This window comes from Hemiscyllium ocellatum, chromosome 10 (assembly GCF_020745735.1).
Source record: "Hemiscyllium ocellatum isolate sHemOce1 chromosome 10, sHemOce1.pat.X.cur, whole genome shotgun sequence".
Taxonomy (NCBI): Eukaryota; Metazoa; Chordata; class Chondrichthyes; order Orectolobiformes; family Hemiscylliidae; genus Hemiscyllium; species Hemiscyllium ocellatum.
This window is the reverse complement of record NC_083410.1, coordinates 48,882,589-49,026,767: the sequence shown is the minus strand read 5'-3', so window position 1 is coordinate 49,026,767 and position 144,179 is coordinate 48,882,589. Positions and strand designations below refer to the sequence as shown.

Sequence of the window (144,179 nt, the reverse complement as noted above, 5' to 3'; positions counted from 1 at the left end):
AAGTGGGGAGTCAGCGAGATTTAGAAATGAAGTTAAGAATAACACTTAGACAGGAGAATGCGTAGCCTCCAGTGGTGGAATTGGAGATGCATAACGTCTGCTTTCCTGCACATAGATACTTATGTAAGACAGCTTAATATAATATGAATATTTGGTACTTGTGCAGTAAACATAACTAAACATTTATGTGTACACTTATATAACCTATCACAAAGATGTTGAGTGCCTGGTCTGCCATAGTTCCAATATAATTAACAAACATTACATGAGATACTGGACTGTAAGGCCTCTTGATGCAAGGTACTAATAAAAGTTGTGGGTGGCGTTTTGGTAACATTTGACTTTGTTTTATATAATATATGTATAATACTCAGCATCATTTCATTTCTTCTAAATGTTCTGATTAATTTACAAACTTTAAACATTTTAAGGTAAAAGGCTGTACTGCTTACAATTTTTATCTGCTACTTGGTGTTGCTTAACAGAAAACAAATCCACATGTTAACCTGCTGCTGAGGCTCTCTCTGGGGACCTGCTCCCCTGAGAACACATTCAATTTTTGCTGCTGGCTTTCTATGATATCACTTCCGCCATGTCTTAGGTAGGTGGAAGGTTTGTAGAAGTTCAAATAGGGGAGACCAAACTCGAAGAGGATTGGAATACTTTCTCACTTTTGGTTGCTCTGATAAAAACCTCCTTTAACTTCTACACTGCATTTTATGGTCTTACTTGTTGTCTCACTCCATGCCTTCCGATCTTTGTCATGAGTTTCTTATTCAGTTTTTGAAGATCTATGGTGACCACAAATTTATATAGGTTTGAGTCAGCAACTAGGGTTATGAATAATGATGCCAATTACTCAACCCAGAGATTTAGAGTGGTGTGAGCACTTTACTCTTTAGGCAAGATTATTTTAAACCTCTTGGGTTGGACCTATACTGGTTCCAAATTGTCTGAAATGGCCTCTAAATATAGGAACAAAATGGTTCATGCTTTAGTGAACTCCTAATTTTCAGGCAAACATATTGAAGCAAATATTTGTGAGTCAGAGTAACTGTATACTTATGAACATTATTTGTATAAATAGAGAAAAACAAATTATGAGTGAAAGGAAGTATAGTGATCATGGATGTTTTAACATGCATATATATTTAAGTGCAGGAGAAATGAATTTCTTTATGCAGGAGTGTCACAAGAATCGGTGCTGGGCCCTCTACTTTTTGTCATTTACATAAATGATTTGGATGGGAGCATAAGAGGTACTATTAGTAAGTTTGCAGGTGACACCAAAATTGGAGGTGTAGTGGACAGAGAAGAGGGTTACCTCAGATTACAACAGGATCTGGACCAGATGGGCCAATGGTCTGAGAAGTGGCAGATGGAGTTTAATTCAGATAAATGTGAGGTGCTGCATTTTGGTAAAGCAAATCTTAGCAGGACTTAGACACTTAATGGTAAGGTCCTAGGGAATGTTGCTGAACAAAGAGACCTTGGAGTGCAGGTTCATAGCTCCTTGAAAGTGGAGTTGCAGGTAGATAGGATAGTGAAGAAGGCGTTTGGTATGCTTTCCTTTATTGGTCAGAATATTGAGTACAGGAGTTGGGAGGTCATGTTGCGGTTGTACAGGACATTGTTGGAATATTGCATGAAATTCTGGTCTCCTTCCTATCAGAAAGATGTTGCGAAACTTGAAAGGGTTCAGAAAAAATTTACAAGGATGTTGCCAGGATTGGAGGATTTGAGCTACAGGGAGAGGCTGGGGCTGTTTTCCCTGGAGTGTCAGAGGCTGAGGGGTGTCCTTATAGAGGTTTACAAAATTATGAGGGGCATGGATAGGATAAATAGACAAAGTCTTTTCCCTGGCGTTGGGGAGTCCAGAACTAGAGGGCATAGGTTTAGGGTGAGAGGGGAAAGATATAAAAGGGACCTAAGGGGCAACTTTTTCATGAAGAGGGTGGTACATGTATGAAATGAGCTGCCAGAGGATGTGGTGGAGGCTGGTACAATTGCAACATTTAAGAGGCATTTGGAAGGGTGTATGAATAGGAAGGGTTTGGAGGGATATGGGCTGGGTGCTGGCAGGTGGGACTAGATTGGGCTGGGATATCTGGTCAGCATGGGCAGTTTGGACTGAAGAGTCTGTTTCCATGCTGTACATCTCTCTGACTCTCATCCTTTCTGAAGCATATTCTTGAAGCCCAGCAAGGAGGAACATACCCACATTATCCACCCTGTCAAGCTCTTCAGAATCATGCATGTTTATTAACCCTCATTCTTCTAAAATCCAGAGATGACGGGTCAAATTCACTCAGCCAATCCCAATAGAATGACTCTCTCATTTAAGGAAACTTGTATGGTCTGCTTAAGGTAAGTAGATCCCTCCTTTGGTATGGCGATCAAAACTGTACACAGTACAACAGGTGTAATCTCACCTAAGTCTTCTACAATTGGAGTGAGACATCTATATTCTTCTAGTCTCATCCTCTTGTAGTAAATGATGACTCTACACTTCCTGATAATTAACCAATTTTCCATCCAAGTTAATATATTAACCCAACTCCATGAGTTTTTATGTTGTTTATCTGCCTTTTGTGTAGTACTTTATCAAATTCTCTTTAGAAATTACATAAATCACAGCAACTGGTTTACTTTGTTTTATTAATGAAATACATATTACATTCATCATTTTAAATTTTGTTTTCCACTATTCATTTATTACCGTATCTTTTAGTCTATATATCAAACCAAGTATAACCAGTTCTCACACCTTCTAATTATTATTAAGTTTATTTTTCTCATCTTGGACTTCAACATTTCACCCTCAAACATTCACCAGTCATTTGAGCCAATTTTTCCATTTCCTTTAATTTGCAAAATCTTTGTGATTGTGTGTGAGTGACTGAATGCTTTGGGGAGGTTGAGATAAAAGCAAAAGGGAAAATTTTAACTTGTCTAACTCTCTGTCACGAGATGCACTATTCGTCAGTTTAGCATTCACTAACATTAAGATTGATTGTTTATACCACATGGCTACTGATAATCTGTCCTTAAAGGAGAATCTGTGTGTTCATTATTCAAAATAAATACATAATAGAAAATCAATAATTAAAGGAATATCAAAAAAGCTATGGACATTCAATATTTGTAACATACAACGATATTCATATATTAAATCATTACTTGCTTTCACAAATCACGAAAGAACATACAGAAGAAACTTGATTATCCAAACGACCTGGGCGAGGAGTATCTTGCTGGATAATCAAATGTTCGGATAATCAAGTGCTGGATAACACAGTTTAACCAAGCATCGGGATCTTGAGATCTTGCCGGATAATCTGAAATTCAGATAATTGAGTGCCAGATAATTGAGGTTCCTCTGTATAGCAGTCTTCATATATATCATGGATAAACATTTAGGCCCTGAAATGTCATCATATGAATACCTAACAGTTCATCTAAATTTTCTCTTGCTCCAATGTTAATGGATGCAAGTACCAACTATTGTGACACGGCGGTGAACCCTTCTGTTAATTAAACAAAACACCCAGAAAAACTCACCTTGCCTCGTAATCTGTTAAAGTATGAGTGACAGAGAACTCCCAAATTCCACTATTTAAAGAAAATAATATAATTTTAGTCCTTTAACTCTAAAAGGGAACATTAAACAACTATTCACAACTCTAAGCCCCCCTTTCAACCGCTTATTATCTGCCTCCAACTCTATAACAAGATATATATGCTCCAATAAAAGCAATTATTAATTGAATAATGATTTGCACACCTGTTGTCTATCACTGTGCCTTACACCTGCACACGCACAACATGGGTACTGGGGAAAATATAAGCACTACCACAATTAGGAAGTATTGTGGGGGTTAAAATAAAACACTTACTAAAATTACACCACCATAATTTCAAAACCTTACAACAGCCGTCATCGTCAGTGTCTCTCCTCTTCCAATCGAAGATCTCCTTGGGTTGTCTTCTTTCTTTAACTGTGAATTTTTTAAGATGAAAAGGTACCTTTTCATATAAGAATGTTTGGGTCTGTCGCGATAGCAGTTACTATGTCTGACTTTCAAAATCCCTGTCTTTTTTTATCCCCTCAACATCAGATCATACCATTGATTCGATGTTGGCAAAACAGCAAATTCAAACTCAATTGAATTATAGTATCCTGGGGCACAATTTGATTGGTTAGATTCGAATTGTTGTCAAAACAGCAACCAACTCTTATCTATTTCACAGTCAAATGTTAACGTATTTCAATTTGCCAGTACACTTTTGAGAGTTTTGGTTAGTATATAATAGGTGCTCATAAGCGGTCAGTGCAACACTCTTAAAAGTACAGTACGTGCCTTCTACTTCACAACTTTCTCCTTAAGAAAAAATGAACCATCATAATGAAAAGATGGCTTCATTTTTTTTCAAATTCTTAATTCCATTACAATGAAATATATATGGGACATTAATCTAAGTTCATATTAATTTCTGCAATTTAATATATATAACATTAGAATCTGTTCAATCTTGTCTATACTGTATCCGTTAAATCCGCAGTAACATATCTGCTATTACATTTTTATGATGCACACCATGTACAATTTGTACATTAACAGTGTGTAACAGAAGACTCCAATGAAATAATCTCATTTTTTGACTTTAAATCATTCCAAGAATGTAAGAGGATCCATGTATACAACTGGGTCCATGTACACAACTGGGTCCACGTATACAACTGTCTCTGACACATTGTTTGTCACATAAACATTAAAATGTTCTAAGTTCAGTACCAAATCATTTTTTTCTGATGGTAGAGTATTTTCTCTGGTGGGTGTTCAGTTTCTTTGTAAAGTAGCCAATTGGCTGTTCAATTCCATTATCATCTTCCTGTAGCAGTATAGCTCCAACTCCTATATCGCTAGCATCAATTGCAACTTTGAAAGGTTTCAAAAAGTTTGATGTAGCTAAAACTGGTGCTGTGGTTAATACTGCTTTTAAATTCTCAAATGCCCCCGGCCATTTTTCTGACCAACGAAATTTTGTGTTCTTCTTCAGCAAATCCATTAGCGATACCACCACGTTGCTGACATTTAGAACAAACTTCCGGTAGAATCCGCTTAGTCCCAAAAAGTGAAGCACCTCTTCCTTTGAGGTTGGTCATGGAAATTCCTCATTGGCTTCATTTTGGCGTTCCTTGAGGTCAACCTTCCATGACTGATGCTATGTCCCAAGAACTTCACCCCTGCCTTCACAAAATCTGTATCCTTTAACTTTATTCCCAGTGTTGCTTCTTGTAGCCATTCAAAGAGCTCTGCCAACTGTACCAGATGATCTTTCCATAATTCACTAAAGATCACTACATCATCAGATAAACTGCATAATTTGTTAACCTAGCCACAACTCTGTTCATGAATGTGACTAGTGCGTTCTTCATTCCAAAAGGCAGCACTTTAAGTTGATATAGTCCATTTGGGGTTACAAACCCAGAAATTTCTTTTACTTTCTCTGATAAAGGTACGTGCTAATAACCATACAGTATGTCCAACTTTCTCTATACAGTGCTCCAATCTGGGTATTGGGTACAAGTCCAATTCTGTTACAGTGTTGACCTTCTGATAGTCCACACAAAATCATCGAGTCCCATCAGGTTTGGGAACTAACACGATCGGTGAACTCCACTCACCTTGATTCAGTTAGATGATATAGTCATTGAACATCGCATCCACTTCTTTCTGGACCTGTGTGGCTTTGAAAGGATTAAGTTTGTAGAGGTGTTGTTTTATCGGAACAGCATTCCTACTTCCAACTCATGCACAATAGTATTAGTCTTCCCCATCTTATTCCTGCATAAGTCCTCATACTGCTGCAACAAACCTTTCAACTTGGTTCTTTGCTCCTGAGACATATAGTTCACTAACCTATCCTACTCTCAAGGACATCCTCATTGTTTAATGTATTTTGAGGTACAACAAACTTCACAACATCTGGACTTGATTCCTTGCTCTGCGGGGCAGTAACTAACACCTGTTTCTCCAGTTCCCTGTTTCTATTATAATAAAGTTTCAACATATTCACATGACATACCCAACATATAGTGTTTTTCTATCCAACATCTTTACTAGGTAGTTTACTTGGTAACTTTTTCTTAATTGGATAGGCACCACTAAACTTGGTTTTGAAGGGATCTCCTACCACTGGCAACAATATTAATATGTCATCCTCACAGGAAAATGTCCGAATTTCAGAGTTTTTATCTGCCACCTGCTTCATTCTATGCTGTGACCTCTTCAGGTGCTGTTGGCTAACACGTCTACCCCATTTAATCTCTCCCTCACCTCAGATACATAATCCAAATGTGAGATCTCTGACTTCGGTTCTGTCAATTTCTCTTTAATTAATTTCAAAGACCTTCTCACTTCATGTCTGAATATTAACTCAAAGGGAGTAAACTGACTAGATTCATTTGGATAATCTCTAATGGCAAACAATACAAATGGGATGCCTTTATCCCAATCATTCAGGTAATCCTGATAGTATGTTCTTAACATATTGTCTGATGCCACCTTTCCAAAGCTCCTTTGGATTCAGGATGGTACGGACTTGACTTAAAGTACTGTAAGCCTATCCATGACTTCCTTAAAACAGCCTAGCCATAAAATTAGACCCTTGGTCTGACTGGATCTCTCTGGATAGCCCATACCGGGTGAAAGTAAGCTACTAACTGCTCTAGTACCCTCTTTGCCTTAATACTCTGTAATGGAATTGCCTTTGAAAATCTGATAGACATATCCATTATGGTTAGCAAGTACTGGTTCCCACTTCTAGGGAGGGGACCTATATAATCAATCATATCCCACATGAAAGGTTCCTCAAATGTGGGAATTGGTAACAAAGGTGTTGGTTTTACTACTGCTTGTAGCTTACCTACCATTTGGCGTGTATGACATGGTCAGCAAAATTTAACTACATCCTTGTGCAAAGTCAATAGAAATGCTTTTGTACCGGAGTCTGAGTCTTCCTTACACCTAGGTGCCCTCCTACAGGTAGTTATCGAGCTACCTGTAACATTGCCTGTCTGTATGCCTCCGCCAACACAATCTGGTGCACTTCCGCCTATTTCTCCTTTGCACTAATCTGCTGTGGTCTCCATTTTCGTTTTAGGATTATATCTTTAAGATAATAATCCTCAGGAATATATTCTGACTCCTTTTCTGAGTATGTGTATATCTTTTATTGTCTTGTCTTTCTGTTGCAAGTCAATTAGCCTTTCAGGACTAAACACTTCTGTCTGACCCTTTGCCTGATCAGGCTTTTTCCTGCACTATTACATCAAGTTAGTATCCACGAACTGAACCTCAACTTCTTTGTCTTTCTCTTTAGATTTTGTTTCATGCTGTGAATCATGATAACGGGATCTTGTGACCACATGGTCTGGAAAAATTCTGGGTAGTTTTCTTTTAACTCCTCAGTTTCTTGGTCTTCCTTTGACTTCTCCACAACAAAGGCATCACTCCCACCTTGAATCCTGCTAAATCATTCCCAAAAACAAACTGGATTCCTGTAAGTGACACTGTCACTCACTCCGACTGTTACTTCCCCAGTCTTGAGTTGACACTCCAACCTGATCTAACACAGGGAAACATTAAATTTCTGTCCAACTAACCCACAAATTACCATTCTCTTGGGTAACAGGTCAGAAAGAGTGCAAATATGTTCATCTCTTACTATTACAGACTGATCAGATCCTGTATCTCTCAAAATTATAACTTCTTTCCCAGCTCCCCCTGTTCTTTGAGCAAACTTTACCCACAGAGGCAAATTCTTTTTAGAGATCAGGCAGTAACTCCATACCCAGCCCCTGCCTAAGCTGTGCACTCACCTGCAGCTCTTCAAATTTTCTTGGGGTTTCCTTTACTACTTTCACTAATACCACTGGCTTAGCCTCTTTTACCACAGCACCTTTAACGACCAGCACGGTGACTTTACATGTACCACCTTCTGGCAATGAAAACACCTTTTCCCCAGTGCCTTTCTTAAACTACTGGCACTGTAACTTTCTGTGTCCCACTCCATTACAATGAAAACACTGGAGGCCTTTCACCTCTTTTCCATCCTCTTGAACTTGTTATCCTGTGGTAAACAATTACCAGAGTGTTCTACTCTTTGTTTTGTAGTGTAGGACCTCCCCTTCTCCCAATTTCTATCCCTCACAGGATGAAATTCTTGCCTGAAGCTAAACTTCACCTTATGCACCAATGTATATTCATCTGCCATCTCTGCTGCTCTTCTCACTTTTTTAACTTTGCTCATCCACATGAATTCTTATCATCTCTGGAAATGCATTTTTAAACTCCTCCAACACAGTAATCTCTCTTACAGCCTCATAGGTCTTATCTATTTTTAAGGCCTGCACCCAGCTATCAAAATTACTATGTTTAATTCTCTTGAACTCAACATACGTCGGACCTGATTCCTTCTTTATGTTCCTAAACTGCTGTCTATACGCTTTTGGTACCAATTCATAAGCGCTCAAAATAGCCTGCTTGACAGCTTCATAATCTCTTGACCCCTCATCTGACAGCGCTGCAAATACCTCACTGGCTCTGCCTACCAGCTTAGTCTGAACTAGCATTACCCACAAGTTCTATGATGCCCTCATCTGCCTAGCCATTTTTTTCTAGTGAAATAAAGAAGGCTTCAACATTTTTCTCATCAAAATGCTGCAATATTTTAACATATTTGTATATATCACTACCATCGCTCTTCATCTCCATCCTGTTAACTTGACTTTCCTGACTAATTTGCAACTTCTAAAGTTCAAATTCTCTCTCCCTTCTTTTTCTCTCACTGCTCTTCTTCCTTTTTCTTTATCCTCTAATTGCATTTGACTCATTTGTAATTTAAGTTTTTCTAACTCTACTGCACTTGCCTGTTTCTCTGACACACAAGCGTTTGACTAACTCCCTTACAATTTTAACTTTACTTCTATCCCTGGTTAGACCCAATTCTAACCTATTTGCTAATTCTATGGTATGGCCTTCTTCTGTCTCTCTAAACTTTCTTTGCAAATTTGGAAATCATCTTCAAACTCTAGAACCTCTTTAGCAATTTTAAGATCCATTTCTTTCACTTTTAATTTAACCGACCACAAGTAACTGAAATTAAACAGATTGTCTCACCTATATTTTATTTAAAGATCTAGGACACTAATTGGCAAGTGTTTAAATTTGCAGGGATCTTTCATACCCCAAATCTATTCAAATCTGTCCAAATGTCAGACTGGATCTATCTAAGCCTGTCCAAATCCCAGACCCAAACCCCCAAACTGTTACAACATGGCGGTGAACCCTTCTGCTAATTAAATCAAGGAAAGCTCACCTCACCTCGTAATCTATTAAAGTATGAGGGACAGAGAACACCCTAAATTCCACTATTTAAAGAAAGTAATATCAATTTATTCCTTAACTCTAAAAGTGAACATTAAACAACAACTCACAACTCGAAGCCCCCCTTTCTCTTAACTGCTTATTTTCTGCCTCCAACTGTATAACAATATACTGTTCCAATAAAAACACTTATTAAAATTACATCAACTTAATTTCAAAACCATACAGCGGCTGTTGTTATTGGTGTCTCTCTTCTTCCAGCTGACGATCTCCCTTTCTTTTATTGTGAATTGTTTTTTATATATGAAAAGGTACCTTTGATAGGGTGTTTGGGTCTGTGTTGATGGCAGTTACTCTGTCTGACTTTCAAAATTCCTATCTTCTTTATCCCCTCAACATCAGATCATCTCATTAGTTGGCAAAACAAAGATGTTGTGAAACTTGAAAGGGTTCAGAAAAGATTTACAAGGATGTTGCCAAGATTGGAGGATCTGAGATACAGGGAGAGGCTGAACAGGCTGGGGCTGTTTTCCCTGGAGTGTCAGAGGCTGAGGGGTGACCTTAAATTATGAGGGGCATGGATAGGATAAATAGACAAAGTCCTTTCCCTGGGGTCGGGGAGTCCAGAACTAGAGGGCATAGATTTAGGGTGAGAGAGGAAAGATATCAAAGAGACCTACGGGGCAACTTTTTCATGCAGAGGGTGGTAAGTGTATGGAATGAGCTGCCAGAGGATGTGGTGGAGGCTGGTACAATTGCAACATTTAAAAGGCTATTGGATGGGTATATGAAGAGGAAGGGTTTGGAGTGATATGGGCTGGGTGCTGGCAGGTGGGACTAGATTGGGTTTGGATATCTGGTTGGCATGAATGGGTTGAACTGAAGGGTGTGTTTTCATGCTGTACATCTCTATGACTCTATGACAATTGGGTTTAATATTCTGGGACATAATTTAAACCAATTGGCTAGATTCAAATTGTTGTCAAAACAGCAACCAACTCAGGTATCTATTTCACAGCTAAATGTTACATATTTTCAATTTTTTAGTACACTTTGAGATTGCTAGTTAGTCATATGACAGGTGCTTGAAAACTCTTAGTGCAACACAGTATTCACACTCTCTTAATAAGTACAGTACCTGCCTTCAACTTCATAACTCTATTCATGCTATTTAATGGACAGAAACATTCAATGACTATTAGGTGCTCAAATGATAATACCCAAAATGTTTCAGAGGAACCACTGTGTAAAGTCATGGTATAAAGGTCAGTTGTAACGTCAGGGCTACATTTCATGAAATAATGGTTTCTAGCTGCAGGTCAATGAGTGTATAATCCATTCAAATCACCAAGTAAACCACTCTCAGATTCTGTCTTTTTATGCAAGGATAGTTCCACTCGGAGAAGTTAATAAACTATATTCCTTATTTCCATTAGAGTTGATGAAATTGAATTTTTTTTGTTTTGTGGAGATAGTTATCTGCTATTTCTTCATTCAGTGTAGGATATGATGTGCTTTCTTCATGTTTAGAGGAAATAAAACTCCCCTGGAGTTTAACACTTCGGCGCGGGTAGCCACAAGAAATTTGGTCAGTTTTGTTTTTTTCTCACGACAGAGCAGACATTATTATCTGCTAGCTTCAAAAATTATGACATTGTCAATATAGCTAAAAGAGGGGAAGCATGGGGGAAAGAGGCCAGTGTATGCAAAGCTTTACTAAATAAATGAAAAACTTCAGAGTGAAGTCTTCCAAAAATATGACTTTCTTACTGTTCACTACAAAGCTTGTTAAATTGTATAACCATAAATTTTAAAAACCAAGAGAATATAAAGATATGTGTCAGCTTCTGCCTACATGACTACCCAACTGCTAACCTTATTGCATTTGATTTGAGAGGAATATATTCTCTGAACAATATGCAAACTTTAAAATATCTAGGGTTGAATTTCATATTTTTCAGCAGAATGATTGTACTGAGATTTTTTTGGTGGGTTTATTTACTACAGTACAGCCATGTTTCTTATCCTGTCTTACTGAAATTGCCTCATTAACTACATACCCTGCTCCATAGCATCCCTCTTGTCAATTCGAGCCCCATTTTACCTGGCACAATTCACAGAACAACTTGTTCTCTGGATATCCTAGAATTGACATTCATCCCTGACACTGGAGTCTTTAAAAAGCTGCTGTACACCAGGGTGAGCACGGCAAGTGGCAGCTGCCCTGCATGCTCCCTGACATGTGCCTTGGACATGACAGACAAGGAATAATGGGTACCACATTCTGGGCTGGGACTTGTATGTCCGACTGGAAGGAGTGGTGCACAGCCCTCTTCCACCAGGACCAGCAGAGGAAGCCACGATAGCACACTATGCCAGACTGCTCTGGGTTGCAGCCTGGGTCAGTGCAGTCTCAGCCATCTGGTGAATGGCCCAGCTTTGTAGGAAGGTGCTTCTCCACACAGTGATTATAAGTGATACCAGCCTCTCTTTTATACCACATATTCACTCTATCCCTGTACCCATGCCCATCAAGGCTCTGCCACTCTCAAGTACCTGCAACATCTTCTCTCATCCACTTACTTTCAACCACTCCAATCTCTGAAAGCACGAGCTCTCTGCTCCCTCCCCGAAGCTTGTCACCTGCTTTCATCTCCATTAATGCCTGTCTCTCTCGCTCTCAATTCAGGAAGACAACAGCCACCAGTAGGATAGAGATAGTCAAGGTGGGTGACCCGCCTGACATTTGGCTCCTCACTTGTTACACCTTGATGGCCCCCAATGGTTGACCGACCCTGTCCATGCCAGTGGACTGGTATCGAAGGCTGCCCTTGACTTATTGTTCTGGGATCCCTGAGATAAAGCTATTATCTTAACTGAGGATTGCTGACTTCCATGACAATTTTCGTGACATTGTGTCTGTACTAAATGGCAAAGCAATACAGCAACACTGTAAGCCTGGTATCGCTGGTGGAGGAAGCACGGTTCAAAAAGGGAAGGCAAAGCAGTGCAAGACAGGGATATTAAGAGCATTCAGAGAGGCTCCGATTGAGTGATTACTGTAACAGGAAGCAAACAGGTTGAAGCTACAGCCTCGCCCAGTCCATGAACTGGGTGCATTTCCCTGACTGTACAATGTACTTGCAGCAGCATTGAAGTGACAGATGCCTGTGCAGCCTGAGGTGCAGTAATGATGTGAAGAGTCTTGTAAGTGGATTGGAGATGTGCTATTAGGAGTCATAGAGACTGGCGCATATTGGATGTCAATGTCTGTGGATATGGTGAGCATAGAGTGTGCCCTGAGATGTTGCTGACAAATAGCGAGCTGAAGTTGTCATATAACCTCTCTGACGTCCTTAAAAAAATACATTGCAAAAAACTAGGCATCAAGTATTTAGTTAAGATAGGAATCTGAATATTGATGAGGTGAATTGTGGCATAATAAGGCACTTAACAACTTCCATTAATTAGCAATGCAGTGGCATCTAGTGAAAAACTTGCCACACCGCTCTGGAGCTGGATAAAAGAATGAATTGCTTGCAACATCATTTTCGTCCTTTCCAACTTCTTGTCAGATTCTTCCACAAGTCTCACCATACTCCATGTTGTTCATGTCCCTATAAGTTTGTCTGTGTCTTTAGACTCAACATTACAGTGCACAGGATCACAGCAGCATCATGTAGTTCAAAATATGGTCCAACATCTCATAAATAATGTCCTCACAACTCTGCATCTACAAAAAAGAACAATCAAACACATGCAAACATTTGACAATGTATCAGAATCTTCCGTGATAAAATAAAATCTTGCAATTTCAGTGCCATTTAAGAGACTTCGCTTTGACCACGACGTGGTAAACAGCTGGCGAGTCCATCAGAGTGAGGCCGAGGCATTGTGACAAAGTTCATGGTACACTGTATCAGCGGGCAAATGCGTTCATGATCTTTCAACACTTCTGATAAATGTTTCACTTCTTCACTAAGTTTCCTTATTTCCCTTTTTAAAGCAGTATTTTCCTGTTCCAATCTTTCATATTCCTGTTAAAAGAGAAACACATCTTAAATAGGGAGAACTCAAAAGAAAGGGTAAACTCAAGTATATTTATCATTCAACTTAATTTCGACAAGGCTGTCTGAGAATTCTCTCACTTCCAGCAACTTTGCTGGAATCCAAATGAAATGGTTAGCTACGATCAAACGTATATACCTTCATGCAAGTGGTTTGCAAGTGTAGTGCTAAAGGTGTGCAATATTTGACAGAATTTTGAGAAAGAGACAGAAATTGTAAGATCATAACCATTAGCTAATTATCAGCAGCTAATCATTAAGTTTCACTGATGCAAACAGAGAAAAAAAACAAAATGTAGAGAGAGACAACAATGAAGGGTAGGCAGTGGGGGATGGGGTAGCTAAACTAAAAGGGGAACAGATAAAAATAGTGAAATAAGTAGTTTCACAGGACAGAACCTTCCCCAATTTCTGAGTTATATTTTTTGGATCCACACTTATGAAAAACAGGTTACTGATTTGCTCAAACTCAAAATTTCCTGAGCCTTTCCAGTTGACCCCAAATATAATTCTGGTGAACACTCCTTGGAAAGGCTCAGGGATGTCAAGACCTGAATATTGAAGGAGGTAAAGCCAAAATTCTCTGTGCTGTGGTCTCTATCTTCTCTGACCCATAATGGAGCCAGTTTAGAAGCCAAGATGTTCGGTCACGTGATGCACACCTCCCTTTAGAAAGAGAAATGAGGGAGTGGGGTAGAGGATGTCAATCTGAGCAGGGAAAGAACTGCATCCCAGAAGGTAGTATAGTATTAGTCCCTTTAACAGGGAGCAACACATGCAATTTTGGAATTGCTACCGAGACCACCCCAAATCTCCAATTCTAAATATCTGACAGATTCTAGCTACACGAGGTAAGCTGGTGGACATGGACTTGTGGGTACCCCAAATGCTATGTTAATAAGGGTGCTCTTTCATTGACTACAAACTCCAGAATGAACAACACTGGAGAAAATTGATGGTGCATTCCTGGCATAACCATCAGGAATGGAGCCCACAAACTTTCAGTCAGTACTTCCTTGGAGATTAGTTGATAAGGAGATATGGTTTGAAAGTTTCACTAAACTTTCTAGATGCTCATTTTAGCGGCAAGTGAGACCGAATGCCCACGCTAGCAGGATGTGCAGAAACGGAATTCTATTTCAGATATTCATCCAGTTTTCATGTCTTGTAGCAGGTTAATACTACAGACACCTGTTAACTGTAATGTCCAACAAAGACATAAAACTACTGTTACTTAATCAAACCTAATATACAAAAGGAAAAAAGAAAAAAAAACTTAATTTTTTATAGCCATAAAACCTAAAGGCAAAAGCAGGCCATTCAGCCCATCGAGTCTGCTCTAACATTCAATGAGATCATGGCGGATTTGATAATCCTTGACTCCACCTTCTTGCCTTTTCCCCATTACCCTGGTTTCCCTTACTGATTAAAAATCTATCTATCTAAACATACTTAATGTCCCAGACTCTACAATCCTCTGAACAATTCTACAGATTCACAACCCTCTGAAAGAAGAAATTCCTCCTCATCTTATTCCGGGGTGATGCTCTCGAGTCCTAGACTCTCCTACAAGGGGAGACTCCTGCATTTAGCCTGTCCCACGTTGCTTAAAATGTTGCAATTTCAATCAGGTAATCTCTCATTCTTTTATATTTCAACAAGTACAAACCCATTATAACTCAAGCTCTTCCCCATACCTGGAATCAGCCCAGTGAACTTTCTTTCCATTGCCTTCAATGCTGCATATGCTGCTGAGGAGACGACTTGCCTAATGTAATACTAACATTTGCCCTTCTGGGAAAAACTAGAACCAGGGTCAATAGTTCAAAAATAAGGGATCTCTCATTGAAGATGGAGATGTGCAGGTGTTTTATTCCTCAAGGGGTCACTAAGTCTTGTAGAATTCTATTCCCCAGACAGCAGTGGAGGCAGGTCAGTGAAATAGGCAGCAAAATCCTTGGGATGTGTATTGGCAGTAGGACTGAAAGTGAAGAGGTTACCTGCTCCTAGAAAGTAGGTAGCCAATTTCCATTACTAAAAGTCCAGTTGGTAGTCATTTTACATTGACATCAGAAAAAGGAGACTACCAGTTAACTCAATGCATTCCCCACTCAGTGAGGGAACAGGGGTGATGCACCATTGTTAGAATCCTTGCTGATTTTTCATTATTTTTATTTTATCAATTTTGAATTGAGCTGGAAATGATTTGTGAACTTCTGACAGCTTTTGGTAAAAAGGGAAAAAACACACCAAACAAGCTTTGTTTGTTTGTGAGACCAAGTCCGTTTGCTTACTGTAGCTAAGCCTTGAATTAAAACAGATACAGCGACTCCAGGAAGGCAAAGAATTTAAACAGATAGCCAAAATTATTACTGAGGTTGGTAACTGGAATTTGGTTCCAGCAAGTCTGGAAGAGACCATTCAATATCAGCTTGAACAAAGGGTAACTGAGGTTTCATGAAGAGCTAATCTATCAGGGCAGAGCCAGAATTAAAGCGGTTTTATTGAACCATGCTTTCTGAGAGATGGTTCGGAGCTGCTGAATAAGTGAAAGCTCCCTGCTAAAGCTGTTACACCAGTTTTTGGAAACCCACAGAGCAGAAAATTGAGTTAGAGATATTGTGGCCATCGCCTGGGTGAACTGAGATGACCTTGATCACCATTTCAGTTAAAAGATAGCCAAGGAGGCCACATTTACCTCTATAAAACACTGTTTTATATATTTTTTTCCAACTCCTCCAAATATTCCACTAGATGCTTTAAATCTTTATTCAGCGGTGATTCCTTCTCAACACCAAAAAGTAGTTCAGAGAGCAGAGAACCTCAAAACAGACATTATTATAGAGTCACAGATTCACACAACATGGAAACAGACCCTGTGATCCAACTCATCCATGCTGGCCACGTTTCCAGACTAAAGCAATCCCACCAGTCTGCATTTGGCCCATATTCTTCTAAACCTTTCCAATTCATGTACCTAGCCAAATGTCATTTAAATGTTGTAGCTGTGCCAGCATCTACCACTTCCTCTGACATTCCGCACACAAACCGCCCTCTATATGAAAAGGTTGCCCCTCAGGTCTCTTTTAAGTTTTTCTCCTCTCACCTTGAAAATATGTCCCTTTGTTTTGAACTCACCCACTCTAGTGAAAGGACCTTTACTATTCATTTTATCTATGCCTTTCATGAGTTTATAAACCTCTATAACGCCAATCTCCTATGCTCCTGTGAAATAAGTCCCAGCCTATACGTCCCATCATTATGATACAAATCCTCTAGTTTTGGCAACATCCTGGTAAATTTTCACTGAACCCTCTGCAGTTTAATAATATCTTCCTATAATAGGGCAACCAGAACAGAATGCGGTACCCCAAAAGTGGCCTCACCAATGTCCTGTATAACCTCAACATGACGTCCCAATACCAATTCTCAAATGGTCTGAGCAATGAAGGAAAGTGTGTTAAAAGCCTTCTTAACCACCCTATGATGCAACTTTCAAAGAATCAGGTATCTGAACCCCTAGTTGTCTCTGTTCTGCAACACTACCCAGGACCTACCATTATTTGTACAAGTTCTGCCCTTGTTTGTTGTACCAAAATACATTTATCCAACTTAAACTCCATCTGCCACTCCTCAGCCCATATGCCCAATTTCTTTTTTAAGATTACCTACCAGTGTGGAAACAGGCCCTTTGGCCCAAGTCCACACCGACCCTCTGAAAACAAGATCTCTCTGTAATCTTAGATAACCTTCTTCACTCTCCACGATATCACTAATTTTGATGTTATCTGCAAACTTACTAACTATGCCTCCTATATTCTCATCCAAATCATTTATATAAATTACAAGAGTGGTCCCAGCACCAATACGTGCGGAACATCGCTGGTCACAGGTCTCAATCCCAAAAAACAACCATCACCCTCCGTCTCCTACCATAAAGCCAATTTTGTATCCAATCAGCAAGTTCTTCCTAAATCCAAAGTGATCTAACTTCACTAATTAATCTATCATGTGGAACCTTGTCAAAGGCTTTATTAAAGTCCAAGTAAACAATATTTACATCTCTGCCCTCAATCCTTTTGGTTACATGCTCAAAAAACTCAATCAAGTTTGTGAGACATGACTTCCCACACACAAATCCATTTTGACTATCCCTAATCAGTACTTGCCTCTCCAAATGCATGTAAATCCCCTTTAGGAATCCCATGCTACAACTTTATCAGCACTGATGTCAGACTCACAGGTCTACAGTTCCCAGGCTTCTCCTTACAGCCTCTTAAATAAAGGCACATTATTAACCATCCTCCAGATCCCAGACTCTTCAAGAGATTCACTTGATCCCAGCTGCCTATACCTAATAAATGATCCTTCTTATTCTTGAATAGAGCCTCAATATCTTTACTCATACATTGTCCCTTACTCCTACTAGCCTTACCCTTCAATTTAACAGGAACATAACACCTCTGAAATCTCATTATTTCACTTCTAAAAGCCTCCCACTTGACAGTCATCCTTTTTGCTCCGAACAGTCTACACCAATCAATTCTTTTATCTGTATCCTATAACAATTCCTCTTGAACACTGAGAAACCCTGCTTAATATACAATTCATTCTTGGTGCCCAAGATCTGGCTGCCACCATTTTTCTTCTGAGAGGCTATCCCCCTGAATAGAACCCAAAACAGTATATCTGTTTGAGAGAGAAATAACCACAGGAGACTCCTGAACTACCTTCTTACCTCTTCTGACAGTCAGCCATCTACCTTACGGAATCTGCAATGTAACCACCTCTCGAAAACGATTAAGCATCATACTCTGTGTCTCCTGCATGCTCCTCAGTGACTCTAATTGCCTCTCTAGCCAATCCAAGCAGTTTGAAATGAGATGGATCCAAAAACACTTCCTGCAGACACAGCATCCAGGGATGGTCAACTGTTCTCTAATCTTCCAGTTCCGACAGGAGGAACACAACAAGCCATGGACTGCCATAATTCCCCGTTAAAATTTGCTCACTTAGATTTGACTGAAAAGACCCCAATTTTCTCAAGTTAGTGTGTCGACAGCAATTAGTCTACAAACACTAATGTAGGGAGTACTTAAAAACTATATCCTATAGGAGAAGGCCTAAAAGAAGTTCTAAAAAGAACTTCTCCTCAAAAAAAATTGCCCTTTCCTTACCACAGATTTTAAATTTCAAGCGTGTAAAAAAAAAGCACTTAGCTGAAATTCCCAGCAAATGAAAAATAGTTTCCTTTTCAAATTCTCTATCAGTCAGCTTTCAAATCTCCAGATCGGAGTAAAGGAATATCAATCCCTGATCCCGGTCCATTATTTAAACTGCTAATATCAAAACTTCCACAAACAAGTTGAAAAGGTCAATCTCCTGGAGTTCCGTGCAACAATAAAAGCATTCTCTCTCTAGTGCCATCAACGCCTAGAGAAATACGTGGACAGGCCTCTCCAACAAATCCTGTGTAATCCAATTTCTCCGCCCTCACTTTTTTTTTCTTTTGGACTATAAAAGTTCCAAGAAAAATTTTAAATGAAAGATTTTCTGCTCTAGAAAAACCAAAGAGGAAAATCTCAAGGAAAACTTCCAACTCAGGAGCAGCTGCAAGATCCACACTACTCTCATCCTACAATTTTTTAAATTGCTTGTTCATTATTCTGTTCCCCTTGTTACACGTGCAATTGTTTTGATCTCGCTACAAAATTGATAAAAGGGAAAAAGAATGTGTGAAAACCGACAAGAAACACATTGCAAATCTTTCCACAGATACATGAAAAGGAAGATAGTGAAAATAAACAGGTCCTTTCAGTAAAAACAGCAAGAGTTTAGAATGAAATAGTAAATGGCAAAGCCATTTTACAAATACTTGGTATCTTTCTTTGCAGTACTAGCCACAAGAAACATTCTGGAAACAGTCTGAATCTAAGAAGCTAGCATGAGTCAGAAATTGGTATTCATGAGAAAAAAAGATATTGGAAAATTAAAGGCACTAAAAGTCATCAAATCTCCAAGATGTCATGGCTTTCCTCCTCAAGTTTTCAAAGATGTAAGTGTAACACCTGTATTAAATTGATGTTACAGAATTTCCTATGATTCTGCAATGGTACAAAAGAATTGAAAGATAGCAAAGCTAACCCCACTATTTAAGGAGGAGGAGACAAAATAGGAGATTAATTAAAATCTAGTTAGTAGGAGAGAAAATGCTAGGTTCTATTATTAGAGACTGAGGTGGAATTGTATCCTCCTTTGTGCGGTGTGGGAAATGATGGTAAAGGTAGGAAAATACAGTGAGAATGAACTTGGTGTTGAGAATCATTTTTTCAATTTTCCCCTAAAGTTTTAAATGATAACTTCAGAATCTCACTATGGAGCAGCAACTACCTTAGTTGCAAGCATTTGCATCCTATTGTTATAAATAAGGTGAATTGAGCTAACAAATATAGGGAATGCTGGACAAACTCAGCAGACATGGCAGCGTATGTTGAGAGAGAAAACCACAGAAGCTGCCACACCTCCTGAGTTTTTCCAACATTCCCTGTGTTTCTCTTTCAGGCTTCTAGTATTGGCAGTACTTCAGTTCTGCACTTCATTTAATTGCCACTTTTCAATTTTCCGCCCCTTCCCTCAGAAACTAGATGACACAAATTCCTGATTAATTCTTAGGTACAGAGGTAACTTGGTACACTAGTGCACGAGTCACAAAATGTTAGTATGCAGGTGGGATGCCTTTCTTCATGATAAGAAAAACTAAATATAAAATGAAGGGTGTTATGTTTCCATTACATTGGTGAAACGACAGCTTGAATACTATGCGCTGATTTGACCCCTTATTTAATGTAGCAAGTAAAGAAGTTGGAAACAGTTCAAAGGAGGTTTAAGGGATTGATTTCTGGAATGAGTAGGTTGTTTTGTAAGGATAGGGTAGACAGGTTTGGCTGTTGTGGATGTTTCCTATTGTGGGTGAATCCAGAATCAGGGGCACCGTTTTAAAATTGAGAATTTCCTTTTCGGACAGAGAGGAGGAGAATTTGTTTTCCCCTCAGAAAGTTCTGCAACTTTGGAACTCTGTCGTAGAGGGTGTGGAAGAGGAGTACTTTAACATTTTTTTTTAAGGCAGAGGTAGATAAATTCTTGTTAGGCAACAGAATCAAAAGGTTATTAGGGCAGACAGGTTTATTGAATTTGAAAAACAAACGTATCAGCCATGCTCTTATTAAATAGCAGAGCAAGTTTCAGGGGTCCACTGGTCTATTCCTGCTCTTCTTCCTTATGTTTTATATGACATGCGAGTCAGAGCGGGTACTTGGTAGGTGCAACCTGCGAACTGTTTGTCCTGGCCATCATTCAACTGCGTCTTCACCACAACATTCCCGCATGGTCACCAGCTTCCTCGCTATCCTTCAACCACACAACTCTGTGGTGGCAAACCACCAGCCTCAACACGTCATTGTACCACTCTTGGACTAATGTAATCACCACTTCAGCCCTTCAACAGTTTAGTTATGACTTCAGGGATACCCGTGACTTGCATGCTTCTGCCAAGTTGCTTTGCACGCAGGGACACAATCTTATAGGATGTATCGTATGGCTCTCCTTTTGATCATTCCATCATTGGTAATCCAATCTCCTAAGTTTGCAATAGACTGAAACATTGCCATGAAATCACCGAGCATTGTCTAGGATAGTAATAATCTACAAGAGGCAGTGTGTTTACACCTTTTTCTCAGCGACCACTGAGCTAGGAGAGAAAATGGAGAGGTGAACTGCCTATTGAATATCTTCCAGCCTTGAATGGCAGCGTGCTCCCTCAAAAGGCTGATACATAGAACAAAATACATCATTCCTTCCAAAAATGTATGGAATCATCAGTGATTCTACAGTTTCCCACACAAGGTGGGTGTAAGTGCAGAATGATGCCTGCTGGCCAGACCTTACCACAATCCCTCTGTGCTATATTTTGCCTCGGTGTTGTCCACATTAAAGTGCAACGCCTTGACTGTAGTCATCAATGTCATGGTTCCCTGGCATCAGAGGCTATTTATAGTCAAGGAGTCAATTACTCAAGACAGAAGAGCAATGCTGTCCCTTGGTATGTCTCACAACCAGGTTTGACAGCAAAGAAGACATTAGAGCAGATATTTTAGAAGTGTAATGAGGATATATTTACAAAAGTGAAAGGTTTTTGTTTGAGTGTAAGAACAGGAACTTGGTGGTTTTTCATGTTTTCCATTCCTTGATCCAAAAGCTGTTGCTTAGGATTGTTGCTCTGTATGGGATGCGGAGTTGGAAAGTAGATTGAACAAGTCATTATGGAGTGGTAACTATTATACGGAATGTATATGGATGGCTTCAACTGGCTTGTGGGTTTTTGTCAGACAGCAGAGGTGTGGGAAGTGATTATTATAATGTCAAAAATACAGGAGTACGGTGTTTTGTAGAAGAATGATGCATGTTGCTATTGCCTGGTTAAGGGTCTCAATTGGCAGTGGCATAACAAGGATATCCATCAGCCTACCCTTGGCAGGAGTTAGAATAGCAGGGTCCCCACCTCCCACCCAGCTGCCCAAGTAAATGCCACCTTCATTTCAAATTTGCATTAAATTCTGCCCATTAGCTCTGTTTCTCTCTCTCTACAGATGCGGTTAGTATTGCCAGAATATTTCCAGCATTTTGTTTTCATTTTGGACTTCCAGGATCAGCAGTATTGTTGAATCATCTGCAATCTTTTATATTGCTGAACAGCAACTCATTGCAATTAGGGGCTGTAAATTGTTAATTTGGTTTTCTACTGCAGGATTAACATAATTTCCTTGAAAAGCTTCACCTTCTAATTGAGAGAAGCAAGTAATAATGAATATTCAAGTTAGTGTACCTAGTCTCTGATGATGGGGAACCTCACTCACTGGCTGTGTAAATTGGAAAAACCACAGCAGTACTGACAATGGGTGTGACTTCCTGCTGCAAGTGTGTAAGACAAGTACTCAAACTTCCCCCAAATGTCAAAATCTAATCAATAACATAACCAGGATCTCAAAACTAGAAAAGCATTTAGCATTTCATGCATGTTTTACAATCTAAATTTTTGTAATTTATTGGTAAGTAAGTTTTGTGTTGCTGTGCTGACTTATTTTTTGTAAAATACAAGTTGAATTTATTCATTCATTTCATTTACACCATTATGTCAGAGAAATATTTTTACCACACTGTCTAAACTGGATTTAAACCCAAAGTTTATACCTAGCTCACTCACTAATATATCAAAAATATACAATTCACATGCCTCTCCATAGCGCTGAAAATATATGGCCCAGTTGGTTACTCAAGGATCTTACTCACTAGTGACCTCAACTAGAATATGTTGTTGGGAAGCAGGAGCTCAAGGCACTATTGCCATATCGGGGGTGACTTTCTGCCTCAGAAGGACACAGAATACAGCACTGGTAGCCAAGTGTCAGCCACAGCACCACTACACACTCACTAAGGCTGAGAAACTAGCCCAGTTATCACAATGCATAATTAACCTGATAACATCACAGAAAGTGTTAAATGTATTGCTGATTGGCTGCGTCTCTCGGGTAGAGTCCACATTTGTACAATACTAGTACCTTGCTTGGTCAATTCAGCAGGTAACTCAAAGGTCAGGCGTATTCTGAATTGGCAGTTTACAGAAAATGCAGGCAGAAAATACAGTGAATTATGATTCAATAATGCAAAAAATATCATGCAAGGTGTTGTGATGCTGTCTTGAACTCCCTAGTGGCAGAGAAGCAGAAAAATCCTCTGGCGCTAAGAGGTCAAGATGCCAGGTAGATAGACTCGTTAACAGGACAATGGGAGCAGATGGCCATGATCAATGTCAGGAGTCTAGCCCCAAGGTGGATGTAATGTTGCAAGGTCAATCACACAAATGCCCATGGTTAATGACTTCACCTTCAAATATCAAATCCTACAATTGTACCATTAGCTTTACAAGCTGGTCAATTCACAACACTCCAAGACTCATTTTTCAATGATGATAATTCAAAAGTAACTTTTAAACTTTTGCCTCACCCGTACAGTACAAGCCACTGACCTACAACATAGCTTGCATGGATGGTCAGGTTAGCAACCATGTCAACACATCATCCAACAAGACATTCACTCATTGATTTCTCCCTCACCTGTAGGACAGGTTATGTGATGGTTTACCACCCAAGCTTGTGCATTTTTAATTTCGGATACACAAGAATGGCAACCTGGCCAGGGAGTGATCGAAGAGAAAGATCAAGCAACATCAGTGCAGAGAAAAATCTTCAGATTTCAGGTCAATGATCCTTTATCAGAACTCTGTTTCTCTTAGATGTTGCCTGGCCTGCTGAGTTTTACCCAAATTGTCTGCATTTATTTCAGATTTCCAGCATCTGTAGTATTTTGCTTTTGTATTAATGAAGGTAGAGCACCCTCACATGCTCTCACTCTCAGCCACCAGTTTAAATATTGTAGAGGATAGTTCAGATATCCATATATAATGAGGTAATAGGGTATGATTGGGTTAAAGTCAAAAGTGTGGCACTGTAAAAGTATAGCAGGTCAGGCAGCATTCAAAGAACAGAAGAGTCAATGGTTCGGGCATAAGCCCTTCATCAGTAATGTGGAGGGGGAAGGGGGTTGAGAGATAAATAGGGGGTGAGGGTGGGGCTGTGGAAAGTAGCTGGGAAGACCATAGGTGGAAGGAGGTGGGGGCGTAATAGTGATAGGTTGGTGGGGAGAGTGGAATGAACCGGTAGGAAGAAAAATGGACAGGTAAGACTGGTCAAGAAGGTGGTGCCAAGTTGGAGGACTGGATCTTGGGTAAGGGGGTGTGGGGTGTGGGGTGGGGGGGGGAGTGGAGAGAAGAGTTGGAATTTGAAAATTACTGAAGTTGATGTTGATGCTGTGTGGTTGAAGAATCCCAAGGCGGAAGATGAGGCATTCTTCCTCCAGTAATTGGGTGGGTTGGATTGGGTTAAAGCCAAGGCAAGTCATAAAAGGTAACTTAGATACCAGACTGGCAGACAACATATACTCTGTTTGAGAGGATTCAGACAGGAAGGTGGGTGAAACAGCCTACAGAAAGATGCTAATAGGAACGTACACAAAAATGCTCGGTATATTGGCAAGTGCACTACAATTGGGTATAGTAGCATAGTAAGTATGTTGCTAAACTAGTAATCTAGAGACCTAGACGACTATTCCAAACCTTACCACTACAAATGGTGATTTAAATATAAATATAATTAAACTTAGGATCAGCAATGGTGGCTACCAGATGGTGTTTGGGTACTTAGGGACAGGAGTAGGTCTTTTAACCCTTTGAGAAATAAAAACAGATAATCTGCAATTTAACTCCATATATCTGGCTTTGCCACACATCTTTTAGTATCTTGGCTACTAAAAGTCCATCTATTGTTACAACCAGTCCCAGAGCAAGGTTCCCCAATTTATTATGGCTTCAGATGTGAAACCCCAAATTGTTAAGCTCCCAACTGAGGAGGGGCGAACTTGGTCTCCTTTTACCAACTGACTGCTCAGTTGACTGCAACAAGTTTAATTTTAAAAGGTTCCTTTCCCTTGTGGAGGTCTTTCTCCCAAACCAAAGGAATTTAGGATTTCACATGATCCAATTTAACCAGGTTTTCTTCATCAAACAGAAGAGATTGCTCTGAAGAAGGGTCACTGGACTCAAAATGCTAACCGTTTCAATTCCACAGATGCTTGTTGCTGAGTTCCTCCAGCAATTTCTGTTTTTGCTTGAGAACAGAGAGTTTATTAGTTACTAAACGCAAGAAGAAATAGTGATGCAATATACATATTATGAATAATAAATAATCCCAAAGAAAAAGATAAAAGCTTAAAACTATATGAGTTAGCCTCAAAGTTACTTTGATGACTAGACAGAAGAACATTGAGGCATTACAACAGTTGTTAACAGAAGCATTGACATTGGTAGTTAAATAGTCAAATTGGGAGGTGAAGGCGATGTTTGCATGCTTGCCTTTATTGGTCAGTGCAATGGGTATTGGAGTTGGGACATCATGTTGACGCTGTAAAGGACATTGGTTGGACCACTTTTGTGTAGAGTTCTGGTCTCCAAACTATAGGAAAGATTTTGTTCAACTTGAAAGGGTTCAGAAAAGATTTACAAGGATGTTGCTGGGACTGGAGAGCTTGAGAGGGTAAATAGGAAGATAGGGAGAGGTTAAATAGGCTGGGGTGTTTTGCCTTGGAGCATTGGAGGCAGATGCGTGACCTTATAGATGTTTATCAAATCATGAGAGGCATAGATAAGGTGAATAGCCAAGGTCTTTTTCTCCCAGAGTAGGGGAGACAAAAACTGGAGGGCATGGGTTTAAGGTGAGGGGGAAAAGATTTAAAAGGGACCTAAGGGGCAACTTTATCACGCATAGGATAGTGCGTGTATGGAACAAGCTGCCAAATGGAGGTGCTGGAAGCTGGTACAATTACAACATTTAAAAGGCATCTGGATGGGTACATGAATAGGAAGGGTTTACAGGTATATGAGCCAAATGCTGTCAAGCAGGACTAGGTCAGTTTAGGATATCTGCTCTGCTCAAATGAGTTGGAGCATAGGGTCTGGTTCCATGCTGTATAACTGACTATAAATTCAAGCTTCTTGGTTTGCATGTCAATTGAAATTCTTTGGTGCCCTTGCAACACTCAGTCAGAGAGTGCCTACTCTCCTTTTATACCTGAGGTGCGGGGGTGTTTAATGGCTGTCTCAAAGTTGTGATTTTCATAGCACACAGGTCCACACTAGGATGCCAAGCTACTAACACAGATTAGTTAACCCACATTTTTTAAGCATATTTTCTGTATATCCCTGAAAGGGTAAAGCATAAACCTGTTCTGAAGGAAATGACTCTTCACTGAGAGGGGGCGTGAGCAGTCATCCTAGTGTTCTCTCTTTTTTTTCATCTTTTTAAGTTTTCCTGAATCTGTACACGTGTAACATTCCAGAATTTCTCTCCAGGTAGCCACCGGATTTATATGCAAAGTTATCTTTGCTCTATTAGTCCATTTTAAAAAAAAATTGGAATGCAAGTTTAAAATATCCATAGGCGACCTGAGGTTGTGATCAGTGATCATGACATCGTCTAAGTTTGAAAATTAGAAACTGACGTGGCAAGGATTACCTTTTGCAGCAGAGAGAGCTCCAAATTTCCAATGAATGAAGAATTATTTCCTAATTTGACTCCTCAGCTGTCTGGCTGTAAAATTTTAATTGTACACCTCAATTTAGGAAAGACATAAAGGCTTTTGAGAAAATGCAAAAATGAATTATGAAAATGGTCCCAGGGATGAGAGACTTTAGGTACATGGCTAGAATGGAGAAGGTGGGGCTGTTCTCCTTTGTGAAGGAAAGATTAACAGGAGATTTGATAGAGGCTTTGGAAAATAAGGAGTTGGGACAGAGTGGCTAACATAAAGATGCCAGGCCAGACAATGTGTTGTTAACTGGGAAAATCAGGTTGGTAGCAGATCTCAAGGAAGGAAGTTGTGGAATGTCTATAACATGTTTTTTGCAAAAGCATGGTAGAGTCCACTAGGGAACTGGCAATTCTGGATGTGGTGATGTTTAATGAGGCAGACTTAATTAGGGAGTCGAAAGTGAAGGAACCCCTTGGGGGCAGTGACCACAATATGATAGAATTCACCCTGCAGTTTGAGAGGAAGGAGCTAAGAATCAGATAGAATGGTATTACAATAGAGTAAAGGCAATGGCAAAGACATGAGGGAGGAGCCAGACAGAGTTGATTGGAAGAGGAGCCTAGTCGGGAAAATGGTGGAGGAGCAATGGCAGGGGTTTTGGGGGGTAATTTGGGAGCTCAGCAGAAATTCATCCCAAGAAGAAAGATACAATGCGAAGATGATTTTTGGGAAGCCTTTAACAACCAGCAGAAGATCATTTTAAAAAGCAATAAAGGGAGGGATAAAAGATGAAATATGAGAGTAAGCTAGCAATATAAAAGAAGATTGCACAAGTTTTTAGTTTTTATCTAAATGGACACTGGAAAATATCATGCAAAATGGAAAACATAATGGAAAATGCAAATAAGTAATTGGGAACAAAGAAATGCCAGAGGAACTAGGTACTAGTAGAAGATAGCAGCAACATACCAGGGCTTCAAGAGAATCAGGGGGTGGAAGAGAATGCAGTTGCCATTACTGCTGAAAGGTCTGAAGGTGGGTGAATCACTAAGACCAGATGGACTACTCCTCCAGGGGTCTTAAAAGATATAGTTGAGGAGGTTGTACAGGCTTTGGTGGTGACCTTTCAGGAATCATTGGAGTAGGACTAGAAAATAGCTAATGTAACATCATGTTTAAAAAGTGAAGGAGGCAGAAGACAGGAAATTTTAGACTGGTTAGCCTGACTTTAGTCCTCAGTAAGATTTTACAGTCTATTATTAAGAATAAGATTGTGGAATACTTGGAAGTAGATGGTCAAAAAAAAAGTTGCATCCGCCTGGCTTTGTCAAGGTAAAGTCTTGTCTGACAAATCTGTTAGAATTCTTTGAGGAGATAACAATCAAGTTAGACAAAGGAGAGCTAGAGAATATGACCTATTGGATTTCCAGAGGCCTGTAACAAGGTTCTGCATAGGAGGCTGCTAAGTAAAATAAAAGCCTATGGTATTAGGGGCGAGGTACTGGCATGGATAGAGGATTGGCTGACTGGAGGAAGTCAGAGCATAGGGTTAAAGGTTTTTTTTCAGGATGGCCGCCAGTGGAGACTAGTGGAGTCCTGCAGGGGTCAGTGTTGGGATTAGTAAGGGGAACAAAGATTATAGGGAGAAGGCAGGAAAACATGGCTGAGAAACAGATCAGTTATGATTGAATAGCAGAGCAGAGCCAGCTCAGTGGGTTGAATGCCCTAATTCAGTTCCTATGTCTTATGGTTAGGGAGATCTGTTCTTATTGGCAGAAGGGTTGAGAACCAGAGGACATCAATTTTAAAACACTGATTAAGTAGTAATGGTGGCATAAGAAAATATGCAGTGAGTGGCAAGGATCAGGAATGCATTGCCTAATTGTGTAATGTAGGTGGATTCTAACTTTTAAAACTTGCACTGAATTCGTAGATGTAGAAAAAAGTGCTGGCCTATGGGGAAAGGGTGGTCCTGCTGCAGAGAGCCAATATAGAGATCGGGGTGAAATTACAGTGCTGTAATCATGCTTTGATTCTATTCTTCTAGTTAGCATTGTAGCTGCCCTCCAAATTGTCCTTGCAGCTTAACTGTACATGGCCAAGTGGATTGTGGCCAGGACACCGGCCACTGACCTGCATGAGACTGCATGTTGCGTTTGCTTGCAAACCAGCTGGAAGTTGAGGGAGTGAAATCCATTCAATGCATGTTACGGTTGACATACGGCACCCACGAAGCAGTATGCATGGAGTCAATGATGTTTTGTACCATAGGGAAGCCTGAATCCTCATGTAGCTATGTGCTTGTTCTACCTTCTTCTATCTGGCAAAAGAGTGAAAGGTGTTAAGACCTGTTGGAATACAGAGCCTCAGTGACCACTCCTAGGTATCAGTGGAAAACAAACTGGGAGATATTATGAATGTTGCAAGACCCAGGCTGGAGATACTCAAATTTGTATACATTCATGGCGACAGTCACATTCACAGCCACTGTTTATCAGTCACCCATGTGGGACCTCATCAACAGTGGAAATTCAAATAAATTTACACTGGCCTTAGCATCTTCTCCCTGTCCTGAGGTTGCATTTTGACTTCTGCGGTGAGGACATCCATGTAACTCACCCTTTAACTGCTTTCTAATCACCCTGTCCATGCCCCTTATAATACTACACACCTCAAAAGTCACTTCCCCACTCAGCCTTCTCTGTTCCAAAGAAAACAACCCAAGCTTATTCAGCCTCTCCTCATAGTTAACCTGCTTCATTTCACACAACATCCTGCTAAATCTGCTCTCCCCCCATCCCAGTGCAATCACATCCTTTCTACTGTGAGGGTACTAGAACTATGCACTCCATCTGTGACCTGACCAAAGTTTTTCACAGCTCCAACTACCTTCCTACTCTTACAATCTATGCCACGACCGATGCAGACAAGTTTCTCATATACTTTCTTAACTATTAACACGTCCTGTCAAATTCAGTGATCTATGGACATGTATCCCTCTAATCTTCCTGGTTTCCTGCCATTCATTGAATACTTGCTTGTGTTGTTACTTCTTCCAAAATTTCATCACCACACACCCTTCAGGGTTAAATTCCTTCTGCCAGTGATCTGCTCATCTGATCAATCCATCTGTATCCTCCTGTAATCTAACACCATCTTCCTCACTATCAACAACCCAATCTTTGTGTCATTTCCAAATTTTCTTTTCATTCCTCTCACATTTTCTTCTATAATCATTTATATATATCACAACCAGTGATGACTCAGCACCAACCCTTGTGGTATGCTTCTGGACACCAGCCTCCAGCTACATAAACAACCTTCTACCACCCCCTTTTATCTCCTACCACTAAGCTAACTTTGGATCCAATTTGCCAAGTTACCTTGGACCCTATATGCTTTCACCTTCTTTCTCAATCTCCCATGTGGGACTTTGTCAAAGGCTTTACTGAAATCCAAATAGACTATATCAACTGCAATACCTTCATCGAGGCACCTGGTCACTTTGAAAAATTATATGAAACTGTGTTAGGCATGACCTCCCTCTGACAAAGCCATCCTCACTATTCCCAATCAAACCTTGCCTCTTCAAATGGAGATTAATACACTCCTTCAGAATTTTCACTAACAGTTTTCCTACCACTGATGTGAGACTTACTGCTCTGTAATTCTCTGGTTTAACTCTAAGATCCTTCTTGAAAAGTACATTAGCTGTTCTCTAGTCCTCTGGCATCTCCCTTAGTACCATTTTACTATTTGGTCAGACCGTTGTAATTTCCTCCCTTGTTTCCTATAGCAGTCTAGGATACAACTCATCCGAAGTTGGGATTCTGTCCCTTTTTGAACCCGCCAAAACCTCAAATACCTCTTCACTCCCTATGTCAAACTGCCCGTAAGGGTAATAGGCGCAGAAATCTTCATAACATTTAAGAAGTACTTAGAAGTGCATTTGCGATGCCAAAGCAAAGGCTTTGGGTCAAGTGTTGGAAAATAGGTGCTAGTTTTGACTGGCAAGGACTCAATGAGCTGAAGGGTCTTTTCCAGTGCAGTAGATCTCTATGACTTCGTTGAGAGATTCAAGTAATTTGGAAGCTACTGCTGTCTGCAAATTACATACGGTCAGGTTCACAGGAGAAGAGCTAGTTGCATAAAATGAACAACCGAGTTGTGTGACAAAGCTCTGGTTGTAAAGTGCATCATACTGCAACCTGAGCTTTCAATGGCTTCACTATCAGTGGGCTTTACATATTGAGGCAATGGGCCACAAGAATCAAGAGATTTGGATAGACCTATATAAAACAGTTAAACCCACTATCGCTATGGTTCCCAATTGTTGGCACTTGAAGAATATGAATGGGGGATTAAACCTGGTAGGGGTGGTGGTGGTGGGACTAGGGTCAATAATTTTTGTATCTGGCTCTGCCTAGCTTCTCGACACATTGCTGCTGGCTATTGCTCAATCAATTAATTACTAACCTTTTGATAATTCTTGTTGCAGCACTGGTAAGGTACCTTCCTGTTGCTAAATATACACCCACTGGTACAAAGTCAAAGTCAGGGCGACTGATTTCATGATCTACTTACCATGCGTACTTCTGATGGATATTCCCTGCACTCTCACTATTACTCCCACCAAACTGTTTGGCACAACATGCATCAGGGGAGTGCACGTATGGTATTGGTTTTCCTGTGAAGACAAATTAGCAACAGTGGTGCTGGAAAATTGACCTCAATGGAGTGAAGTTTTGTGATCCTCATGTATCATTCGTGCTTACTAATTTGCATATGAATGAGAGAATGCCGTCCATTCCATGGGGGTGCGTAAGAAAGAATTAAGCATTTATATATGTGGTCAAAGTACAAGTGGCTATTTGTCCTAGAAGAGATTAAAATGAACTATATCAGCTAAGTCAATTGAAGAAGCAGATCATTCCGAGCACAAATGGGAAATGAGTCTTTACTGCTAAAGATGAAGACTTAAGCCATTCCAAAGAACAATTTAAATCTATTTTCATCCAACCACACAAAGCCCAGCAATAGGCTTCATATTTTCCTTTATGTTCCCTGGTTGGTACACAACCCAATTCCTGTGTATCTAGGTGCCACAGTGGGCAGTACCTGGACTTCCAAAAATTGGTTTATCATGATCTTGTTAGAAGTAAAGATCAGAAAACAAATTGATAACAAAACAATTGGTTCAGCTCGAGGAGCTAATGTCTGGAATCTTCCTCCTTTGTGTAATTTAGCTGGTCTCACACACAACGCAGTAGAAATATTACAAGACCAGCCTACCAATGCAGACAATCTGTCCAGGATTACACCTTCTTGCCGAAGCAATTCCCAAAGGTGCAAAACATATTACATCTCACACTGCTTAAAAGCATGTATAATCTACAGAATCAATGCCTGCCCAGGCATTCCTTTTGGAAAATTTCTAAGAAACTCACAGGTGGTGTATTATATGGTAAGAACAAGCTTCAAACATAATTCGTATATATTTAGTAACGAGTCCAATCGTTCAGCTGCCTGATGCACTGCTGCTGCTTCACAGAGCCACGGACCCAAGTTCGATTCCAGCCTCGCGACTGTTTGCGTATAGTTTGCACAATCTTAGCAGGACTTATACACTTAATGGTAAGGTCCTAGGGAGTGTTGCTGAACAAAGAGACTTTGGAGTGCAGGTTCATAGCTCCTTGAAAGTGGAGTTACAGGTAGATAGGATAGTGAAGAAGGCATTTGGTATGCTTTCCTTTATTGGTCTGAGTATGGAGTACAGGAGTTGGGAGATCATGTTGCAGCTGTACAGGACATTAGTTAGGCCACTGTTGGAATATGCATGCAATTCTGGTCTCCTTCCTATTGGATAGATGTTGTGAAACTTGAAAGGGTTCAGAAAAGACTTAAGGATGTTGCCAGGGTTGGAGGATCTGAGCTACAGGGAGAGGTTGAACAGGTTGGGCTGTTTTTCCTAGAGCGGAGGCTGAGGGGTGACCTTATACAGGTTTAAAAGATTATGAGGAGCATGGATAGGATAAATAGGTGAAGTGTTTTCCCTGAGGTCAGGGAGTCCAGAACTAGAGGGCATAGGTTTAGGGTGAGAGGGGAAAGATATAAAAGAGACTTAAGGGGCAACATTTTCACGCAGCGGGTGATATGCGTATGGAATGAGCTGCCAGAGGATGTGGTGGAGGCTGGTACAATTGCAGAATTTAAGAGGCATTTGGACGGGTAGATGAATAGGAAGGGTTTGGAGGGGTATGGGCCAGGTGCTGGCAGGTGGGACTGGATTGGGTTGGGATACTTGGTCGGCATGGATGGGTTGGACCGAAGGTTCTGTTTCCATGCTGTACATCTCTATGACTCTACTGCTCTGTACCAGCCACACAAGCAGATCAGAAACTGATAATTCTGTGTGAGTAATCCATTTTCTCATTCCCTAAAACCTGTCCACCATCCACAGGAAACAGGATAGGGGTGTCACTGAATACTCCCGACTTGCCTGATGAAGTTAAACAACATTCACGAATCTCAGGACCATTAAGAACAAAGCAACTTTCTTGCTCGATACCTCATACACAACCTTAAACAGTTATTCCTCTAACACTGATGCATATTGGCTGGAAGATGCACTGCAGAAACTTTCTAAAATTCCTTTAACAGCAACTTCCAAATCTATGATGTCCATCACTTGGAAGGTAAAAAGCACCATCATCAACACCAGAACACCACCAGCTATAAGATCCCTCCCTCCCTGTTTTCACACACCATCAAGACTGGAATATATTGCCCTTCTTTTATTGTTGCCCCAGACACACAAAGAACTCCTTGAAGAAGTTCCTCTGCATGTCACATTGACCACTGACAGTGAGAAGCGATAGATGCTTAGAGATGCTATAGTAGGAGTGCTACAGTGATCTTTGCAAGTCAAGAACCAGCTTGGAAGAGAAGTATCAATTCAATTGTTCTCAGCAGTGACAACACCTTCATCCTGTACCTACTGTTGGAGAAACTGCAGGCCTGGAACCAATGAGGATAATATTCCTAAAATCTGTATCCATAGAGAAATGCCAAGAAGAGGATCACCAAGAAGAACAAGGACAGTATTATCACTATGGGAACACCACCACCTGCAAATTTTCCCCAGATTACACAAACAACTGTGACTAAGAAATATATTGGTGTTCGTTCACTGTTGTGGGGTTAAATTCTGGAATTCCCAAATGCTGGTCTTGCAGGTAATGGCCACATTCCATTAAGGACTGGAAAAATTATATTTCTAAATGAGCTACGGAAGTGGGAGATTCCTTTGCTTCTATAACAATATTGATTATGCATTTATCTATACTACAATATTAAAGATACCCTTTAAGGAAAATGTATTTTGTTCTGATTTTACATAGGTAAAGTAAGAGAAGATACATGTGCATAATTAAAAGTTTAAGACTTGTCATGTTACATCTTTTAAGGTGTCTAAATTTGAAGAATGATAAGTTTTCAGAGAAAAATAACTGAAGTGAGGCCTTATTTATTAAATAATCAAACAGTAAATTAACTGAACATAAAAATAAACGGCAGAAATGAAAAAATACCACTGAAGATACTAGGCAAGACAAGCAAAATATTTGGAGAAAAGCAGAGTTAATGTTTCAGATTGATAACCTATTAGCAGAACAAATTCATTCAAGAGGGTTGAAATATAAAAGCACCGTTGTGCTACTGAGACTTTATAAAGCTCTGGTTAGGCCCCATTTGGAGTACTGTGTCCAGTTTTGGTCCCCACACCTCAGGAAGGACATACTGGCACTGGAACGTGTCCAGCGGAGATTCACATGGATGATCCCTGGAACGGTTGGTCTAACATACGAGGAACGGCTGAGGATCCTGGGATTGTATTCATTGGAGTTTAGAAGATTAAGGGGAGACTTAATAGAAACTTACAAGATAATACATGGCTTGGAAAGGATGGACGCTAGGAAATTTTTTCCGTTAGGCGAGGAGACTAGGACCCGTGGACACAGCCTTAAAATTAGAGGGGGTCAATTCTGAACAGAAATGCGGAGACATTTCTTCAGCCAGAGAGTGGTAGGCCTGTGGAATTCATTGCCGCAGAGTACAGTGGAGGCTGGGACTAAATGTCTTCAAGGCAGAGATTGATAGACTCTTGATGTCTCGAGGAATTAAGGGCTACGGGGAGAATGCTGGTAAGTGGAGTTGAAATGCCCATCAGCCATGATTGAATGGCGGAGTGGATTCGATGGGCCGAATGGCCTTACTTCCACTCCTATGTCTTATGGTCTTATTCATTCAGTTAGTATGTTATAATGGAAGAAAGAGTAAATAGACAGCCAATTAGTAGATTTTTTCTGATGGATTGGAATTTATCAAAAGTAGCTCTGAAGACAAAGGAAGCTTCACAATTATGATCTAACTAGCAACTCTATCCTGTGCTACATTGCAGGCTACCCTCCCATGCACTAACAAGGCCTCAGAGATCATAACATGGGGAAAGATTGGTGTGGTGGTTGCGTTTGGCATCTTTCCTTGTTTAAAGAGAGGGGCGAGGAGTGACCTGACCAACATTATTAAATGTGTTAAAGGGTTTACCAGTGTAGACAATGCAGAAGTCCAGTGCGAACTTGTGGTGAAGCCTTGTGTAGATCCCAATTTGGAGCCCAGCATGGACCAGAGTCAGCACAGCATGGATTGGAGATGGAGCCCAGCTCCGGGCAGACTCATCACCTTCACCTGCTTTTATACTTTGTTTCTTTCTCTGCTTTTTAAAAAATGTTAACATTACTTACATTCTGTGGATAGCATCCATCCCAGTGTGATCTCATGGCAGCGACATCATTGGAATAGGCAAGATGGCATTGAAGAATAGCAACAGAGTTCTGTAGCATAGTACAGCGAAGGGACTCATGCTGGTGATGGTCTCTGGGGTGGATGCCCATGGCTAAGCACTTAAGAAAAACTGTAATGCTAAACTTTTAATTTTATTTCTTTATTTTCTCCTTTATACATAAGATTTTGTACCTAGGTACCTTTGTACCTAAGATGGCACTAAAGAATTGCAAATTTGTACACTTTTCACAGTACTCCTGCATCACTGTACTTGAATACATGTTACAATAAACCTAATTCTAATATGAAGAAAAAGCTTCCAAAATTTGTGGCAACCAAAATTAAGAATAAGCCAGTAACCGAAAAGACATTTAGGAGAAACCTTTTTGTTCAGTGAATAGGTAAAATATGGAACTTTTCACATCACAGAAATGGTTCAATGAAACAGGTTCAAGACATTTAAGGGGAAGTTAAACAAATATATGGGAAGTAATTTGAAATATGTTGACAAACTGAGATGGAGAAACATGACAGGAAAACTGAACGCAACATGGACTAGATGAGCTAAATAATCATTTTCTGTGCTCTAATTTCTGTGGAAGTGGTATATAAAAATGTCCTACTTAGATTAATATTCAGAATTCCTTGTTACTAAAGCAATGAACCACTAATTAACACTGCCACATGTTTTAATACTTCACAAAGAAATTAGGTCTACAAATATAATGACCTTGATTTTTAAGTCAGAGGTAAACCTTTGCTGCATTCCTAGGGGGAAGTAAATCCTTCTTTAGTTAAGGAGACCAAAACTGCAGTCCCATGAAAGTCCAATATAATTGCAGTAGGATTTCTTTACTTTATTCTCCAATACTTCTGTGATGAAGACAAATACACCATTTGCTTTCCTAATTGAACCTGACTGCCAACTTTGTCATTAATGTCCAAGAATGATTAACAAGAATAATAAGGTTTTCATATTGATTGTGGGCGTATCTTATGTTAAACTATATACTATTTGTAACCCATGCTTAAGCAGATCTTGAAATGATTCACATGGTTACAAAAGCGAAAAAGATTAAAAAAAACGAGTCCTGCATCAGTGAAGATATCACTCTGATCAGCATACATTTCTAAGAAATTGCATTTTTGTGAAATCCACAAAGGAAATAGGACTATATGCTTCACAATTCCAACTAACTTGTTAACGTTATTGCCAGGCAGTGTTACATTTGAGTGTATAATTTTGAATAAATACTATAAGCTGGATAAGGAATCAGAGAAGACAAGGCTTGTATAAACTGATACAGAAGGTGTGAAGAGCTCAGGATATTTTAACTGACTACTGAGTACGAATGATGTAGCTGTGAACATTTGCCCCAAACGGTCACATCTATAGTTGGGGCGAATCAGGTCAATTAAGCTACAGGGACAAGGCAATCTTAGGTTTTATTAGTCAGAATCCTAGCTCGATTTGCATTTGACTCTCTCCCACGAATCTTTAAATAATGTGGTTTGCAAATGTGCAGTCCGGATACCGTAAGTCAGATGCAAGAAAATTCCTCAGGTTAGCAGGAAATGTTTAAGCAAATCTCAGAAACAGTCGATGAACTCAGCATATTGTTTTGTCTACTTAAATTTCACGTTTCAGCTTTACAATTTTGATGAAATTTACTTAAATAACTGACTACCAGATAATCATAATAGAGTTTGTTTTTAATATTAAAGGTTACGTAGCTAAGGATCAAAAAATGCCAAGAAGTGCAAGTTAATTTTTGATAACATTTTGTTATGTCTAACCGCACCGTATTCACTGTCAATTAGTTTTATTGCTAATCACTATTTGCATAGTGTTATGAAAGAGTTAAAATTCAAAGGCCCAACCACTACCAGATCTGTTCCTTTGCATTTTACCTCGTGTAGTTTATCTGCTTTCTGCGTCTGTTTCTTCCGACTTCTTTGCGCGGCAATTCGGTTTTTCTCTCTTCTCCGAAGCCTCTTGTTATCGCTTCCAAAGTCCTAAAGTTCAAACACGCGATTTTGATTTGAAAACGTGCTTTCGAACAAACAGTGAGAGTCAGCCGGGGCACTGCGGAATTGCAACCAGATTGGGAACATATTTTCTACTGACCTGCGATTCCCGGTCTGTGGAGCTGTCGTTTGCTGGACTATGCACAATTAATCTTGGAGAGTTTACTTCAGACATGACACACAAGTGAGCACATACGTGCAAAGAGAGACAGCAGTAACCGAATGCAAGAGGAGATTCGAGAGCAGCTTGCGATCAAACACCCGGATTTCCCATTGAAACTGATCTTAAGATCTAGAGGCGAGAACTGCTGCTCGTAATTGAGTTCAGGAAACCTTTTTTTTGTGTGTGATGCAATTATAAAACTAAAAGCAGTTCTGAGAGTTTCACTTTGTCAGAAAACATTTTCTTCTTGGAATGTGCTCGCAACATTGCAGTAAGTCACGTGCTGTGGCTTATCTTTAAGGCAAGAAGGAATCTCAAAAAAAACGCGGGTGGTCTGCCTCCAATTCACAGGACTATTCAAACTTAATTAACGTTAGCAAGAAGACAACTACTGAAAGTCATTGTTTTGACGGGCCACCCTCCAAATTTGAAGTAAAAAGAGAAAGTGCTGGAGACACTCTGCAGGTTGGAGCGAGAAAAGAGTTAACGTTTAATATGACTCGAAATGTTAACTCTTTGCTCTCCACAGATGCTAGGAGAAAGTGAAGACTGCAGATGCTGGAGGTCAGAGCTGAAAATGTGTTGCTGGAAAAGCGCAGCAGGTCAGGCAGCATCCAAGGAGCAGGAGAGTCTACGTTTCGGGCGTGAGCCCTTCTTCAGGAAGGAAACGTCGACTCTCCTGCTCCTTGGATGCTGCCTGACCTGAGCTTCTCCAGTACTTCGTTTGTATTTCAAATCTCCCGCATTCGCTGTATCTTCCTTTTGATTTACTGCAAGTATGAAGTCGAAACTTTATTTGCTGGAAAATGTCACTATATTCCACATGAAACTCTCAGGCAACTAGAGCGCCGGGGTTAATTGGAAAACAGTTGAGTGACTGGTCATTGTTTCAGACTCAAGTAAATGACTCCCTCGGAAAGGATAAAGAGTGACATGGACATTAATCATGCCCGGAACTGATTCTTCACATAATACCTGTAAAATCACTCAAAATACCTACTGTGAAAGTGATGTCATGGTTATGTCCACCCTAAAGCAAACACCGGAGGGCGTATTCATTTTTATTTTGTGAATCGGCCTTACATGTTCATAACTTTTTTAAAACTTTGTTTAACGACGTTCGTTGATGTTATTATAAAATTAAAAAGTCAACTTCATATAGGAAGATATATAATATATAGATATGCACACACTCATTGTTCCTTCTGGTTTCCTTGCACAGAATGTCGTCAAATTTTTCGGTGCATCGGTAGTTTATTAAAAGGCGAAAGTGAGTACTGCAGATGCTGGAGATTAAAGTCAAGATTAGCGTGGTGCTGGAAAAGCACAGCAGGTCAGGCAGCATCCGAGGAGCAAGAAAATCGATGTTTCATGCAAAAGCCCTTTTTCAGGAAAGTTGAATCATTCCTGCTCCTCGGATGCTGCCTGGCCTGCTGTGCTTTTCCAGCACCATTCTAATCTTGAATTTATTAAAAGGATCAGGGCGTGTCCAGAGTGTATCCTTGAATGAAAGTACAGAAAATCCTGAAAGGTGGTGCATCATTGATAGAGACAATGGAGCTTTATTTGGGAAATGAAAAGTGACGGTAATTTTATAGCTTTACTGTGGAAGCCTAAATATGAATTTAAATAAATTAAATGTTCTTGTATCGCTGTAAAGTTAGTAAATTTGCAGATGACATCAAAATCGGAGGTGTAGCGGACAGTGAAGAAGGTTACTTCTGATTACAATGGGATCTTGATCAGATGGGCCAATGGGCTGAGAAGTGGCAGATGGAGTTTAATTTAGATAAATGTGAGGTGCTACATTTGGGAAAGCAAATCTTAGCAGGACTTATACACTTAATGGTAAGGTCCTAGAGAGTGTTGCCGAACAAGGAGACCTTGGAGTGCAGGTTCATAGCACCTTGAAAGTAGAGGCACAGGTAGATAGGATAGTGAAGGTGTTTGGCATGCTTTCCCTTCCTGGACAGAGTATATTGAGTACAGGAGTTGGGAGGACATTGGTTAGGCTACTGTTGGAATATTGCATGCAATTCTGGTCTCCTTCCGATTGGAAGGATGTTGTGAAACTTGAAAGGGTTCGGAAAAGATTTACAAGGATGTTGCCAGGGTTGGAGGATTTGAGCTATAGCGAGAGGCTGAACAGGTTGGGCTGTTTTCCCTTAAGCATCAGATGCTGAGGGGTGACCTTATAGAGGTTTATAAAATCATGAGGTGCATAGATAGGATAAATAGACAAAGTCTTTTCCCTGGGATGGGGGTATCCAGAACTAGAGGGCATAGGTTTAGGATGAGAGGGTGAAGATATAAAAGGGACTTAAGGGGCAATTTTTTCAAGCAGAGGGTGGTACATGTATGGAATGAGCTGCCAGAGGATGTGGTGGAGGCTAGTACATTTGCAACATGTAAAAGGCATTTGGATGGGTATATGAATACGAAGGGTTTAGAGGGATATGGGCCATATGCTGGTAGGTGGGACTAAATTGGGTTAAGATATCTGATCGGCATGGACAAGTTGGACCGAAGGGTCTGTTTCCTTGCTGTACATCTCTATGACTCTAAATAGAGTGACAGCCAATACACAACCCAGGGGCCGGACATTCTTCCCTGTGCTGGTGATTATGTGTTATTTCCCATTTAATCTGCATCATATTGCCAGAGGTTTACCAGCCGAAGTTAAATGGGGGTCAATTCGGAGCCTCCTGGTGCCTCACATGCATGTAAATTTCACCTTGTATGTGTAAGAGATGTCTTCGGTTAGTTGGCTAGAGTCAAACTCCAATGTTTTTGTTTCCTTGATATTTTATTATACAGAACCAAACTACATTTGTGACAATGGATATACATAAAGATTAAAAATCTGCCTCATTCAGAGCTTTCTAACAATCGCCAAGACATAGTTTGGTAGTGGTGAGAAGGGCATTTCCTATAAGATTCTTCATGTAGTCTGGACTCTCTCCAGAACTGCTCACTTCCCTCCAAGCAGCTGAGCGGAGAGACTGTCACACACCTCTGTCTGGAATGCACCTTTACAAAGAAGGTTTGAAGGAAGATGCAGTGGTTTTTGTTAACTTTCGTTCCAAGCAGTTCTGTGATGTAGGACTCTGCAGCCTGTTTCCCGGGACACACTCCAAGACACACATTGACTGCGCTTGGACGACCATCAACTCGGTGAAAGATGCTCATTGGTCTACCTGAAACATGTTGGCCTTCTAGAGTACAGAGGAACCTCAATTATCCGAACGAGATGGGCAGGTACTATTTCGTTCGAATAATTGATTATTCAGTTAATTGACTCAATGCCTTTCCGCTGGGGCTCGGAATTTTCTGTTAAGTCCACACCCTGTTCAGGAGACTAGGCAGGAGCACCCCCCCCCCCCGCACGCCTGTTTCCCCCAAACCAGTCCAACACTGCCCCCTGTCCACCCCACATCCTCGTGCATCCTGCCCCGTCTCCCTGGCAGTTGTACTGGACACCAACAAGACTGCTGTTGCTGCCTTTTGAGGGATGAGTCTCCAAACAACACATTTTACTACAACTTTTTGACGGGTTCCACCTTTGCCCTGTACAGGACAATGTTGGAGAGATTATCTGGGGAAAGGGGGGGGGGGGGGGTGGTTTCAGGGTACGTGCCTGTGTAGAACTCTAGGGAAAGTGTGTGTGAGGGGAGGGGGTGCGAGGGAGAGACTGCGGGCGGTCAGTCATGTGGAGGTGGTGCCTGGGCTCCCATCAGTGCAGGACTGTACTCGGCAGCATTTCAGTAAGACGAGTTCACTTTTAATCACTGTAAACAAAAGATGCAATCAGTGTTGGAAACATGTCTTTGATATAATGTTTCTATTGGGACCTTGAGATCTCCTTCGCATAATCCGATATTTGGATAATCGAGGTTCCTCTGTAAAGAGTTGACCTCAACCACGTGTTGCAGACCAGCACATTCCAAGGCCCTGCATTATTGCACTGAGGAATGCACTAAAGCTTGGGGCAGCTGCTGCCAAGATGCAGTGGGGAAAGACCACCATCTAAGGTCTTTCTGCCAAAGTATAATGGGGTCCGTTCAGTTATCAGACCTCACTTGTTGCCTCATAATGTATATTTTTCCCTGCATAGTTAAAAATGCTTCTGAACCTTCTATTTTCAGCCTAGTCCTCAGCATATTTATTACCCAACCCTTTATCATAAATGCACTCGCTCTTCTTTATCTTAATTCCTACATCAATTTTCATCCAGAGAACTCTACCTTTCTGAGGGAATACACTTTGACAGTAGCTGAATCATCTCCTCTTTGAAGGAAGTCCATTACTCTGCTGCAACTGCTCCCACCACCCTTTGGCTCCAGTCTATTTGGCCAAGCTCCTTTCCTTTCACATTGATGTGTGCTGTTTTCCCAGTTAATTTTTCTTACCCTGAATTATCCATTGTTCTTTTGCATCATCATCCTAAATCTTATAATACAAGGATCAGTTCCCTAAATGTTCCCTAACTGACACTTGGTCTACTTGACCCATCTCTTTCTCAAGAACTAGGAATAATGCCTGCATTCATGTCATCTGGACTATATACTACAGTCAAAAATTCTCCTGAACATGATCTTCTCCTGATCATGAACATGAACACTTGCCCCCTCTGCCCTTTACACTACCACTCTACAGTCTACATTCAGATGATTAAGTCCTCTATTCTAACAACTCTATAATGTTTGTACCTCTCATAATTTCCTTGAAGATTAGTTCCTGTACATCTTTCCCAGTATTTAGTAGCTTATAGGCTACACTGAACAATGTCATTGCACCTTTTGCTCCTTAGCTCTATCCAAAATTATTCTGTCCTTGAACTCTGTTCCTGAATGCCTTGTATTGTTGAGACCATCATTGTTTTTTCTTTATTTTCTCATTTTTGATTTGGGTCTGAGAGCTTAATTTGAGAATCAAATTTTCAACATCGAATACAGCTTCATTAAAAAGCATAAACTGAAGCATTGGTATTGGAACTGGCTTAGAAAGATAAATGCAGATTAACATTCTAAGAACTCTGCAAACGTTTTGTTACCAGGATGTGGTATGCTCAAGGACTGACTGCTGGTTGGATGTTGCATTGGTCAATGAAGACAAGGCAGGTTCTGGCCAGCAAACAACAGAGAATATTGGAAAAAAAAGCGAAACCATAGATTGAGCTGGATGTTTGGACAGAGAAAGACTCCAGAGTTTTACTCCCTCGATTTTTATATCCAATTAAAGAATTGTTGAATTTTCTGAAAAAGAATCTCAATTCCTAGGAAACATGTGAATATTTCTTAGAGTCTGCTGGAAGCTGATTGCATTGACTGGAGACTTCAGAAATCAAGTAAGATGCATTCCTATGTGCCTGTAATATAACATTTTTCAAAGATTCCCTGAAGAACTGGTACTCACCATTGAAATGGTTATCAAACTGGTGAATTACAATTTTTTTATTTTCTTTTAAATGTATCCCTTAACTGTGTCCATCTATGTGAGTCTGGAGGTAATGATCAAAGAAGATTGGGTTTAAATCATAGACCTTAATTAGAGTGTATATTTGTTTAGCTTTGCTTGGTGAAAGATACATTTTTTATTCATTCATGGGATGAGGGCACTGCTAGCTTGGCCAGCATTTATTGCCCATCCTTAATTGTTAAGAGTCAACCACATTGCTGTGGGCCTGGAGTCACATGTAGGCCAGACCAAGTAAGGATGGCAGTTTCCTTCCCTAAAGGACATAAGTGAACCAGCTGTGTTTTTCCTGACAATCGACAATGGATTCATGGTCATTATTAGACTCTTAATTCTAGATATTTATTGAATTCAAATTCTACCAGCGGCCACGGTGGGATTCAGCACCCCAGAACATTAGCTGGGTCTCTGGATTAATATTTCAATCAAAATATCACTAGACCGCGAATATATATTAACAATATGTTAATTTCTGTATAAGTTATACACGTGGTGTCTGATATTATTCTTAGAAGTCTAGTTAGGAGCAATAGGGCAATGCATCAGTGCAATTAAAATATTCAATATGCTGCACATCCAGTGATAGAGAGGCTAATTCATTTTGGCCTGCTGTCATAATGGTATCCACAACATTATAAATCCACATGGCAGTCTGCACCAATAACTCAGCAATCTCTGTACCGTCACATATTCGCAATGGAACCTTGGTTTAGAATGTTTTGATTTCCCCCCTTTTTCAACTTTGCCTATTACCCTACTATTTTGTTGTGGCGTTGTCTTTCCCAATTTCTTGTGCATCTTAGTATTCCTGTTTAATATTCTCTCCTGGCTCCCACAAACCACCTGATTTATTTTAAAGTCTCCCCTACTGTTGGGGATAATCTGCTATCGGGGTACCTACATTGGGGCTAGGGAGGGGAGCACCATTATTAAAGCACTGTCAGGTACCAGCTAAAACACAGCCATGTAAAGTAAACCCAGCCACTGTAGGACTGTCTGCCTGAGGCCACATTCCTTGGGGATTAGAACATGTTCGTCAGTTTCAGATCATCCTGTTACAATCTCATTGTTAATAAAGGAAACCGGTAACTATCGGATAGTGTAAATCGCACCGATACTACACTTGATTGATAAAGTACTTGTCAATGCCTCCGCTGACGTCAAACTCATTCGGGTCCTGTGTTAAATGATAATACCTGTATATTCAACTATGGAGAACTATTGTGAACGCCCAGACAGCCAGACGCATAGCAATGAGGAAACCCTTCCAAACAATAAACTTTTAAATTACAAGATCGGAAACTGCTGAACCCAGGATGTCTACCCATTGTTCAGCACAGCAGGAGCTGGACAGGTATCTCGGGGCAGCCAATAGAGACACTAATCCCTTCACAGATAGGTGAACCGACCAATGAGAGAACCGAATGAGGGGAACCTGACCGGGAACTCGAGGAAGCGCGAAGTATAACTGCTCCAGGTCCGAAGAGGAAGACAGAACGCCTTCTCCAACGAATTGCATGCTCTTGAATTCGTTGTATAGTTTGCCAGTCTTGATTCTGTAATAAACGGTGTTTTTGCTCCAAACTCTAGCCGGTGTGATCTCTCCTTCCAAAGAACACGTGGAGACGAGACCCTACGGGTCTGTCCCAACAGCTGGTGAGCCTGAATGTGGGAAGGGAAAGAGACGACCGCAAGTTGGCCACGTTGGCGGACCAGAGGGCAGACAAACTTTCGGCCGAACTTTCAAAAGGGGAGGAAGCGCCTGTTAAAGCAAAGACTTCCAGTAGGTAAATTTTTTAGTTAGTCAGTCTTTGTCTGCTCCCTGATCCTCACCAACACAAACAGTACTTTTAAATCAGTTTGGCAGCAACGTTGCAGAGTCCATACTGGTAAGCTATTTTCTCACTTCTTCACTAATACCTGCCTGTTTTCGCGGTACTGAAGTGACTAATTGATCCATGGCTAGCCTTAAGTTAATGCGTGGATTTCGGATCCTGGACGCAGTTTTTGAGTTAAGTTAATGCGTGGATTTCGGATCCTGGACGCAGTTTTTTGAGTTGAGTTTTACGCGTGGATTTCGGATCCTGGACACGGTTTTTGAGTTAAGTTAATGCGTGGATTTCGGATCCTGGACGCAGTTTTTTGAGTTGAGTTTTACGCGTGGATTTCGGATCCTGGACGCGGTTTTTGAGTTAAGTTAATGCGTGGATTTCGGATCCTGGACGCAGTTTTTGAGTTAAGTTAATGCGTGGATTTCGGATCCTGGACGCAGTTTTTTGAGTTCGGATCCTGGATGCGGTTTTTGAGTTAAGTTAATGCGTGGATTTCGGATCCTGGACGCAGTTTTTTGAGTTGAGTTTTACACGTGGATTTCGGATCCTGGACGCGGTTTTTGAGTTAAGTTAATGCGTGGATTTCGGATCCTGGACGCAGTTTTTTGAGTTCGGATCCTGGACGCGGTTTTTGAGTTGTTAATGCGTGGATTTCGGATCATGGACGCAGTTTCTTCAGTTGAGTTTTACGCGTGGATTTCGGATCCTGGACGCGGTTTTTGAGTTAAGTTAATGCGTGGATTTCGGATCCTGGACGCAGCTTTCTGAGTTAAGGTACAGCGTGGCTTACGGAGCCTGGACGCTTTTTGAAATTAATTAAGACAGCGCTGACCGCACTTGACTGATTGGATCCTTTCTCTTTTTAATAAGCACTTTAACTCTGACAACTATCGATAGACACACTCGCTGCTAGCATCCTAAGGGGACAGAGGGCGGATCTCATCTCCGGGATAGGGTTTACCTGCACAGGCGTCTGCCTTAGACCGGTTGTTAAGAGCAGAGATCTGCCACGCGAAGGTCAGGCTTTTGAAAGACGCACTGTTTTTAAAGCGGTACCCACCAGGTGAGATCCGTCATGGGGGACTTGAACTTTGGACCACCAAAAATGACCCATTCTCGAACAGTGCGCCCCGGAGTGCCCTGGTGGCACCTCACGGTTGGCACAGACGTAACCTCGCGTGCCCATTCACTATTGGACAGTGTAGCAGTGCAGAACACAGCACTGGATCAAGTGTTTAACTAAGCGCCCACCCAGACGGACCTGACATTGACCAGACTGAAAGAGACCTTCACGAATACGGCGCTAATGACCAAAATTTTAAACACTCTCCTGGTCTCACCACAACATTCAGCCCAGCAAATGTTAGCCCTAGGAGAACCCCCTACTGATTGCGCGCCATCAAGCGCCAATGAATCCCTCGGGTGGAAAACGATATTGCTACACATACTCAACCCTCAGTGGCGTGCCTGGTTCAATTGGGACTTCCCTACAATCTCACATTGATTTGTTTTAGGGTTGGTAACTTCTGTCCTCCCACAACTAAAAAACTGCTTCACTATCAGCCTTTTAATCAATCTTTTGTCCTTTCACAACAACACACAGGAGATTATACATCATGCTTCCAATTACATCCTTCCCAACAGGTTGTAATCTTTACTTTTTACTGAACACCAAGCAACGACATGTTTTTGTACGGCCGACTTTATTCGGGATTATAGAAACCGGTATTAAGCTACGATTTCACACAGATTGTCAGTTTCTGCGAGGATGTAATGCCTCGAAACATGTCACTAAAACTGGGGACAAGAGACTGCGACAGGCTGAGACGAGAGTACGGACACACCGACAGTATGCTTGGGTTGGCATGTATGTGGATGAAAACCAGTGTGGGGCTGGCCCAGTGAGAGAGGGAGTGAGTGAGTGAGTGCAGTGATTTTTAACAGACGTGGCGAACGGAGGTGTCGCAGCAAGTGTTTCATCCCAGGTCTCGGTGTACAGTGGACCGACGCCGACAGCCTGAGTGACGGAGAGGGACCATGGGAAGCCGCCCAGCAGCCGAAAGCAGTTTTACTGGTGTCGGAGTACGTGAGTGTTGTTCTCTACACTTAGCGGTTTGGGATTGATCACTTAACGGTCTGGGATTTCTCTCCATAGTCTCGTCTTGATTTTTAGGATTAAATACCACTTGTCCCCCCACTATCACTTTTAATTACTCTTATACTTAGAAAGGAATACCTGGATGTAGGGAGGGGGCGCAGGAAGGGATGGTGGAGCTTTTTATTTTAATAACACTACGGTTGTGGAATCCTAAGACGGTAAATCCCGGGGTGTCCCGTGCTCACCCTAGTTTTGGCGGGTCACCCTTCTCTGGGCGGGTCACCTTAGTTCTTGGCGGGCTTTCTTGCTTTTGGCGCGAAGGCTCAGGTTGGGCGGGGGCCAGCTGACTTTTGGCGCGAACGCTCAGTTGGGGCGGTGCCCGTTCGCTTTTGGCGCGAATGCTCACTCTTGGCAGGATTGCACAGTCTAGAAGGGGCTGCTCGCCTGCGGACGTTCCGCCACCCTATTAGCTCAACTACCGCGCCACCACTACACCGATGGGTCTCTCAAGCGTCATTGCCCTACTCCATGGGATTACTCGATGAACAGGTCCTCTTCAGTTACTGGGATGTCGATATGAATCATGCCTCTAACCACATCTTGTTTGACAGGTTGTACCTTTTACTTTTAACTATAACGTCCCGACCAACAACATGCGCATTGCCGTATCGCCATACTGTGCGTTTTCATTTACAATGTTTTGTATGTCCAGTGTTTGGCCATCCCACTGCCCAAATATCCCCCAACCCACTTATTTTTGTCTCTCTCTCTTTTCCCCCCGCTGGTCACAGGCCTCAGGCCTCCAACTAGGGCCTGCTACTCAGCACACAGCAGGGTGCTTGGCCCATCTCTCTTCCTCGCGGCCGCTCACTCATCTTTTTGTCCGCCGACATGGGTGTTTAGGCCATCCCTTTTCCCCTCGTGTTCACAAAGTGCCAAGAACGAGGGGGGGCCCACCTACTCCTTCTTCCATCTATGCCCTCCAAATTTTTCTGCCCCTTCTCACGAACCCATTTTTATCTTTTCTTCCGAGTCCACAGACTTTTTCTTTCGCTAAAGCATTATGGACGCTCATTTTAAGCAATTTCCTCCTGCTACTTGCCCCCCCTCCTCAAGTTTGCGGCTAGGGAGGGGAGCACTACCACTGCAACAGACACTGCCATTTCCACCCTTTAAAGCGGGTATTGGCAACCATGCGGGGTGAAGATGCCAGCCAGTCTACCTGGCTGAAGCTACACTCTCCGATGCTTTGAATATGCAACCTGTAACTGCCAGACACTACCAAACCTTCCCCAGTGGAATCTAGTACAGACTCCTCTTGCCGATTGTACTGCCCTATCCTACACCCCGCTCTCCATTCCCCACGCCGTGATCACGCCCCTTCATCGTCTCCTCCCAAACCTACACACTTTATGTTCACCGCCGGATCTGAGGTCGTCTTAGCTTTGTCTTTCACTCAGCCTGCATGGGTTTCACTGAATAGAGAGTTTTCCGCTCCCTGAGGTTTGCTACCAGGACTTGCCAACTCTTATGCTTCCTGAGGTTTGCTACCAGGACTTCCCACCTCTCATACTCCCTGAGGTTTGCTACCAGGACTTCCCAACCCTCATGCCCTGCCCAAATCCTTCAGTCTCCTCAACTGCGAGTACTCCTCGCCAATTCATCTGTTCATATCTTTTGCGACGCGCAGGTTCGCACTGAGAACGGCAGGGTGACCAGGTTCCTCTATGAATCCTCTCCTAGGGGTATCTTTTAAAGGCTGCTACTTCCCCCAAATTCATCAAATCTTCATGTATTTCACGTAGGAAACTGCTACACAGCCAATATCTGTCCTGATCTGTCTGACCAGCTTTTTGAGATTCTCTCTCTCTCTGTCTCCTTTCCAACATGCCCGCAGCACCTGCGCACACTCCTTTGGCTAGAGCACACGGCCCCTCTCACAAGCAGGTTCTTCATTAGGCCAGGATCGTCCTTGCACCTCTCGTTCTGCGCCTCATTCAGGGCAACAAGCCCTCCTCAGGGAATTGGTCCAACTTCGTACCACTGCAAATCTCCCAATTGCCCAGAGTTTTGCTTTGCTCATGAGGCTTCCAGTGAGAACGGCCCCGCTCCATAATCATCATATCTTGTACCGAGCTGGCTGGAAACACATACGCCACTACACGCACCACTTCTCTCATTGCTCCAGGTCAGCAGAACCTAATATATCTCTAAAATCACTCGATGAGACACGACCTGATGGGGAGGTGCAGTCTGAGCTGGAAACATGCAGCCCCACCTTGACACGGCCCGACATGGGTCCATTTCACTGATATCCTTACTCTTCGTGTACTTTATTCCGCTCTCTAAACTCTTCATTCAGCCTTATCTTAAGAGATCCACCTTGTTTATCATGGACTCCGCTTCGAGCGGGCAAATAGCCGCCAGGATAAGGTTGTGCCCTTTAGCTGGTGGCTCAACCCCTTTTTGTCTACATTGGTCTTTCTCCATTGTATAGGCGCTTTTCCTGATGTTACCAATACTTTCTGCCTCACAGACGCGGATCGCTCCAATATCCTACCCAAGTGTCTGGGGGCGACAATCCCGCCCTGCTTGCTAAAGGGGGTTCACGGCTACCTTACCGCTTATTCTGCGCGCCCTGTGAGGCTAGGGGCATCTCCTGCGCTTTGTCTTCCCTAACCACACACTGGAATTTCACCTGCTCTATTGTCCTATTACCACAGAGTTGATGGGGATCCTCATCATTTCCACCTTTATACTAAACGGTCTCCATGGGCGCCTCATCGAACGATTGTCCTACGACAACACCATTGGTTGTGCGCCCCGAGCACCGGCAGTTCCCCGGTGTGCTAATCGAAACTACTTGTGTCCCTTACTGTGCATTATCAAAGCGTACCGTTTGCCTTCCCCTGTGCAGTCTATTGTGGTTCCCTTCTCACTATTACCAATCCCACTTCCCTCTCGAGGGACTTACTCTATTTTTTCGACACAACTCCTGGACGAATGTTTTTACTCTTCAAACATTGCGTTTTAAAACATACAGGCGCCTGTGCTCCTGCAGCTGCTAGCACACATTCCCACCGAGTCATAACTACCACTCGTACTATCTTGCATTTGTATCAGTGTCCCGACTTTCATCTACCCCGTGTAGTGCTGCTGCTCAAATGGACACGGATTATCCTACTAATTGTCTTCCACAGTCTGCGCACACTTGATTTTAACTTTGTCAGAATATTGCGACTTGACACCTTTTGCGTGACTGCTCCCCGCAATTACCTCACCGACACTGGACCAGTGTGATGATTACGTTTTTTACATTTTTCCTCTGCCTCTTCGTAATTCGACGAACATTAAAACACCTATAGTATAATCTGGCTACCCTTGCCTCGACTGCCTTTTTGTGGCAGCCCGTGCTGGGGAGCCTTTTTCTCTGATTTGAGATCACGAATCCCTCTGACTTCCTTTGTGTAAAGTTGTACCCCTTCCCTTACGTGAAACCACTCCATCCAACTCGCACAGAGTCACTCTATTTTTATGTGACTCCTCCTGGTAGATATTTTTCATTGCAATACTGCCACGTACAGGTCCACAACTCATAAGAAAGGTTATGGGTTTCAGACTGCCTTCATTTTTTTTTCACCATTGTCTTCTCATATCTGCTCCCTCCATTCCTCTTGCACAAATGGTTGAGTACACTCTTCCTGATTGCATTTGACAGTCCACATGAGCACAGACCTTATGTTCAGAAGTACTGACTGGAGAATTTGGGGACTGCCTCCCGTCCATTCCGGTCTCCCAGACATGCCACCCCAAAGACCCCATACAACACAACACTTTATTTCCCATAGTAGTCACATAGTTCCTGACTGACCCCGCCATATATCACCCTGGTGATGCGGGGACTCCTTTTTACTGCATTCCCACAGCCCCATCTCACTGATTTAAAGGTGATGAGGTATCATTACTTTTCAACCGGACCCCCATACGTTGAGCTCCACCAGGAGACGCCGCTGCCACCAACTCTGACAACACGACAGCCTGTGTGTGACCTCCTACAAACGGACAGGGACATATCCAATACATGCTGTAATGCGACTTCCGGTCATGAGCCATGATACCGGGTTTCTTGTTTACGGCTGGTTGCGATAAGGGCGGGCGAGTGGGGACCTCCCAATTCTTTTCTTCATTGCTATAGTACCGCCGTTGCATGAGCTCGGGGTTCGGGCGTAGTAGAGGCTATCTCTCCGGGGCGTGTCGGCTCCCTCAATGGTTTTCTTTCGAATTCATATGATCCTGTTGTGCTCATGACTAAATTTTCATCTTCATGTACATTGAATGAAGCCTGGTTGTCCAAAGAGCCCCTACTCATTTATTTTGCCCGTCTAAATTGGGGACATGTGAATTGATCCTTCCATAACAGCGGGTGGGTGAGATATACTGTGCGCCCTGGCAATCGAAACACTGCTGTTCTCGCAAGCGGCCCTTGCGGACTGTCCAGTATTCCTGACTGGCCTCAGCCACTCTCGGAGGCCACTGACCATGCTACTGAGCTGCCCACGTCTGTCCTTGTGGCGGTGAAATGGATGTCGCCATCTATTACTCAATGCAGCACGACTGGTTAGCCAATGACGGGTAAGATCCCTCGGGCGAGGGACAACCTAAGACAGGCACAGTCGCGCATTGACATCGGAACGGGTGGCCTCCGTTCGTCTCCATTTGATGAGATTTCTGCCTGCTTGCATCCGTGTCAGACGGTTGGACAGCACTGCTGCTCTCTGGAGCATACTGATCTACGGGACCACCGGGGCACAGTACAGTTTCACACTGGGTTTCAGATCTCTAGCGGGTACCTAACTGCTGGTACCAAGCTGTTCCTACTCCCTTTCCAAACCTACAACGCCTATTTACATTTGCCGGGTCTTTGGACTACAGACTTGCGTTTACTAAATGGCTTACTCATTCTAACGCACTCACGTACATTTCGCCGGCTCTGAATGACTTATTGCAATGCTTGTCTAATCCTGTGCTTTTCGTTATTTCTGCAGACACTGCCTCAATTACTTCAACTATTAGTTCAGCCTAGCATGCAGCTGTGACTATCTATTGCTTAATTGTGTAGCGGTGCGTTTTTCAGGGCACCCTTCATCCCCACCTGACTGTCTCCTTAGAACCGGTGAGTCTGGTCGATACAACACCGGACACCGGTCGCCTCGTGGGGTTGTGTTCCTTACGGGATAAGGGGGTGTGGCCTCTTTCAAGGCCAAGGGAGGGAATGTTGGGGATAATCTGCTATCGGGGTACCTAGATTGGGGCTAGGGAGGGGAGCACCATTAGTAAAGCAGACACTGTCAGGTACCAGCTAAAACACAGCCATGTAAAGTAAACCCAGCCACTGCAGGACTGTCTGCCTGAGGCCACATTCCTTGGGGATTAGAACATGTCCGTCAGTTTCAGATCATCCTGTTACAATCTCATTGTTAATAAAGGAAACCGGTAACTATCGGATAGTGTAAATCGCACCGATACTACACTTGATTGATAAAGTACTTGTTAATGCCTCCGCTGACGTCAAACTCATTCGGGTCCTGTGTTAAATGATAATACCTGTATATTCAACTATGGAGAACTATTGTGAACGCCCAGACAGCCAGACGCATAGCAATGAAGAAACCCTTCCAAACAATAAACTTTTAAATTACAAGATCGGAAACTGCTGAACCCAGGATGTCTACCCATTGTTCAGCACAGCAGGAGCTGGACAGGTATCTCGGGGCAGCCAATAGAGACACTAATCCCTTCACAGACAGGTGAACCGACCAATGAGAGAACCGAACGAGGGGAACCTGACCGGGAACTCGAGGAAGCGCCAAGTATAACTGCTCCAGGTCCGAAGAGGAAGACAGAACGCCTTCTCCAACGAATTGCATGCTCTTGAATTCGTTGTATAGTTTGCCAGTCTTGATTCTGTAATAAACGGTGTTTTTGCTCCAAACTCTAGCCGGTGTGATCTCTCCTTCCAAAGAACACGTGGAGACGAGACCCTACGGGTCCGTCCCAACACTACACACTAGCAAAAAAGCCCTGCAAGGAACGGAGGCCTGGCTCTGTTTGGTGCAAGCTATCCAGCTTGTATAGATTTAGAAAAAGCAAATATTTTTCTTTTTTGAGAAGTTGAACTGCTAGAAAAAGTGGTAGTGGCTGGTACGAGTACAATATTTAAAAGGCATCTGGGTAGGTACATGAATAGGAAGGATTTAGAAGGATATGGGCCAAATGCTGGCAACTGGAACTACGTCAGATTGAAATGTATAACTGGTATGGACAAGTTGGATCAAAGGGTCTGATTCATGCTGTCTGACTCTGTATAGCTGCAATACCAGGAGAATTTTGTAACTTGAGCAAAACAACTGGGATCGTGCACTACCTATTCTTAGTTGAACAAGATAATGTTACTTAATGACACCGTGATGGAAATTGGCAAAGTGGCATCAAAAGTCTTATGAGTTAAGCAAATTCTGACTGTTAACAGTCTTCTGATGGTTGAGTTACAGTTTGGTGTAAAACTTTAAGTGCAAGGCCAACCTAAGACATCCAGTGCCTGCAAACCAAAAATATTAATCTCTCCCTCTCTCCATGTGGGAAAACAGCAAAATTGAGAAGAAAGAATTCTCGGAAGAAAAGACCTAGCTCCATCGGATCAACTATTGAACAACTTTTACTTTCCAGACACCAGATGTCATCATTGCTGAAATAAAAAAAAACTGTAAAATAATTTAAGCCAACCTCAAACTGGAAACTTCATTTTTGGAATTTTGCTTACCTTGTCTTTTTTCTCTCCACCCATAATATGCTGAATGTCTGCTTTTTTTTCAGTCTTAATTGTGACTGAGTGTTTAGCTATATTGGGATTTTAAATTACACAGTAATAGATTGAAATCCTTTCTTTTCTCTGCCATTTGTTTAAATTTAAAGTCTGTTACAATAAATAGAATGACTTTCTATTAACAATGGAACCTGGTGTGAATTGCTTTTGTTCTGAATAACAGTCAGGCAAATTGGTCATCTTGGTTGTTGAAATGGGACCTAAACATTTTGCGAATGCTCATCAAACATTGGGGCAGGATGATTACCACACTCTTCCCAGTTAACTTGTGACAAGACAGAGCCAGTCAGAATGTCTTAGGAATCTAAAGCCATTACACTTGCATCACTTTTACAGCTACACTTTCACCTGTCTTATCCTCTTACTATTGTACTCACTTCATGGTACTGGGAACAAAACCAGAGATTACCACTTTGAGGTCCAGTTTGCTAATGTGTTTGTTACATGGCTCCCTAAATTCTGACTTCAGGACCACTGCCTCCTTCCCACCAATGTTGTTGGTACCAATGTGGACCATGACCTTGGCTAATCAGCCTTTGCAGAGGAATAATCTGCAGCAACCCTATGACATCCTTGATACTTGTACCAGGGAGGCAACAAACCATTCTGGAGTGATATCCACCACAGTAGAATTGCCAGTCTGCTCCCCTAATTCCCCTTCACTACCGCTCTTCCATGCTTTTAAATTGTCAGCCATTGTCACTGCCAATATAGCAGTTTGGACCATTTGGTCCTCGGCTTTATTTATTATGGAAAGTGGTAAGTTTTGAATTCCACAAAGAGAATGATGTCTCTAAGAACATTACACATGCTATTCTCCACTTGTCAAAATTACTTTGCTTAAATCTTTCTAATTCAATTTAGAGTTGATTAGGCTGCTTCCTTAAATTCCAGAACTTTTGCCTGTATGTCTCAGGTACTAACTCATATGCAGCCACATTATAGAAGGGACAGTGTCACAGAGTCAGAGAGATGTAGAGCATGGAAACAAATCCCTTGGTCCAACTCATCCATGCCGACCAACTATCCTAACCTAATCTAGTCCCATTTGCCAGCACTTGATCCATATCCCTCTAAACTATTCCTATTCATATACCCATCCAGATGCCTTTTAAATGCTGCAATTGTAGCGGTCTCCACCATTTCCTCTGGCAGCTCATTCCATACACACACCACCCTCTATGTGAAAAAGTTGCCCCATATGTTCCTTTTGTATCTTTCCCCTCTCACCCTAAACCTATGTCCTGTGGTTCTGGACTCCCTCACCCCTGGAAAAAGACTGTCTATTTATCGTATACATGCCCCTCATGATTTTATAAACCTCTGTAAGGTCAGCCTCTGACACTCCAGGTAAAACAGCCCCAGCGTATTCAGTCTCTCCCTTTAGCTCAAATCCTCCAATTCTGACAACATCCTTGTAAATCTTTTCTGAACTCTTTCAAATTTCACAACATCCTTCTGATAGGTAGGAAACCAGAGTTGCATGCAATATTCCAAAAGTGGCCTAACCAACGTCTTGTACAGCTGCAACATGACCTCCCAACTCCTGTACTCAATATTCTGACCAATAAAGGAAAGCATACCAAACGCCACCTTCACTATCCTATCTATCTGTGACTCTACTTACAAGGAACTATGAACGTACACTCCAAGGTCTCTTTGTTCAGCAACACTCCCTAGGACTTTACCATTAAATGTATAAATCCTGCTAAGATTTGCTTTTCCAAAATGCAGCACCATGCATTTATCTAAATTAAACTCCATCTGCCACTCCTCAGTGTATTGACCCATCTGATCAAGATCCCGTTGTACTCTGAGGTAACCTTCTTCGCTGTCCACTATACCTCCAATTTTGGTGTCATCTGCAAACTTACTAATTATACCCCCTATGTTTATATCCAAATCATTTATATAAATGACGAAAAGTAGTGGACCCAGCGCCGATTCCTGTGGCACTAGTCACAGGCTCCTAATCTGAAAAGCAACTCTCCACCAGTTCCAGTGGAGCCAGTTCCGTATCCAAATGACTAGTTGTCTCAGTATCCCATGAGCTCTAACCTTGCTGACCAGTCTGCCAAAGGGAAACTTGTCAAACACCTTATTGAAGTCCATATAGATCATGTGTTGCTGGTTAAAGCACAGCAGGTTAGGCAGCATCCAAGGAACAGGAAATTCGACGTTTCGGGCCAGAGCCCTGATGAAGGGCTCTGGCCCGAAACGTCGAATTTCCTGTTCCTTGGATGCTGCCTAACCTGCTGTGCTTTAACCAGCAACACATTTTCAGCTCTGATCTCCAGCATCTGCAGACCTCACTTTTTACTCCATATAGATCATGTCCACCACTCTGCCCTCATCAATCCTCTTTGTGACATGATTAATCAAGGAGGAGAATAGAGCTAACGATATTCATATCAGCCATAATCTCATTGAATGGTGGAATAGACTCAGTAGGATGGTTTACTTTGCTTATACAGCTTAGATTGTGTGTTGTGGTAGGGTTAGTTGGGTCAGTGAGTATTGGCAGTGTCAGTTATAGTATTCAGTTCAGTTACAACGGTTAATCTGAATTATATCAAGTGTAAACAGTGTTGCTTTTGCATTGTAAGTTCCACAAGTCTAGTCCAAGTCCTTGACACACTGATCATGGTTGTAAAGGATGTACAATGGAAGTTTAAATTTCCTGGGCATCTATAGCACAAGGTTGTGGCAGGTCTTCTGGGTCCTGATACTTCCCTGAACTCAAGTCCACATTTCAATGGTACAGACATTCCAAGATTTGAGCCATTACATGCCATTATTTTAGAGTCCCTACCAGGGGAAATGGTCTGCTGGGAGATTCTATTTCCTCCCAAAGTCCAACGACGTGCAATTTAGGTGGATTAGCCATGCTAAATTTCCCATAGTGTTCAGGGAGTGTAGGTTAGGTCCATTAGCCACAGGAAATGGAGGGTTACAGGGATAGGGTGGGGGTTAGGTCTGGGTGGAATGTTCTTCAGAGGGTCGGCATGGACTTGGTGGGCCGAACGGCCTGTTTCCGCACTGTAGGATTCTATGATTCCATGGTTTCACTTCCTTTAATCATCTTAAACATGTTAAGTAAACTATCTTTAATCGTCAATGCTCAAATGATTACAAACTTAGTCCGGGCAATTTATCCTAATAATGTAACCTTTTTAACATTTACTGCAACACAGAGCAACATGGCCAATATCTGCTTCATAAAGTACAATACTCAGAACTGAACACATCACTCTGAATGGGGTCTAGCCAGAGCTCTGTATGGTTATAACAACTTCACCTTTGTTGCTATTCGGCTGTAATGAAATAAAAAATCCTTACACCTTTTAATTTTCATACAGAAATCAGTAAAAGCTAATAGATATTTAGCAGTCAAAGTACCTATCCCCACTCTATTTTCTTGCCATTTAGCCTACAGTCTGATCCATTTTGGGTTTAAAGTGGAAGACCTCACACTTTCCCACATTAAACATCTTTTAACTTCTACATAAATGTCCCTTTGTAACACTATTTACTGTGCCATCTGGTGCAGTGTCAGAAAAATTGGTTCATTGATTACTTCATTGAAAGACTGAATAGTGAATAGCTGAGCTTCAATTACAGATTACTGAAGGACATGATAAGACACATCTTTCCAAGGAGTACAAACAAATTATTCCAACTTGTCTTCTATCTCCTAAGCAATTTCTTATTAGCCAGTTGCCTTCAATTTCATGAACTCGTTTACTAACTACCTCTTATGCTTTGGCCTGGCTTAGAGGTTATGGTTACATGCCTGATTGGATCAAGGTATACTGACATAAATCAATTTCCACTTTAATGGCAGAAGCAAAATACCAGAGATGCTGGAAACCCAAAATAATATTGGATGTCCTCAGCAAATCTGGACACATCTGTGGAAGGAGAAACAATATTTTGTGTCAATGACTTTTCAGAACGCTAGTTCCATTTGTGTGCGCACAGATGTTGCCAGAACTCAATAATCCCAATATTTGCTATTAGAAGTCCTAGGTCTTGTTCTTATTTTATATTTCCATTATTTAATCTTACACCTAACTTGGCCACTGAAAACAATCTTGGTAAATGTGCAATTACCTCCTCTTGCAAGAGTGGTACCAGCTCTTATGCAATCCTCTGAATGGATTAGATTTAGATTACCTTCAGTGTGGAAACAGGCCCTTCCACCCAACAACTCCACACCAACCCTCTGAATAGAATCCCATCCAGACTCATTTTCCTCTGAATGATGCACCTAATACAATGGACAATTTAGTATGGCCAATCCACCTGATCTGCACATCTTTGGACTGTGGGAGGAAACCAGAGCACCCGAAGAAAACCCACGCAGATAGGGGGAAAATGTGCAAACTCCACTCAGTCACCCTAGGCTGGAATCGAACCCGGGTTCCTGGCGCTGTGAGGCAGCAGTGCTAACCATTGAGCCACTGTGCCGTCCCAAAGCAATATTCTAAAATAACTGAAAATATAGAACTAATGCCATATATGTATTAAAAGTTTACTTACCCACCACATCGCATTGCAATACCTAGAAAAAGTGTGCATTTTTACTTATGATTGGCCCAAATAACTAGTGTTAATTTGCTAATTCACTAAATGTAGATTAGATGATCACAAGCCCTAAACCTCACACTAATATGGTTTTCTCACCAAAGCTACCAATCAAGAACTCGGAACTGTAGCAAAAATAAAGTTAAAATGTATGCCCTTAATTGGAACCATCAAGCTAATTTAAGAGGAGATGAATTACTGAAGGGTCAGACAGATTCATACAGCATGAAAACAGACCCTTCAGCCCAACAGGTCCACACCAATGTTCCCAAACTAAACCATTCCCACCTGCCTGCTCCTGACCCAAATTCCCCCAAACATTTGCTATTCATGGATCTACCCAAAACGTCTTTTAAACATTATAACTACCTGCATCAACCATTTCCTCTGGCAATTCATCCCATATATGAACCACTCTAAAATGTTGCCTCTCATACAGTTTTTAAAATCTTTCTCCTCTCATCTTAAAAATATGCTCCCTCGTCCTAAGTCCCTCATTCTAGGGAAGACACCTACCAGTAACTGTATCTATACCTCTCATTTTATAAACCTCTATAAAAGGTCATCTCTCAATCTTCTACGTTTCAGTGAAAGAAGTCCCAGCCTATCCATATAACTCAAACCTTCCATACCCAGCAACATCTTGTTAAATCTCTTCTGAAACCTCTCTAGGTTAGCAAGTTTTGAGAAGATAAATCCAGAACCCCTCTAGCTTATAGCATGTTGATAACAATTGGACAACATTCCAGAAGAGACCTCACCAATGTCCTGTACAACCTCAGCATGATTTCCCAATTCCTATACTCAAAGGACTGAACAATGAAAGGTGCTAAACACCTTAACCACTGTTTATAGGTGATGCAAACTTCAAGGAATTATGCACCTGAACCCTTACGCCCCTCTGCTCTACAACACTAACCAAGGGTCTACCATTAATTGTAGAAGTCCTGCCTGTTTGTTGAACCAAATGCAACACTGCACATTTATCCAAATTGAAGTCCACTTGCCATTGGTTCAGTTCCTCTTATGGCAATACCCAGCCTTTGATTCAAAGTTCTGGGGATTTAGCTTTTGATAATCAAGGAGCGTCTAAACAATTTAAGTATCAACTTATATTAATCTATGCCAATGCCATTGCAATGCTAACAGCAGGAGATACTTGATCACCTACGTGATGAAAAATGAATTGGGAGCCTTTCTATCCTCATTACCAAGGAATTCTGGACTAGAACATACATGTAAACATGAATAGCTGGGATGCGTTCAAGACCTATCTCTTTGCTCTACCTACAGTGAAGTTCATGGTGCTTTGGTTCAAACTGCCTTTACACAGAACTGAAGAGTATTGAAAGAGGCCATGCAAATCTTGCTTGACAACATGCCCGGGAGCTTGGTCGCTAGGAAAACAATAAACCCAGGTTGAATTACTGGAAATAAAGTGCAAGATGTCCACACCTTTGGACAATTGCAAAGGCATCTGTGATAATTCTGGGTACACTTGGGGATTTTCAAACATTTCAAAAAGTGGAGAAATATTTTTGTAGTTTGGACTATAGTCACCTAATGAAAGAGAGTTTTGTCAATTTGTCTTTTAGTTTATTTCATTAAGTAGTCTTAAATTTTGTGATTTTCAGTGGCTAACTGGAAGTAAAATATTTTTGTAAAGTTAGTCACTACAGGGTTCATAACACAAGAGTCCAACCTGTTTTCTGGGACTTAGAATAAATTTTCCTAGAACTTGCATTCTTCAACTTGATAGTCCTCCCAATATTTTGCAGGTCTCTGTACATGTGACTACACAATGACCAGCATTTTCCCCCAACTTGTCCAAATTACCTGTATACCTCTAACAAAGGTGAAATCAATGAAAAAGTGAGAAAACTCATCTTGCTAATCATATCTAGCATAAAGGAAGATGGTGGTTGTTGGTGGCCGAAGAAAATCTCAGCCCAAGTACATCACTGCAGGGGATCTTCAGTCATTTCCAAATCCAACCATCCTGGCTGCTTCACCAATGGCCTTCCCTTCCAAAACATGGCTAGAACTGAAGATCTTCAGTGATAACTGCAGTACTCAGTATGATTTGCAACTCCACAGATGATGACAACATTAACCCAAGATTGAATGCTGCCTGTTACAAGTCACAAGTAGCATTTGTGCCATTCATGTACCAGGCAATCATGAGGTTCAACTTAAAGGGTCTAACCATCTCTGCTTGATGTTTAACAGCATTAACATCACAATACCCCAACTGCATGATCCACAAGATACAAGTCACAACAGTGACCAAAGTACTCTCTATTTGTTTGGTTAGGTACGAGTCCAACACAAGATGCTCAACACCATCCAGGAAAAAGCTGCCATCCACTACTTTAAAAATGTAGAGTCCCTTCAATATCAGTGTACAGTGATAATCTAAATAGAGTAGAAGATGTACTGCAGCTACTTTCCAACAGTAAATCATCTAAAACAAGGTGAACAGAAACATAGGAACACACCACTTGCAAGTTCCTCATCATCTTGACTTTGTTACATATTCTTTCACCATTGTTGGGTCAGAACTTTGTCGCCCCTTTAAGAGCATTGTAGGTGCAACTGCACCACATTAGATTGCATGAGTTCATTATGGTAGCTCACTACCAAATTCTCAACTGAGTTAAAGAATGTGCAAAACATACTGGACCCATCAGTGATTCTCTCATACCATGAATAAGTTAGAAAAAGCTACATTGTTCCTGCTAGAAAAGTGCCATGAAAAGTCTGCCAGATTTTAATTAAGAAAAATATAGTTTGACAATATATATGTATCTTAAGTTTATTTAAAATTATGAGAAACATTCAAAGATAGACATTGGATATTTACAATTTGAAGTTTACAATTTTCAAAGAACCAGTAGGTATGTGTTATTCCACACTTTTAAAAAAAAACTTATCTTACACAAGATAATTAGAAGTGGCCAATCAACTATTCACATTTCACTGCCCATTTATATAACAAATTCATTTCCATTTCATTTTCCATGCAATGTTTATACAAGTTCTTTTTAATGGAGTCATTATTTGTTAGATGTGAAGTAACTGACAGTCACAATTATAGACTGCTCTTAAATGAACATATCTAGTATTTCAATACAAAGTAAATTAAATGAAAGCAGAGAAAAAAGTAACGATTACAAAAAAAAATCAAGCTATTTATACATAATTTTAAAAATCTTTTCTGGGGGTTTTAGTCCTAAAACAGGAATGGAACTCTAACATTAAACAATATTGAGTCAGATTCTGAAATACAAAAATCTGAACAAGATTAACTCTCTTGCAAATTAGGTGACAAATGTGTTTTAGGTTTCATCTATTCAAACAATTCTCAAATCTAATTAATTTTCTCGCGTTAAGACTTTTCCTCAGGGCTGGACATTATTAGTATACATTCTTATATGAATAAACAATTTTGGATAAATACCTTTGTGGACTGTACTCTAAGCAGTTCCAAACTGAGATGCCAACGATCGAACTTTACGCCAAACCTGGCTAAAAATACTAAAAAAAAAACCCATGCTATTAACGTACAAGCTATCTGTTGCCACTAAATATTTTGCAGGATTACTGACCAAGATGCAGTCTTCGCTTTGGATATCTTCGATTAATGGAAGAATGTACTTTACTTTTGTGTGACTTACGACTCTTCAATTTTCTTTCAGTTTCTATGGGAGTGACATCAGATTTTCCAAGCAGCAGAGTTTGTTCATTGCTATTTTGGAAACACATCTCTGTGGGGGTTGAGAATATTGCTTTGTTTGTCTGGGATTGCTTCATAATGGGAACAAGAGTTAGAGTTTGCAAAAGTCCTTCAGCTTTCTCCATAAATGTTGGTAAATGCTGGGAGAACAAAATTGCATTAACATTAGTTCTTGCACATCACAATTACATTCTCCTGCAAAAAGATTAGATTAACAAACTGAACATTCTTGGAAATCCTTCAAAGACCTTCAGACTTAATATTCTGCGAGATAATCCATTGGTTATATAGCTGTAAACATCTGGCTATTAAAAACCACTTGCTGTTCAACTTTCCCAAAATTAAGCATAATCTAACTTGAAGTTTTACTGCCAGACCAAACTCAATTGTCGTATCTTCCTGAAGCCATTTCTTTCTCACTGGCGCAGTTGGATGGGTGTCAACCATTTTTAATAAGCCTTTATTCACCTACATTTCAAAAGAATTTACAGAAAATTTTTCTTGTTCTTGAGGCATGGCAATATTGAGCATCTGTTTACTGCCCATCAGTAAGGAGAACAGACAGGTTTGGTGCTGCAAGAGAGAGACTCCACAAAAGGTATATTACTTCCATGGTAGCAGCATCAAGGATGTCTGGGAGAAGCTGCAGGGCATGTTGAAGAGGGAGAGTAAACTACTAAATGGTTGTCACATATCAGTACCAATGATATAAAAGTGGAAAAATGGATTAAATTGCACAAGAGGAGTTTAGGAAGTTAGCACGCACTATAAAGTCGGACCTCAGAACTGCTACCCAGTGATACATCCTGACAAGTGTCGAAATAACAGGGTATACTCAATGAACATGTGGCTGAAGAAGTGTCATAAAGGAAAAAATTCAGATTTGTGGGATACCAGAACTGGTTCTGGGAAAGATGAAATTACTACGAACAGGACGAGTTGCATCTGGACAGAACCAGGAACAGGACAAATATCTTTGCAAGGGGGAGCTGTTTGTTCATACTGTCAGGAAGGATTTAAACTACAATAGCAGGGGAATGGGAACCTGAGCATGGAGTCAGAGATGTTAGACCCAAGGATAGAAATCAAAGACAATAGTCCAAAAATAGGCAGAAAAAACAAGAACAAGAACCAAATGGTGTCATAGTGCAAAATAAAGACAACTAATAAGGTTAAATGAGCAAAATTATAGGCACTGCATGTTAATGTGTGGAGCATTGGCAGTAAGACAGATGAATTAATAGCACAAATAGATATACAGTTTATAATAAAGCTGCAATTACACAGGCATAACTAAGGTAGTGAAATTAACATCCAGGAGTATTCAATATTTAGGCAGGCCAGGCAAGTAAGGAAATAAGGTATGGGAAGCATTATTCGTAAAGGATCTTCCATGCCCACAATGAGGAAGGATATTGGCTCATAAAATAATGATATGGATTCTGCTCAGGTGGAACTAAGAAACATCAAGGGCAGAAACAATGTTGGGGATTTTCTCTTGCATTTGCCTGTAGACAGAGAAAGGAAATTAGAGATGCATGCCATAAGGGTATAATTGTAATCACAGGTGACTTTAACCTACATAGATTGGGCAAACCAAATTAGCAAATAACAGAGGATGATTTCCTGGAGTGAATGTGTTTTAGTGGTGTCCATATTTTAAGAATAATATCTTGAAGAACTGACTAGAGAGCGGGCTACCCTAGATTGGGTATTACGTAATGAGAAAGGATCAACATTCTTCTTGTCCTAGATCCATTGCAGAAGAGCAATGATAAAATGACAAAATTATTTATTAAGATGGGGCATGTCACTGAATCTGAAATTGGGGTCCGGAATCTAAATAAAAGTGAACTATGATGGCCTGAAGTGCAAGTTGGCGATATTAAATTGAGAAAACCTTAAAGGATTGGCAGTGGATAGGTAACGGCTAATATTTAAAGAACACATGCATATATGACAATTATTCTTTCCAATCCAGCACAAAAATAGAACAGGAAAGGTGGCTCGACTATGGCTTACAAAATAAATTATGGCTGATGGGAGGTCTGAAGAGGAGAAACAAATTGCGAGAAAAAGCAGCAAACCTGAAGACTGGAAGCAAGTTAGAATTCAGCAGACCTGGAGAATTCACAACCTAAGGCCATGGCGGAAGCCAGGATTGAGTAAATTTAAGGGGATGGATAGATTTTTAAATTAGTACTTGAACTGGGGTTCTCGACAGCAGGCAAGAAAGTGGAGCATTTAATGGTGGAGCAGAGTGAATTGCATACACCTGCTTCTAGTTCATACGTTCAACAGAGGACAAAAAGTTTGAAAAGGCGGTGAATAATGTCTGACTTGTATGGACATAAAATCTGACTAATATCTTCTATAAATATGTGAATAGGAAAAGATTAGCGATGAGAAATGTAGATTCCTTACAGTCAAAAGCGGGAATTATAATGGGGAAACAAAGAAATGGCAGAAGAGTTGAATACATTTTGGTTGAGTCTTCACAAATAATTTCCAAGAAATATTAGAGAAGTTAGGAATAGTAAAAGTTAAGAAAATCAGCGTTATATAAAGATTAGTAATTAATGGGGTTAAAGGCTGACAAATCCTCAGGACCCGATAATCTGTAACTGGAGTATTAAAGGAAGTCGCCCTTGAAATATTAGGTAAATTGGTGGTCATCTTCCAAAACTTTACAGACTGGATCAATTCCTATAGATTGCGGGGTAGCAATGTAACCCTACTATTCTTTAAAAGAAAGAGGAAAAAAACAGACCAGTTAACCTAACATCAGTAGTGTATAAATACTAGAATCTATTATAAAAGATGTGTTAACAAAACACATGGAAAACATTAATGGGATTAGATATAGTTAGTATGGGTTTATGAAAAGGAAATCATGCTCAACTAATCTACCAGAGTTTCTTTTAGGCTGGAACTAGAAGAGGAGGTAAGGGAGAACCAGGTAATGTGTTTTTGGATTTCCTGAAAGCTTTCGATAAGGTCCTATTATAAAAAGAGGTTAGTAGGCAAAATTAAAGCACGTGGCATTGGGGCTAACATACTGATATGGAAACTGTGGGAATAAATTAATCTTTTTCTGGATCTCAGGTAGTGACTAGTGGTACACCATAGGGAGCAATGCTTGAGACCCAGCTATTCACAAAATATATATTGCATCCAAGTCATTTATATATAAATGATGTGGGAACCAAATGTAATATTTCCCTATTTGCTAATGGCACAAAGCTAGATGGGATTGAGAGTTGAGAGGATGTAAGGAGGCTTCAGGATGATTTGAACAAGTTGTGTGCAAAAGCAAACATGGCAGATATAGAAGAACATGGATAACTGTGAAATTGTACACCTTGGTGTGAATAACAAAAAAGGTACAGCATTATTTAGGAAGTGTGAACACATAAAAAGGGATCAACCAACTAAAATGACTAAACCAACTAGATGCAGGGAGGATGTTTCCTATGTTTGGGAAATCTAGAATCAGAGGTCAGAGTCTTAGAATACAAGGTAGTCAATTTAGGACTGAGATGAGGAAATATTTCTTCAAAAAGGTGTCAGTCAACCTGCGAAATTCACTCCCATGGAAGTCCGTGGAGACTAGATGAGCGTATATTCAAGAGAGCGAAGCTTTAAAGGCATCAAGGGGTATGGAGACAAATCAAGAGTATGGTATTGAGATAGAGGATCAGCCATATACTGAAAGGTGAAGTAGGCTCAAGTAGTCAAATGGCCTGTTCCTAGTTCTCTTTTTCTATTATTTCAATAGACAACATTTGAAAGCCTTTTTAAAGAAAATACATACAAGGATCTATGTATACAAACTACAGTGGATACAAGTATGTGACCACACAGTCACTTTAAGACTAATTTAAAAAACAATGCAAACACTTTTAATAGTGCAGTATTATAATGCGCCAAGTAAGTACTGAAGAAATTTATAAAAATAGTACTATTGGATATTCAAGACCTCATACCAGGCAAGGTAGGGCGATTTGTTCAAAGGCTTGAACAAACTACCAAATATTTCCCCAAAACATTCAGTACAGTTCAATAATTTAAAACTTTGGAAATTTATTAAAGTGAATGGTTGAACCTCCTTTATTTAGATGAATAATTAATATACAAATTGCTCTGAAATGCTTACCTTCATAATGTCACTCATATCTCGAGAAATATTTGATGCAATTTTCACCAACTCCTTCTCCTTGGATACTATTAAAAGTGCATTTGCAAATATGTTACAAAGTATTATTAAGTACCAACATAAATTGATAATCAGCATAGCTCAGGATTATTCTAAAATTAACTCGAAGACATAGAAGCAGAACAGTACTTGCTTAATAATTACTTGCTCACTGACATTCAGTTGGGATTTTGCGAGGACCACTCAGCTCCAGACTTCATAAAAGCACAGAACAGCTGAACTCGAGGTAAAATGAGAGTGGCTGCTTTTAATAGGGTGTGGTATTAAAGAGGTCTAGCAAACTGGAGTCAAATGGGAAAAGGGGGAAAATCTATCCACAGCTTGGAGTCACACCTGGCACAAAGTAAAATGGTTGTGGAAGCAAGTCATCTCAACTTCAGGATATGTCTACAGGGAGTTCCTCGGGGCCCTGGGCCCAACCATTTTAGCTGTTTCCAAGAAATTCGGTCTACTATCATGGGAATCTTCGCTAACAAATGCGCAATGTTAAACACCATTTGCAACTTCTCAGATACTGAAGCAGGCCACACCCAAATGCAACAAGACTTGGATATCCAGATTTGGGCTGACAAATAATATTCATGTCACACAAATACCAGGCAACGAGCATCTCCAAAAACAGAAAATCTAATCACCACCCACTGGCATTCAAAGGCTTCATCACTACTAAGTACGTGTGAGTGAGAGTGTGAGTGTGAGTGAGAGAGAGAGAGATTCTGTGAACAATTACAAACTGAACAAAACTACTCACATAAGTACGATATCTACAAGAACAGGACAGAGGCTACATATTTTGCAGCAAGTAACTTACTTCCTGACTCCCTAAAGCCTGTAATTATCTCAAAGACAACTCAGTAGTGTATTTGAGTATTCACTGCTTGCCTGGATGAGTGCAGCTCCAAGAATGCTCAAGAAGTTCAACACCATTCAAGGCAAAGCAACCCTGTTGATTGGCACCACAGCATTCATTCCAGTATCGATGCTCAATGACAGTGGTGTATTACTGACAGGATGTACTGCAGAAATTCACCAAGGCCCCTTAGCACCTTCCAAGTATATGGCCATTACAACCTAGACAGGTAAAAGGAGGCAGATACATTGCACCACCACACACCCCCCCTCCCCCTATAAGTTCTCATCCAAGCCACTAAGTATCCAGAATTGAAAATATAGCCATTCTTTCAGTATCACTGGAATTTCGCACTAGCATTGTAGATCTATCGACAGCAAATGGACTGCAGTGGTTCAAAGGTGACAGTTCACCAGTTTCTCAAGGGCAAGTAGAGATCAGGAATAAACACTGGCCGAGTCAGCACTGCCCTCATAAGTAAATGAATATAAAAATATAGAAATCATTCGGTCCTTCAAGTTTATTCCACTATTTAATTAAATCATGACTGACTTGAATATCCTCAATTCTATTTTCTTGATTTATTTCCATAATTCTCAAATTGCCTTAATGATTAGAAAAATCTCCAGTCCAGCTGCCAAAATAGTCAACAACCCAGCCTTGACTGTCCTCTTCAACAAAAAATTCCACAGATGCACTTACCTCACAAGAGATTCCTCTTCATTATCATAAATGGGAGGCTACTTTCACTTGGATTATGTTTTCTAGTCCTAGACCCTCCCATAAAAAAGTACAACCTACTCAACCTCTCCTTACACAAAAACCCCTCGCCAACCTAGTGGCCATTTTCTGGTCTGCGTCCAATGCCAGTATACCTTTGCTTAGACGAGGAAAATAAAACTGTTTACAGTGTTCCGGCTGTGGTCCAATTAGCACCTTCTACAATTTTAACAAGACTCTTCTATTTTTCTGCTTTATTTGGAATAAAGGCCAACATTCCATTTAGCACTCGTATTGCCCACTGATCTTGAATACCTTGTGATTCATGCATTAGGACCTTAGAGTCTCTGGACCACAGCTTTCAGTCATTTTCCATTTAATGAATATTCATCTCCTATATTCTTCATGCCAAAGTAGGTAACCTCACATTTCTCACATTATATTCCAGCTGCCAAGATTATTCAGTTAAAATCTTTCCACATCATTTCACAGATTCATTGTGTTATCTCCACTACTTGCTTTTTTACCTATTTTTGTCATTTACAAACTAAGCGATAACTCACCAGTCATCTAAGTCATTAACTATGCAAAAGGACCAAGTGTCAATTGCAAATCCTTCCATAAAACATTATCTATCCCGCTCAATACTCTACGGGTATATTTAATCCTTTAAGTAGTTCCTGACCCTAAAAATAAATCAAACAGAACTCCATAATTATCAGTTTAACCCATTAGGATTAAAGTTATATCTAAATTAAGAAATAGCCTGTTCAAAACCACTTGTTAAACTAAAAAATTTATCACTATACCTTTGACAGGTCAGAGACAGTACTCAATGCTCTGTACTTGAAATAATTATATATTAAGCTTACTCAAAAAATTATTATACTGTTCCAAAAACAGCAGTTGCAAAGGGAAGAACAGTATGACAAAGTACAGTACTTCCTTTAGTGCCCCATTTTCATTTTCACACCTCCACTTGGACTTTTTGCTCCAATACAGCCACCCTCCAGGTTGAAGGGTTTGAGCTATAGGGAGTGGCTGAATAGACTGGAACTATTTTCCCTGGAGTGTTGGAGGTAACCTTATCAAAGTTAACAAAATTATAAGTGGCATGGATAGGGTGAATAGTCAAAAGCTTCCCCCAGGGTAGGGGAGTCCAAAATTAGAGAACATGGGTTTCAGGTGAGAGGGGAAAGATTTAAGAAGAACCTAAGAGACAACTTTATCCACTCAGAGGGTAGTGCATGTATGGAATAAGCTGCCAGAGAAAGTGGTGGATTTAGAATTACAACATTTAAAAGGCATCTGGATGGTAGATGAGTAGATTGGGTTTAAGGAGGGATATGGGCTAAATGCTGGCAAATGGGACTAGATTAATTTAGGATATCTGGTCAGCATGGAAAGGTCTGTTTCAAAGCTGTATATTTCTGACTCTAATACCTCATGTGTAGACATATAGCTGTAATGGAAGAATAACGACCAGTTGTGAGAGTAGTACAAAGGACCGGTACAAAGGCCTAAGAAGATGGGCTTAAATCCCATGCCTTCAGCTGATGAAGGCAAAAATAAATCAATGTTTTAAATATTTGGATTTGAAAGCTAGACTCAGTAACTGGCAACTATGAAGCTAATAGTTTTAATGACAGTCCATCAGGTACATTAACATGAAAGGAAATCAGACATCCTTTCCTGCTCAGGGCTACATGAGACTACAGACCCCTATCAATATGGTTGACCCTTAAATCTCTGAAACAGCCTAATAGGCTATTCAGTTGTTCTGAACTACTACAGAAACAAAGTCAAAATAGAATAACCCTGAATGGACTACCTGGAATCTATTTAACATCAGAAACCGTTACTTCCGAAAGAAATTCTAAAATGAAAATCATACACGTTGTAGCTAATGTCCCAGTTATCACCCATCACTATCCAAGTATGGTTTGCATTACTTGTAGGAGGTAACATGGTGATATACAGTCTGGACGGTATTGTCTTTCGAGACCTCAACATCAACTTCAGACCCAGGAGGCCTCACGCAATCATGTCAAAACAAGGGTAAAACAGCTTTCCAGATATTTACTGATCATTCTCCATTAGCTGATCAGTACATTTCCATATTGGACATTGGAAGAAACTTGGAGGACAGCAAAAGATACAGAATGAACTCTGGGTGGAGATACTTCAAATGCCCATCACCAAGAGTGGCTCAGTAGGATCACTATTAACTGAGTGGACCAAGTCTCAGAGCCTGTGGCAGATGGCAAGGGAACCAAGAAGGGAAAAACCTACTTGATCTCATTCTCACCAATGTACCTCAGCAGATATGTTGGCGATAGTCATGTAGGAATGACGATCATACAGTCCTTAAGAAGATCAAGTCCCATCTCGCCCAGCAGTGCGAGAATCCTTAGCCAGATGATTCAAATGAATGATCCATCTCATTGTCCCAGAGGTCTTTAGCATAACAAATGTCAACATTTTTGCAAATGCACAGACTTGTGCTCCAGAACGAGCCACACTCTGAGCCAAGCAGTTACAGCACAGTTACAATTTTGGTGCGTAGCCAGCAAAATGAAAAATTGCCCAGGCATATTGTATCTAGAAAAAGCTGGACAAAGCCAAGCTACCAAATTACCACCCATCACTCTACTTTCAATTATCAGTAAATTGATAAATGCCAATAGTGGTATCAACAATAACTTGTGCACTTTTGTTCAGTTTGAGTTCTATGATGCCCACTCAGCTCCTTCCTTTACGATAACTTTGGTTAAAAAAAAAGTGCGCTACTTCTGGAGCAAACAATTTCAGTAACTTTGCAAGAATGTTGCTAGAGTTCATAATATTTTCAGTATCCAATGCCTGAAGCCACTTCTTGAGGATATATGAAATGCATTGAACCAAACCAGCTGAATGCTGGCACACGGGATATTGGGTACCTAATTCAAGAGGGGAAGTGAAGGCGAATGTTCATGACATCAAGGCAACATTTGAGTAAGTGACACTAAGGAGTTCTAATTAATCAGAGTCCAGAGGAATTGGGGAAAACTCTCCAATGGTTGGAATCAAACCTAGTATCATGCAAGATCGTTGTGGTTGTTGGAGATCAACCATCCCAGCCACATGATATTGCTGAGAAACACCTGTAGCATAGATTCACAGGCTCAACCATCTTCAGCTGCTTTATTAACAACCATTCGTCCAACACAAGGTCAGTGGTGAGCATGTTCACTGATGAGTGCACAACATTCAGTGTCATTCACAACTCCTCAGCTCCTGATGCAGCTTATATCCAAATACAGCAAGGCTGGAAAAAACAAATCCAGAATTGGGCTGACAGGTGGAATGTAATATTTACACCACATGTACTGAGCAATGACCATCTTCATCAAGGGAGAATTTAAGCATTATCCTCAACATTGAATGGCCTTCCCATGGCTGAAACCTTGGGGTGGGATGGACCTGGATCAACCGTATAAGCACTGAGTCTATAAAAGGAGGACATAGCAAGAAACTCTCCTCCTTACTCTTCAAAACCTTCCAACATAGAAAAGGCACAGGTCAACAATGTGATGGAATAATCTCCATTTGCCTGGATGAAATCAGCGCCAACAATACTCAAAAAAATTCAATTCCAACCAGAACAAAATGGTGCACTTTACAGTCTGCCCATTGTTATCTTCAACAGTCACTCCCTCCATCACTATGCTCAGTGGCTGCAGAATATAGCATCCATAAGATGCCCTGCAAAGATGCAGCAAGGTTTGTTTGACAGTACCTTCTGAATTCCCAATTGCTACCAGCACAAAGGACAAGGGCAGCAGATGCATGGGAACATGACCACACACCATTCTGACTTGAACCATATCACCACTCCATCGCCTTCTGGGTTAAAGCACTGGAGTTCCCTTTGTAACAACACTAGATCTACTATATTATATAGACTGTAGTGGTTCAAGATAGCTCTCAATACCTTTAAGGTCCCTTATGCATGGACAATAAATGGGGGTTCAGCATTATTTAATTAAAAGTAATAGCTTATTTTACTCAACTATTTCAATAGTATCTTGGCCATCATTACTCTGTTAACTTGAGCTAATTCAAAATTCTGTTGCCCATCTCACAACTCATCCTAACTCCTGGTCACCAATCACCTGTGCAGACTGTAGACAGGTTCTAATAAACCAATTAGGACATATTATTACACATCTCTGAAGCAGGTGGGTGCTCAACCCAGGACTTGTGGCTCAGAGGTAGGGACACTACCACAAGAGCCCTCAGATTTGTTAGGCAAAAGTACAGCTATTTTAATTACTCTGATCAAACATGTTATGACACACCTCTGGAGAAGATGGGAATTGGGACTCTTGATTCAGAGGACACAAGCACTGTAATGTTGTAACTGCATCATAGTTTATTAAGTTGCATGCAGGTGGTAGGCATTAACTTGCAATTCCCTTCTGACCATTTAAATATGCTGCTGGGGGCTCTTGTAGCATAGAGATTGTATTCTCATCCCTGGGCCAGAAAGTCCAGCTTCACAGTTCCACCTATCCTTGAGTTATTTTGCTGACATGTCTGAAGAGATTGATTTTTTTTTGTTAGTTAACAGGCTGTGTTTTTATAAAAGTAGTATAAAGAATAACAGTCTGAAACTATGGTTGTTGAGTTAAGAGATACTTGTTTGTAATGTGGAGCTCCAAATAAATGCTTATTAAAACCAGATAATGATTGGCTTCAGTTCATACCTACACCAGATGGTTTTCTGCAGCATAACTCTGAGCCCATCTTCTTGCATTAAGGACCTTGCAGACAGTCAATCTAAAATGATCATCCTAGTCTTCAAGGGCCCTCCACAATCTCATATCTCTCCTTCTTCAATCCTACAAATCTCCAATTCTGGCCACTTCCATTTTCTCAATTTACTCTGCACTATTATAGGTTGTGCATTCAACTTCCTAGAGCTGAGGTTCTGAAATACCATGTTTAAAAAAAGATGTAATATTTTTAAGACACTGCATAAAATTTATTTGTTAAAACTTTTTAATCATCTGTCCTACTATTCCTTGTGATTGGTGCCAAACGTTACACAATAGGAATGTTAAAGTAACTATATATAAAAAAAGTAAGTTGCTGAAATTTTTGATTTCAGCTCTTATTGCACAGGGAGCTGCTGGGTATCTGAATCCTTTTCCTCCTCAAATGAAGGAAGGAGAAAGGTAGTGCCTTTAAAAGCTAATCATGTACAATACATGGTCTCAGGTGGTTGACAAGTGCACAAAGACAGCTCACGTCCATTTTTAATTTTTCCAAATAAAACAAATGTATTAATTGGGTTGCAATTCAGTGAGTTCAGCATAGTTAACTAGAGAAGGTACTTGGACTTTGAAAGAAAATTTTCACTTGCTTACCTTGTTCTGGATGAACTTCTGTTTTTAATTGGGTCATTACCGCAGGCTGATATAGCTTCTGCACAAAATGAAATATATTATTATAGAAAATGGGTTCAAATATTTATATTAGAATCAAACACCGCCCCACTCCTCTGGTTAACTTTCAAGATCCTGCAGATTGAACCATAATTGTCGCAGACCTTTTAATGGCATACCTATGAGCTACTGAGAACCGTACAGCTTGAGACATTTGTTGCATTGTGCTTACACCAGCTATGATGGTACTGTGACATTAAAAAGATGTATTCTGTCCTGTTTCTCTTGCAGATGGATATTGTCACAATGGTACTAAAATGTCTCCTTCAGACAGGTAATTGATAAACAATTTTGAGTTCTCACTGGGTGTTTTTTTAAAATATAAGACATAGAATCATTAATGGGTAGGGTCAGGGCTCACACAGACCCAGGAAATTTTGATTACAGCTCGTTGATAAGGTTGCTGGGGTGGCACAGTGGTTAGCACTGCTGCCTCACAGCGCCAAGACCCAGGTTCAATTCCCGCCTCAGGTGACCGACTGTGTGGAGTTTGCACTTTTTCCCCCGTGTCTGCGTGGGTTTCCTCCGGGTGCTCCGGTTTCCTCCCACAGCCACAAAGCTGTGTGGGTCAGGTGAATTGGGCATGCTACAGTGTGGACTTGTTGGGCCAAAGGGCCTGTTTCCACACTGTAAGTAAGTAATCTAAAAGTTGAGTTCTTTGTTTAAGTCTAAGACGCGAGGCTTCTTAAAAATTAAAAGGGAAAGATTCTTCTTTCTCCTAGACTGGAGACAGAGAGCATATGAGAACCTTAAACATGTCGGTGAATTGCCTTTTCTAAGGATGCATTTGTAGGATGCTGTCGAGTTGCAACAGATGATGATTATTAGTTAAAGAATACATAATTTTGTCAAGCATTTCAATGGAGTCAAGCTTTGCTAATTCTTCTTGCTGTATTTTGTTTTTGTTTTAAGAATAAAATGGATTTTGATTAAAGCTTAGTGGTCGATCAATTGAATTGTATCTGGAAATAAAGTGGAGAAAGCAAGTTAGGGTCTTGGCTAGCTCCATAACGGATGGTGTGTATGCGTGCATGTATTCTGGTTTGGTCCATAACATGGCTCCTGAAAGAACTGTTGACTTGGTCCTCAAAGTCTTCTTGTAACTCTCTCATACTTCTCTAGACCTTTGTTTTACAAAAGTTTCACCACTCCTCTTTTTAAAAATTTTGCCTCCTTATTTTGATAAATGATAAAGCATTTCAGGTGTCAACAATGTATTGTATAAAAATATTTTTATTCTTCCTTTCATGTAACAGTTGAAAGCAACCATACCAGTTTGCTTTTATACAAGTATAAAGTGCTCATAACACAAAGGCCAGATTCTGTTATCATAGTAACTGCAAGGTTATCAACACTAAGGTATTATGGGACAAATCAGACTTAAGTATTGAAGTACTTGCATGCCTGGTGAACTGCGAAAATTGGCATTTCAAAACAGACTGAACACTGATTTGCTATACATGCCTACCTTCACATTGAGATGATAGACAGATTTAGAGTACAAATCAGGAGTAAAAGGAGCTTTACATGCTGTATGAGATAACAATTACTATTATATCAACTTCCTGTACCTTGAATTTTTTTTCTTAATAATGTATTCACAGGATATGGGTGTCAATGACTAGACCAGCATTTATTGCCTATCCCTAATTACCCTATTAAGAGACAGTCAATCGCATCACCATGGACTTGGAGTCACACTCATGATAGACCAGATAAGGACAGCAGTTTCTTTTCCTGAAGAACACTTGTGAACCAGATGGGTTTTTCCAATAGTCGACAATGGTTTGGTGGCTATAATTAGACTCCTAATTTCAGATTTTTAAAAACGAATTGGATTCCAATCCTTGTCTCTAGAATATTATCTGGATTCATAGTCCAGTGATAATACCACTAGGCCACCACATCCCACCAATTTGGAAATGCAGATTTTTGAAAAAACACTGCCTGTTTATTATCTCTTTCTTTTAAATTCATTTGTTCTTCACAATCTTTGTCAAGTACAGTAAAAGTGATTATGAAACTAGCTGAATAACTGAGGGGTCAGTACTTGAAATCTAGAGGCAATTTGAGTTAATTAAATAAATCTAGAAAAAGCAGCAACTAGCTATCTTGGCAACCACAAAACTATTGGATTGTCAGGAAAACCTACCAGAAGGAGAAGTTATACTCTAGTATATCCCTCACTACTATTAAAAACAAAAAGCATGTGGGTGGGGATGGTGGCACCATGGGATGGAGGTCACAACTATCAGATGAAATCCATGAACAACACATTTGCAATAAAGGTGGTGCATATAATTGTAAATGCTTCAATCTTGCCTGTTGCAAAGATATTATGTCATTGTTGTCAAGTTCACCCCAACATCACTGTCAAGAAATTGCAAAGTGCATTTGAAACAAAAAGCAAACATCTTGGCAATGGTGCTGAATCTTCATGTTTTTCAAAAAAAATTTCAAGGTATATGCACATCATTCTCGATGTCAGCATTTATTGCCTCATCTATAACTATTCTCAAAAAGCTAGTGGTAAACCACTTCTTTGAACTGTAATGCAGCTGGTACAGGTATACACATACAAAGTAGTGTTAGGAAGGGGGTTTCGGGATTTTGGCATTTGACTTTAGCACAACAAAGGAACACTATTATAGTTCAAAATCAAAGTGGTGTATGGATTGGAAGATGGTAGTGTTCCCATACATGGCAGCGCAGAATCAAGAGGCAGAGTGCTTGCTACAGAACTCCATGCCTCCTACCTGCTCTCTTGCAGCTAGGGAATTTATACATTTAGAATACTGGTTGACCATTGACCAGAAACTGAGATATTTCCTCATTTTTTAAATAAATTGCTCATGGCATGTGTACTTCACTGAGCTAGACAGCATTCATTGACCATCCTGAATTGCTCCTTGGTTTGAGTGGCTAGATAGGACTATTTCAGAGGGAAGTTAAGGAGTCAAGCATATTGCAGTCACATGTAGGCTAGGCTAGGCCAGGCCAGGTAAGTATGGCAGACCTTCTTCCCAAGGGACAATAGTGAATCAGATGCATTTTTATAACAATGCTAGATGGTCACCATTAGGCCAGTTTTAATTGCCGTTTTTTAAAAAAAAAATTCACCACGTGTTATGGTGGGATTTGAACCCACATCCCAGAGAATTACCCCGGCTAAGTGACTTTACCATTGTATGACTGTCTTCCCCGTTGGCACTTGTGGGGCAAAAATGTGACTTACTCCATGCCTAAACATTATTCAGGTATTGCTGTTTACGAGCACTAACTGCTTCAGTATCTACAGAATTATAAATGGTACTGGACATGGCAAAAGTCAGTGATATCTCTACTTCTGACCATATGATTGAGAAATGATCATTGATAAAACAGCTGAGAAAGCTATGGCTGGAACATTACGCCGAGGAGCTTCTCCAGTAATTTCGGAGGGTTGACATGTTTCGATGAAGTTGTAGAAAGGATTTATACTACTAAACTAAAGCAGATCTCCTACCATTGGTTTCAGCAACAGCATGTAACTGAATTTACCAAGTACATAAGTTAGATACTGTCATATATAAAGCATGGAGCTGAATAATTGGGCAAATCAGTACAAACTGAATTTCAAGATAAATATACCAAATAAAAGTAAACATACTAGTAATTCCCTTTCTGCTTTCATGGTCCTAGCAAGGTGTCCAACAATCTTCCTTGGAAACTGCTTACGTTTTGAGGCCGTCTCTTTAATGCATTCATCCAAATCATCATCCAAAGCCCTTACGTCGCTACCTGGAAATAAAGTTGGGTGCAAGGCTTTTAATAAGGGTAAAATTTTTGTTTGCAAGGTATCGGTAGTTCTTCTATAATGCAATGGTTGTGTTGTTGTGCAATCCCATATTAGAGAAAAACCGCACTTCAGAAACAGTGCTTAAAATGTTTATGATGTAATTGCTACAGCCAACACAATTTAATATTTCACGTGTAGAAACAATGTCAATTTGTGTTATAGTGAATCCACTTTAACGAAGCTTGTATTATAGCAGGTCCATCTGTATTAATATAATTGGCGAACCAGCTTATTGAAATCAGGTTTTGAATAGATATAACGAATAGAGAAACCTCATTTTGCATAGCAAACAATATTAAAAGGGGCACGGAAGTGTTAAGATCAGAGTTGTCCATATCTGCCTTTGGATCATTAAAAAAACAGAATTGTATCAGGAGACGTTAATAGATTCAATTTAGATGGACTCAGGCATTTAAGCAAGCCAGACTCCAAAATATTAGGGAGATACCCAATTCAACATTTTGATTAGCAACATAAATCAAACATCACCCAAATGCATTTAATTATAACCAGGTAACTCAAATTCTGTTCTCTAATTTTCTATTTGGTATTAATGCTCCTTTTGCAATTACTTCACTTTCAAAATGTAACTAAAATGTACTAACTTGATATCAATAGTAGTAATTTCATAGATAGATCAGTCATGTTCAACTTACCTCTGCTGGACATGAGAGTCCTCCGACTCAGTCTGCATTTGCTATTACTTTCCTTCTTGCATGCACAACAGGCATCTTCCCAAAACAACAACTCACTGGGTAAAGGCATTTCTTCCGAGTTCTTTATTGGATTAGCAACTATCTTCTATTTGTTGCTTTTAATTTTGGACTTCTCCAAGTCAAACATTTTCTGAGCACTTACCATACCTCTTCATAATTTTAGAACTTCTTTAAGTCACCTTTTAGCATTCATTTTTTAAACAAAATGTCAGCCTCTTTTGTTTCTTCTGACAGAGATTTTTTGTATCAACTTGCTCCAACATTTCAAAAATATAGTTTATTCATAAAAATCTTCATACATACACAGTCACAAATGCAGATCAGTTCTGTACAGGAGGATATGAAGAGAACAAACATTGCAGGTCCCAGGTCCTTGACTCTGTCCAAATGCCATCCTGTTTTCCCCCCTCCCCCTAGTCAAAGCAAAACGATCAGAGATACAGTAAAGTTTTACCTTCTTCATTCTTATTCCGGGTCCTGGAGGGAAGAGAGAACGATCGCCCATGTGCACAGGAACAGGTTTCTCAATGAACTATATAGTAATTTTACAGGGAGGAGCATCCAGATAAGGCAATATACATGTTATTTAGATGACCATTACAAACAATAGCAGAGACTAAGCCCTTTACTGTTATACAATGGATTTGTACATTGGATACTTTTCACTTTGTTGACTGGTGTTACATTCTGAATGCTACCTCATCTTGTTAAATGGCTCTACATAAGGAATGTTTTTCCACCTTGTTAACCCATTACCCTTGCCTCCAGCACCCATTGTTAACTAAGTTCTTATCTGATCGGAGTCATGCTCAACTGAACCTCTGTTTCACAAAACTCAGAACTTAACTCTTTCCCTACATGCTTCTCCCTTGTACACATTCTCACAAACAGACTAAAGATTTACAGTACAGAAACAGACCCTTTGGTCCAACATACCCCTGCCAACCAGATGTCCTAAATTAATCCAGTCCCATTTGCATGCATTTGGCCCATATCCCACTAAACCCTTCCAATACATGCGCCCATCCAGGTGTCTTTTAAATGTTGTAATTGTATCAGTCTCTACCATCTCCTCTGACAGATTGTTCCCTACACAAACACACACACTACCCTCTGCATGAAAATGTTGCCCCTTTTAAATCTTTCCCTCTCACCTTAAACCAAGGCCCTCTGGTTTTGGAATCCCTACCTGGGACACCTTAAATAATCACTTTATCCATGCCTCACGATTTTTATAAACCTCTATAAAGGTCCCCTCTCAGCCTCAGACACTCCAGGAAGAATAGCCCTACCCTATTCAACCTCTCTGTATAGCTCAAATCCTCTAACCCTCCCAGTATTCTTGTAAATCATTTCTGAATCCTTTCAAGTTTTACAACATCTTTCCTATAGCAGGGAGACTAGAACTGAAAGAATTCCAAAATTGGCCTAAGCAATGTTCTGTACAGCTACAACATGACTTCCGAACTCCTACACTCAATGCACTGACCAATAAAGGCAAGCGTATTAATGCCTTCTTCACTCCAGTGTCTACCTGGGACTCCACTTTCAAGGAACTATGAAGCTGCACTCCAAGGGTCACTTTGTTTGGCAACACTTCCCAGGTCCTTACCATTAAGTGGATAAGTCCTGCCCAGATGCAGCACTTCACATTTATTGAAAACAAACTAGACCTGGCACTCCTTGGCCCATCTGACTGAGCTCCCATCACACTCTAAGGTAAACTTTTTGGCTTCCACTACACCAATTTTGTTGTCATGTGCAAACTTCCTAAGTCTACCTCCTATATTCACAGCTAAATAATTTATACAAAAGTGATTTAAAAAAAAAGCAGTGGATCCAACACTGATCCTTGCAGCACATCACTCGTGACAGGCTTCTAGTCAAAAATACAACTTTCCATCATCACCCTGTCTCCTACCTTCAAGTGAATTTTGTATCCAAATGGCTAGTTCTCCCTGTAATCTAACCTTGCTAACTGGTCTACCTGGGACTATGAGAACCTTGTTAAGCACCTTCCTGAAAGCCATATAGACAACATCCACGGCTCTGCCTTCAATCTTCTTCACTTCTTCAAAAACCTCAATCAAGTTAGTAAGATACGATTGCCCATGTACAAAGCTATGTTGGCCATCCCTACTCAGTCCTTGCCTTTCCAAATATGCGCAAATCCTGTCCCCTCTAATATTTTGCTCGTCACTGATGTCAGGGTCACTAGTCTATAGTTCCTTGGCTTTTCCTTACCAGCTTTCTTAAACAATAGCATCACATTAACCAACCTCCAGTTTTCCAACACCTCATCAACGGCTATCGATGATACAAGTCTCTTACTTGAACAAAGATACATTTACATATACATTGTATTTGAGGTACCAGGAGGGACCGATAAATGAACAGACACCCATTTAAACTTCAACAGAAAGACGTCAGACAATGGTCTTTCCCACTGCACCTTAGCAGCAGCTGCCTCATGCTTTATTCCACGTCTCAGCATGTAGTCCTGGACTTTGGAACATGCCAGTCTGCAACATTCGGTCAGGGTCAACTTTTTGTTCTGGAAGACAAACAAGTTTCGGGCAGACTAAAGACTGTCTTTCACAGAGTTGATGGTACACAGCTGATGTTTGTCTCTGTGCGCGTTCCAGGGAACAGAGCTGCATAGCACAGAGACCTGTGTAACAAAACTGTAGGGACAAACCTTGACACAAACTACTGCATCTCTCACCAGACCTCCTTTGCAAAGGCATATTTCAGCAGGAGATGGGTGATAGTCTCTGCCCTCTCAAACTCACCCCCGCCACCACTTTGAGGGCAGCATGCGGCGGTGCAGACAGACCAGACGTACAAAAGGATCCACCCCACCAACCACTGTATATCATCGTGTCATCCTTTGCCATTTCTGCCACCCTTTGCCATTTCTGCCACCTATAAACAGACCCCACCACTAGAGATATATTTCCCTCCCCACCCCTATCTGCTTTCCATAAAGACCATTCCCTCTGCAAAGTTTGTAGCTCAGGTTGAGGTTTAGGGTGTAAGGTTTGCTCACTGAGCTGTAGGTTTGATATCCAAACATTTCATTACCACGCTAGGTAACATCATCAGTGGCGACCTCCAAGTGAAGCGAAGCTGTTGTTTCCTGCTTTCTATTTATATGTTTGTCCTGGATGGGATTCCTGGGGTTTGTGGTGATGTCATTTCCTGTTTGTCCTTGGTAGTGTTTGTGGCAGTCCTTGCATGGAATTTTATAGATGATGTTGGCTTTGTCCATGGGTTGTACTGGGTCTTTTAAGTTTGTTAGTTTTTGTTTGAGAGTGTTGGTGGGTTTGTGCGCTGCTAGGATTCCGAGGGGTCTTAGTAGTCTGGCTGTCATTTCTGAAACTTCTTTGATGTATGGTAAGTTGGTTAGCGTTTCTGATTGTGTTTGGTCTGCTTGTTGTGGTTTGTTCTTGAGGAATCTGCAGACTGTATTTTTTTTTGTCTCTAGCAAAGACATGCTAGAGAATTCCTAGAGGCCTGGCACTCCAACCACAACACCATAAACAAACACATAGATCTAGATACCATCTATCAACCCCTCAGGTAATGAAATGTCTGGATATCAAACCTCCAGCTCAGCGAGCAAACCTACACCTTAAACCATTCTCTCTGCACCTCCCTCATCCATGCCCACCACCAACCCACCCTCTTCTTCTGGCACATTCCCCTGCCCCCGCAGGAATTGCAAACCCTGTGTGCACACCTTCCCCATCACCTCTGTTTCAGGCCCCAAAGGAGCCTTCTTCATTCACCAAAGTCTCACCTGCACTTCCACGTCATTTACTGTATCCATTGCTCATGATGTGGTCTCCTCTACATTGGGGAGACAGGATGCCTACTTGCAGAGCGCTTCAGACAACATCTCCGGGACACCCGCACTAACCAACCCCACTACCCCGTGGCCAAACACTTAATTCTCCCTCCCACTCCGTCAAGGACATGCAGGTGCTGGGCTACCTCTATCGCCACTCCCTAACCGCCAGATGCCTGGAGGAAGAACGCCTCATCTTCCGCCTTGGGACCCTCCAACCCACAGCATCAATGTGGATTTCACCAGTTTCACTTCCCCTCCCCCACCTTATCCCAGTTCCAATCTTCCACCTCTGCACGCTCTCATGAACTGTCATCTTCCTTCCCACCTATCCGCTCCACCCTCCTCTCCCACCTATCACTATTACCCCCACCGCTATCTACCTATCGCACTCTCAGCTACCTTTCCCCCAGCCCCACACCCCCTCATTTATCTCACCACCCTCTCAGCATCCTTCCCAACGAAGGGTTTTTGCCCAAAAACATAGATTCGCCTGCTCCTTGGATGCTGCCTGACCTACTGTGCTTTTCTAGCACCACACTCTCGACTCTTACAGGTAATGCTATTCCCACCACCAGCCAAGCAATGATGATGCTATTTGGAAAGTTCTGGTGATGAGGCATTCTGCCAAATGACTGACAGTCTGCTCATAGAGCCACGTGACCGGATCCACCCTCTCCTTTCACCGCAGAGTCTCAGATGCAACACGCTGACTAATTCCTGATGGGTATGTGGTCAAAGGTGTTTTTCTTAAATTTCTTCACGAAGGACTGGTGATACAGAAAGGTTGACTACGAAGAGCATCCTATGACAACACCAAGGACAGCTAAAACCTCAGTAAATAGTAACACTTGGTGTTTGCATACAGAGGGTCTACGCGTAACTTGATGCAATCACACGCAAAGGTGGCCATCAAGTCAAGAGCAACGTTGAGTGCGTTTTTGCCCCCCTTATCCAGAGTTTGTACATGGTGTTCCTGCAAACACAGTCCTTCATAGACATCTAGATGAAGTGGAAGATAGTTCAAGTGACTGCACAGCGCAGTTTTGTGGAATGGATCAGATCAGCACCATGTGCAATAAAACAGTGCCTCATATCTGGTTACCCACAATAGAGAGGGAGTGGTTGCCAGCTTCAGTGTCCACCATCTACATATCTTGCTTGCAGCTGCCTTTGTAGCACAGACATGGGACACTCAGGTTTGCAACACGGTGGCAACTGACTGTACAGCAGGCTTTTTGGTAGAAGTTTATTGTCCAGGTACGTCTTACTTCCTGAGTGTGCTGATCAAATTAGTACTCGATAAATACAACTGAATTGATCACCTTGGCTTGCCAAGTGCCATATATCAGAGACAGCAAAGTTGGGAGCAGTTCAGCCTTTTCTTCTTTCTAACATATTTGTCCAGGTCTCACCACTATGAAGAGTAACAAGCTTCTCCCAACAGAATCCACACTTTGCTTATGCATTTCCACTGAATTCTTCCCTGCCAGATTAATATAACATTTTGTTCAGTGACCTGCTCTTGTATGGAAAACGTGTTTACACTAGTCGATCAAATTCCATGTCAATCATAATTGCCTCGCGTGCCTTAATGACTACCTTCAAGTTGTCACTCAATTCCATGTACACAGACCTGACAACTTTCTTTTCATTTGTGGTGTTTGCTTGCCTGCCTGTCTTGTGCAATGGATGCTATCTACTTGTTGAGAAGGCACTCAAGTTCCAAGGACACACTAAAACAGATCAACTGTAGCACATAAGCAACTTACTAATTGGAGGCTGCGTGGTGAGAGATGGATGGTACCTGACTATGATGGACCCTATTATCATTGTGATAACCCATAGCATCCATTCTCTGTGCCAAATAATGTCTTAAAATTTTATGATTGAGCTTAATAAATAAAACATATTTGTGCTGAAGACTGCTGACTTGTGACAACGTTAACCATACATAAAACATGTCTGCCCATTTATAGTTAGAGCCCCAATCTGGATGAATATTCTGACAAAAAAATGACAGGTGATATTTTTCAATAAACTGAATTCAGCTACAAAGGTCATTCAACCTCCAGGTCTTACTTTATTTATCCTAATTGGTTAAGTAAAAATAATTTCAGACCACCATTTCCTCTAAATCCATTTTTCAAGATTTGTTTAAAAGCAACAATGAACTTGCACAGGGGAAATGTAATCGGACAGCTTTAGAAAGTTTTGATTTTTCTGAAAGCGCAACAACTGCCTTAACACATCAATTTGCTCCAAATGTGATAGTATCTAGAGATTGCAAAGAAAATCGGACTGAATTTATTTAATTCCATACCATATTTGAGCTCATCTTCTTCTGAGACTTCTTGCCATAATAGGCCATTGACAAGGATATTCTCCTGAACAGCAGTCTCAAATATCTGAAAACAGAATTATTATTTATGTTCAAAGTCAATTAAGTTCATTACACAGGATTAGCATTTTTTGATAAAGTTAAGTCCAAATCTCATGCCCACAATGATGTGCAAATTAGACAGCAACCTAGAGGAGTGTGTGATACTGTGAACTGACAACTTGCTGATTGATACAGTTGGTCCTCAACCAGCTTTTCCCTTCTCCACCCCTCCTCCATTTCCAACCTGACCAAAACATCCCTGCCAAAGTCCACAGGCCCATTTCTTTCCAAAACCCTCAAAGTCTACTCTAAAACCCAAGGCCCATATTCTCCTTTCCTCAAGCACCCAACATCTTCTGACTTCCTCACTTAGTTAATATTCCTGCATTCTACTCTTCATTGCCCTCTCATCCATTACATCGCCTCCCAACAGTGCCCTCATCTCCTTCTCCACTTCAGCTCTCTATCAACCCTCTTCATCTGCTCTCACGGGTATATTTTGTCCCATTCCTCACTTTACTGCTCTCTGGAACCCCCTTAACTCCACTTTTCAACTCTCTAACTCCACTCAACCCCAAACCTTTAGGGTCCCCTTCAACTTTCTGGAACTACCCCATCTCTCCCTGGAATTTTTTTGTTTCTGTGACACCTCTCCCTTCTAACTCCCAAAGGGCCATACGGTGACTCAGTGGTTAGCACTGCTGCGTGACAGCACCGTTCAATTCCAGCCTTGGCCAACTATGTGTGGACTTTGCACGTTCTCCCCGTGTCTACATGGGTTTCTTCCCCCAAACCAAAGATGTGTGAGTTAGATGAACTGGCCATGCTAAATTGTCCATAGTGTTAAGGGGTGTGCAGGTTAGGTGCATTAGTCAGGAGTAAATATAGAACTCTTAGGAGGACTGGTGTGGACTTGTTGGGCCAAAGGGCTTGTTTCCACACTGTAGGGATTCTATCATCTCTAAGTCCAACCTTGTTCAACCTTGGCTCTTTATTAACCTCCCTCTCTTCCCCCAGTGACTCTTCTCTCCTCATCTGCACCACCATTCAAGCAATCATCCCCACCCTCAGGCTACTCGGCTACACCCCCACCTTCGTTCATTCACCAACACCAACACCTCCCCCCCCGCCCTTTCCCCTCACGTAAACTATCTCCGTCCTTCCCCTGGCCCCACTCACCTGCACCGTCTCCTCTTTCGCCCTCCCATTCCTCTCCACTGGTCTACATCCGAAACCACCCCCTCCTCTTAGTGGGCGGCACGGTGGCACAGTGGTTAGCACTGCTGCCTCACAGCGCCTGTAGACCCGGGTTCAATTCCCGACTCAGGCGACTGACTGTGTGGAGTTTGCACGTTCTCCCCGTGTCTGCGTGGGTTTCCTCCGGGTGCTCCGGTTTCCTCCCACAGTCCAAAGATGTGCGGGTCAGGTGAATTGGCCAAGCTAAATTGCCCGTAGTGTTAGGTAAGGGGTAAATGTAGGGGTATGGGTGGGTTGCGCTTCGGCGGGTCGGTGTGGACTTGTTGGGCCGAAGGGCCTGTTTCCACACTGTAAGTCTAATCTAATCCCTGTCCACTCACCTCTACCATCCACCAACTCCCCCCGTGCACTCGCCTACAGCCCTTCCCCCGAGTCCACTTCCCCACCCTCCGCCTTCACTCACTTGTTGGGCATCCTGCGGGAGGTCTTTCAGTCGTTTCCGTAGCGGCTCGGTCAGACGCTCGAGCGCGGCCAAAACCGCGCGCTTCGAGGAGCAACGCACGCGGCCGACCCGGGCCTCCATCCTCCGGGCCACCCCGTTGGGTTGTTCAAGTCCTCAAACCGCCGGCTCGCGAGCTCACTTTCCCGCCTCTACCCGCTCACGCTTGCATCCCGTCTGAAACACAACCTCTCATAACAGTTCCGGCCGGCTGATTCATTATTCAACCAGTCTCAAATCGCGTACAGAATGCACAATCCCAGTCAGACAGCTATTTTTTTTGTGAAAATTTAATCCAATGGTTTTCTCCAAAACTCATCAGAATAAAAAGCACGGGCATCAGGGAAAGACTGCCCAAAGTGCTCAGCGTAAGGAGCGACAACAAAAACGGAAGTGCGTTAGTTTTTCTACTCCGGGTAAGATGAGTGGGTTCGTCGATTGTCACTGTCACCTTGCAGCGGCGGACTTCCTCACAGTAAGAGCTAAACCTCGGGCACCGAGCTTTTTCACTCGCAGTACAGGCAATGTTTTTTTAACCTATTTTCGTTTGTGTGAACAAACTCTACTACCACTGGCTCCGACTCTATGTCCAATATTGTGTCCCCATCAACCGGAGGAGTCATAATTGCTTTTGTTCTGAGTCTGCCACGTAAAGAAATAATTTATTTTCATAATTTCTTCAACCATCTTAAATACATCAATTAAATTATTCCTCAGTATTCACAACAAAGCGAATGCAAGCCGACACAACATTTTTAATCCTGGGAACGTTTTGGTGACTCTATGCTCCACCTCTTCAGACCAATGTATTCTTCCTGAGGTGCAATGCTCAGAACTAGCTGCGCATTGCGTCTAACCAAAACTTAACTATAAAATCACTTCCACTTCCTTGTGTTCCTGCGGCTGAATTTATGTACCTGTTGGCTTTCAGTGAATCCTGCATTTAGATTCCAGAGATTGAGCTTTAAAATCTAGGTTGACAGCTCAGCACAGTACTGAGGTATAGTTGCACTGTTGGAGGTGCTTTGTTTTTAGGTGTGATGTTAAATTGAAGCCCCATGTGCTCTCTCAAGTAGATGCCAAATTCTCAGCATACAGTTTCAGAGAGAAAGACAGTTATCTCCAGTTTCCTGACAATTATTTGCCTCTCCAGGAACATCATAAAATAGATTATCAGATCACTGTCACATTGTTGCTTGTGGGAGCTGGTTATGTATATGTTAACATTGTATTTCAAACAATGCAACAGTGTTATATTTCAGACATACTTTACAGAGGCCTCAGCAGTTGAAGGGCATCCATTTACATGGAAGCACTTAACATTAAAGATGATCAAGTGGTTAGAGGAAGAGAGGGGCTCTGAAGGATAGAGGAGGGAGGGAGAGAAAGTGAGGGCAGAGGAGAATGACGTGGGTTGGAGGGAGAGAAGATGAGGATAGAGATTGAGTGGGGAGGGATGGAGGGAGAGACACAGAACTGTAGAGGGAGGAAAGAGGAAGATGGATTTAAGGAAATAACAGGAGGAAGATGGAGATGAAGGATGGAAGTGATGGCAATGGATGAGAGCAGGGAGAAGGAGGGTGCAGATTGGCCTGTGGCTTGAGTATGGGGGGTATTTTGTGGTAACTCTGGAGCTCATCACATGCAGCTCCATCCTCAAGTGAAACAAAAACAAGAGTAAAGCCCCTCACTCCAGTGTGAAGTCCATGCCTTTTAAATCAGTGAACACACATACAAACCAATATCATTATCGATGTACTGAGGGATATGTTTCAGGGATCATGAATTCTATCATGTTTACATTCAGCCAATCTCTGCTGATGGCATGTTTCAGCAAAACTCTGTAAATTTCTTTGTAACATCTGCTTATATCGCTTCCATGTTGTGCAAAAGCTCAATCATAAAATTATAATATTCTAATCCCTTCATGGCCTTTCCCCTTCCTATCTCTGTCATCTCATCTACCAACAACCTTGTGAAATATCTGCATTTCCCTGCTTGTGATGTATTGCATCTTCAACATCAATCACTGCATTGGTGGCAGCCATACCTTCATTCTTTACTAGTGGAGAAGCAATGGTTTAGTGATATTGCTGGTAAACTATTAATTCAGAAACTCAGCTAATGTTCTGGGGACCCAGGTTTGAATCCTGAATTCATTTTAAGAACAATATGGAATTAAGACTCCTAAAGGACATAGGTCGTAAAGGAACCAACAAGAAGGAAGAACATGCTTTACCTCATCCTCATCAGTCTGCTTGCCACAGATGCATCTGTTCATGACTATCAGTAAGAGTGACCACCACGCAAACCTGTGGAGACGAAGTCCCACCTTCACGTGTTGTCTGGCACTATCACCATGTTAAATGGGACAGACTTTGAACAGATCAAGCAACTCAAGACTGGGATCTATGAGGTGCTGTAGGCCAGCAACAGCAGCAGAATCATGCACTAGCATAATCTGCAAGCTTATGGCCTGACATTTCCCCCACGTAAAGATTATCATCAAGCCAGAGATCAATACTGATTCAAGGAAAGTGCAAGAGGGCATGCCAGGAGCAGCATCAGGCATACCTAAAAAGAGGGTGTTAACCTGGTGAAATTACCAAACAAGACTACTTGCATGCTAAACAGCATAAGCAGCAAGTGATAGACAGAGCTAAGTGACAATGGTTTATGTAAAGTCTGTAGTTCTGCCACATCCAGTTGTGAATGGTGGTGGACAATTAAACAACTCATTGGAGGAGGAAACTCCACAATGATCAGGAGGCTGAGGGGTGACCTTAGAGAGGATTATAAGGTCATTAGGGGTATAGATAGAGTGAATAGCCAAGGTATGTTTCTCAGGGTAGGGGAGTCCAAAACTAGAGGTTTATGGTGAGAGAGGAAAGATTTAAAAAGGATCTGAGGGACAACTTTTTTATGCAGAGGGTGGTGCATATATGGAATGGTCTGCCAGAGAAGCTGGTCGAGGCAGGTACAATTACAACATTTAAAAGGTGTCTGGATGGGTACATGAATAGAAAGGGTATTGAGGGAAATGAGCTAATTGCTGGCAAACGGGACTAGATGATTTTAGGATATCTGGTCTGCATGGACTAATTGGACAAAAGGCTGCAGGTTTGTTTCCGTGCTTTATAACTCTATGACTCTATATTTAAAGGATTGCAAATATTTCACAGAGTTGCAGAGCTGGAGGACACTGAAATGGAAGGCCATAGATATATTTGAAAACTAGGATGGGAATTTTAAAATTAAGATGTTGCACAATAGAAACCAGTGTAGGGATAATAGGTGAACAAGAGTTGGCATAAGTTAGGACACGAGCAGAAGAATTTTGGATGATCTCTCGTTTAAGAAAGATGGTAGATCAGCCAGAACTGCAGTGTTCAAAGCTAGCATAATATAGGCATCAGTAAAAGTGCCAGCAGTAATTGAACTGAAGCAAGGTGAAATTGGATGATGTTACAGATCTGTATGATGTCAGAATCTGATTTCAGGATCAAATGAGATGCCAAGATAGCAAACAGTATGAAATGAAGCTAAACTGTTGTGGAGAAGACGGATGAAATTGGTAACTAGGGAATGGAGTTTGAACCAAGATCACAAAAAATGGTTTAGTTTTCAAATACTTAGTTGGAGATTACTACTCATCCAGCTGTAGATGTCGAATAGACATCTTGATAATCCAGCAAAAATTGTAAAGTCAAGAAAGACAATGGTGAAGTAGGACCATGCGTTGTCAATGCACATGAAAACTGACACCATTTTCAGCTGATGCCAAAAAAGACAGCATGTAGATGAGACGTAGGATAGACGAAGGACAAATTATTGGCTGACCTCAGTGGTACTCGTGCAAGACCAGAAAATGTAGGCAGTTAAATGTGATACTCTGGTAACACATTTTTGTACAAATGGAACAAATTGAAAGCAGTCTCATACACATGCACAGCAGTGGAAATGCAATAAAGATGAATGGTGTTATCAACCAAAAGTCGGAGACAGGTTGGGGAGAACAAGGTAGGAAAGTATGCTTTTATCTCATCTTATAGGATGTTACATGTAACTTACATGTAACTTTCTTAAGAGCTATGTCAATACTGTGGCAATGGTGTAAATCCAATGGAGGAATTCAAATATGAAGAACTGGGAAATATGGGAGCAGATTTGGGAAGCAACAATGCATTAAAACACTTAGGAGAGGCTGGAGGCGAGATAGTTTGCAAATACAGCAGAGTGAAAGTCTTTTTGGAGATGAGAGATGTGTAGTGATGGCAATATTAAAGGAGCAAAAGACAACACCTGAAAATCATTAACATTTGCTGGCACAGGGATAAGGTGGGGAAGTTGTTGGCCAGCTGATCAGCTGAAATAGGATTAGAGGAGGAGAAGGTATCTTGTGGACAAGGTTTTTTGAGAAGGTGACTTGGCTAACGAATATATTTGCAAAACAAATCACAATCATGTTCCTTATTTAGACTGATAATTGGACACTACCTACTGTAATTCTAACTATAATTAATGTCATTTCTCAACAGATCCCATTCTTGATTACCCTTTAATGCTCTGTAACATTTTCCAAGTAGCTATGCATGAGCCTAATTTTTCTGTGTCTGGTATTTCACTAGATCACTCAAGATAGAATTAAATAATTTGGTTTATAGGCCTAAACGTTTGGTAAAGGCTATTTGTTGTTCAGTTAAAATCCACCAAACAGGAGCACTTTTTCAAATAGCGAAATTTGAGAAAACTTTTAGCTCAGGGTGAGGTTCTGGATGTAGGTTTACTCGCTGAGCCGGAAGGTTCGTTTTCAGATGTTTTGTCACCATACTAGGTGACATCATCAATGAGCCGCCGAATGAAGCACTGGTGGTATGACCCACTTTCTATTTATGTATTTAGGGTTTCCTTGGGTTGGTGATATCATTTCCTGTGGTGATGTCAATTCCTGTTCTTTTTCTCAGGGGGTGGTAAATGGGATCCAAGTCGATGTGTTTGTTGATGGATTTCTGGTTGGAATGCCATGCTTCTAGGAATTCTCATGAGTGTCTCTGTTTGGTTTGTTCTGGGATGGGTGTGTTGTCTCAGTTGAAGTCATGTCCTTCCTTATCTATCATGTCTTTCTGTGGCTTGTTGATGAGGAAGGACACCATTTCGACAGGGACAATACATCCATCCTAGGACAGACCAAACAGAGACATGCATGAGAATTCCTTGAAGAATGGCTTTCCATCCAGAACTCTATCAACAAACACATTGAATTGGATTTCATTTACCACCCCCTTAGAAAAAGAACAGGAAATGACATCACCATAGGAAATGACATCACCAATCCAAGGAAACCTAAACACACACATAGAAAGTGGGCCATGCCACCAGTGCTTCATCCGGAAGCTCACTGATAATGACACCTAGTATGATGATGGAGCTTCTGAAAATGAACCTTCCAGCTCAGCAAGCAAACCTACATCCAGAACTTTTTTCAATCCTCCAGACTCAATAACTTATACAAACCAAACTCTAGACTTTATGAACAAAGTCTATGCATAACTGACAGCTCCCATATGGGTCAGATCATGGTCACAGTCTAAGAATACAGAGTTGGCCATTTAAGACTGAGACTAAAAGAAATTCCTTCTCCAGAGACTGGTAAGCTTGTGGAATTTTCTGTCACAGATAAAAATCACAACACCAGGTTATAGTTCAACAGGTTTATTTGGAAGCATTAGCTTTTGGAGCGCTACTCCTTCTATAACCAGGTGTTGTGTGATTTTAAAATTTGTACACCCCAGTCCAACACTGACTCCGAATCATGTCTGCCACAGATAGTGGTTGAGGCCAAATCATTAAATGTTTTCAAGAAGGAGTTAGATATTGTTCTCAGGGATGAAGAGATGTAAGTGGGAACAGGGTACTGAGTTGGGTTATCAGCCAGCATCACATTGAATAGCAGAGCAGGCTCAAATTGTCTATTCCTGCTCCTACTTTGTAGTTTCTGTTTGAAAGCTGCATTTGGCCTGCAGGTGGCATCCTAGATGCCAATATCTTTCAAATGCTTCTTTGAAAATCCACGTAGCTCTGATCCATTGCATTTCCTTTCTCTGTTTCTCCTGTTATGCCTTCAATCAAACAATAGTCAAACATGACCTACCCTTTGTAAATCTAACTTTCGTTAGATCATGTTATACAAATCTTATGATTTTCTTCTGTATTTCAGGCCCTAGCAGTTTACTAGTAACTGAAGTAAGATTTACAAAGTAGAAAATGCTATTTACCTCAATTCAGTCTCATAGAATTTTTTTTTACAGAGAAAGGTTTTTTTCCCCAGAATGGAAAGGTCAACTGCAAGAGGGCACAGGTTCAAAGTGAGAGGGGAAAGTCTCAGGGAGAAGTGCAGGGAAACTTTTTCACACAGGTTAGTGAGCGCCTGGTATACACTGTCAGTGGAGGTGGTGCAAGAAGGCATTTTAGCAATATTTAGCGCGTATCTTGGTAGATACATGAACTGGAGGCAAACGGAAGGTTAGAAACTATATATGGGCCATAAGTAACGGGACTAAATAAGGATTAGGAATTGATGCAGGCTTGGTGGGCTGAAGGGCCTGTTCCTGTGCTGGTATTGTATTTGTCTTGAATAATTTCAGTGTCTCTGCTATTTCTTCACATATTCCCTTCATGGTTCTTTGAAATAGGAATCCCAATAATTTAAGTGCACAGGGTTCAAGTAACTTCTTTAATACCACCAATTTGAATAATAAACTGCATTAGCTAGTCTAAACATGCCTTTGCTGCTTCTACAATCCCAAAAGCCACTGAATTTGAAAATTGATGCAAAATATTAATTTGATATCTGCACCATTTCCCTAATTTCTCTGATAAACCTGCTTAATCTCCTAATAGTCCAGATACAACTTAAATATTCTCGTACTGGTAATGTATTTATAGAAAGTCTATACTTCTTACATTTCTTGTTTAAATATTCTCTGGTGTTCATCATTTTATTTGCTATTTTCTCCTATTTAATCTGGGCATGGTCCCATTTTATTGCACTTCAATTTTTTCAGCTAAATATTTTTGTCTCTAACTTATTTTAGCTTTCCTGTACTTATAATGGATCTATTTATATGGTATCTGCTTCAACACAAATATCCTATTTTAGGTTTTCTATGTTCCCTAGACTATTGTGCAGTATTGGGTCAAATATGGTTTTCTCTTTCTTCAAAACTACCGCTGCAAAACCTTTTCAACTAAGAAGGCAATCATTAATATATTGTAAGCAAAAACAGCACAATCTTGTTCCTTATTCAAACTGATATTTGGACAGTACCTGCAATTATGACTACAATGTTAGCAATTGTTAATTTAGTTTCTCTCCATATCTCATCCTCCATTACTCTTTGATGGTTTGTATTATTTTCCAAATAGAAATTATTTTCTTGAGCCCAATTTTCTGTATATATCCTCATGATCCCTTATTGTGAATTTTTTTATTTAATGCTACTACGGTACTTCTGTTTTCTTTATTTCTTCTCTGTCCCTACCAATGATTTTATACTCAGGCATACTTATTTAGATTTAAGCATTCAATATTCTTAGGGTACTTGACAGGTTAGGTGTGGAAAAATCGCTTCCCCTTGTGGGAGAATCTAAGATCATACAGCGTAATCTCAATATAAGGAGATATAGAGTCATAAAATCTAGTTGCCATTTTAAGACAGAGATGAGAAGGAATTTCTTCTCAAGGGTAGTGAATATCTGGAATTCTTTATCATAGAGAATTGGAGAGGCTGAGTCACTTTTCAGTGCTGTGTCAGAAAAAAAATTAATCAGTAAAGGAATTATGCATTATGAAGAAAAGTCAGGAAAGTAGAGGATTATCAACCATGATCTTTTTGTATGACAAAGCAGACACAAATGAGCTAAGTGATCCACTTTGCTCTTACATCCTACTGTCAAATATTCATTCCTGGTCCAGCTGCAGTTGCTGTATTGTATGTTTTTATTTTAAGCAATAATCTTAAATCCTTAATTTTATTTCCATATCTGATGAATATTTACACAAATATTAGCTTGAATCCCTGAATGTTACAATTTTACCTTTCTTCTTTGACTTCACATTTAGAGATTCTTAAATTATTTTGTCTTCTGTTACTTTTTCTATCTCATGACCTTTACACCTAAAGCTTATCTTGCCTTCTGAGCTGTGAATTGCTTCTCAGAGACAGCCTTTCACATTTGTTTTAAAATACAGTCTCTACTCATGGCATCAAAGATCTCTGCTGTTTGTGTGAATTTAAAAAAAGATTTTGGTTAATCTCAACCAAATTGGAGATCCTGAAAATCGGAAATAAGAACAAATAACAAAAAGGTGGAAAAATTGATAACATGTTTGGAGAGAAAGAGTTAACATTCAGGTTGACACTTTTTCATTAAAACTTCAAACATTAACTCTGTCTCCACAGGAGCTGCCAATCTGAATTTTTCCAGCCAATTTTATATTTGTTTTACTAAGTATAAGTCCACACTGCCAAACCTGCCATACATTTGAAGCAGCCCTCAATTTGGTGTAAGATTTCCAAAAGTAGTTTAAACAGATCCAGACTTAGGTGTTTGGGTACAGGACAAGAAAGGAAATATCTGTGCCCTGAACTGCCCAATATTATGAAATAATCTGTCAATTGTCACCTTCACACACTGTTAAAAAAGGGATTGTAGCAACATGGATACAAAATTGGCTGAGTGATGGACAACAGATAGTTAATGTTACTGGATGGTATTCGGCCTCGAGCAAGTTTGAGTTCCCCAGGAGAAATAATGGAACCCCTTGCTTTTCCTGACATGTATGAATCCAGAGCTATGATGTGGAGGTGCTGGTGTTGGACTAGGTGGACAAGGTCAGAGGTCACACAACACCAGGTTATAGTCCAACAGGTTTATTTGAAACCAGAAGCTTTCGGCATGCTGCTCCTTTATCACCTCACCTGTTGAAGAAGCAGCACTCCAAAAGCTTGTGCTTTCAAATAAACCTGTAGGACTATAACTTGGTGTCGTGTGACTTCTGACCTAATCCAGAACTAGAGCTCGGTGTACAGCGGACAGAATTGTCTCAGGCACAATTCCCATTTATTCAATTATTTAATTAGTTATTAGCTTAGATTAGCTTGGAAGTAGTATCAAGTCATAGTCTTTTAGTTCAAAGAACAAAGAAAAATACTTATCAACTACTGGAGGTATAGATGAGAGGATAAACAGCACCTACTTCCTGTTCTGCACCAAATTCCCACCTACATAAATTTCCTGACTTTAGCACACTTTACAGAGCACTATGTTCCCCAACCTGTGTTTCCCCACCTGCGTTTCACATCAGGTACTCTTGAAATTGACTTCCCATTGGACATAGTCAAAGAGTGTGAATGAATAGTAACCATCTGGATACTGGAGGGAAATGAGAGCCCATTGAGTCATACTCCAGGAAAAGTAAACCTCTTTAAGAAAAGAGGGATAATAATTTGCAGAGAAAATTAGAGAAAGGACTGTCTCCCTTTATTCTGATAAATGTAAAAATAAAATACAAAATTGATACAAAACATTGCAAGCTTGAGTACATATCTTCTGGAGTAATAGACAATGTTCTCAGATAATATTGTGATTGTTTTATATGGATACTTTCTCCTTTGCTTTATCCTGGAGTCTACAAGAATTAAGATAAGCCCTTTTGGTAACTTCACAAACAACTTCAGACAGTAGTGGAGAAACAACTACACAGAATGAAGCACATTTGATGAGTCCAATGTTCAGGATTAAGATTGAAAGAATTTTTTTTCAATGATATGAGCTAGCATGTGGAGCAAAACAGGATGAATGGAGTCAATATGCAGATCAGTTATAACCTAATTATATTGTGGAATTGGTTTGAGGGGCTCTACATTCATAAATTCCTAATGTTTGAGAAATCTTTTTAGTAAAGGAAATACAATGCGGAAATTCCTTGAATGTGTTTCACTAGGAAAGGGATGTCAGAGTGACCTTCATGTCTCATATTGTTCAGAATACAATTGTTTAAAAAATGTAAATTTAATGTTTTAGTTCTATTCAATTGTCTATTCCCTTTTATTTAATTGTACTATTTAATGTCAGATGACATTCAAACTTAGTTATTTCCATCAATTTATGAAGTTGAACGTATTTGGATGAAAGTTACTGAAGGAATGAAGCTCCAGGCAAGCCAACTAGCAAATATGTAAAATCTGAATAAACATTTCCTGCTATATTTAAGGAATCATTTGCCTGATACACGTTGTGTAAATATAAAATTTATTTATTAAAGTATCCTTAATTTATAAGCAAATATCTATCCACTGACCTATAGTAAATTTTCTTCATTGGATATTATTAACCTAGAATGTATATTCCCAAGCAAAATATTTTGCACAACAATATATAAAGAAAAATATCCTTATGTTCATGCTCCCATTAAGAAATGAGAAGAGCACTAGGTGGCGGTCTAAATACACCAAGTTATGCTTCAGTGCCTTTGATCACATTATTTCAGACTTTTAAATATACCTTCTACATATTACAGAATCTACAATTTTCTTATAAGAATCTGGGTGTTACCAATCCACCTAGCAACCCATTGTGGATGTTGCTCATCCTCTGTGTAAAACATTATGTTTTGACATTGTCAGAGATTTGTCAATCGTAGCTCTGAATCGGTCACATCTTGTCCAATTCCCTTGTCACATATGAAATAATTATTTCTGGTTGATTTTATTCATTGAGTACCTTGTTTAGATCCATTTTTTTCTTCAATGTCTGTTTTTAGGTCAAATGGGTTTATTGTTTCAGGAAATTCCTCAAAGCTCTTCATTCTGGAATTGTGTTTTAAATTTGTTGACTTCCTCTGCCTCACATAGTAATTCTATTACTGGACAAGCAATCCAGAAGCCTTAATTAATGACCCAGAGATATGATTTCAAATCCAATCTGGAAGCTAGAGAACTTAAATTCAGTTATTAAATAAATCTGGAGTAACAAGAAAGAATCAGTAATAGTGACTGTAAAACTACTAGATTGTTTTTAAAAACCAAAGCAGAATTTGCTGGGGAAACTCAGCAGGTCAGGCAGCATCTGTGGAGATAAAGCAGAGTTCACATTTCCAGTGACTGGTTGTGACATTAACTCTGCTTTCTCCCCACAGGTGCTAGCAGATCTGTTGAGTTTCTCCAACAATTTCTTTTTTTTTGTATTGATCTCCAGTGTCCACAGGTCTTTATTTTTGTTTTGTTTATTAAAAAATCTGCTTCACTAATTTCATGGAAAGAAATCTTCTACCCTTTCATGCCTTGGTCCATACACGGTTTGCAATCCATGTGTATGGATTCTTAACGGTAGAAAATTGTAATTAGCTGGGGTCTTTATCTAATATGGAACTATATATCCATAATATGGTTACATGTAAGCTCAGTTGGAGTCTCAAGGCTATACAGACAGGTTGAGTGCAGACTGGGGGCTGGCAAAATGGCTGCATGAGCTATTTTGTGGACTTGACCATGACACCTCTGAGGTATCAGGTTGGCTTTTCTGAGGTAAGAATGTCTAGTGTAATAAATTTGAAAGGATGCATGCAGAATACTATACTTTTTTATTCTACATTTGTGTTATATTGCCTGAAAAGATTCCTGGTTTTCATAGTGGTATTCAATACAGGAAAATATACAACATAGCACATACTAAAGACTGCTGTCATTAATGGCCAATAGTATTTTTAATTTGCACAATTATCTTTGATAAATTTCATTTAAATAAATTCATCATTTGGATATGGATAGCATTACTAATCTTGTGTTTTTTTTATTTTAGGATATTGATGCTGTGATAGAACAAGCTAAAAAGGTACAATGTTCATTTATTTCAATTAATTCTCAATAAAGAAAGCACATATAAATGTGCTTCTTTGCACGTAATCATCAAAATACAATTATTTTAAAATTGGTATTGTTGGCATAATGGCTATAAGTACTAGTCACAAATTTCCTCCAAATCTCTCCGGCAATAAAGTGCAACAATCCTGTTTATACATGCACTTCTGGTGAAATTACATGAGTTTGAGCATTTCTAAACAATCTACGCTTATGATTTGGCAATCTTTAAATATCAATTTTACCCAATCTGGACAATATTTTTATATTGGACAGTCTGATGAGAATGCAAGAATGTGTTTCTGACAATGTGTAGTCTAGCTGTTTCACAGAAAACTAAAGTAAACAATGCAACAGAATCAGTATCACAACTGACACTCCAGCTCATGTGGAGGATCATGTGACAAGGTGGGTTATCAACTTAGCTTCCATTCCTGATAATGATGTAGCTTTTAGTTAGAGCTGAGCAACTGTGTTTATATTTTGGATTGCACCTTGAACACAAAATGCTATTGCTGATTTGAGTATGATAATCTAGCACAGTAATTTTTGATCTTCACAGGCTGGACTTCTAGCTCTTGTGGCAGTAGCAGAGCATTCTGGAGAATTTGAAAGGCTTATAGAACTTTCAGAGAGGTAAGCACACCATATCGTTTGCAGTTATTTGTGAAATATCCAAACTTTTAATTTAACCTGATCTGTAAGTATTAAAAGTATCATGTGTTGTATTATGGACCAGTATAGATTTGGTGGGTCTTTGGTTTTATTCAGATTTGTGCAGAAATAGTTGACTTTAACTGAGATTTAGCAGAGGTATTAACGTCAGCTTTATTATTATTGAGCTAAGAATAGGTAAATAAAATGCACTGCAATCCAGCAATTCATAGAAGCAGGAGTAAGTTGTTTAGCCCCCTGAACCTGTCCTGCCTTTCAATGAGATCATGGCTCGTCTGCAGTCAATTCTATATTTCATATGGCCTTTAGCCCATTTCCTTTAATATATTTGCTTCACAAAAAATGATCTATCTCAGATTTAAAATTAAAACTGATCTAGCATCAACTGCCAATTGTGAAAAAGAGTTCCAAGATCTACCACCTTTTATATGTAGAACTGCTTCCTACTATCTCTCCTGAATGGTGTGGTCCTAATTCTTTTTTAGATTATGGCTCAATTTCTAGAATCTCCAACCCGTGGAAGTAGTTTATCTGCCCTACCTTTTCCAGTTAATATTCAGAAGACTTTGATCAGATCATCTCATATCCTTCTAAATTCTAGAGAAAACAAGCTAATTTACATAATCTTTTCTCATAAGTTTTAGCCAGGTATCATTCTTGTAAACCTATGTTGCAGTCCTTTCAAGACCAATATATCCTTCCTGAGATGTGGTGTGCAGATCTGCTCTCAGCATTTCAAATGGGCTAACCAGAGTTTTATAAGGAAGTGTGTGTATGGACATTGGAATAAAGTGTAACGGTCCCTTAGCTAAGTCGCACATGACATTCACATGAAGAATTGACTCTTCACTGACAAACTAAAGCATTGCACCATCTGTATCCATAAATTTCAATTTGTGTCAGATCCATTTGAAGTAATACTGCTTAAATGGAGGAAGAAAAACCTTTAGTCTGAAACTGTTAAAGTGATAAATGTATCACAGTGTCAATTTTGTGTTTCTGCAGTTAATAGAAGGCATTCATAATTTATTTTTTTCAAAGGTCTCAGGTCCTGGACAAAACTAACTACAAATCACCTAATCTGCTCTAAACTCCTGATTTTAAAGAAGAATAGAGTATGGCATGCAACCATTTGGGGAACAGTTACATTCAAAAGAAATCATTTGTGCTGATAGTTCATGGTAAATATATACCTTAACCATATGTGAACCATTATTGAATATTACATCTTCAGTGTTGAAATTGCAATGCAATTGAATGCCAAACTCACTGAAATTTGGCCTCCAATGCAACCCTCTCCTTTGCCCCAACTTCAGTGATGCTTTCAGCTGTCTACATTTCTTTCCCTCGTCTCTCAGTCATGCCTGTCCTCTTTACAATCCAACTAAAAATCCACCCTTACGTGAAAAGGCTTTTTGGTAGTCCATTTTTTAAAAAAAAATTACATCACTGTAAATCACCTTGGGACATGTTCAACTGAAAAGATTCAACACAAGTGCTAGTTGCCCTAGTAATATTTAATTTACTAGTCATGAAATATTTGAGTGAAAGCATGCCAATTTAAATTTAAATATTCTCTTTAAAATTCTGTGAAGACTTAAATAAGTGGCAAGTCATTTCAACAGGATCAAAATTTCTATTTCAAATCAACTTATGAAACCAGGTCAAGGCCATATCATGTATTTTAATAATAAGTAACATAAGAGTACCAAAAGAGCAAAATGACCTACTTGATAAAAGGATTGTTACACTATTTCAATTGATGATTCAAGCGTAAAGTGTCTTCTTTTAGAACAGCATCTTGGCGATCTCAAATGTTTGGAACAAAGACAGCTATTTACAGCAATCTACAAAATCTGGAACCAATTTTATGAGAGAACTATTTAAAGTAGCACATAACTATTTCAAAAGTAATTTTGAAAAAATATCTAACAATATTTCACATATTTTCTGCTTTCTTGCACATTTTCTCCCCCTCTTGAAGGTGCTGACACCTTGAGACACTAGTCTTTAGAATCTTCTTCCTTGTTTTTGGCAGCTTATTCAAACAGATTCATTAAAAGGTTGAATATTCGAAGCAAACTAGTCACAGCAGCAGTGAACTTCAATTTAAAAATAACTGCTGCATCACTGAAACAAACCATCATAGATTAACTATTATATGTATTGAATGTCTTTTAAAATTTTCATGTTAGTTAACTGCCTCAAATGAATTTGCTAGCTTCTTTGTGATTCCATTGCCATTTCACAGCAGAGTGTCAAATTCCTCAGTACAGAATAAAAATTGGATAGTTTCCATTAAGGACAGCTAATCACAATAATTTTGGACATCAAGTTGAAAGTCTATGTTGAATTCCTTATCCTTCCAGCTTCTGGAAGTAGTTACTAGTTAACAATCAGGAGGACAACTGCTAATTTCTACTCTTCTAGAAAAGAGAACATTGGGACTGATCATAGCTGTTGAGGGCAATTGTAGTGTTTTCAATATTAATCGGACTGGGGTGCTTTGAAAAAAAAATAACCATGGTTGAATTTTACGTTGGGGAGTGAGGTCCTTGAGTGCTAGCCTCAATGGTTGAACTTGGCTAATTACCCCTGCAGCCATTTACTGGTCTTATCCCATGAATTGGCTGGAGAAAGATCTGCTTTCCTAATTGGAGAGGATGCCCACTTCAGAACTCCAGCCAGTCAAACTCACCAGGAGTACTCTCCACTTCCTGGATAACATTGTGTCCCTCAAAAAGCAATATGAAGTCCAGATGAGGTAAAATTTATCAGGCCCAGGCATGTGGATCCTGGGAATGGGTTTGGGTGATCAGGATCAATATGGTGAGATATACAGGACAAACATGAATTGAGGAAGTGATTGAAATACTTTAGGGTTGAGGGCCTCCAATGGGCACATGATGAGATGGGAATGCTGATATCAAAAGCTTTTCCTCAATAAAATATGGCTACAACAACAACTGAAAAAGGTCAACACCATCCAGGGTAAATCAGATCTGATAGTAACACTTCAATCGCTTACACCCTGCCCTATTGCCTCACAATAGCGACAATGCGTACAATCTACACAAAGCTCCAACAACTCACCAAGGTTCCAAAGACTGGTCTTCCATATCTTTGACCTCTAGCACCCCGAAGGACAATGGTAGCACATAAATGGAAACATCATCACCCTCAAGCTCCCTCCAAGCCAAATGTGATCCTGACTTCTTACAATATTACCAATCCTTTACCATTGCTGGACAAAAGTTCTGGAACTCTTATCCCTAACAGTATTGTGAGTATACCTGTAGCACAGTGAGTGTGCCAAAACCACACGGGGGACTGCAGTGGTTCAATAAGCATTGTCAACCCCACCTTCTCTTGGACAATTAGGGATTAGTAATAACTTCTTGCCTAGCCAATTATGCTCACATCCTGTGAGTGAATTTTTAGAAAAAGGAATATCTAGTATAGGTTTGCCTAAAATTTTGTGCTATGGTTCTCCAGCACCAACTGACTTCCTCCTGAGGTCCCAGCCCCAATTTGATTCAGTATTTGCAGTATCAAGAATGGCTGAAGGTATTGGATACTGCAACGGCTGCGAACCCTGAAACATTCTGGTGAGAGTACGTATGAATAGGGTTACAGAACTAGCAACTCTCCCATCCAAGCTGTTCCAGTATAGCTGCAAAACTGACATCTACTCAATAATGTGGAAAATTGCATAGGTATCTCCTGTGTTTAAACCTCATCACTAGTTGGAGACACTCTCAGCATAAAGATGTTTGTAGTTATTGGAGGTCAATTGAAGATATTACTGCAGGAGTTTCTCAAAGAAGTGTCCTAGGGACAACCATCTTCAGTTGCTTCATAAATGACCTTTCTGCCATCATAAGGTCAGAAGTGGTGATGTTGTTGATCATTGTACAGTGTTTGATTGGCACCCATCCATCACCTTCAACATTCACTACCTTCACTGCTGACATTTAGTGGCAGCAGTATGTCCCATCTGTACAGTGCACTGCAGTAATTCATCAAGCTTCTTCTAACGACAACACCTTCCAAACCTGTGACCTCTATTACCTGGATGAACAATTGCAGCAGATGCAGAGCAACACCGTCTGAAAGTTTCCCTCCAAGCCCCACACTATTCTCACTTGAAACTATATTACTGTTTCTTCATTTTGGCTGTGTCAACTTTCTAAAATTTCCTTCTGAACACTATTGTGGGAGTCTACACCCCAAAAACCACAGCAATTCAAGAAGGCAATTAATCACATCCTGCTTCAAGGCAATTAAGGATGATCAATCAATTCAGGGCTAGCCAGTGTCCATGTTCCATGAATGAATAGAAAAAGCTTTTCATCATTTTCTGTCTCCCAATATGATGTCTAATAGGTTGCTGTTTGAGTTTCCCCTCCACCCTGTGTTACCATGAATACCACATTTGGATGTATGTTGTTAAATTAATGGCCTGACCTAATCTCACAGATACGTTTAAATGTCCTTTTATGGTTTCATTGCCTCATAGTTCCTCCCTATCCCAATTATTACCAATCCCACATTTTTATACAAGGCGCCTATCTAATTGTCTCCCCCAATATCACAATTACAGTTAATTATTTTATTGTATTTCAGTCTCATAATTCATCCCAGTGTATGTTGTACCCAATTGCATATCTTGTTGTTTGCTCAATTTGCAGAGATAAGTTCTTGTTTGACAATTCTAATTTCCATGCAAACAAGTTGCTGATGCTGATCGATCAGAAATACCAAACCTATATCATCACTGTTAACAAATCCAGTCACTGAATCTAAAAAAATCTTAATATAATCTAAATGGATACTTGGCCTGGTCAAAGGAGAAAAATTGCTTCTTTGATTTCAGATGAGAAAGAAATTTACTGAAGTGGTGAGTCAGGCAGAAGATTTTTGTGATATTCTGGCAGATTTTCCTGCTTGATATAACTTGTGCACACAATTTCATTCCAAATCTTTTATGACGTAAGCTCAGACAGAAACAGAACAGTATAATTGAGTGGGTGAAAGCCCTGTGTGGTGTGTTTTGAGCTAGAGATCAAAAGCTCTCAGATTTGATTCTTGATTTATGATAAGTCATTGATTTAAACAGAATGACAGTGAGCAGTGTTCCCAGGTTAGAAAGGAAGTATCTAATTCCTGCTGGAAAAGTATACTTAAATAAATGTTGGGAGAGGACAGGACCAAACTTAGTTCTGAAGCTTCACTTCTAAACCCCATTAATAAATGTTTCATATAAATGGTTTTAATGGGCTCTAAGCAGACTGAACTAGTTTTCAAGCAGACTTAAAAGTTTTGACTAACTTGTGTTTGTGAAAAACAGATTAAATAATGTGGCTCATTGTTGATATCTCTGACAGTTTTTCACTTATTTATTTGAAGGATATTCCACAGTTGTTTCATAAGATACAATTTTCTTTTAATAAATATAACAAAGTGGTTAAACTCATTATATTATTTCTGGTCATTCTTTCTGGTCATTCTTTCCAACATCAATCATATATCTATGGTATTGATCCTTTCGTGGTTGCCAACATCAATGACTATTGTTTCGGACAGCTTGTTCTCACAATTTCTTCCTGTCCTGTTCCATTCTGTTTCACCCTGTTGGCTGCCTTTTGCACATTTTATAAAATTACATGTAGATTCACACTAACCTGTTAGGAAGATGGTACTTTTTAAATCAGTGTAGACAAAACCACCCTTATGGTTCTGTCAGAACTTGCACAGTGTTGAACAATGTTTGAAAATATTTAAACTTGTACTGACTTGACATGATTAACATTGCAAACAGATATAGTCACAGAACTTGATTATTAAACTTACATTGTAGATAAGTGAAGTAGGGAAACACCAAAATAGATAAAGCACTCCAAGCTTGCTTTTGACACCTAGATGAAAGTAGTCCTCTCTATTCATGATGACAATTATTAATCATTGCTACTTTTGAGGTAGATACAGTATTACTATAGGATCTGTAGACTTGCAGTATTCAATAGACTTTAAAGTAGATGGCATCCAAGGCTCATAAAACAGGTGCTCTCTAATAAATAATTTGCACTGCAGATTTATGCATTGACATGGTTAGACTTGTATAACATAGAATAGTTGAGGCATTTAAGACAACACTAGGTGAATGAATGGGAGAGACCTCAATAGAAGAAACTGTTGATAGATGAAAGTAAGATAGGAAAAGACTCATGTAGAGTATAAATGCCATTATAGTCTAGTTAGGCTGAATGATCTGTTCCTGTGCTGTTAATTCTAGGTAACAATTCAGTTAAATGGAAGATTTGCTCATTAAGTTAACCTACAAAAAAAACGTGTGAAACAGCTTAAACAACAGTAAGTCCTGTTAAAGTGCAATGAATGCAGGTTATGCCATTGTGAAGATTTCATGATTGAAACCACTAAAGAAAAAGGAATACCTGTATAATACTCCTATTTACCTTCTTTGCTTCCTTTATGTAGCTTATATTTTTCATTGACAAAATAGTATTGAACATTTATTTTCAGGTATTCAGGATTTGTGCTACCATGCCTTGGTGTTCATCCAGTGCAAGGGAGTCCACCACAAGAACAGCGTGCAGCCACTTTGCAGGTAATTGCAGGCAAATATCAGTGTCATTTTTCAAGATTTAAGTGTGGAGTTTCATTGCTTTAGGTTTTGAATTGTTTTTGATAACATTAGATGTATCAGTTTTAAATTTTAGAAACTTTTGTAATGTCTTTTTTTTTCAATTCTTTTTATCTTGTGATTTTTGGATTCATCAATTTGAATTCATCTTTCTCTGTAACCCTTCTCTTGTTCATTTCTCAAACTTTTTATTTCATTGATGCATGCATCACAAAACGTTAGCATGCATGTACAGCAAATGATTAGGATAGCAACTAGAATGTTGGCATTTATTGCAAGGGTAATGGAATATACAAGTACTGTAGGAATGTGTTACTCCAGTCTTGGCAAAACCACATCTGGGATAAGGTGTACAGTTTCAATCTCCATATCTGGAAAAGGATACAGTTGTTTTAGAAACAGTTCAGATAACTTTTTTCTGGGATAAAAGGCTGATCTTATAAAGATGGATTCAACAGGTTTGCCAATCCCTTTTGGATTTTAATAGAGTGAGAGATAATCTTATTAAAATATATAAATTCCTGAGGGGACTTGATCAGGTGGATACTGAGAGGATGTCTTCTCTTGTGGGTGATTAGAACTAGGGGATACAGTTTAATAATAAAAGTTCTCTTTTGATACTGAGATCTGGATGATTCTACTTCTCTCAGGAGTCATTAGTCTGTGGAATTTTCTTCTCTAGAAATTAGTGGAAGATGGGTGATTGAATTCTTTCAAGACTGAGTTAGACAAATTTTGATTGGCAAGTGAGTCAGGATTATGGAAGAGGGGCTTCCAGGAAAGTATAGTTGAGACTAAAATCATCAGATTTACAGTGATCTTATCAAATGGCAAAACACGCTGGAAAGACAAAATACCCCACTCCTGTTTCCATGTGTTTTTTTAGAGATATACTCTGTTGTTTAGTAACGCCCTAAATGCCCTATTGTTCAAGTTATGCTCGCGCTACCAGTGGGTTCATAGGCAAAAAGTGTAGAACCTAGCTGCACAATTGTAAGCCTAACTAATGGGGTGCACCATGAGATGCTATTTGTGAAAAATTTGGTCCTTTGTGTTTGTGTTTTGTCAACAAATAAGCATTGATCTCATCTGTTCATTTTGGATTGTTTGTTCTCTATTTATCAAAACTCATTTTCTCTCCACCAGGATTTGCAGACTGCACTTCCATTAATAGAAAGATATAAAGAACATTTACTTGCAATTGGGGAGGTAATTTCATTCAGTTTTTCAGATGTTCTGTTTTATTCTATTCATGAAACACAGATCCTGGGCAACAAAGAAATCAGACAAAATCTATATTGTAAAGGTAAGAAATAAAAAGAGAAAGACGACATTGATGGGAGCTATCTGTATAGTCCCCAACAGTAGCTGTACAATGGGACAGAGAATAAACCAGGTGATACTGAGGGCATAAAGGCAGTTCGTTAATCATAGGTGACTTTAATCTTTGTGGAGTTTGGGCTGGTAAGACTGGAAGAGGTAGCTACAAAGAGGAATTCATGGAGTGTATTTGGCACAGTTTTGTAGAACAGTATGTTATAGTTCCAACTAGGGATCAGGCTGTTTTGGATCTGGTGATGTGTAATTAGGCAGGTTTAATAAATGATATCAGAGTAAAAGACACCCTTAGAAGCAGTTGACCATTGCTCAAAAGAATTTAGCAGTTGGCTTGAGAGGGAGGGATTTGGATGGGAAAGAGCTGTGCTTAAACTAAATAAGAGTAATTATAAAGGAATGAGGACAGAGTTGGCTGGAGTAAATTGGGAAAGGAACTCAGCAGCAAAGATAGTTGAGGAACAATGGCAGACATTTTTAAAAAAATGATTACTGACTTATAACAAAGATATATGCCAGTGAGGAAGAAGAATTGTATGAAAGGGATAAGCCAAATATGGTTAACCAGGACAGTTAAGGAAATCATCAAATTGAAAGAAAAAAACAATGTGGCAAAGGTTAGAGGTAAGCCAGAGATTGGGAAAGTTTTAAAAGCCAACACAAAATGACCAAAGTAAAGGACAAAATAAATTTTAAGGGTAACCTTGCAAACAATATCAAGACAGGTGACATCCTTTAAATACACAAAGAGAGAAGCCAAAGTGAACATGGGCCCCTTCGAGAACAAGGCTGAGGAAGTAATAATGAGGAACCATGAAATGGCCGAGGAGTTAAATGAATACTTTGCATCAGTCTTCACAGTAGAAGACAAAAATGGCATTCCAACATTACTAAGAGGAAAAAGGAGGAGAGGAAATAAATACAATAACTATCATTAGAGAACAAGTGCTAGGCAAAATAGTGCAGCTAAAAATGTATAAGCCTCCTGGACGCATCTAGGATATTCGAGGATCTAAGTACAGAGATAGTGGAAGCTCTGATAGTAACCTTCCAAGAATGCTTAAAATTTGGAAGAGCGACAGGAAAACTGCCAATGTAATACCTTCATTTAAAAAACAGGTTATTTGTAAGCCAGTTGGTTGAACATCTGTTGTTAGAAAAATATTACATCCATTATAAAGGATGTAATAGAATACTACCACCTGCAAGATTCCTTCTAACCTATGCAGCATTCTCTTCTGAAACAATATTTCTTGTTGCTGGGTCAATGTCCTGAATTCCCTTCCTTATAGCATTATGGATACACATACATCCCAAAGACTGCCGCAATTCAAGAAGGCAGTTCACCATCACCTTCTCCAAGATAATTAGGGATAGGTGATAAATGCTGGGCTGGCCAGTGATGCCCACATCTCATGAATGCATAAAGTAAATGTAAAACATATAGGGCATATCCAAGTAAATTATACAGACCAGATTCACTGGTGATTTAATTTGGAATAATAAATGCAAATTTTCATCAACTCTTTAAGTTATATGATATGTAATTCCATTATTTAATTTAATTGTGTAACTTTTAAAGTTCTGTAATTTTGGGTCTTGAGATGACTTAGATTTTTTTAAAAATGGAATTTTTTTTGTAGGATGACATTTTGATATATACGAAATGAGTACAGCAATTTGAAACATTATATATGCCAGAGAAGTGCAAATAGACTTTGGATCTTTGGATCCCATTGGGTATTTCTTTGTTATTTTAGTTTTTTATAATTCAGTTGATAGCAATTAGTGGTTATGATTATTCAATAACTCCATTATCATTGCAATTGGGATGAAGGGAAACTAGATGGACCAAAATTCTCTTACATCAAGCAATTTCTATTGTTCTCTGAAAGCAGTGCAGTGGCATACTCAGTAGTTATTCAATGCTTACTGATGAATAAGGCCAGGTTCTATATTTCATGGACAAAGTGTGTTTGTACATTTCGTACATTTACCCAGGCATTCACTCATTAACCAATACAGCAATTTACAAACACAGCTGTGATACTCATTAGTATGGAGGACTTCTTACTTTAAAGTAATTGTAAGTTCCTCTGAGTTTATTGCCTTCTGCTGCTTGTTTTGGTGTTGGTGAAGACCAGTAACTTGAAAATAAATTTTAAACTCTCAGCATTAACTGAAAGACTTCTACTATTAGTACTGACACTAGAAGTGTGCATATGTCCTTCTAGTCTTGCTACCCTACTGGTCTCATACACATACACACGCAAACCAATCAAAGACACCCTCATACACACGGGCACTCTCTCTTTCACACTTTATTCATTTATGGGATATGGACGTTGCTAGCTGGGCTAGCATTTCTTGTCCATCCCTAATTGCTGGTGAAACATGTAGACCAGACCGGGTAAGGACAGCAGATTTCTTTTCCTAAAGGACATTAGTGAAGCTTTCAGGAAGAAAACAATTTTGGTCAGTAATGATTAATTCTTGAAAGAAACAAGGATAAAGTCAGGAAAGTTCAGGTGGCTGGCAACCTGGCAGATACTAACAGGTCATGAAACATATACAGTTTTCTCTGGGATCTTTGCAGATCAGGAAATATCAATGTGACTTTATTTGTAACTACCAACTCACACTAGTAAATCACTCTTGTGTCCAGTTGAATATTTACGTATCTAGCTCGTTGCCATCGAATGGTGAGGAGTACAGAGGAAGAAAGGGGCTCAAAATGGAGTTGGATGGAGAGATAAAAGCACTGTATCCCACCATCTCTAAAAGGCATTGAGAGTATTGGCGGAACTGCATGCTCCCTCTCCAAGGGCTCCCAAGCAAGAATGTAGTTTTGGAAGAGGGGTGGGTAGTTAGCAGAAATGACCACCTCCACAGTCTACTGCCTGGACCTGTTAATAGCCAACTTGGCCAGACTCCTGAGCAGACCCATAAGCAGGTACACTGATCCGCCCACATCCCTTTGCACCAGATGCCCACAATATATTTTCTAATCAATCTGTTCAGTGATGTTCCTACGCAGCTCTTGGAGCAGGTCGGACTTGAACCCACAGTTCCGGGTTCAGTGGTAGGGTCATACCACTGTACCACAAAAATCCTTGGGTCTGCTTTATTTTTGATCCTTTTGTTTTTATCTAGAAGTGTTAACTCATACAACCGAACAGCTTTCCCACACCAAATCACTATAACTTTATTTGTTTACAACCAGCAACAAACACCAGTAAACCACCATCCAGCCAATTGGATATTTATGTGCAGAAGCCCTTAAAGTACAGTGCAAAACATCAAAAGTGAGTCGGCCATTTGGGGGTGGGGGGTGGAGGGGCGGGGGGTTGAGGTTGAGGTTGAGGTTGAAGTTGAGGGAAGGGGATAAATCAAAATGGAGTCAGTGAGGGAAATATTCCTCGCAGTGCTCACCTGTCTCTAAATGCTTTGAACGATAGCATGTGCTCCTCCTTCAGAGATACCCAGGCATGAATGTAACCACAGAACAGGCAGTCAGCAAAGATTACTCACTCTACAGACTGCTGATTGTTTATCGTCAAATTTGATAAGCACAGGAGCAGACCCACGAAGGGTCTGCTGATGTGCGCACATCCCTCTGCACCAGATGTTCAAAGATCAGAAGCATGGGGCTGAAGTGCAATAAACTTCTTAACAAAAGATATTTTTAAATAACTAAGAAGGGAGGGCAATCATCAACAACAAATAGAAACATGATCTACGGCCTCCACAATGCCACAAAATAAGCAGTTGGGCTGTGCGTAGGTCTGCTTTATATTTTTTCTAATCAACCTGTTCAGCGATGGTACTACACACCTCTTGGAGCAGTTAGAACTTGAACCCAGGCCTCCAGAATGAGAGGTACGGACACTTCCACAGCACCACAACGTTTTTTTAAAATTTATTAATCAACCTATCCAGCGATGCCATCACACATCTCTGGATTACATGGGACTTGAAACAGTCTTATTCATGATCCAGTGTATAGCTGAGCCAGCCATCACCTTATAGATGTTTTCTCATCAACACATTCATACATGTTATGATGCACCTCTGGAGCTGGTGGGGTCTGAACCCAGGTTTCCTGATCCAGAGGTAGGGAAACTACCAATGTACCACAAGAGCTCCCATATTTGCTTAATTACTTTTTTCTTTTTTTTAATCCGGAAATGTTATCACACATAACCAAGTGGCTTTTCCATCACCAAAGCACTGTGACATTTTTTTCTACCTACTATTCACCACAAGTAAATTATCTGTGCAACCAATTAGATGTTTTCATGTAAATTCCATTACGGGTAATGCAAACCATCAACAGTGAGGGAGGGATCGGGAGAGCAGGAGGGGATTGAGCCTCGTGTATCAATCTGTTCAAAGATGTTATGACACCCACCTGCAGCAGATCGGACTTGAACCTGTAGGGACAGTACCTCTGCACTACAAGAGCTCTCACACGGTCTGCTTTAGTTTCTTAAAATTAGCCTGTTGAGAGATGTTATTATATACCTCTACAGCAGGTGAGACTTGAACTCAAGCCTCCACAACTGAGATAGGGACACTGTGCCACAAGGGCTTTCTGGGTCTGCTTTTTTTTCCTCTACATCCGGAAATGTTACAGCACACAATGAAGTGACTTTCCCACCACCAAATCACCGTGACTTTTTTTTAAGCTGTTATCCACCACCAGTAATCACCAGTGCAGCTAATTAGAAGTATAAATGCCAAGCCCACGTGGACAATGCACTGTATCTGCTTTATGCGATAACTTTGAACCAACCTTCTCAGATATGTTATTACACACTTCTGGAGCAGATGGGACTTGAACATCGGCCTCCTGGCTCAGAGGTAGGCACTCTACTCAGGTGATGAATTCTAGTTGGTCAGTCCAGTTACCAAAAGAATTCATACTTATCGAACTCCACCAGGAGATTAATTTATGATTCCCTCAGGGCTCATAGAGATTATCATACCCTCTGCAAAAACAAGATTGAGAAGCTTATGAAATTATTTGTCACGAAACTGAGGCTATACAATCAAGTGTTACTGCTATTAGCCACCCTTTCTTTCATCTACCAGTCCAAAATTCCTCTTAAGTCTCTCTTTGCTCCAAGTCCTAAACTTACATTCTACACTGATTTGTTTTCCATCAGCCCTCTCTAAGCTCATCTTATCCATGATACCAATATGTTACTCCCTTGACTCTGTTCCCACTTAGTTGTTAATCAACTAATTTCCCTTTCTGATTATCACGTTAACTGAAATTCTTAATGTTTCTCTTTCCTCAATTTGTTACCCTTCCCTTCCAATTAGCCGTCATTATTGTTCTCAAATAAAAACAAACAACCAGCAGCTCCTCCATCATTCAAATGATCACTTCATCTCCAACGTCCACCTACTCTTCAAAGTCTTCAAGCGTATTGTCACCTGCAAATCCTGCTTTTCAGAGACTCGGTAACTTTGAATTCTCCAGTAGGTTACCCTCAGCACCTGCCATTGTATTGAAACAGCTTTTAGCAAAGTGACAAATGTTATCTTGTCTGTTTGTAACAAAGTAAACTGTACCTTCTTGATCTTCTCAGGTTATGTCAATACAGTTTTGAAAACAAGTTACAGGTCAGAGAGTAAAGAGACATTGAGGAATCCTATTTCTGGTACAGCAGGAAATGATAAAACTATATATTGATTAAACCAGAAGAGAGAAATAACAAACAGGTGAATAAACAGCAGTGCTAATTGACAGGTCAGAGTGTATAGCCCCAGTAGCAATTCTATAAATGAATGCATGAATTGTAAAGAATAAATAAGCTATAGGATAAATTCAAATTGGAGATTTTAGCGCAGTAACCGTTACTGAGACATGGCTGCAGCATGGTCAGAATTGGAAACTAAATATGCCAGACTGTAGCTTTACAGGACGGATAGGGAAAATTGCATAGAGTGGAGTAGCCTTACTGATTAGAAACAAAATCACTTGTGGTGTGGGAAGCTATGCTGAGGAGACCTTATAGATGGAGCTGAGGGATAATAAAGGATCTAAAACAATAATAAGTGTTTGTACAGACTACTTGGTAGCAGCTCTGAAGTGCTAGATTATATAAATGCAGAAATTAGGCAAGTGTGTAGTAAAGCCACGGTAGTATAATGGAGAATTTTGACTTGAACATAAATTGGGAGAGGGAGAAGTAGTTGTAAGAAAGGTAGTGAATTTCTGGAGTGTGTCTGGGTTAGTTTCATACAGCAATATGTCCTCAATGCAACAGGGAAGCCACCACTATTGGATTCAATAATGCATAATGAGCCAGATTTAATTAGTAACCTAATTATATATGAACTTTTATCAAATCATGATTATAACATATGTTTGAAAATGAAAAGCATGAGTCAGCTACTAGAATTTTAAATTTAGGTAAAGCAGACTTTAATAATATGAGACAAATTGGTCACAGAAAACTAGGAAAATCTGCTAATTCATAAAACAATTGAGGAATGGAGAATGTTTAAACAAACATTTAATGCAATACACAAGCAGTTTGTACCCCTGAAAGGGATAAGCTCTATTTCACAAAGAAAAAACAGCTATGCCAACTAAATAGGTAAGATTGGAAATGCCAATGTTGGACTTGGGTGTACACAACACCAAGTAATAGTCCAACAGAGGTTTATTTGTAAGTACCAGCTTCGGAGCGCAGGTTTGTGGAGTATAAGATCGTAAGACACAAAATTTATAGCCAAAGTTTACTGTGTGGTGTAACTTAAATTATATATTGAAAAAGACCTGGATTGTTTGTTGAGTCTCTTGTCTTTTAGAATGAACCTGTTGGTTTCAATCCTTTCATATGTAAATCACAGAACTTTTTAAAAGTTACATTCTCAAATGAACTTTAACAATTGGTGTCATGTCGGCCCAGATAATGCATTTAAGGTGCCCTGTGTGAGACTGTTTGTCTGTGCCACAATGTTCAGACTGATTCTAATGTTAAAAAATGGATTTATAGAATCTTACATGGATTCATGCAGTTTTTGAGCAAAATAATATGAAATTATATGCAAGTACCCACAAACGTTCCTGTGTGTGTGTGTGTGTGTTGGGTTGGGGTTATGAGTGTCTGTGAGAGAATGTGTGTATGTGCATGAGTGTGGGAGTATATGTTTGAGCATATGAGAGAAGGTCTGTAGGACTGGGTGACCGTCTGGTCACCGTCCTCCAAAGTGGCCAAGCAGAGGCTGATAGCCAAGTTTGGTACCCATGGAAATGGCCTCAACCGAGAACTTGGGTTCATGTCACACTACAGATGACTCCACTGTACTTCGCGCACAGACAGGCACACACGCACACTCTCAGACACAGCCACACATACTCCTACAGACACACACACACACTCCTGCATACCCATACATATGAGAGAGATACTCTCTCATACATAAGCTCTCTCTCATATGCTTACACATACACTCCCACACTCTCATGCACACACGCACCCTCTCACAGACTTATACCTCTTTCCACTCACACTCGCACACTACACACACTCTCTCACACTCATAACCCCAACTTGACACACGCACGCACACACACCCGCATGCTCACACATACACATATAGGTTTGTGAGGTGAATTTGTACTTGCAGAATTACATTTTATTTTGCTCAAAAACTGCATGAATCCATGTAAGATTCTGTAAATCCTTTTTTAGATTAGAGTCAGTTTGAACATTGTAGCACAGACAGTCTCACACAGGGCACCTCAAGCCTTCAAAGCATTATCTGAGCTGACATGACACCAATTGTTAAAGTTCACTTGAGAATGTAACTTTAAAAAAGTTCTGCAATTTACATATGAAAGAACTGAAATCAACATGTTCATTCTAAAAGAGGAGAGACTTAACAAACAAACCAGGTCTTTAGCAATATATAATTTAAGTTACATCACACTGTAAGCTTTTGCTGTAAATTCTGTCCCTTAGGATCTTACACTCCACAACCACCTGATGAAGGAGCAGTGCTCGAAAGCTAGTACTTCCAAATAAATCTGTTGGACTATAACCTGGTGTTGTGTGATTTTTAACTAAATAGATAAGAACAGTATAAAACTAAAAGGAAGACTTCCGAAAATGCAAAACACAGCACAGATTTGCCAAATGGGAAAGATGGAAAGACCAGCAAAGGGTCACAAAGAAGCTGGTAAGATTACTAAAAGGGATTACAAAAGAAAACTTGCAAAGAACCCTTCTTTAATCATGCTATAGGAAGAATGTTGTGAAACTTGAAAGGGTTCAGAAAAGATTTATGAGGATGTTGCCAGGGTTGGAGGGTTTGAGCTATAGGGAGAGGCTGAATAGATTGGGAGCGTCAGAGCGTCAGAGGCTGAGGGGTGACCTTATAGAGGTTTATTAAACCATGAGTGGCATGAGTAAGGTGAATAGTCAAGATCTTTTCCCAGGATAGGGGACTCCAAAACGAGAGGACATAGTTTTAAGGTGAGGGGGGACAGATTTGAAAGGAAATAGACCAAGGGGCAACTTTTTCATGCAGAGGTGGATGTGTGTATGGAATAAGCCGCCAGAGGAAGTGGTGGACGCTGGTATGACAACATTTAAATGGCATCTGGATAGGTAAATGAATAGGAAGGGTTTAGAGGGATATGGGCCAAATGTTGACAAAATGGGACTACATTAATTTAGGATATCTGGTTGGCATGGACAAGTTGGACCAAAGGATCTGTTTCCAGGCTGTACAGCTCTTTGACATTCTGAATTGGTTGATTACAACAAGTTTAATTTTAAAGGATTCCATCTCTTGTGGATGCTGGACCAAATGTTTTAAAAGGAGCTTTGTTGAGTTAATGGAAAACTGAGTTTAGTAGTGACTAAGAAGAAATAATAACATAACTCACACACAATTGAATTGAAATGAGAGGTGAGTCCAAAAAAGAAAAATAGTTTAAAAAAAAGATATAAAAATCAGTAATTGGGTTCTGAGAAAAGTAGATGATGAGGATTTGTGTCCTTTAAGTTGGGTGATATCAGTAGAGCTGAGTTTATAACAAGGATGTTGTCAGGGTTGGAGGGTTTGAGCTATAGGGAGAGGCTGAATAGGCTGGGCTGTTTTCCCTGGAGTGTTGGAGGCTGAGGGATGACCTGAAGGAGGTTTATAAAATCATGAGGGGCCATGGATAGGATAAAAAGACAAGGTCTTTTTCCTGGGTTGGGGGAGTCCTGAACTAGAGAGCATAGTTTTTGGATGAGAGGGGAAAGATATAAAAGGGACCTAAGGGACAACTTTTTCACACAGAAGGTGGTGCATGTATGGAATGAGCTGCCAGAGGAAGTGGTGGAGGCTGGTACAATTCCATTTAAAATGCATTTGGATGGGTATATGAAAAGGAAGGGTGTAGAGGGATATGGGCCAATTTCTGGCAAATGGGCTAGATTAACTTAGGATATCTGGTTGACATGGATGAGTTGGACCAAAGGGTCCGTTTCCATGCTGTACATCTCTATGACTCTATGGTTGGTGAAATTGTTGATCCCAGAAAACATTGAGGAGTTCAAGAGGGATTACACAGACTGGATACCATGAAGCCCCTCTTTGAGTCTCCAGCAGACTGTTGGGAAACGGTCAAGGGGAACATCAAGAGGTTCTTTATCCTTAAAGGTGTTCAGAAGAGAGAGAGAGAGAAAGATGGTGCCAAACTCCAGAAAAATCTGCAAAACCTACTCCTTCTGCAGACAATGGGGGTCAATGTCAATGAGGATCTCCAGGAGGTGAAGAGCCAACAAGCCTCGCTGTTTGTGTCTGAGGCCTCCAAGATAATCTTCTGGTCCAGGGTCTGCACCATGGAGTAGTATGAGACATGTTCACGATGGCTTAGTAACATCATCTCAGTCTGACATCCTGAGCATTTGCAAATCCTTTTACGCCAGATTGTATGACATGAAGCCCACAGTCACAATGGTCTCTCAGTCACTCCTATCCTGTATCTATCTATTCTGATCAGGTTACTGTGTGGGACCTTTTCAGAGGCTTTGCTAAAATTCATTTGGACTACATCAAACATGCTATTCCTATTATACCTTCTTGTTATCTCTTGAATTAGATTATTCATTTATTTCCCTCAAAAGGTCCATGCATTGGCTCTTGTAGTGCAGTAGTAGTGATCCTACCTCTTGGCCTGGAGGCTTGGGTTCAAGTCCCACCTGCTCCAAAGGTGTGTAATAACATTCTGAACAAATTGATTGGAAAATACCTAAGAGTAAAAAACGAGGTCTGCAGATGCTGGAGATCACAGCTGCAAATGTGTTGCTGGTCAAAGCACAGCAGGTTAGGCAGCATCTCAGGAATAGAGAATTCGACGTTTCGAGGGCTTATGCTCGAAATGTCATTCCTGATGAAGGGCTTATGCTCGAAACGTCGAATTCTCTATTCCTGAGATGCTGCCTAACCTGCTGTGCTTTGACCAGCAACACATTTGCAGCTGGAAAATACCTAAGGTGTCCATGCTAACTTTTCTTGATTAGCCAGATCTTTTTATTAAAATGATAATTAACACCAAACTTCAAGAATTCTCTCCAATAATCTGCTATCACTAAGATCAGGCTGTTGTGGTTCTGTTCGCCGAGCTGGGAATTTGTGTTGCAGATGTTTCGTCCCCTGTCTAGGTGACATCCTCAATGCTTGGGAGCCTACTGTGAAGCGCTTCTGTGATCATTCCTCTGGCATTTGTAGTGGTTTGAATCTGCTGCTTCTGGTTGTCAGTTCCAACTGTCCGCTGCAGTGGCCGGTATATTGGGTCCAGGTCGATGTGCTTATTGATTGAATCTGTGTATGAGTACCATGCCTCTAGGACTTCCCTGGCTATTCTCTGTTTGGCTTGACCTATAATAGAAGTGTTGTCCCAGTCGAATTCATGTTGCTTGTCATCTGCGTGTGTGGCTACTAAGGATAGCTGGTCGTGTCATTTCCTGGCTAGTTGGTGTTCATGGATGCGAATTGTTAGCTGTCTTCCTGTTTGTCCTATGTAGTGTTCTGTGCAGTCCTTGCATGGGATTTGCATGCAAGGACTGCACAGAACACTACATAGGACAAATAGGAAGACAGCTAACGATCCGCATCCATGAACACCAACTAGCCACGAAACAACACGACCAGCTCTCCTTAGTAGCCGCACATGCAGATGACAAGCAACATGAATTCGACTGGGACAACACTTCTGTTATAGGACAAGCCAAACAGAGAACAGCCAGGAAATTCCTAGAGGCCTGGCACTCATCCACAGATTCAATCAATAAGCACATCGACCTGGACCCAATATACTGGCCACTGCAACGGACAGCTGGAACTGACAACTGGAAGTGACAGATTCAAACCACTACAAATGCTGGAGGAAAGATCACATAAGCGCTTTACAGGAGGCTCCCAAGCACAGAGGATGTCACCTAGAGAGGGGACGAAACGTCTGCAACACAAATTCCCAGCTCGACGAACAGAACCACAACAACGAGCACCCGAGCTACAAATCTTCTCACAAACTTTGAAGATTAGGCTAATTGACTGTAATTATCAATGAATCCCATCTCTCTCTTTTTAAACTAATGGTACATTGTAGTTTTCCATTTCTCTGGCATGATTTGTCGAACAGAAAATTGGAGAGTAATGCTCACAGAAGATGTTGGACATAATATTTGGAAGTTGGTAGATTGTGTGTGCCTAAAAAGTATTTACAGAATGGGTAAAAGAAATTGCATTGAATACTGAAGCTCAAATTGTGAACACTCTTGTAAAGTGAAGCCACATCAGAATTAATGGACTAAAAATATTTTATCAGTTTCCATTCTTAGATTAATATGTGTAGCTTGAGTATGCAATTATGCATCAAATATCTCATACTTTGTGTTTTATTCTAGGTTGGATTGGATTTCACGCCACGATTTGCCAGCACTGAGGCACAGAAAAATGAACAGAGACAGGTCTTCATTGAACAGATTGAAATTGCAAAGCGCCTGGATTTACCTTTGTAATGTAGAACTTTATTTCTGTGAGAATTAAGAGCTGGGGTATAGGAAAGTCCAAGCTACTTGTCAACTATTTATGGCCAGAGAAAATGATTGTACAGACTGACAGTTCAGCTGTTTGACATGACCACTATTTGGTTAATAGTATAATGAAACAAACTATTTACTTTCCCAAACTCTCCCATCTATTTTCTTACCAGTGTTCATAATAATGCTATAGTACGTACATTGTGCCCGATCAAGTTTACAATTTTCTTTGAATGGATACATTATTATACAAATTTTGACACGTGATTATGTTGTTTGCAGAAGAAGCCAGATATACTTTACAGCCATAATTCCTAGTGTGAGGAAGTAGTAAAATTAGAGACTTAATCATCCAATCTGCCAGATTCCATTAACCACCAGTAAAAAGGTGAGGGACCTGTTAAGGGGAACACTGGTTATCCTGCAGCTATTAAATGTCAAATTGAATGGCCAGTTGAACTCTGTCTCAGAGTGCTGGAGATCTACCTGCCTTTGATTGGTTGATACGTTCTGAAACCAGGCTTTCTGATCCAGGAGCATGGAAGTCTCACCTTCACTTATTAACAGACAATTGCCATTCACCCCTTCTGGATCAGAAGTCACATCTGAATCAGAGGCTGGGAGCTCTTCAACACTTGGGGACAGAGGCATGCAGCACTGAATCAGGATTTGGGTCATTGTTCTGGACTTGCCAGTTGCCATGCTGGCAGGCCTAAGAAAGGGATTGAGGTTTATGCAGGCATAAGGGTTGGCCACCCTGGGATGGGGGTATCATGTTATACCACGGGTGTGGCCTCTGATGGGTCCACGATCCAGTTAAGAAGGGCCCTTCCTGTCCCTTCATTGTGCAAGGAAATCTTTTGGCGTGTCTGCTTGGCATGGTTTTCTTCTGCTGCCTGTTAAATCCTGGAAATGGTGAGATGAGAGACTCAAGTGAGCTTTAATTATCCATTTAGGGGCTTCAGTTGGTCCACTGGCAGATGAGTATCCTGATGGCAACCCAATGACTGGTGTGATTACTTTAGCAGATAGGCAGGAAGGTAGTTGGCAGGCTTCCTGCTGGATTTTAGAGTCGTCCTACCTTCAAACCAATTGGCAGGGTAGCGGTAAATGCAGCCCTATAGAATCTGTACCTTTGCAGAACCAGAAATTTCTGAATGAGCCAATTTATCCTGAAGTTCCACAAGACATCACGTGGTGTGATGTACTTCAATTGTAGTTTTATTCAGCTTCAGCTGCTGTTACACTGGATTCTAAATTCTAAACAAATTTAAGTTGCGCTGTTTAAAAGTTGTTCACCCACTTATCAAAATAGAAATAAAGGTCAAAGAAGTAGTCCTCATTGAAATGTCTTGTAGAACCTTTCAGTGCATCTTGGAAGATACAGCAGCAATTGTAAAAAATAATGTTAAAGTTATTTTCAGAAAGCCTACTCTTTATTTTGTGCCAAGATAATTATAAGATTTAAAGGTTGCTTAATAGTGGGGGATAGTTAAACAGCTAACCGGAAGAGGCCTCATGAACACTCCCATTTCTAATGTTGATTAAGCCTGCACATGAGTACAAAAGACTAGGCTAAAATGTTTGCAACCATCCTCAACCAGAAGTTACAATTCGACCCATCCTGGCCTCCACCTGATGCCTACACCACCATGGATGCAAGCTATGGGCCAATTTGTTTCACTCCACACGATGTCAACAAATGTTTTAATGCAATGGATACATGGAGCAAAAGATATCGGGCCTGATAACTTCTCGGCTTAAGGTGTGTTACTGAACTGGTTCCAGCCTTAATCAAGCTGTTCTATTACTGCTACAGCATATATCAAGAAAAATGAAAATTTGCCAAAAGACGGGATAAAACCAATCTTTCCAACTACCACTCTATCACTCTATCAACTATTCTCAATTATAAAAAAAAGCACAGAACAATACAGTAAACTATGTTATCAAGCATGTAATAACCTTTTTACTGACTCTGCCAGACTACTTGGCTCCAGACTGCCTTAGAGCATTGGTAAACAAGATCAAAGCTGAATTCCAGAGTGCGGTGAAATTGTTTTCGCTGATGTCAAGGCAGCTTTTACTAAGTGAAGCATCAAGAATCCTGAGTAAAATTGAAATGAGAGAAAATCAGGACAAAACCGTTCATTGACTAGTCAGTTCTAGCACAAAGAAAGATTGTTGTAATTGTTGAAGATCAAGTATCTCAACCTCAGAACATCGCTGGGTGAGTTCCTCAGAGAACTGTTCTAGGAATTTTTGACAGCTTCATCAATTACCTTCCCACCATTTATGAAGTCTGAAATCAGGATGTCTGCTAATGATTGCCTCGTGTTCAATTTAATTTATGCTCCTTGGTTAATGACCATGACTATTTGCAGCATGAACAACATTCAGGCTTGGGCTTCTAAGTGGAAAGTGACATTCATGCTACACAAATGCCAGGCAAGATCCAGTAGAGGGGATGTAAATTTGGAAAATCCCCTTCATGGCCAAAACCTTTCTAAAAGGAATGGGATAAGTGCCTGAAAATAAATGTTGTGATAGTAGAAATGGACTGTGGAAATGGGACCAGCGTGTTGTTCTTGCAGTGATCAGGCAAGAAGACAAATGGACACAATAAAGGCAACACACTTGCATCTGGTAACAAGTGGCATGTCCGTTGCACGACCACCTGAATCTGCAAAGGCTTCAAGGTCATTGTTTCCACCTGGACAATGTGAGTCCTGGATGGGATGTGAGACATTTGTTAATTCATAAAGTGACAGCTGAGCAGAGGTTGAGAGAGAGAGAGAGAGAGAGAGCGAGAGAGACAGTGCATGAGACAGAGGGGCAAAACCCGAGAAAGCTGCTAGAGTCTTGAATATGTTGCCAGCAGATGATGTGGGCTCCTGCATTCCCTCCATCTTCCCTTTGTAGGTTGCTACAGTCCAACTGCCAGCCTACATTGCAAACATATTTTCCATTTTCTGGACTAATTCTAAAATCCTCTCCCACACTACCCAGACTCTGCAGCCAGGGGGTTGGAGGTCAATCAGCTGTTATGACTGGATATGCTCCTGCATTGTCCACCTGTTTTAATTCATGTGTTGGAAGCATCTGGAGCAAATGGAGAGAGGCTTTCCCCTTTAAAAGTAACTTGCGGGTTTATTTACATATGGACATATGAATCAGGAACAGAAGGTATTCAATCTCCAAGCCTGCTCTGTCATTCAGTGAGGTCATGGCTAATCTGTTCATGCCTTATTTACTTCTCTTTTTGAAAATAAATGCAGGATAATATTTTGGAGTTTGTCTGACTGCCTGAAGGGGTTGGTGTGTAAAATAATTTTTTTTTGTCAGTATAAAACATTAGTAAAAAGTTTTAATGGAAAAATAATTTACCTAGTTTTTCTTAACATTATTATTTGAAGTGCATTTGATGCAGATTTTAATGGAATTGGTGAGAATAGGAGAGATTAAGGTTGAGGGAGTAAGGCACCTAAAACAAGAGAAGTATCATGGTCCATTATTTGTCTCTCAGGCCACCATTGCCACTGTCGTCTTCTCGTGTAAGTAGGGAGGTCAATAAATGCTAGTCTTGGCAGAAAACTCCAGAGCCTGTAAATCACTATCTTTTAAAAATGGTTTCCTCTTGTACATGATTTAAATGCTGAAGAAAGAGGAACAATTTGAGAGTGTAAAAAAAGTCAGATTAATCGTGTAGTGCCCCGAGAGCCAGACCACTCCTCCAATACCAATCCAGCGTAATCTGTAGACCAGATACATTCTGAGATATTTTCCAGAATGGTAAAAAATGAGGTCTGCAGATGCTGGAGATCAGAGCTGAAAATGTGTTGCTGGTTAAAGCACAGCAGGTTAGGCAGCATCCAAGGAATAGGAAATTCGACGTTTCGGGCATAAGCCCTTCAACTGCGAATCCTCTTGCAAGGATGCCTTCCTTGAAGAAGCTCTCTTCCTCCCTCTACAAGGATTAAACTGCGAATCCTCTTGCAAGGATGCCTTCCTTGAAGAAGCTCTCTTCCTCCCTCTACAAGGATTAATGAAGGGCTTATGCCCGAAATGTCGAATTTCCTATTCCTTGGATGCTGCCTAACCTGCTGTGCTTTAACCAGCAACACATTTTCAGCTCTGATCTCCAGCATCTGCAGACCTCATTTTTTACCCGAAGATTTTAACCTACTGCGAATCCTCTTGCAAGAATGCCTTCCTTGAAGAAGCTCTCTTCCTCCCTCTACAAGGATTAATGAAGGGCTTATGCCCGAAACGTCGAATTTTCTATTCCTTGGATGCTGCCTAACCTGCTGTGCTTTAACCAGCAACACATTTTCAGCATATTTCCCAGAATCCCTATTTGAAGTTACTGATCCTTAGACAGTCCATACATGCTCATATTCTGAACACTTAATCTGAACCATCAACAACTTTCCTCCCCCAGCACTCTACACCCCAGCACCCCTACCACCCACCCACAACTATAGTAAAAATGCTGTTCCGTCCGTACTTCACTTCAGCTCTGATGAAGAGTCATCTAGACTCGATATGTTAGCTTGCTCTCTGTCCAAGGATCTGTCTGACCCGCTGTGATCTCCAGCATTTGTTGTTTTCAGTACAGATTCCAACATCTGCAGCAATTTGCTCCTCAACGATCCAACTAACTCTTTCAGTATCCTTTATTCGGCTTCCCTAATATTTCCTTTGTCTCTTTTGATTAGACTTCTGTAAAGTCCCATGAAATGATTTCTTCATTAAAAATGTTAATTAGACAAAAATGTTTATTCAGTCATAAAACTTTGAGAATTATTTGACTCTGTCAGCTCATATGGATCTGTTTCATCTCAAATTCTGAATGATCTATCTTAAAATCCTTGTTTGTCATCTTGCTATAGCATGTAAACTGAGATATAACATCTACTCCCCAATGTCATTATACAAAACCGAACACCAATTCAAATGATTTATTGCAACATCTTTCACAAATCATTTTTTTCTATCACAATAGGTATTCTTCATGGTTGCTACAAATAATTATTGTCCTTGTGATAAAATTGACTACTTTCATTAGGTTCCCAGGTCCTGAATGGACATGACAGAGGTTGCCTCTACTTAGCGGGGTCTGCTGCTGCTTCTGTCAGGAAATATTGAAATGCTTTGTATGCTGGTGTTGTGAGGGAATATAGCTTGCTAGGATTTTCCATTGCTGTTCAAAGAAAGATTTTGATTTCAGGCACTTAGCTAACAGAATTTGTGAAAGATAAATTTCCTGGGAGACAGTCAATCAAATATCCTACAGTTCCTTTTAGTTCCTTTGTACCAACTATGTATACATTGAAATAACATGGAAATTAATTTGGCCAGGGAATGCTGTGTAGATACGTATAAAGCTGATTAATTCTGCTTGGCTTTTACCAAGAAAGTGCTGATAAATCAGTGGTAATTCATTCCTCTGATGTGAAGCCACATATTGAGAAAACATTGACATTACAATGTATGCGATTTTTGGGTCAATCATGATCATTGATGTTAACCCAGCGCTCAATGTACATGTTCCAGTTTTGAATATCGTAGGGGTAATTTTGATTTCGGGAAAATCAAAAGTGATGATCTAATACCAGCTGTTTTCTATTGTCTCTAAACTCAGATTTACAGCATATAATCAAAGTTGCCACGAAATGTTCATTTCAAATGGCTGCTTCCAACCTGCAGCATTGGTGGAAGCTTGTACCACCACTGTAAAATCTTTGAATTTAATTTGGCAGTGTTTCCTGCCATGCATTAATAAACATTCTTCTCCAGGATATGATGGTATCCAGCCTGGGTATTAAAAAAATAGATAAGAAAATTGCAGATGCCTTTGTAGTAATCTTGTAAAGCTCTCTTGATTTGAGAATTGTGCCTTAGGATTGAAAATATTACCAACATTTCCCCATTATGTTAAAAAAATGGGAATGAGAATCAGGTAATTACAGGTCAGTTTGCCCAACATCAGTTGTGGAGAAGTTACAAGAATCTTCACTGGGGACAGAGTGATTGGGCACTTGAGAAGATTTGAATGTGATAGAGCTAGCATAGATTTCTACTGAGTAAATTAGGTCTGACAGATTATATTGAATTTTTTGATGTCAGTAAAGTGGTGGGGAAGGTATGACCATCAATCCTATCAGTATGACGTTTCAGAAGGCACTTGACAAAGGCACATAGAAAAGATTATTAGGAAAACTGAAAGTATTCCAGATTGCAGGCAACCATACCATATCTTGGAAATTGGTTGGAATGTAAGAGAGAAAGCGTTGGAAAAACGGTTGATTATTCTGATTGGTGAGTTGCAACATATGGTGTTCTCTGGGGTTGATATTGTACAGTGATTTGGATGAATTAATAAAACATATTTCAAAGTTTGCAGATAACATTCAGTTGAGAGGAAAAATAAATGGTTCAGTTGGGAGCAGGAAATTAAAAAGGGAATAGAAAAAATGAATGGACAAAACTGTGACAACTGGAATTCATTGTGGGAGTACATTCACTTTGATGCACGACAGACAAAATGTTTTTAAATCCTAACCGTTGTAAAAAAATAACTCTACAGAAGTAGAGATTTGAATGTCCTTGCTTAAAAATCGCTGCAACTCTTTAAATAGAATCAAAAGAATTAATGGAACCTTGGTCTTTTTTCCAGGGATCTTGAATTACAAGTGAGTGCAGAGCTTTGGGCACATCCCATATATAGTACTGCTTTCAACTTTAGGCGCTTCACAGCAGGAATAAGATTGGATCATTGAGTCTACTATGTGCATTGTGTTAATCTAATTGTTATTTTCTTCCTATTAGAAACATACATTCTCGTTCTGCTGGCCGACCAACCATTAATCTTCTGAAGGAGCAAGGTCTAAAATTTGAACTTCTTGTTTTCTGTTTTAGAATTATCATTTGTATGTTAATTTCCAGACTTGGAAGATCTCTAGGCCTTAGCCAAAGTGGTGTTGGAGCCCCAGATTCAGAAGTTCTGGCTCATTTCTGGCATATAATATCTTCATCAGGGAAGGAAAGGAGCCAGGATGTGATTATCATATATGGACAATCTGAAATCAGCAGGGTTATTTGAAGTTTGCATTTTTACTAGAACAAGTTCCATTTTCCACAGTGTTTAATTTCTCATTATTAAGAGTAAAAGTGAATGAGCCTAAAATGTGATTAAGATTTGCAGAGCTATCAAATTCTTTAAATCTCTGTTCTTTAAATTAAAAGTGCACCCTCCTGTGAAAGAAAATTGGTGCTTGCAATTTCAATGGCCGTTTGTTGAAATTAGTCTGAGGACTATCATTTTAGTGTTAGTACTGCTTGACTGCTACCACAGCTGAAAACGATCAAAGGTGGTGCAGGATCATGACTCAAGAGAAAGAGCCCTGAACCAACAGATGTTCACTCCAGGGAGACTGTTATAGACTGGGGTGGGACCCTTTACTGCTGGAAACATCGCTTTGAAGAGTCTATGTTTCACAACTTAATTGACAGCTCCAAGTAAATACAAGGAGATTAGCTTTCTTTAATGTTGGTGTTAGAATACAATTTTATGAGAAATTAAGTACTTAAAGGGATTTAAATGTATTGAACGGGTTTTTATCAAATAGCATTTCTCTAATACAGTGAAGTCTGCAATAAATGCTTAAATCTTTATTTTGTTTCATATCCGTATTGGCCTAGCTCAAATTGATACCGACATATATGGCATGGAGGGATATGGTCAATTGGTCATGAGTGGAGACATGGGTTGACATGAATCAGCGCCAAGATGATGCAGAATGTATGGTGATAAGTGGAGGTCATAGTCTGGAAATACTTGACCTATAAGGGGCCCTGGTTATGGGTCAAGGGGCATAAATTGGCAGAAGACTATGGGCATCATTATCAAGAAAGACTTAGGTCTTGGGTGGGTAGGGCCCATGATTTGATGTGAATGGGACACTGGGAGTGAGGGGGTGTGAAAAAGAGAACCATTGTTGTTTTATGATCGACTTTATTGTTTTCTTCTTGTGGCTGCCTCAACACTGTTTCCAACTGTGGTGGGTCTCATTCCAGTGTGTACCATCCTCCCTGGAGTGAAAATTCCAACAGTTCAGAGCTGTTTCTCCTGAGTCATTAGCCTGCATCATCTTTGATCTTATTTCAGCAGCCTGATTAGCAAATCTGGAATTCCGTCTCCACCACCACCTCACTTTCCTTAAGCTATTTCAGTGAATGTTGCTGGCAGAGCTGGTATTGACCACCCCCAGTTACTGTGAAGAGGTTGGATTGGCATGGGGAGGCTGGATGGCATCCCCAAATTTCAGGCCTGCATCTAAAGTAGGGAATTCTAAGGCTGAAAATGGAGTTGTCATATTTTGTTACCATTACTCATTTAATTTCATGCAGTATTTTCTTGCTCATTCCTATACCCCGGCAAGAAATGCATCGATTGTTACTTAGCCCTCTTGTCAAAGCTGAAATAATTTTCACCTAGTACAAGTGTTAAACTTGTTTGAGAGTTAATGAAATGCTTGGTACTTCTACTATAAAGTCATCATGCTTGCCAGATGATGAAATTAAATTATTTGTCAAGCCCAACATTGATTTATTCAAATGAAATAAATGCTGAAAATACTCAGATCTTACAATATCGTGGAGAGGGAAACAAATGCAAATTTCAGCTTGGTAACCTGTCATCAGAACTGAGAAAAGTTAGAAATGTAATAATTTTAAGAACGTGAAAGTGGAGATGGGAAGAAGAAAAATGTATGTGACAAACTGGAAGACAGAAGAGATTAAAAGACAAAAGTGTAGGTGGTGCAAGGCACGGGACAAGTAAAGAAAAAAGTTGTCCTTTGAATAAATGTAATAGTAGATGATGAATAGTTACTGTCTTAAAGCTGAAATAAAATTTTAAAATAGAGTAAAACTAAAACCAGCCAAGAGAAACAAAACAACTTGGGGATAGTGGTTAACATTCTGAAACTGTTGAACTCAATGTTGAGTCTGAAAGACTGAATCTGCTTAAAGTGCTTAATTGAAATCTGAGCTGCTGTTCTTCAAGCTTGCATTGAGCTTCACTGGAACACTTCAGGCTGAGAAAAGAGAGGTCAAAGAGAAGAATTAAATTGATAGGTGACTGGAAGCTTGTGGACTAAATGGAAGTGTTCCACAAAGCAATAAATTGCTGTTTCATCTAAAAGGAGGGTTTGGAGCCAGGGATAGTGAAGGCCAAGGTGGTAAAAAGGCAGGTATTGCAGCTCCTGCATTTATAAGGAGTGATGTGAAATCTCAAAGAGTGAGATGGAGTCTTTATAGGAAATGGAGTGTGAAGAAGTGTGGTCAAGGTAGATGTCAGAGTTGATGGCCTTATTTGTGAATAACCATTATCCATATGGAGAGAGAAAGTCAAGAAAGGGCACAAAAGAATTGGAGATAGATCATAACAAAGCAAAAGAATGATTAAAATTGGAAGATTCTGTTTATCTGCACAAATGTTGCCTGCCAGTTGATCATTTACAGTATTCCCTGATTTTGTTTTAGATCCAGAATTGCTGTATGTTGCTTCTGTATTACTGTCTCACTCATTGGGTAATGAATGACATCTTCCATTAGGCCACCAGTATCTAGTGCTGCTGGGCGGCATGGTGGCACAGTGGTTAGCACTGCTGCCTCACAGCGCCTGAGACCCGGGTTCAATTCCCGACTCAGGTGACTGTGTGGAGTTTGCACGCTCTCCCCGTGTCTGCGTGGGTTTCCTCTGGGTGCTCCGGTTTCCTCCCACAGTCCAAAGATGTGCGGGTCAGGTGAATTGGCCATGCTAAATTGCCCGTAGTGTTAGGTAAGGGGTAAATGTAGGGGTATGGGTGGGTTGTGCTTCGGCGGGTCAGTGTGGACTTGTTGGGCCGAAGGGCCTGTTTTCACACTGTAAGTAATCAAATCTAATCTAATAAAGGGATACAGATTCATAAAGAGAGCATATTTTGTTCTAGCCTGTGTTCACAATCTCTAGCCTAAGATCAGTAGGGTGTGCCCAGATTGTGCAAATATATATTCTACTTACATTGATTCCTCAGTTTTATCTGGTCTGGTAAAACATGACATTGGGTTGTTATGAGTGCAAGACATGTTCTAACTAGAAATAAGAGTAAATAACTATAAATTATTACACAATAAAGTGTGTTTTTTTTTCGTTTTCCTAGGAGCTAAGAAAGTGTTGTTGCATGCATTTGATGGAAAACCCTCTGTGGCTATGGAAGGGGTGAAAGCTGGATTTTTCTTTTCAATTCCACCATCTATCATAAGAAGCGAGCAGGTTAGATTAAACATAATAATGTTTGCCAAAATATTCAAGCTAGACATGTAGCAGTTATATTAATTCTCTAAAAGACCCAAAACTCCATTGCTAAGGTTCAAGGCACAGTATTTGTGAAAAGGTCATCTGAGATACTTCCATAGTGGTCACTTTGCTCGATCACTCACACAACTCTGATACTCTTTCCACTCTTGCCACTAGCAAAACCTTGCTGCCTCTTGTATTGTTTGTTGAACGAGTATAGTTTCTTTCTTCACTGTCTCAAATTAAATATGATGTGGAGATGCCGGAGTTGGACTTGAGTTGACAAGGTCAAAAATCAACTTGTTGGAGTATAACTTGGTGTGGTTTGATTTTTGATCAAATCAAATAGGCACAATTTTGAGCATAAAAGCAAAATACTGAAAATGCTGGAAATCTGAAATAAAAACAGGAAGTTCTGCAGATACTCTATTTTTCTCTCTTCATAGAAACTGCCAGACCTATTGAGTTTCTCTAGGACTTTGTTTTTACTATAGCTTTGTGATTATGAGACGTAAATCAAGTACCTAATCTAGCATCAGCTTGATTGAACTACCTCAACCACTACTGAAACTCATACTTTTCTGTCAAAATTGCAATCCAGAACCATCCTGGATCACTGGTAACACTGCTTTTTTTTCTGCTGTACAGACTGTCTACTCTGACGTTATTTTTTCTGCTGTCAATTCCAACAATATATGAAAGGAGCTCTTAAACATATTTGTTGCGAAGGTTCTGTGTTCTTTACTATCTCATTTAAGCCAAACCTTCCCAGAGCTTCCCCACTCTTTCAGCCCTGAATCATTGTGTCTCTGTATTTTTCCATTGTCTGCTTATTGAGATTATTTGTTCATGATTTCCATGAGTACCTCTCATGATTCCATTATGCTAACTACACTTTCCTCAAATCAGCCACTCTTGACCACTCTGTCTTTGTAAATTTCCACCATGAATGAAACTCCTTTTCATTTCCAAAGTTGTGATATCCCATATCTATGTTTGTCTGTCCTGCAATCTTTCCAATCTGATTCATGTTCCTGTTACAACATCAAAATGATCGAACCAAGATTTCATCTCCTATGACTACCTGTTATGATCCAGCTAATGTTATTACTGGACAAGTCAAATTTCAGATTGAAATCAAGTTTGATTGGTTGGGTTTTCTTTTAATGTTATGAAGTGGTCTTTCACTGAAACACAAGCATCAATGATGCAGATGCAGAAGTTTATTACACAAAAGAAGTGACAAAAAGATAATATAAACCAAGCTTTTTTACATATAACACAGTTTGAAAGATTTCAAAACACATGATAAAATTACAATTCCAACTATCCCAACAGCAACACCTACAATCCTTAAATACCAGAGAGAAGGAGTTTCCTTCTCCATCACCTCTGCAGGTTTGACTTATGTTTCTTTTAATCCTTGTTCTTGAGTGTTGTTGGCCTTTCCCTTGATTATTCACACAACTGAGCTTAGAAATTCTCTGTTTCAAATAACCCCTTTAGGGTTGTATTCAAACATATCAGTTCTGGAATTTCAAACTAAATGCCTTACACTATTTCCTAACTGTTTTGAGTTAACTCCTTTCTCCAGGAAAATCTGTTCTTGCATCCAACTTCAGCCAAAACTTCTGCAAACTACCTCCAAAAGCTTTACAATCTATATTTCTTCTCCCTTAAGCAAAAATAAATCCTGATTCTTTTAAATCAAAAGCAACAAATGCCTTCAATGTTTACTCTGTCCAATCATGAAACTCTCACACTGCAGACAAGTTCCCATTATCACTCTAGGAGACCTCCTCTCTTGTTCTGGTTTTAAAAAAAGGCTTCTGAAAGACTGACATGCAAATTATTAAACCCTTTCAAAAAAAACACATGCTACTAATTCAAGATCGAAAGTCAAAGATAAATTATATTGATGTGCATAAATCACATACTTTACATCACAGTGCATATTTCATTCTCATCTTACTGCACCACTCTATAGCCTTAAACATCGTCCACCACACTATCCTCCTCCAATGCCTCTGCCATTTGCTAACTTAATTGGACTACTATTGCGTACTTTTGTTTTTAACTCTGACTGTAGCCAGAGGGTCCAGTCGGTAATGACTTCTTTCATTTCTGCAGTGTAACCTCTATAGTCCACCAAGACTTTATTCTTAGCCCTTCATCATTTATATGCGGCCTCTTGGCAACATCAGCCATAAACATGGGGTCAGATTTTACATGTAAGTTAATGACACCTATTCAATCTCTTCACCACTTCCCAACAGCCCTCTCATTGTGCTTGCGTTATCTGGTATTTATCTGGATGATGTCTCAATTTGAATGAGGTTACTGCATTTGCTGTCTCAGCTTCTCTGGTCAGGTTGAACCAGACTATTTGCAACTTTGGTAACCAGACAAAATCTTCTATCATTAAGACAGAATCAGACTTAGTGGTGGTAATTTCTTATAACCCACCAGAATCCACTATGCGGCTTCTACTTGAGTGTGATTGAGAAAGGCTGTTGCTACTCTTAGGACTATCATTGTAATTAGGACTATTATTGCTCCATCACAGAATAGGTATTATATCCTTATGAATAAAGGACAGAAAATTCCAAAGTACAAAAACACACCTAACAAAATAGTTGTGTAACAAAAACAGAAATTGCTGAAAAAGCTGAGCAGGTTCTGAGAAGGGTGACTGGACTCAAAATGTTAACTCCGATTTCTCTTCACAGATGCTGTCAGATGTGGCAACATTTGGTTCTGATTTCCAGCATCCACAGTTCTTTCGGTGTTTAAAATAGTTTTGTAGGCTAGTCAGCACATATGTAAAACACAAATGTTGATTGTTAATATTCATTTACAGCAATTTTCATACATTGAATATTGCTACTACAAACCTGTGGGCAGACGGAATAGGTTTGTTACAGGAGAATTTTCTTAAAAGTATTATATTTAAACTATGACGTTAAATAGGTTTTTGTGGATTTTAAATGCATTGCAAGATATTGTTTATCTGAATTTTCTCCATCAGTTTTCAACTTGTGTAATCTGCAAACATACTAATTTTCTTTACTATTCCCAAGAAGCAGAAATTGGTGAAGCAGCTGCCACTAGAGTTTATCTGCTTGGAGACAGACTCTCCTGCGTTAGGGCCAGAAAAACAGGTAACATTGTAATTCTACGTGTATTATTTCTCTTTCAAATCAAAAAGTAGGTGAATCAGAAATATTTTACAACAAACTCTATCCTGCCGCACCCCCAACCTTACTGATTCCACTGATGATCATTCCAATTCCACCCCAACCCTTCCACTCTAAATCCTGATCTTTGCAATGTTGCCCAAGGATCTTTGAAATCATGTCTTTCTCAAACCTTCTGATGCTGGTTTTGATCTCCTGCTGTCACCTCACTCACCTTCTAATTCCACTTCTCAGACCGGTGAATTCTGCATTCTGAAACCTTCTAACTTTGCTGCTGATGCTTCCAATCCTGCCTCCAACCCAACTGATTCCACCCTCCGATCGTTCTGTCTCATACCCTGGTCCTTTTGAAATTTTCCTGACTCTTTCAAATCTGGCCCTGATCCTTTGAGTTTAGCCCCAGAAGGAGACTAATATGTATATAAATTCTTAGAGCTGGACTTGAATGAAAAAGTAGTTAATAACATGTGCAAAATGCTGGACTTCAATAAAGGCATTCAGTACAAAACCTGAATATTGCTGAAAAGAAAATGATATTGAAAGTTTAGTCAAAAAGAGAAAGGACACATGTGTAAGATTTAGGGAAACTTATATTCCTTGAAAGCCTTGCCTAAGTTCAAGGAAGAAGGAAAGAACTTAAATAAGGAATTATGAGGTCCATAAGGAGCCATGAAATATACTTGATAAGTAGGATAAATGAGAATCCCAAGGCATTTTGTATGTATATTATGAGCAAACAAGTAGCCAAGGAAAGGGTAGGTCAACGTGAGGACAAAAGAGGGAATTTATTTATGGAACCAGAGTAAGTGGGTGAGGTCCTTAATGAGTATTTCACATTGATATTCACTCAGGAGAAGGAAATAGATGGTCGTAAGGTTAGAGAGGAATATGTTGATATTCTAATCATGTTGACATTAAGAAGGAAGTGGTTTGAGTGTCTTGAAAAACATTAAGATAGATAAGTACTTCAGCCCTGATGGGATCTTTCCCATGATAATAAGGGGGACAAGGGAGGAGATTGCTGGGGCCTCGACAAATCTTTATTTTTTTCTTTAGATATAGGCGAGGTCTCAGAAGACTGGAGACTAGCCACCATTGTTCCTTTGTCTAAGAGGAGCAACATGGATAATCCAAGAAGTTATAAGCCAGTGAGCCTCACATCAGTGGTAGGGAAATTGTTGAATAAGATCCTTAGGGACAGGATTTACTCTCATTTAGAAAAGAATGCACTTGCTAGGATAGTCAGCATTGCTCGGTGTGTTACCAAAGCTTCAAATTTATTTTAGTTTTGAACATCCTACTGAAGAAAGCTATCAGTGTTTTCACCATGTTGCTATATCATGGTAATATAGATGCATACAATTATCTGTACCTGTGTTCATTGAACTTTTGAAGTTAGTAACTTGTGTTATTGAGTTCACTTTAAATTACAGCCTGCACAGCCAAATTGAGGGGGTAGCCATTGGATCTCTTTTAGATGTAGTGCTCAGTAACTTTTTTTTGTTGTTTTCTATGAGAAACTTGCTTTTAATGATATGAGCCATAACCTCCTACCCTGAGTGTATTTCCAATACATAGATGATTCAGCTGGTCACTAGATCTGCAACCATGTGTATAGATTTCCTTACACATCTTAACACAATCCATCCTGATCCTAAATTTACTTTTGGGATGGAACAGTTTGATACACTTCCTTTTCTTAACATGCTAACTAAGCAATCAGCGAATGGAACTGTCTATTGCAAACCTACTTTCACTGATCAATATATATTTTAAGATTCACCAAGCTCCATGAGTAAGAAGATTGACCTTATAAGCAATCATGTAATCAAGGGCCTTGTCATTTGCTCATCTTGCAAATTTGGTGCAGAAATGGAGTGTATTAAATGTATTCTGTAGGACAATGGCTATTCTAATCAGATTGTTGGAGATTATATATTCAGTAAATTCTCAAATGGATCAAAGGCAGCTGCTTCCATTCTTGAAAAATGCACACTTTATTTTAAATTACCTAGGAAACACAAAGTATCTAAAAACTTTGAACAGGTTAAGCAAGTCACTACTACTCAATGGCCATGCAAGCAAAACGTTCCGGTAAAAGGATGCTGCCATTATTCAATCCGATGATAGGAAATAACCAAGGTAGCTTTGAAACTGTCACAATCAGCAGTAATATTTTCTCTAAAACACATTCATGGATTGACTGTTTGCATTCCTAGGGTTGCAGTTGCATTGCCTTCACTGTTTTTCATGTCCCTCTTACTAAGCCAAGGCTAGGGCCTAAATCTAGTCTGCGTGATTGCTCTGGTATCAGTTCCAAACAACAAATTTGTGTTTTTGTACCTGAATGGTCTCTGCATCAATTAATGGTAATATTGATGATAAACAAAACCAGAAAAAATAGCCAGATTCTCCAATAAATCCACTACCGTTAGAAAAGAACAGGTATTTGTTTTAAGAATATTTTAGAATGTGTTCAGCTCCAACTTAATTTGTTGTATCTCATCCTTCCAACGCCATTTTTCTCTCTCCCAACGACATATATTTGTCAAGTTTTCAAAATGCATTCAGTCTTTAACTCAGAAACAAATGAAGCGGTTTAGAGTGAATGAGTTTTCCTTCGGAAATTCCAGCTGGAGAATGAGAAGTCTACAGCCATTAATATATGAACATACGAACATTCAAATTTAGGAGCAGACCATTCAATCCTTGAGCCTGCTCCACCATGAGGAAAATCTCGGTTGATTTGATTATAACCTCAACCTGCATTCCTGTCTGCCTCCTTCATCACCTTACTTAACAAGATTCTCACTAGCTCGGCCTTAAAAATATTCAAGAGCTCTGTATTCACTACTGTTTTAGGAAGATACCCAAAGACCCACAACCCTTTGACAGAAAAAAATGTTCACCTAATCTCTGTTTAAGTGGGCCACTCTGCATTGTCTTTGTGACTCCTTGTTCTAGATTCTTCCATAAGAGGAAGATCCTCTCCACATCTACCCTGTTAAGACCCCTTCAGGATCTTACCTATTTCAATTAACTTGCCTCTTGCTTTTCTAAAATTCAGATACAAAGCAAGCCTGTCTATCATGTCCTGAACATAGAAAAGTGGTTTGTATAAGGAGCTAAATAGTTGGACTGTGCCAATTACTTAAATTTGAGTTGTCCTCAACAGAATGTTGCACATTGGCACATCCCAAGGTCCACAGATGTATGCTGAGGGACATACTAAAGCATGGGAGAATCCGCCACAAAGATATATTGAGGAAAGGCAAATGTCTCAGGCATTTCAGCCAAAGTGTACTATCAGGCTGCATGTCACTGATTGCATATAGTAAATTTCCCATGTATTAGAATTGGATTGGGATATTGAAGAATGCAACATGCTCAATGTTATATCTATTGTACTTTCCATAACATCCAATCTGAAATGTTTGAGAATATAGTTTTAAATACTTTATGAACAAAGATTCTTTTGCAAAAACATAATTTAAACATATTGGAGGAATTGTGTTTTTGCTGGTTTTGCCTCAGCAAGAATGCAATGGAAGCATTACCTGTCTTATACGCTTAGATCTCCAAACCTCCTTAGAAACCAGAATAGCTCTGCCAGTAATGACGAATACCTCTGTTGAATTCTATGCCTCAACTTATAAAGTAAAGTTAACCCATCAGGCAGTTTTTAGTGCATCTGGTCTATCGCATAAAGTTTGTCAGAGCCCTTGCAAGTAGCCCTTTAATGAGGAAAAGCTGCCATTTCATGGCCAGCTCAGTGTGGGATACTCTCCATGATTGTGTTTTTAAAAAGATCCCAATAAATTCCTGAGAATTCTCTTTCTGTGCCCCAGTATGTGTATCTGGGTGTGCTATCACTTAGAGTCGTAGAGTCATATAATGTGGAAACAGACCCTTTAGTCGAACTTGTCTATGGCAACCAAGTTTCCCAAGCTAAACTAATCCCATTTGTCTGCATTTGGCTCATTGATTGATTGATTTTGATGTATTGTCATATGTACCTTTAATGATTTGGATGAAGGGACTGGGGGCATTCTAGCGAAGTTTGCCGATGATGCAAAGTTAGGTGGACAGGCAGGTAGTGCTGAGGAAGTGGGGAGGCTACAGAAGGATCTAGACAGTTTGGGAGAGTGGTCCAGGAAATGGCTGATGGAATTCAACGTGAGCAAATGCGAGGTCTTGCACTTTGGCAAAAAGAATAAAAGCATAGACTACTTTCTAAATGGTGAGAAAATTCATAAATCCAAAGTACGAAGGGATCTGGGAGCGCTAGTCGAGGATTCTCTAATAGTAAACATACATACCATCAGATTCTCTAATGGTAAACATGAGTCCGTGATTAAGAAAGCGAATGCAATGTTGTCACTTATCTCAAGAGAGTTGGAATATAAAAGCAGCGATGTGCTACTGAGACTTTATAAAGTTCTGGTTAGGCCCCATTGGAGTACTGTGTCCAGTTTTGGTCCCCCCACCTCAGGAAGGACATACTGGCACTGGAACGTGTCCAGCGGAGATTCACACGGATGATCCCTGGAATGGTAGGTCTAACATACGAGGAACGGCTGAGGATCCTGGGATTGTATTCATTGGAGTTTAGAAGATTAAGGGGAGACTTAATAGAGACGTACAAGATAATACGTGGCTTGGAAAGGGTGGACGCTAGGAAATTGTTTCCATTAGGCGAGGGGACTAGGACCGTGGACACAGCCTTAGAATTAGAGGGGGTAAATTCAGAACAGAAATGCGGGGACATTTCTTCAGCCAGAGAGTGGTGGGCCTGTGGAATTCATTGCCACAGGGTGCAGTGGAGGCCGGGACGCTAAATGTCTTCAAGGCAGAGATTGATAGATTCTTGTTGTCTTGAAGAATTAAGGGCTACGGGGAGAACGTTGGTAAGTGGAGTTGAAATGCCCATCAGCCATGATTGAATGGTGGAGTGGACTCGATGGGCCGAATGGCCTTAATTCCACTCCTATGTCTTATGGTCTTTTGGTCTTACCTAAGTACAGTGAAAAGCTTTGTTTTTGAGCAGTACGGGTTGGTCATAGGGTGAAAGAAAAACTCAGACAGAGGCACACAGGTTATGTCGCACAAGGCGTGTGCCACATCAGCTCCAAACCTTTCCAATTCATGTACTCATCTAAATGTATTTTAAATGTACCTGCATCTACCACTTCATCTGGCAGTTCATTTCATACAAACCAGTTGTCCTCCTATTTATTTGTTCTACCATGGTGTTAAATTTCTGATATTTGTGTATAAGATCATCCTAACCCTCTGGACAATAATATTCAATAATTTCTCATCATTTTAAACCCAAACATTCAGGATTTTTTCTCTTCTTCCAACAAACATGAATCACATTTCACCACATTATATTCCACTTTGCTTCCCACTGTTGATAATCAATTCAACACTGCCTAAGGATCAAATCTGGGCCCTCATGTCTATATATATATAAATTCTAAACCAGGCATTGCATATATTATCTGATAATAGAATTTTATGAAAGGTTGTTTGTGTTGTTGCAAACTAAATATACTGTTTAAATTATGTGATTCAGAAGAATTGAATGGGAAAGGTTTGAGGTATCTGTTTGAAAGAACACTGCAGCTGACAACAAATATTTTAAATTAGTAAGATTAATTGATTTGTTATCTACATTGCATCCTATAACTGCACTGTGTTGTGGTGAACATCACTGATACACACTTATTGCTGTTTTACAGATGAGAAATGAGCCGAAGAACATATCTATCTCCTGTCAGTATATTGCACAAATTAAAGGGCTTTCAGTGGAGAATGTCATGGAAGTGACAACAAGGAATGCATGCAAACTTTTCCCAAAGCTCCAAAAATTAATCCACTTGTAACCCAGGTTCTCTGTCCAATAAAAAGTAGCAAAGTTGAGTAAGAATGCTTGATTTCCTGGAGAATGAAGGATTCTATCTTTTCTTTGTACATCTTGGTGTTAAGTAAGAATATGATGATATAGGCAACCTTAAAGGTCATTATAGCTGTCATAAATTCATTATATTTAACTTTTACATATATTAAAATTGAGATTAAAATTACTTTTAGTGTTCATTAATTTGTCAAATCAGTGATGGTGAAAAGAATGCATTGCAAGTCTGAAATAAAGGAAATGAAGCTGAAATCAAAGAAGTGTTACAGTGCAGAAGAAAGCCATTTGACCCACTATTATCTGCACTGGCTAATCAATAAACATGTTCACTTACTGTCGTTCTCCTGCCTTTTCCCTGTAACTCTACACATTGTTTCTGTTTAAATAGTAGTGTAATGCCTTCTTGTATGTCTCAATTGAACCTGCCTCCACATACATCCAGGCGGCATATTCCAGATCAAAATCACTTTTGTGAGAACGTTTTTTTCTCACATCACATTTGCTTCATTTGCAAATCTGCACCCTCTCGTTCATCCTTTTATAAGCAAAAACTGTTTCTCACTATCTACAAGATCTAGACCTTGCATGATTTTGAAAACTTCTGTCACACCTCTTCTAAAGTCTTCTTCTCTTCGAGGGGAACAGTCCAAACTTCTTCATAGTTGAAGTTTCTCATCACTGTAATCATTTTCATAAATCTCTCTTTTTGTCTCCAATATGTTCACATTCACCCTTTGATACAGTGTTCAGAAATATACACAATAATACAGCTAAGTGTTTTGTGTAAGTTCAGCATACCCTTCTTGCTGTTGTACATAATGTCCCTATTAATAAAGGCCAAGATACTGTATTCTTTATTAACTGTTCACCCTACCTGTTTTACCACCATCAATGATGTGGGCAGGTCTATGTACAGATCCTTCTGTTCCTACATTCCCTGAGGTGTTGAAACCACTATTTGCATTGTCTGTCATGTTCTTCCAACCAATGCATCACCCCTTATTTCTCTGTATGAAACAGCACTCGCCATCTATCTGTCCATTCCACCAACTTTTCTGTGTGATTTGGAGGCCCCACACTATTTTTCTCAGAGTTTACAATGTTTCCAAATTTTGTACCCCCTTTTTTGTTAATCCTGTTATAAACATGAACAGTTTGTCCCTATCTACACAATCCAGACATTGCATGATTTTGAAAACCTCTGTCACTTCTCATCTTAGCTTACTTCTCTTTGTGGAAAACAAAGCTGGTGATTGTTCCCCCACATCAAGACCCAAATGAGGAGTATATATCAGGAAAAGTAGGAGTCCTAATACTGACTCTTAGGGCACTCTACTGGAAAACTTCCTCCAGCCTGAAAAATATCCATTGACCACTTCTTTATGTTTCCTATCCCTCAGCCAAATTTGTGTCCACATTGCTACCGTCCCTTTTATTCCATGAACTATAACTTTTCTCACAAATGTGTTGTTTGGTATGATCATGACTCACCTGATTGCAATATTAACTCCTCTTTCTTAGCTGTCCCTTGTGAATCGGTATTGACTAGAATGTTAGGTGAGCTATCCTACTTTTTTCTAAATAATGTCATGGAATCTTTTACCTGAACAGACAGATGAGTCCTCAACTTAATGGCCCATCCGAACATTTAAACGGATAAACAAATTTTAAATGAATAAGCTTTTGAAGTATCTTTATCTTTTGAAGTATCTTTATCGCAAATCATCGTTTTAAAGTTTGAAAACCAATCTATGCTGAATTTGTTTAAGACTCTTGTCAGAGTATTGTATTCAGTTCTGGGTGTTACCTTTTCATGACTATGATTAGATTGCCTACAGTTTGGAAACAGGCCCTTCGGCCCAACAAGTCCACACCGATTCTCTGAAGAGTAACCCACCCAGACCCATTTTCCTCTGAATGATGCACTTAACACTATGGGCAATTTAGCATGGCCAATCCACCTGACCTGTACACTTTCGGACTGTGGGAGGAAACCGGAGCACCGGGAGGAAACCCACGCAGACATGGGGAGAATGTGCAAACTCCGCATAGACAGTCTGCCCGAGGCTGGAAGCAAACCTGGGACCCTGGTGCTATGAGGCAGCAGTGCTAACCACTGAGACACCGTGCCACCCGAAGGATGAGAACGTATGAGACGGAGAGTAGAAGAGATTAGTGTGAATGATTTAACTTAAGCTGTCAAGATAGTATGCACAACTTGAAACTCTTTTCTGGAAAGGAGAAGGCGAACAGGACAATGGATAGACAATGTGACCTCCAGATCACACAGAAAAGTTGGTGGAATAGACAGACAGATGGCGAGTGCTGTTTCATACGGAGAAATAAGGGGTGATGCATTGGTTGGAAGAACATGACAGATAATGCAAATAGTGGTTTCAACACCTCAGGGAATGTAGAATCAGAAAAATCTGTATATATACCTGCCTAGATCATTGAAGGTGGCAAGACAGGTAGGGTGAGCAGTTAATAAAGAATACGGTATCTTGGCCTTTATTAATAGGGAAATTATGTACAATAGCAAGAAGGGTACGCTGAACTTACACAAAACACTTAGCTGTATTATTGTGTATATTTCTGAACACTGCATTAAAATAATGAAAGCTCTGAACAGAGAAAATAGAGAGAAACTGTTTCTTCTCATATAAGTAGTGAGAATTAATGAGCCCTGATTTAAGGTAGTTTGCAAAAGAAGCAAATGCAATGTGAGAAAAAACTTCACACACTGTGTGTGATTCAATTCTGGAGTACACTGCCTGAAAGTGTGGTGGAGGCTGGTTCAAATAAGGCATTCTCAAGGTCATTAGATCATCAAATAGAAATAATATTTAGGGCTATGTGGTAAGGACAGGAAAGAGGCACCAAGTGTAAAGCGTATTTCAGTTTTCATTCTGGAACTAAAGATGAAGCAGACTCAAATGGTCAATTGACTCATTCCTGATCCCTCCTATTTTGGATGGTCATATATGAGACATAACTATTCAAACAGATTATTCAGTCATTCACCCTTTTGTTGTTTTTGGATCTGTCTGTGTGCAAATTGACTGAAGCTTTTGCTTATGCTTTAATTAGTTCTCAAATGCTCTAGGACTTCCTGTAGTCAGGAAATGTGTTATGTAAATGAAAGTTCTTTTTTCTTTTGATAGAGCTTCATATTAAACGAGTTTAGATTTCAGGCAACATACAATGTTCTTTCAGGTAATTCACTGATAAAAGTTCTGTCTTTATTACATAGATATTCAAATTGGTAGCTCCACAGTGAACAAATGATGAACATGTTAATCCTAGAAACCTGTATATCATGCATAATTTGTTTGATCTGGCTGTGTTTGTGTTTGGCTTAATTCAAATCTCACAGTATACGGATGACAGAAAATACAAAACTCACATCCTGACTTGAAACTATATTGCCATTCCTTCATTGTTGCTGGATCAAATTCCAGGACCTGGGCTGCAGCAGTGCAAGAAGGCAACTCAACACCACCTTCTCAAGGAATGAGCAACAAATGGTGGTAGTGCTCACACCCTTAAAATTACCATCAGTAAAAATGCTCTGTAAAAGTAGCTGGCATTGGTATGAATAGGTTGCCAACTGCCATGGAGAGTCAAGTCCAGCACTCTGTGTCTGCTTAGTATGCAAAGATATGGCTGGCCGTGTCTGGATCTGCTCACTGTACCTCCCCCAAAGGGAGGCATTTCAAGTAAATATACAAGATTTATTTGTACACTATCCCTTTGGAAGCCAGAGTGCTGCATAATGTTGACAGCCCCATGCTCGATCATCATTCTCTTTGTATATTGAGTTGGCCCTTCCTTAAGAATTGCCATTCTCTCTGCATTCCAGAGTTCTGACTACAATCCCCATAATTAAGTTCCCCACATTTTCTTTTGCAATGCTGACCTGCTCATATACACCACAGTGAATAGATCCAACCCCCCAATACCACTGCCTGCGCCCACCAGAGATTGGCCATATCCCACTACATTGAGTGTCTTAGCTGTACAGCTCTGAACAATGAGTGACTAGACCTTGACTGATAAGAGTACAGCTGCCCAACAATGGTTCTAAATGCCAGACCAGTTGCTTTAGACCCACAAAACCAATAGTTACCCAATTCCCGGACTGAAGAGTTTTGGACCCCTTAACAAGGAACACCGTGATTAGCTGACTGACTATCCTCTGGATTAAAAATCACACAACATCAGGTTATAGTCCCACAGGTTTAATTGGAAGCACTAGCTTTCGGAGCACCGCTCCTTCATCAGGTGATTGTGGAGGACATAATTGTAAGGCATCCACAATTGTGTACTCCACAACCACCTGATGAACGAGCGGCACTCCGAAAGCTAGTGTGCTTCCAATTAAACCTGTTGGACTATAACCTTGTGTTGTGTGATTTTTAAGTTTGTACTCCCCAATCCAACACCGGAATCTCCAAATCATATCCTCTGGATAGAATTCAGAGGTAGCCTTTTACTTCATGTTTCAGGATCTTCTGACTGAAGGGTATCTCTCTGGACTTGACTGAGGAATACTCCTTTTAGATTTTGAGGTATGGCTGTTTGCTTGTTGCACATGCAATGTGTTTGCCATGCAAGTTGCTGACACTGGTTGTAGATCTGAGATGACAGAGTACAATGCTGTACTGCCAGATGTCCACATGCTTGGCTGATCATTCGGGCAAGCATGACAAGTTCCTTGGATTTATGTCTGCGCTAAACAGCAAGGCAAGACAAAGAACTGTGATCAAGTAAACTGATTAAAGGGGCAAAATGCAAAAAGACAAGGCAAGGAAAGGCTGTGAGCATCCAGTGCTAAGACAACAAACAGGCAGCCCAGAGATGCAGCCTGCTCCAGTCATGAGTTGGATATCCGTCCCTGCACTAAAGTGTCCTAGGAGCAACATGATAATGAGAAGAACTGGTGTGCTTCAAAGTGCAGCATGGCAGTGCAGAAGCTTGCTGTAAGTGATTTGGAAATGTGCCAAGATGGTGTGAAGAAGCTGACACATGTTAGTTACAACTGTCTTTGGACGGGGTGCATGTGGCTGCTGCTATAGAATGTTCCCCGAGATATTGATATTGAGTTTTTAAGTTAGAAATCTAGGAGAGCAAGTGTCAAGCTGGAATCACCAGATGACCACTCTGAATCTCCTGTCGGGAATTCCCAGCATCTGGTTTCTATCTGTTAATTGTGGAATGGGACCTAGGGCATTATTAACTAGTATTAGGATGATAATGATCAATAATCCCCAATAATAATCCTCCTGTTGCTCAGTAGTAAAATCTCATCTCAATGTTTGAAACTCAGTTGGAAGATGCAACTTGCTGTTCCCAACAGTGAGGAAGGCCGTCCTTGATCTCTCTCATGATTCTACATACTTTTCTCCATATCCTATGTTGTCCAAATATTAGGAAGCTTCTGCCTCTTGTAATATTCTGGCCTCGTTCTAATAAAAATTGAATTTTACTTCAGCCTTAGACACATTGTGTTATTTCTTGTAAGTAAGATAACAACAACAAAACTTTCAAAACTGTAGAATATGACAGTAAGATTTTGTTTAAAATATATGCTATGAAAATATTCTGTAAAGGTCAGAGATGTACCTTAGTAGCACAATAATAAATATTGAAATAAATCAAATCTGAACCATTCATATATACAATACTGTTGAAATTCTCAGAGAAAGTACCAGCAAAATGAGACTTAAACGTCAAAAACAAAATATTTGGATGTTTTTCATGTTAAGCCACTTAGGATTATAGATGAAATGTAGCGTTAAAGACAGGAAAATCAAGGACCTTGCTTTAATCTGTCACAGTCCTTAATTAGGCCTAATATTCAGATTGCAAATGGAATAATGCCTGCAGAAGGGTCAGCCAGAGGATAAACACTGTTTTCCCACAGCCTTCAATGTCCCAAAATCCTTCATCAACTTTACAATACTTAACTTGAGATAACATAAAATATGTCAACTAGATGCAGATTTA

At 40.1% G+C, this 144,179-nt stretch overlaps 3 protein-coding genes across 6 annotated transcripts; 1 reads left to right on the top strand and 2 right to left on the bottom strand.

The window, feature by feature from the left end:
* Nucleotides 1–11,150: 11,150 nt before the first annotated feature.
* batf3 (basic leucine zipper transcription factor, ATF-like 3) lies at nucleotides 11,151–38,166 on the bottom strand. Of its 2 annotated transcripts, XR_009645077.1 has the most exons (5): nucleotides 37,626–38,166; nucleotides 37,409–37,513; nucleotides 31,241–31,343; nucleotides 28,790–28,976; nucleotides 13,356–13,429 (listed from the first exon to the last, which is right to left on the bottom strand). XR_009645077.1 is itself a non-coding variant. In XM_060830902.1 (3 exons), the coding sequence occupies exons 1-3, from the start codon at nucleotides 37,698–37,700 to the stop codon at nucleotides 13,217–13,219; spliced, it is 393 nt and encodes a 130-aa protein (XP_060686885.1). In that variant the 5' UTR covers nucleotides 37,701–38,166; the 3' UTR covers nucleotides 11,151–13,216. The 2 variants fall into 2 exon arrangements, 1 of the variants encoding a protein (XP_060686885.1); XM_060830902.1 differs by lacking the exons at nucleotides 28,790–28,976; nucleotides 31,241–31,343 and having other exon boundaries at nucleotides 11,151–13,429.
* A 23,229-nt stretch (nucleotides 38,167–61,395) lies between these two features.
* On the bottom strand, nucleotides 61,396–86,861 carry nsl1 (NSL1 component of MIS12 kinetochore complex). The gene is made up of 6 exons (XM_060830901.1): nucleotides 86,022–86,861; nucleotides 84,302–84,386; nucleotides 77,224–77,354; nucleotides 73,497–73,554; nucleotides 66,456–66,523; nucleotides 61,396–62,439 (listed from the first exon to the last, which is right to left on the bottom strand). Exons 1-6 carry the CDS (start codon nucleotides 86,139–86,141, stop codon nucleotides 62,164–62,166), a joined length of 738 nt encoding a protein of 245 aa, XP_060686884.1. The 5' UTR covers nucleotides 86,142–86,861; the 3' UTR covers nucleotides 61,396–62,163.
* On the top strand, nucleotides 86,341–138,282 carry LOC132819413 (putative deoxyribonuclease TATDN3). Of its 3 annotated transcripts, none has more exons than XM_060830899.1 (10): nucleotides 86,341–86,532; nucleotides 97,920–97,952; nucleotides 98,541–98,614; nucleotides 105,197–105,281; nucleotides 106,464–106,526; nucleotides 118,574–118,683; nucleotides 125,540–125,595; nucleotides 128,917–129,029; nucleotides 132,137–132,214; nucleotides 137,995–138,282. In XM_060830899.1, the coding sequence occupies exons 1-10, from the start codon at nucleotides 86,356–86,358 to the stop codon at nucleotides 138,136–138,138; spliced, it is 933 nt and encodes a 310-aa protein (XP_060686882.1). In that variant the 5' UTR covers nucleotides 86,341–86,355; the 3' UTR covers nucleotides 138,139–138,282. The 3 variants fall into 3 exon arrangements, with proteins under 3 accessions (XP_060686882.1, XP_060686881.1, XP_060686883.1); XM_060830898.1 differs by having other exon boundaries at nucleotides 132,134–132,214; XM_060830900.1 differs by lacking the exon at nucleotides 106,464–106,526 and having other exon boundaries at nucleotides 132,134–132,214.
* The last annotated feature ends 5,897 nt before the right edge of the window (nucleotides 138,283–144,179 follow it).

What these genes read in the sequence shown, in the direction of transcription:
- LOC132819413 (XM_060830898.1), top strand. Translation starts at nt 86,356, where the DNA reads ATGGTTTTCTCCAAAACTCATCAGAATAAAAAGCACGGGCATCAGGGA. An exon ending in AGCGTGCAGCCACTTTGCAG is followed by an intron (nt 105,282 to 106,463) that starts GTAATTGCAGGC and finishes TCTCTCCACCAG; the next exon opens with GATTTGCAGACTGCACTTCC. An exon ending in CTATCATAAGAAGCGAGCAG is followed by an intron (nt 129,030 to 132,133) that starts GTTAGATTAAAC and finishes ACTATTCCCAAG; the next exon opens with AAGCAGAAATTGGTGAAGCA.
- batf3 (XM_060830902.1), bottom strand. Translation starts at nt 37,700, where the DNA reads ATGTCTGAAGTAAACTCTCCAAGATTAATTGTGCATAGTCCAGCAAAC. An exon ending in CCACAGACCGGGAATCGCAG is followed by an intron (nt 37,514 to 37,625) that starts GTCAGTAGAAAA and finishes TTTGAACTTTAG; the next exon opens with GACTTTGGAAGCGATAACAA. An exon ending in AAGCAGATAAACTACACGAG is followed by an intron (nt 13,430 to 37,408) that starts GTAAAATGCAAA and finishes CTCTTTTAACAG; the next exon opens with GAATATGAAAGATTGGAACA.
- nsl1 (XM_060830901.1), bottom strand. Translation starts at nt 86,141, where the DNA reads ATGGAGGCCCGGGTCGGCCGCGTGCGTTGCTCCTCGAAGCGCGCGGTT. An exon ending in AAGCAGAAAGGGAATTACTA is followed by an intron (nt 73,555 to 77,223) that starts GTATGTTTACTT and finishes CATTTTGTGCAG; the next exon opens with AAGCTATATCAGCCTGCGGT. An exon ending in AGAAGTTCATCCAGAACAAG is followed by an intron (nt 66,524 to 73,496) that starts GTAAGCAAGTGA and finishes CACTTTTAATAG; the next exon opens with TATCCAAGGAGAAGGAGTTG.